This window comes from Mixophyes fleayi, chromosome 11 (genome assembly GCF_038048845.1).
Source record: "Mixophyes fleayi isolate aMixFle1 chromosome 11, aMixFle1.hap1, whole genome shotgun sequence".
Lineage (NCBI taxonomy): Eukaryota > Metazoa > Chordata > Amphibia > Anura > Limnodynastidae > Mixophyes > Mixophyes fleayi.
This window is the reverse complement of record NC_134412.1, coordinates 78,421,379-78,550,203: the sequence shown is the minus strand read 5'-3', so window position 1 is coordinate 78,550,203 and position 128,825 is coordinate 78,421,379. Positions and strand designations below refer to the sequence as shown.

General features: G+C 40.6%; 4 protein-coding genes across 14 annotated transcripts in view; 2 read left to right on the top strand and 2 right to left on the bottom strand.

Moving 5' to 3' along the window:
- Window positions 1-15,584: 15,584 nt before the first annotated feature.
- Window positions 15,585-25,962, bottom strand: LOC142106824 (uncharacterized). Of its 3 annotated transcripts, none has more exons than XM_075189850.1 (11): window positions 25,816-25,962; window positions 24,343-24,943; window positions 24,180-24,245; window positions 23,129-23,182; window positions 18,985-19,044; window positions 18,718-18,813; window positions 18,567-18,644; window positions 18,150-18,278; window positions 18,003-18,065; window positions 17,257-17,923; window positions 15,585-16,891 (listed from the first exon to the last, which is right to left on the bottom strand). In XM_075189850.1, the coding sequence occupies exons 2-10, from the start codon at window positions 24,893-24,895 to the stop codon at window positions 17,505-17,507; spliced, it is 1,518 nt and encodes a 505-aa protein (XP_075045951.1). In that variant the 5' UTR covers window positions 24,896-24,943; window positions 25,816-25,962; the 3' UTR covers window positions 15,585-16,891; window positions 17,257-17,504. The 3 variants fall into 3 exon arrangements, with proteins under 3 accessions (XP_075045951.1, XP_075045950.1, XP_075045952.1); XM_075189849.1 differs by lacking the exon at window positions 25,816-25,962 and adding an exon at window positions 25,634-25,688; XM_075189851.1 differs by lacking the exon at window positions 25,816-25,962 and having other exon boundaries at window positions 24,343-24,530; window positions 24,640-24,728.
- Window positions 25,963-25,970: 8 nt separating this feature from the next.
- On the top strand, window positions 25,971-72,484 carry SLC35E2B (solute carrier family 35 member E2B). 3 transcript variants are annotated; one of them, XM_075189853.1, is made up of 9 exons: window positions 25,971-26,084; window positions 49,022-49,508; window positions 52,450-52,585; window positions 54,549-54,676; window positions 59,060-59,180; window positions 61,082-61,135; window positions 62,626-62,698; window positions 63,687-63,832; window positions 64,716-72,484. In XM_075189853.1, exons 2-9 carry the CDS (start codon window positions 49,187-49,189, stop codon window positions 64,945-64,947), a joined length of 1,212 nt encoding a protein of 403 aa, XP_075045954.1. In that variant the 5' UTR covers window positions 25,971-26,084; window positions 49,022-49,186; the 3' UTR covers window positions 64,948-72,484. The 3 variants fall into 3 exon arrangements, with proteins under 3 accessions (XP_075045954.1, XP_075045955.1, XP_075045956.1); XM_075189854.1 differs by lacking the exon at window positions 25,971-26,084 and adding an exon at window positions 32,528-32,549; XM_075189855.1 differs by lacking the exon at window positions 25,971-26,084 and adding an exon at window positions 44,766-44,787.
- A 4,584-nt stretch (window positions 72,485-77,068) lies between these two features.
- Window positions 77,069-103,736, top strand: LOC142106810 (cyclin-dependent kinase 11B-like). Of its 7 annotated transcripts, none has more exons than XM_075189829.1 (22): window positions 77,070-77,173; window positions 79,234-79,311; window positions 80,883-81,008; window positions 81,862-81,977; window positions 82,770-82,903; window positions 84,570-84,708; window positions 86,566-86,714; window positions 88,736-88,855; window positions 92,169-92,291; window positions 92,556-92,651; window positions 93,382-93,537; window positions 94,259-94,324; window positions 94,955-95,139; window positions 95,229-95,319; window positions 96,854-96,975; window positions 97,713-97,818; window positions 99,230-99,351; window positions 101,385-101,492; window positions 101,598-101,714; window positions 102,204-102,352; window positions 102,488-102,677; window positions 103,397-103,736. In XM_075189829.1, exons 2-22 carry the CDS (start codon window positions 79,303-79,305, stop codon window positions 103,487-103,489), a joined length of 2,517 nt encoding a protein of 838 aa, XP_075045930.1. In that variant the 5' UTR covers window positions 77,070-77,173; window positions 79,234-79,302; the 3' UTR covers window positions 103,490-103,736. The 7 variants fall into 7 exon arrangements, with proteins under 7 accessions (XP_075045932.1, XP_075045930.1, XP_075045929.1 ...); XM_075189828.1 differs by having other exon boundaries at window positions 93,379-93,537; XM_075189830.1 differs by having other exon boundaries at window positions 77,071-77,173; window positions 86,587-86,714; window positions 93,379-93,537.
- Window positions 103,737-108,511: 4,775 nt separating this feature from the next.
- Window positions 108,512-128,825, bottom strand: part of MMP23B (matrix metallopeptidase 23B) — a 21,206-nt gene continuing 892 nt past the window's right edge. Inside the window, exons 2-9 of the mRNA XM_075189827.1 lie at window positions 121,902-122,026; window positions 115,685-115,824; window positions 114,541-114,708; window positions 113,720-113,884; window positions 112,454-112,564; window positions 111,565-111,691; window positions 109,689-110,698; window positions 108,512-109,532 (exon numbers count right to left, since the gene is read on the bottom strand). Coding sequence (XP_075045928.1) covers window positions 110,524-110,698; window positions 111,565-111,691; window positions 112,454-112,564; window positions 113,720-113,884; window positions 114,541-114,708; window positions 115,685-115,824; window positions 121,902-122,026 — 1,011 coding nt within the window. The 3' untranslated portion in view covers window positions 108,512-109,532; window positions 109,689-110,523. The remainder of the gene's footprint in view (window positions 109,533-109,688; window positions 110,699-111,564; window positions 111,692-112,453; window positions 112,565-113,719; window positions 113,885-114,540; window positions 114,709-115,684; window positions 115,825-121,901; window positions 122,027-128,825) is intronic.

The window sequence follows — 128,825 nt, the reverse complement described above, 5'->3', positions numbered from 1 at the left end:
AGAGAGCCCCTTTGTGTGTGCTAATTTGACATTATTGGAAAAAATCTATTGAATGAGTTAAGCTTCCCCATATGTGCTACTAATTTATACATTTTCTCATAGTGAACAGTTTGTACAGACAGAGAACCGTCAAAATAATTTAGCTAATTTAAATCAATGATAGACATGTTAGCATGTGCAGATTAATACATATTTTTAATGATGAATATTTTATCCGCCTATACAGTGAGTGATACAATTATTCTAAAGTAATTGTCCATCCAAAATGATAAAACTTTGAAGATCATGTTTCTGAACAATTTCTTAAGTGACATTGCTTTTTTTTTCGATCGTTCAAAAAAACAGTGCAGCTGCTTCATCTACCCCGATCCCTGCACTGTTCAGGCTAATGGGGAAGGCACCCGAGTCAAAAACAATTATTTTTTTGCCCTGGAAAGTGCAGCATTCCTCCGCCACCTTTACTAGTTTTACCGTGTTCCCCCAGCCCTGTTTGCATTCCATCAGGGATTTTGAGACTTTTCTTAAGTTATCTGTGTCAATTTTATTTAATAACAACTTGAACACCTGGTAGACGCAGTTAGAATATTTGGCGAACACAGCTAGAACATGTGAAGAATGCAGCTAGAACACACGGTGAATGCAGCCAGAACACCTGGTAGACGCAGCTAGAACACCTGGTAGACGCAGCTAGAACACCTGGTAGACGCACCTAGAACACACGGTGAATGCAGTCAGAACATCTGGTGGATGCAGCTAGAACACCTGGTAGACGCACCTAGAACACACGGTGAATGCAGCCAGAACATCTGGTAGACGCAGCTAGAACACCTGATAGACGCACCTAGAACACACGGTGAATGCAGTCAGAACATCTGGTAGACGCAGCTAGAACACACGGTGAATGCAGCCAGAACACCTGGTAGACGTAGCTAGAACACACGGTGAATGCAGTCAGAACACCTGGTGGATGCAGCTAGAACACCTGGTGGATGCAGCTAGAACACATGGTGAATGCAGTCAGAACACCTGGTGGATGCAGCTAGAACACCTGGTAGACGCAGATAGAACACACGGTGAATGCAGTCAGAACACCTGGTGAACGCACCTAGAACACACAGTGAATGCAGCCAGAACACCTGATGGACGCAGCTAGATCACACAGTGAATGCAGTCAGAACACCCGGGGAACGCAGCTAGAACACACAGTGAATGCAGTCAGAACACCTGGTGGATGCAACTAGAACACCTGGTAGACGCAGCTAGAACACACGGTGAATGCAGCCAGAACACCTGGTAGACGCAGCTAGAACACCTGGTAGACGCAGCTAGAACACACGGTGAATGCAGCCAGAACACCTGGTAGACGCAGCTAGAACACACGGTGAATGCAGTCAGAACACCTGGTGAACGCACCTAGAACACACGGTGAATGCAGTCAGAACACCTGGTGGATGCAGCTAGAACACCTGGTAGACGCAGCTAGAACACACGGTGAATGCAGCCAGAACACCTGGTGGATGTAGCTAGAATACCTGTTATTATGCATATCCTTGGTCTCCCTGGTAAATGTATCTTCCATACTCTCTGCAGCTACAGAACGTACCTGAAACAGTGTGAGGTGGACACAGGTAAAATTCTATTGTACAGTATCTAAAAGCCCTTGTACTGTACATATAAGTTGCACAGTATTGCTGCCTTTGTTCAGTAGTTTGTGAAGGTTTGAGCCCCTATCTTCTTCATTGCAATTTGGTCAAAATACCGGCCCTGCACTCGGCTGCTTCTTGGGTGCTGCAATCATCCTCTTAACATTATTTCTTTATGGTTAATAAAGTAATCCATGTAGTATATAAAGACTATAATCTCACCGTAATCACTGGAGGTTTGCAGAAATGTTTTTCAACTATGTAAAAAGATACTGTTAGTATCAATCTTGTTATTAGGTAACATCTTACACTGTGAATAAGCAGCACTTTGTGACTCAGATGTACTTGTTAATTACAGTAAAGAAATTTGACTCCAGAAAAAGTGACTGTTGCAGGCATATTGGTGCAAGTATATCTGTTGTTCTGAATTTTTGCATTTGGAAACCCCCTTCTTGAAAGTTTTGCCCTTAGCCATTATGCATATGCCATTCGTCATACAATGCTTAGCGGTTGATAATATAACCATAGACCTTTTGATCTTAACCTTAACCCTTTTATAATATAATAAAAGACACCATACCGACTTGTTGGTAAATAAATCTTTATTTAAATAACCGTTTGCTGTAATGGTGACGGGAGAACACTGTACTCAGCCTTGTCTATCCATAAGCGCACTCTAGTATCTGAACGTTAATGGGACAACTGTCCGTAGGCCTCCTGGAACCGGGACCCTTTTTGGCTAATTGTAGCGTAGCGCACCGCAAGCCAGCCCAGAGGAGCTGTACTTGCACTGAACCTAAGATGACTCTTCAAAGGGAATGGGTTTCAAACGCCAGAGTACCATGAATGTGCGCTTCACCCACCTTGCTTACCCTGTAGTGTTCTCCTGCCATGCTAAAGGCTGAACCAGCCATAGGATTTCAGTCCACAGAGTGTTCGCTCTCACCAACGGCTCTAAATACCTCCGGGACTGAAGCAGCACAACCGTACTATACCAGGGCCCGTGCACCAAGTGGCCCATCATACCTCTGGGGCTGAACCAGCACACCTGTACCATACCATGGCCTAAGCTGTAGGTTGGACCAACCTACCTACAGGGCTGAACCAGCACACCCGTACCATACCAAGAGCCCTTTCACCACATGGCTCATCATACCTCTGTGCCTGTACCAGAACCCATATTTTAGAGAACCGCGCATTAAGTGGCCACTAAGATTTGGTAATTACCCTTTTCACTACAGGGTTATTTTACCAGTAGAGAAGGATACACTTCAACCAGGAAGTGAACACCGGATCCAGGAGTCAGGAATGGGAGAGAGGGATGCTTTCCCTAGAAACAAGAGAACTAACTCCTCCCTGATTTTTTAATCTATTCCCTTGCTCCTGCCCCTTTATGACACTTGCCTATTCATCACCACACCTTGCTGCTTGGCTAGTCCTGAGTGATCCAAATAGTTATGTACACAAACCTCAGCTTTTATTTTCCCTGGGGCTTAATCCATCCCTCAGTTCTATTTCTTACTGTCCACACAAATCAACTTAAAAGGTATAGTAAAATATATTTTTCCCACTAGATTGTAGACTCTCTCAAGTACAAACCTCCTGTGGTAATATTATTACTGCAATAAACTCATATACTGTTCCTGAATGTGTCTCATTTGGACTTATTCAGGGGAGGATGTGTTAGAAACCACTAAAAAAGTTTGTATCTTGTATGTAGCAATTGCCCCTAAATATGCATTATATTTTTTTTATTCCTTACTGTCTGTTTTTAGTATAAAATATTCTTATGTTCTTGCTGCAGAGTTGCTGAATACTTCTTTTTAGAAACTTGTCCTTGGGTTCTGATTTGTATTTTAACTTGAACCAATGTGTTTATACTGGGATCACATATTCAGCGGTTTGATTTAACTAGAGGACCATCCCACTTTAGTACTATAGATTAATAGACACTTCATGCTTCATATTAATTGGACAAATTGCTCACTCTCACTCCAGTGTGATAGGCTGGAAGTAAGATTCTCTGTATTGAAAATTGTGGCCAGCAGTGCCGGGTCATTCCTCTGAGAAATATATATAGTCGACAGACTGACAGACAGAACGATAGAGACTTAGGGATAATAAGACAGTTAATGAAGGTAAGAGAGAGTCAGGATAAGATATTAGGGCTGTGTGCTTGAATTCACAGGTTTGTTCAACCACCGTGGTAGACTCTGTGGTTTAGTCCCACTGTCCTGTCAAAAGCCTATGGATCACTGATCTTCTGCTTCATAATGCCCCCCACCTCGCCTTGTCACACATCGTGCTCCCACTTTTTCTGTGCTTGTTACAGATGACCCCCCCCACTTTCACCTCGTTACATATGCCTCCACTTTGCCCATATAACCCACACATACTTCCAATGTCCCATATGCCTCCTACCCCATGTAATATACAACCATCACCTTCCCTACCTTCAGAGCCGGACTGGGACTGAAAATCAGCCCTGGCATTTAAAGCACACAGGCCCACCTCTGTTGCAGATAATAATAATAATAATAATAATTACAGTACTTTTTGCAAAGCTCATTGTTATACGGTTCCCATGAGATACAAATGTATTACATGCAGCTTGACTCTCTATTTGCAGTATAGGGCGCACCAGTATCAGACAATGTTCTGTACAGGATCACCAAGACAAATTTGGGGCCCGGGTACAGTGAACTTTTTGGGCTCCCCTCCATAAATGAGGAGGGAATAAACTGTGGGGCAGCTCCGAAAACGGCATGACCACATTGCGCTGGGGGCGCAGTAAACATGGGGTATTGATACATACATTATAATAAAACATTACATTACATTTATCACCCCCGCCCCAGCCACATTATTACACAGCCAGCCCACTGTACTTATCTATGCTGCTGGTGCTGCTGACATCCATCAGGGTGGGAACTTCCTATAGAGTGAGCAGGGAAGCTCTTAAGTCTCACGAGATTTCCAAATCCTGTGAGACTTAGAGCTCCTCATCTTACTCTGCAGACTGTGTCCTATCCAGGGCCTGGGAGAAGCTATCAGATCCCTTCCTCTAACGAGAACTGAATTAAGGCTTGGGGGGCCCTTAAGATGAAACATGGTTATTATTTTAGACAAATACACAGGCAATACTGTGTGCACTACTGTTAGCTGCACACGGCTCTGCCTTCACGATGTACGTTGTGAAGCAGGACATACCTCCCAACTTTCCTTCCAGTTGGACCAAATCCTGACTAAGCGAGACAGTCACCCAAATCCGGGACTGCCCATACAGATTCAGGACAGTTGGCAGACAGTCCTGCTCTCTCCTACCTGTTCTTGTCACTTTTAGCACCTGTGGCTGCTGTTGTTGTTAGTTGCTCCTTGTCTGGATCCTGGAATGTTGGTGCCCTATTTGTAAAAAAAAAATGGGTACATGAAATACAGAAAACTCCAATTACTCCTGGCTTTAAATCAATATAGCACCCACATTTAATAATTATTATTATTAGTATTATTATAATTTATTTGTTAGGCGCCACAAGGTTTCCGCAGCGCCGCACATAGTACAAACAGTAGACTATACAGGGTATAACAGTACAGAACAATAAACAAAAGTACCAATACTTCAGAAACTCCAGGCAGGCAGATGCAATAGACACGGAGCAGAAGAACGGGTAAGGAGACAGGAGGGAAGAGGGCCCTGCTCAAGCGAGCTTACATCCTAAGGGAGGGTTAAACAGACCAGGCACAAGAGGAGCCAGTTGAGGGAATGGGAGAGAGGGGAGAATGAGTGGAGGAGATGGGGGTTAAGTGGATGGTTGGTAGGCTTTGAGAAAGAGGTGAGTTTTGAGTGCACGTTTGAAGGAGCACAGAGTAGGAGAGAGGCCTCCCTTCAGCCCCAGAATTAAAATAATTCAAATTTGTTAATTAGATCTACTTTCCTCCAACCAGCCCAGACATTAAATTAATAGTATTGCTATTTAACAAATAAACCTAATTCCCTCCCTTCAAACAGCCCCACCAATAAATTAAATTGTTCCACCATCACCACACAAATAAAATAGCATCCATTAAATAATTAGCCCCCACCTAAAATCCACCATTAAATTAATAGCCAACCTCCCACATTATATTAAGACTCTCACGCCTGAGTGCATACCCCCAATTGATATTGATAGAGCCCCCAAATCAAATTATGCCACAATTGTGCCCCCAAATCATATTATGACACAATTGTGCCACCAAACTATATTATGCAATACAGTAGTGCCCCCAAATCACATTATATCACAGCGTAGTACCCCCAAATCAAATTACAACACACATTTCTGCCCCAAGTCCAATAAAAGATGGTTAAAAAGTAATTAAAAATGCATTGCAGCATGAGAAAATACATTAACATACCTGATTAGGGCATCTACTAACCTGTGTCCTATCCTCCTACTGGGCGGCGATGGAGCCACAGCTCAGACAGGCAGTCTGATGCGAGATGTGCGCACCCAGCGGGGAGCAGGGAAGGTGAGGATCAGGGCTGGGTAGATCTATGCGGCATATTTAGTAATGAGGCTGGTTCCCAGGGAGGAGCCAACCACCGGGAAGCCACTGGTAGGCTAGGTCCGGCCCCATTAGCTTGGGACTAATAGCGTGCAATGCTGGGACCTGGGAAGAAAGAAAAAGGCAATCTACATTGGTCCATCGGCCCTTATGGCATTTGTCAGAACTGCCAGTCTGCCCCTGCCTACCATTGTCACATATCATATATAACTTTGTGATAATGGGAGCGAGGGTAGGTGTGACAGGATGGACTGCCTATGCCACCCTGTCTTTTGTTGCTGGGCACCAGCTGGGCTTACTTTGCCACCAATTCCTTTTGTTTTACAAAAAGGGCCCTCTTGCCGCAGTAGGCGGGGCTTACACAAGCTGCCACCACTTGTCTCCTTACTGGCATCCAGTACCGGGTTTCTTCTGGGTAAATTACACTGCTAGCGCATCTCGTTGCTGGTGTACCTGGTCTGGTACTCCTGACCTCTTACTGTGGATCAGGGTTGCTGTGAATGGATCCCCCCCTGGCCTATCACACTGACCAGGTCTGCTGGGTAGCAGGCAGAGCGGTGGTACTGGAAAGCTTGGGTCCAAACCTCAGAACAGCCAGCGAACGGATTAGATTTACGGTCTAATCTGTAGATCACAGGAATACAGCAATATTGAAGATGTTTCCAAGCAGGTCTTGAAGCAAGATGTTTATTTGCTCACACTGGTTTGAGGTACTAGTGTGATCAGGTCAAATGTTGGAATCAGAATGACACATTACATGCTCACACAGCTCATCTTTTATACAGTTCAGAAATAGTCTATTTTTAGAATCAGGATGTACACTGCTTCCCAAAACATAGATTTACATGCATTTCAAGGCTAACAAAATTTACACTTATTTATGAAATTCACTCTGGGCAAAAGGCCACACAGTAACGACCCCCTGCTGGGCCTTTGGCCAGAGCAGGCATGACACTTCATCACAAAACTTTGTTCGCACTTCCTTCTATCAGACTCCCTTGCACATATAGCTAATTGAAGGTTTACACTAGCAACCTAACAAATCCTAAACAATGACACTTCAATACTATAAACATACCAATACACACAAGAACTCCATCCACAAAGGCCTATTGTATCAGATATATGCATCAGAAATAAGGCATATGCTTTAGCAAGGTGAAAACAGGAAAAAACTGTTTCTACCCTGGTCTCAGAAATAACGATTTCCTATCTCAGAATATATACAATATTAAAAATAAGTGCATTGGCAATTTATATAAATCAGCACCCTGCGCTATTTCCCTTAAATAAATTGATACCATAAGTTTTTTATGAGTGATACAGTCACATTAGGGGTCATATGTGACAAGAGGAGAAAGGTGGGAAGCATATATGTCAACTGTTATCAGTGTAAACCTTAATGTAAGTGTTTATTTTCAAATATATTTTTTTATTTTTAAATGAATGACATAAAGATGCTTTCAATTCATTCTGTACATACAATGGGTTTTAATAGTATATCTTAGTTGCATACAGTTGTCCTGTGATACGCATACATGTAACTTTTAAATGAAAGGCTAGGCCGTGTCAGTCATCACTGTCAGTCGGCATTTACACCTGACCTGTAGCGGGTGCAAAAGTTATGGCTGAAAACAAGCGTACCGACAACAAACACAGCACGTGAATTAACTGTATCTGCTTTCGAACGCTTTTCTGTACATGGTCTACGTTAGACCGCCCCCTTCCCGCCTCTCATTTCATCGGCAGTCATAAGTGTCATTTGGGTTCAGACATGAATTGCATGCAATTCATTGGCGTAATGTCCGTTTCGGTGAATGCGCAGAGCTATTTCATGCAAGATGCGCTACACCAACGGAATTACATCCGTTAATCAAGCCCTCTATCTCCAGACACCAATATCCTACACCCGATGCAAGAAATTCCCAAGGCGTCTGAAAGTAGGATTCTAAATAGTGTTTTAATCAAACTGACATAATATAAAAACCATGTATAGTAGCATATCATACCTACCAGTGGATATTGCAATATGCTAATATATGTGGTTTTTATATTATGCCAGTTTGATTAAAACACTATTTAGAATGCTACTTTCAGACCCCTTGGGAATTTCTTGCAATTTGTCACACTTAGGATGTATTAAAGTAATTTCATCGTTTTCCAATAATCATTGTCTATGCGATTTATGTGGTTCCAAAGCACAAGCAATTTATTTAGCAAAAGTATAACAGTTTAATAAATAAGTACAGCCCATACATACGCTGCGCGGTGCTGCGCTCTGCTGGATCCAGCTAGACAGTCCTTCAGTCCCGAAGACTGTGGTCAGAGTGACTCACTAGCTGATTCCAAGGAGCAATATATATATACATTTGGTGTTACAGTAAATACAATACAGGGGACTTGGCAAGTTTCCATAGGTTCAGGCAGGTCCAGTGTAATGCAGTCCATAGGTCAGTTCAAACACCACCCTCCAAGGGTGGGGGTCAGCTTTGTAAGTGCAGGGGTCAGCTCTCCAGAGGATGAATACTAATGTTCCCGCCAAGAACTAGTTTAAACTGGTCTATTAGCATTACACAGGCAATATCATTCCAATCATTTATTCCCTATCATCTGTAACTAGCATACGCAAGGAGCAATCCTTTCGGCGAATGAACCGGACGTCTGCGAATAAATAGGAGATTAGAATGATACCAGACATGACATGTTTCCTGTGACCTGAACCTTAGATCTCACTAATGTGTACATATAAACTTATAATATATAACTATAAACCAAATAACATCTGCTCATTAACAACTGTGGATTGGAACTATTATAAATATGAACTAAATACAAGTGAATATGTAAGTGCGAGTGCATGCGTGCGTTATTTATCGGGCGATTGCGCCATGACAATTGCACAGTAAAACAATCTTAATCAATATACTTTCTTTCATGCAATTATTCGACTTTGACAGAGGTTTGGAACCCCCCTCCTCCCATCCCATATTTTGGCAGCCGCCATACACGCTATCTCAGGAAGCGCAGACAACGATACTTAGTTATATACATATCCTACACCCCCTAGTAGTAGATTTCTCAGAAGGGATTCCAAATTTGAAATATATAGAATGGAAATCATCACTGGCCAAACACAGGAATTTTATGGTTGCCATTGTAACCTTAGTTTGTTTGTCAAATGCCACAGTTTTGATAGACAGTCAAATCCCATTTTACAGTTTGCTAAAATATACACTTTTTCCCTGCCCCCTCAGCCCCTAAAGCATTTCAATTAGCTCAATTCTCTGCTTTTACTCTATCTTTAAACACGTTTAACACCAGCAATGTCAGTACTGTACAACAGTTGTTTTTCTTGTTGTGTGGGCAAATGCACATGCAAAATTGATGTTGATGTTTTTAGTTACAACATACTGCACATATTGTATGGAGGACCAGATGTATTTCTACACATTCTGATAAATGCAAATTTTTTTTCCACCTCAAGTTAACCTTTTTTATTTTACTGTTCAGAAGTATTTTTTTTTTTTTTAATGGAATATTTGCCATAGGTAGACTGATTACATCATGGAACAAACTGTTTAATACAATTAACAACTGGGGGTAAATTTATCAAGCTGCGGGATTGAAAAAGTGAAGATGTTATATAGCAACCAATCAGATTCTAGTTATCAATTATTTAGTACATTCTACAGAATGACAGCTAGAATCTGATTGGTTGCTATAGGTTGCTTATTTTCCTTTCTCGCCGCTCCTCTTCTGTCTCCCCCCTCTACCTAGCCCTTCACTGGCTCCCATTCCCCTTCAGAATCCTCTTTAAGCTCCTAACACTCACCTACAAGGCCCTCGCCAACTCCACTGCGCCCTACATCTCCACCCTCCTCTCTATTCGTGCTCCATCCCGCCCTCTCCATTCTGCCTCTGACCATCGCCTCTCTTCCCCCCTTATAACCTCCTCCCACGCGCGTATCCAAGACTTCGCCCGCGCTGCCCCCCTCCACTGGAACAAGCTCCCTCCCTCCATCAGAACTTCCCCTAATCTGTCGTTTCAAATGGGCCCTAAAAACCCACCTTTTTCTTAAAGCCTTTCTGTCTCCCACTTAACTTCCTACCTTATCTTCTGCCTCCGTTCCCATACTCTCCCTCTCTCCCCTGCGTTTCTCTCTGTCTGTCCACCCCTCCCCTTAGATTGTACGCTCCTCTGAGCAGGGCCATCTCTCCTCCTGTTTCCACCACTTCTAACTCTGCTCTCCAGCTACTTAGCCCTCCTCCTCGAGGGTCCTCCACCCCACGTCCACTCTCGCTCCCTCCTCCCCCCTGGGGGTCTCCCTGTCTTCCGCGCCCTCCTTCTTGGGCCCTGTCGTTTGCGGATCCTCCCTCCCCCTTCCCCGTCCTCTCTAGCTGTGCATTGAGCTTATTGAGTTGCTGTGCTTACTGTTTACTGTACTGTGCTGTCTCCTATTGTATTGTAATTTGTTTGTCTCTATACGGCGCTGCGGACGCCTTGTGGCGCCTTATAAATAAAAATTAATAATAATAATATAGGCAACATCTCCACTTTTTCAAACCCACAAACCTCCTGGTGTCAATTTTAAATTGGTTTGTATATTTATATTGTATTACTTGAAACTTGGGTGTTTTGCCCTTAATTTTATAATATTCTAGATCTGACAACATTTTTATCTATTTTTTTTTCCGGAAAAAAATAAAATGGGATTTTGACAGTATACTTATAATATACACATGTATGATATTCACATAGATTAGGGGTGGAGAATGTCCGGCCTCCAGGCCGTCTAAGGCCTGCGACCTCAATTGTTATGGCCCTTTGTCATACCCTGCTTCTTTGCCCAATTTTTATTTAAAAAATGAAATAAAAAAAAAACAAACCTATGTGACAGCCCGGACTGGCGCACTCCTCCCCAGGCAGAATGTCAGGCGTGACCATTGCCGGATGTTGCCCTCATGGGGCACTAGGCAAGAAAAAATCTTTTGATCAAAATATGAACTAATTCCTCATGTTTTCATTTTGCTAGACACACACAGATGTGCACTGTGAAGGATAAGGGCTGACAATTATATTTTGTTAGCATAGCATATACCCCTATAGCCGAGTAGTAGGTTAAGCTATATGCTACCTCGCAGTCGTCAAAGGGGTCATGGCTGATATCGCTGAGGGCGTGCCTAGCAGGTGAAAAGCGCTAGGCCATCCTCCTACAGAAAAAAACCCTGCATTGCTGCGTTCACCATTGGCAGAAATGTCCAGTGCCCTCTTGCTGGAGCATGACATATGTCCCAGCAGTCAGGACAGTAAACAAAAATCAGCATTTTTGGATGATATGCAATTTCAATTACTTTGTTTTTGCAAATATTTGTTTTGTGCTATAGCTGAATCTTGCATAAGAGACTGCTGTTTTATTACCATTATCTGTATTTGTAAGTAAATCATATTTCAAAGTGAAATTACAATACTACTGTCTTGGACCTTGCATAAATTATTTAAAGGATAGACCCACTCCCCCCTAAAAAAATTCCTACCCAAAACATATCTTTCAAATAACATGTACATCACACTGCCCCTCTTTATCACTGCTGCCCCTGCATCACACTGTGCCCCCCATCATCACACTGTGCACTCATTTATCATTACACTGTGCCAGCCATAACTTTGCTCCCCTTCTCATTTCTCTCACACACACTGTTCCCAATTTTGCTCCCTTCTCATCTTTACTTTCCCTCACAGTGCCCAATTTTGCTCCTCTTCTCTTCATTACTTTCCCTCAGTGTGTGCCATTGTGCCCCTTGCTCCATTAGGTTACTTTTCTTTCTATTACCTTGTTCTTTTGTTTTCTTCTGTTCTCTTCTTTCTTCTCTCAGCTCCTCATATGTCGTCAGGCGTGATGACGACACACCCGACATTCAGTGGAATGGAACAAAAAGGAGGGGAAGAGGCTGCTGGGTGTCAGAATCAGGTTGAAAATATTTAATTCCCCCTCAAAATGCCAGTGATTAGTATTACATGTTAAATAATTACTAAAACCTAATATATGACAGCCTTCCCACCAAACTCAATGATAAAAGAGGTCACCTCCCTCCCTGAATTTTGAAGGGAACATTCCCATGTATATGCATAATACTGGAAATTACCCTACAAATAACGGATGATACTCAATTCAAACGGATTCAGTTACCGGTATTTTGAATATATGCGCAAACCTCCCAACTGTGCCAATTTTTGCAGGCCATCCGTATCACGGCCGCAATAGAGGTGGGGTTTAAACAGAAAAGTAGGAATTTTACCTAAATCTGCCTGTTTGTGGGCAGAGTTTGGACAGAACAGGGGGCGTGGCTTATTGTGTCCTGCTTTGGGATTCTAAATGTTGGGAGAAATTTATGTGGGTGCACATCTGTTAATTAGTTAGGCTCAGGTTCAGTGGCGCACGCAGGGGGGGGGGGTTTCTGGGTCTCCAGAAACCCCTCCCCTCCGCTAACAAAGTGCTCCTACATACGGCACTGTACTGTACAGCACCGCCGCAGACGCTTCTTTGACAGCGCCGTGGCTGCTGTATAGTACAGTGCTGCCGAAACGGATGTGCCTGCGCAGCAGCTCTCGCTGGGGTTTTTGTGGTTTTTTTTTGGTGGGGGGGGGGGATATCCCCCCCTAACAGTCCTGCGTGCGCCCCTGAGGTTCATTCAGTAAATTTGGCATATTAAATTTGGAAGCAAACCACTATCTCCCACATAAAGTCAGTCAGATTGGCGTCCGTGCAAAAATACTCTTTTTTTCTCTCAGTAAAGCAAAATAATCTTTAGTTTACGCATAAACCAAAGGCAATTATTGCTTTGTCAAAACTGATCACTAGAGGTCAGTATACAGCCATTGTAGTCCAAAACTATAAAATAGTAGTGTTATTGTAGTATTGGCTGATACTTTTTGGTATTACACTAAGTTAATTTTTCAAGTTGAGTTTTTAATATACATATATTTATAGACTACATTTTCAGGACCTATTAGTGCTTATAGAACTAGAATTAATAGCCCAGGAACATCTAAAGAGCACCATGATGTTGGTATAATCTGAAGACAACCTAAATTCCTGGGGGCAGCAGGCTAGTAATCGGGATGGGTATATAATCTGACAATATATGTCTGGTTGTTGGGGGGGTATCTGTACAACATATGGCTGGTAATGGGGGTCTCTGGAACATTTGACTGGCAATTGATGGTATCTCAGTGCTTTAAACGTGACAATGATGTTATTTCTCTGCAATATGTTTGGCAACGGGTCTATCTGTGTAAAATATAGCACACAATGGTGGCTCTTTCTCAGCAGTACGTGGGAAGCAATCAGCGCTGTTTCTCTGCATCATATAATATTGTTAGGTGATCTCATCAATATCCATATAATATACAGTGAAGTTATGCCTCTGTCAGAGTTCCCTCTTACCAAATATATTGATAGACTGGAATCAGTGTTCACAAAAAATATTCATAACCCTTTATTGCATCTAGTGGATACATTAAAAAAAAAAAGTTGCTTAAAAAGTCATTTACATAACCTGAAAAATGGTTAGGTATGCACTTTATAGAAATGAAATCACTGGATGAAATAAAAGCCTAGGCATATAAGTCACTATTAAATTAATGTGTGCAGAGGGCAGCACTTTCTAGGTATGATTATTTGTTGGATAGTACAGGAGATTGAGGATCATTTGCTATCTGCTATGTTTTGCTGTCTAGTAGATGTATATAGCCTTTAAAAGGATATTTAAAAATGTACCCCCCCCCCCATATAAAATGGCACCTGCTTTTATTTACATAAACCAAACATTTTTATATGTAGATAAAAATAAGACCAAAAGGGATTATTACCTCCCCTTTCCCTCTTGTGAATACATGTAGGAAGACATTGTAGAGTGCAGCCAGATTAATCTGAAAAAGTAGCAGCATAAAGTGCCATTGATGCTTACTGATCAAAACAAAATTTAAGTACAGGACACCAAGAAACATACTATAGAAAAAAACATTATAAAGAGTCAAATAAGATTTAAGTTTGGTTACTAATAAGAGGGTGATATCTCCATATGTAAAGTCAAGAGAGAGACCTGGGACCATAACCCTCCTACTAGTTAGAAATTAAAAACTGGAGATAAGGAAATTCAAATGTTGGGTAAACTGAAGTCAAATAAAAAAAATGTAATACTCCTTCTAGTGCAGGTGACTGATAAAAAAAATAAAAACATAAAACACCCAAAAGAGAATTCCACCCCAGAGATGGTAGGAACCATGTTTGGAATCGGCCTCCTGGACTCGTGAACACGTTGCTCCAACGTATACTTGCCAACTCTCTCAGAATGTCCGGGAGACTTGTCCCTGCCTTGAAATTACACTATGGACAAAACGAGGAGAGCACGCTCCAACTACCATGGCTTGGTGACTGTTTGAGGAACAGCTCATCCTCATGGTATTATATTATGATCTTTCCACCACACTTTGCTGTCCACTACAGTTGCTTGCAGCATTTTTCACAATATCTGTATTGCAGGATCAAGACCTTTCTTCAGCTACAGCAGAGGGTCCGGATATTGGCAGTCAAGTCCGCTAGCGTGTGATTGCTGATTTTTCTTCGTGTAAGTAGCAATGGTTTTTCCTTGAAAAATCTAACATAACGTTACCAAATAAAAAAAATAAATAAAAAAAATATGATTTTTTTCCAGGAGTGCAATCTGCAGTTCAGGACAACCTTGAAAAGAGCAATGTGGTTCGGTTTACATACTTCTCAGTAAATTTAGTTATAAGTAATTTTTTGTATTTAAAGATGGACCCATCGGCTGAACAAGAGATGCACTGTAGACTGGAGCACTTAGACCTCACCTCCATGGACAGGTAAGTTTAGGTGACATCTGTGTGTCTTCTCAAATGGACTGGACCTCACCATAGATGAACTATTATTTCAAGAGACTGTCAACATACTGTAGAATTTAAACACTATAATTTAAACCATTATTTGGACATTCATTATTGTAAAAACTTATGTTATGTTTAAAAGATGTTAAATGAATTATTGATCTGTTTCTAAACATTTATTGTATATATCTTGAAATATGTTGTGTTACTACATTTTTTTAGGGAACAAATATTTAAGTTGAATATTTTTTGTTTTCTTGAATGAAAGATCAAATCCCTAAGAAATGGTATAGGAGTCCGCTATAGGCTTGGATGAGTCCGTTAATCAATGAAGGTAGGATAAACTGGAATACAGATGTAATACCATTTAAAAAAAATAAATAAAAAAAAAATAGATCACACAAGCTTATCCTACCTCTAACATTAACTTTTGTATATGGTCTGTATGTATGTTAACCATATACATAGAATAAAGAAAGACACAAAAGGAAAATTAACATTTTTTAATAGCACACATATATTTATGTTTGAAAACTATTAATCTCTCTAGCCACTTGTTTATTGCAAATACAGGTTTAGATGGTTTTTACAGAGGACATACCAATAATTTTGCAATCTGTGAACTAAACTTTTTTTTTTTAAGAACATTTTTAAATAAAAAAAATTCAATAATCTACAATAAAAAGGTTTGGCTGTCAAATTTAATTTGATTACCTTTTTTTTTTTTTTTTACAATTTACTTCTTCATATAAACATCTTGCTTCATTAACAAACTATCTTCAGTATTCCGTCTTGTACTATAAAAGTAACAATGGTAATATATATTTCTCAACAGTTTACTTATTACTATCATTTGCATGACTGTAAAACACAAAGGGTCATATTCAGTTATCTTGCGGGATCGTGGCTGCGTGCAGCTGCCTCCTTCCCGATACAACCATAGATTTCCCTTCACCCCCCATAGGGATGTGAAGGAAAATCTGCAATATAGCGGAACTGTAATTGCACTTTATGTGCATGGCCGCACAATGCCGCGATACAGAAAACTAATTGAATATGCAATCATTTTTTTCTAGGGTGACCATTTCCACTTGCAGCATATAAATATTATACTTACAAAGAGATCTAATTGCCACACCTCTCCTGCATAGACACAGGTGAGGTCCAGGGGAATCTGCAGCTTAAGGCTGCAGACCAGGTAACACAGGTATCGCATTACATTTGGTTCTGAGACATGTGACAAAGTAAAACATGCACGTAAAAATCACACTTCTACATTTAAAGTGTTTTATTTCCACAGCTAACAGCAGAGTTGAAAGGGGTGTCTGTACTGAATTGGAGTTACAGAGCACCTGAGGAGACTTCCTTTAAAGGCAAAGTGGGAGGGTCACCTGTCAGTCACCCAAGGATGTGGGAGGAGTCAACTATAAGAGACTATTGTGCATATGTGCATTGCAACCGATGCCAGTTAGTGGCCGGCTGGTAGTAAGGGGAACTGCTGTATAGTCAAATATAGGTTTCCTGGTGTCGTCCTGACAAAGTAGTTTGCCGATATTGTGATGCAACAATTTCATTTGCAACAAGACGTTGTCCATGTGACTGATGGATGCAGGGTGCACGTGTGACAAGAGTGCTCTTGCTACAATATCTATCCACAAGATTTTTCTCATCACCCAAATATTACTAACATCAATTGTTTCAATACCTTATGTTTGTGAAATTACCATTTTGGATCATCTTTTAATTTGTTGAATTCTTCCACAGTCTCAGAGTTCCTGAAGTTAGGGAAATCTTTCTGATTAAAGATTACAAAAAAAAATTTTTTTTTTTTTTTTTTATTTTTTTTTCATAAGACATTACTTATAATAAAGGTTTTTAATAACCTTTATTTTCCACACTTGCAAATATAATTAGACCAAAATAAATACATTTAATGCCCCAATAGTCAGATATTTCAAATATTATTTCAGATATTTTGCATTAAAGTGATTAGGCACAATGAGCAGGCATAATGTTCCTCTAAAGAAAAGAAAAAAAAATTTAGTTTACAATATTTATTTTTTATAAAAAACATAAAATATTTTAACAACAATATTCATCATCACCCTTTATTTATATAGCGCCACTGATTCCGCAGCGTTACTATATTAATTTTAATACCTTTCATTTTGGAGTGTATTCCATTTGTGGATCCTCAGATGACGATGATTCCAGAAGTTTTCCTCTAGCACTTTGCAATTCATCTGGGCTGACTCTACTCTTGGATCACAGGTGTCTCTGGTGTACTGTAGCTGGTTCCCAACATACCATGTGGAAGTTGTTGTGCCAATTGGGGGGATGGTACCTGATATATTGAAATCTGGAAAGTTGACAGACCGGTTGGGAAACTGTCTTTTTGCTTTCATTTCTTACAACAAATTTTGCAGGCTTGTGGCGATCAGGACATTTACAGAGGCAGTCTGTTGTTGGCTGAGAGCAAGTTGTTCCAGAGCATTGGACATCCGTGCTTGATTCTTTTCGACTCTGTCTTGGGTGGCTAGGATTCCCGAAAGAATGGTGGCAATGTCTCTGTTGGTGGTCGTCTGTAGTTGCCTCTGTTGTCTCAATTCATCTATCAATGCAACCATGGCGTCTCTGATCCCCCTCAGGTTTTCCTCCACTGTTCTCCTGAATGCTTCCTGCGAGTCTTCCATATCTCTCGCAAAACTGGCGAATCGTTGAAAGTGCGATGCTGATGGTTGGCCTTGTCCAGTTTGCAATTTGGTTCGTGAGGAGTCTTCCAAATGAGCAAACGTTTGGGACTGGGCCTCAAAACCTGTTGTGGGATCTAGAATATAATAAAATATATATCTTAATATTATCATAATAAAAAAAAAAATTGAATCACCTTTTAACAGTGCACTTACGCTGGGCTACAGGAATTCGTGATGACATCGGGTCATAAACAGAATGATGCGAATCTTCTGATTCTATACAGGAGACAATAAGACATTTATTTTTTTAATAAGACATTTGATTTACCCTAAAAACATTTCAAAAGCTTATTTACTAACCATAATCCGCCACAAGACTGTATTTACTGTCCTCAATAGGTGTCACTTTGCTGTCTGCACGAGGTCTCACTACTCGCTCCTCTCTGCGGAGGTCTTTGCCATCGTCTCGAGATGTGTCTTGTATGTACTCTATAAAATATATAGTGAAAATATTATAAAAAAAAAAAATCATACCAATGACTAGCGAGATCGAACAACATGTTCAATACATGATGCGTACACAAAGTAGTGTCAATAAGATAAGCCAAAGAAACTAATCAAACAAAATTACAATATCACCATCAAATTACATGTATGGTATTCCTCCAGGAATGCCAACGCAAGTTTTTAAAAAAAAAATAAAAAAAAATATGTTATGTCTTATATGTTTGATGTAAACAGTATATTGCTGTATATAGACTTATAAAGAACCTTCACCTTTGTCTGAATCAGAAATGTTCACAAATGCCGCCACTTCAGCCCTACAGGTCCGTGGAAACTCTTCTACCTCAGTCTCTGAAATGAGAACATGTTTACATTTGGCGGACCTTCTATTTAGAAGAGGTTAATTATATAGTTTTAAAAATACCTTTTCTTCTTTTTTCTGATACTTTGAAAGTGCTGCAATGTGTGGATTCCACCAATCTTTTCCGGTGAACATCCTTCGCCGCATGGATGGCGGAAGCTAATGGATGATATAGATATATTAATTATATTGTCTTTTATCTTGTTTTGTTTTTTTGTTTCATTTCATTATACTAGGTCTTGTCTAAACTCTACAATAAAAATTACTTGATTTAAAGAAAATTATATTGTCTCACAAAATATATACATTTCTCTTTAGACTTATACATACCTGTACTTGGTACAGCAGATTCCGTTCTTTGAGATGGGGGCCTGTTTATGTGTGTTGGAACTAAAATACAAACCCAAAAAAATAAAAATATTGACGAAAGCTTTTACATGCAGATATTAGTGTAAACTTTGGAGGTAATTACCTTTTAAAATTATTATTTTACAACTACAATTTCCAAATAACAATACGTTACTCTTCAAAAAAATATGTACACTACCAAAATAATCCATTACTACAACTCCAACGCAAGTTTTCATGCTGCTAATCATCACGCAAAAGCATTCCTGTTAGACAGATTGTTTAAGTAATTGAAATTTTCCACAAAAATATATTTTGTCTCTTAAATGTTTGCTTAGACTGTATAAAAGACCTTACTGTGCATATTTTGTGGACTATGTTCACACATTTTTTTTTTACCATTTTCTACGAGCACAATAAAAAGACCTTACCATATACAGTAGGGTTTCCTAAAAAATATATACTCAGGGGACCTTAACAATACAGGTTTTAAAACTCAAAGAAAATAGAAAGAAGACGATCTCTAGGGTTCACAAATGTTCAATAAAAATTATTGTTTATTACTTTATTTTATATTTCGCTAATAAATTGACTTTTAATTGAATAAAAGTGTAAGACAGTGGTTAAAGAACGAAGTGTGTATCAAAATGGATGTGGTTTTTGCACATATCAGCAACTAACAATTCAATATTTATGTCATATCGGCAGCACAGTGGCCTAGTGGTTAGCACTTCTGCCTCACAGCACTGGGGTCACGAGTACGATTCCCGACCATGGCCTTATCTGTGTGGAGTTTGTATGTTCTCCCCGTGTTTGCGTGGTTTTCCTGTGGGTGCCCTGGTTTCCTCCCACACTCCAAAAACATACTAGTAGGTTAATTGGTTGCTATCAAAATTGACCCTAGTCTGTCTGTCTGTGGTAGGGGATTTAGACTGTAAGCTCCAATGGGGCAGGGACTGATGTGAGTGAGTTCTCTGTACAGCGCTGCGGAATTAGTGGCGCTATATAAATGGTGATGATAATTTACCCATGTAAGATATACTGCCATTTTATATCCAACACTTCATTCACAATGCCGACTCGGCAATATCCCGGGTATATGAACCTGGGATATTGGTGGGCGACAGAGCCTCCCACTCCGGCATAATCCCAGGTTGACCGGGTTCACACTGAACCTAGGTCTGCCTAGCAACATCACAAAAGGAGCTTTGATTGGCTCCTCTTGTGATGTCATTTTTTTTTTTTTACCTTTCAATAGTTTTCAGTGACACCCGGGTTGAAAAACCTGGGTCTCACCGTTCAGACTGGCATCTACCCTGGTCGGACTCGGAAATAACCCTTCAAAAGAACTGAGTTGGAATCCTAGGTCATCCGATCTGGTAGATGCAGGGGACCCTGTTCACACCCAGCCTCGACCAGGGTTTGCCCCAGCAATAACCCAGGTATTTGAGGCAGTGTGAACGGGGTATTGGTGGTAAATATCCGTGGTTTGTATAGATAACTCTTCACAGCGATTCTTACCACAATATGAAGAGGGGACTATCAATTTAATTTCACAAAATTGCTCTAATCAGTAATCTCCGTATGATCATGTAAGTCACTCTGATAAGCAGAGACACTGATTGGATATACGTGCTGGACACTCTCTTTGACACTACAGTGTCAGCATAGTAAATTAATCCTGCAATCATTCAAAGTTTCTTGATATGAGATTTTGTAAAGATTGTTCCTGATAACTAGATAAGAAAGCAGAGTCATTAACGATGCGAGCATTGACTGAATCTGACATTACTGGTGTTTATTAGTAGTCCTCAATTGTTTATATAGCTTGCATATCTTAGCACTAAAAATGCCACTATATGTCAATCTCAAAAAACCCTGAGCATGTCCAGTTTAAGTCGTCAAAAAACCTCTCCGATTTAATAGCAAACATTTATCCGAATGAGATTAAATGCCGCTCCATATCTAGATAATATCCACTCTTGATCGATAGTATGTGCTCTTTGCAATAACTATCTTACCAAAAGTGATTTAACATACTTCATAAATTAAGTGGGTGCAGGCACCCACATTATAGATCTAGAGATCTAAGCATATATCCCTCTGACAAGATTGTTCCTAGTAATGATCTTTCAGTGATTATATGGATCATGTGTCTCCTTTCCAAACTGCTCTATATATTCTTTAAATGAGCAGAGACAATAATTGGGTGTAAAAGATGGTACATAGATCCCTCGTCAGGATTATTCAAACAGGTGATCTCCAGACAGCCACATAGATCTCTCATATCTTTAATCATAACTCCTTATCGCCTGTCCAGCTCCTGTGAAAAATTAAGTTTAGAGGAGAACTACACCAGGATTATCCTACTAATTAGAAGTTAATTCTTAGTTTAACTGACATAGTAGACCCTTTTCTTTAATATTTGCCTGTATGTGCCACACGGACAGCATCCTGCGACGCTGTGCTACCAAGACGCGTTTCGCTCAACGCATTTCAAAGTATTAACCAGTCTGTAGTTACTGGAAGATACTTAAATCCCCTTTGGTCAATCACTTTTCACACCAATTGATAGACATTACATAGAACCAATTGTATTAATCTGTCATTGCAGTAAAAGAAAGAAAAAACGGGACTTGTATACTTATTAGTGAAATGTTTTAGACATCAAAGTATAATCACGTCTTTCATTTAGAAGTAGAGGTGTTCTGTTTTGTATCTATATCCCAATATTAAACACATAAATTACTTATCTTTTACCATAAAAATTAGTTAATCAGTCTCACGTCCTACTCATTACATATGTATGTATTGTCTTTATAATTAGTTGTTACATTTATGGTTGACATCAGTTGTATAGTCTAATGCAGTGGTTCCCAAACTTTCTCAGGTTGAGGCACCCTTAGGGTCAACATAATTTTTCCATGGCACGCCTAAGCAAAAATTATTACCGTGTAATCCCGTTTTTTAAGTAGTTGGGTCAAAATGACGTAAGATGTATTTAGACCCCTTCACCATCACATTGTGCCCCTTTATCAAATCACTCTGTATCCCATTCGCCATCTCACACCCTGTGTCCCCCTCTTCGCCATCTCACACCCTGTGTCCCCCTCTTCGCCATCTCACACCCTGTGTCCCCCTCCTTTAGCATCTCTCTCTGTCCCCCTCTTTTAGCGTCTCTCTCTCTGCCCTCCTCCTTTAGTGTCTCTCTCTCTGCCCTCCTCCTTTAGTGTCTCTCTGTCCCCTTCCTTCAGTGTCTCACTGTCCCCCTTCAGCCTGTGTCCCCCTTCAGTGTCTCTCTGTCCCCCTTCAGCGTCTCTCTCAGTGCCCCCCTTCACTCTTCTTTACTTACCTTCTTCCCTTACGTCTTCTCTGCTGCTGCTCCTCACTGAGGCTGACGAACGTGATGAGGTCACGCCCGGCAGTCAGTGAGGAGGAGGATCCGGCGCTGGATGATGGGTAAGTTTTTTTTTTGTTTTTTTGTTTTTCTTTTTTCTTTTTTTTTCTAGGGCGATCGCGGCACCCCTGTGACAGCGCCGCGGCACCCCAGGGAGCCGCGGCGCACAGTTTGGGAACCGCCGGTCTAATGTATTATTTAATTAGATATACCGGTATATTTAAAATTCCATTCTTTATTCTATACATACACCTTCTTCCATCTCATTTATTATCCTTCCATGAATCAAATTGTTAGGGCAAATCTATTGTACCAACTGCCATATATTTTTATAGGTTAAAAATAAGTCACGGCTACCTACTGCAACCGTGTATTTGTATTAGCAATATATATTATAATTCTACTACATTCATATAACTTTCTCATATATTATAATAGTTGTAAGTTGAATTGTATATACTGAGGTTTTAAAACGTGTCCATTAAATAAATAGTACCGTCATGGTTAATATCTACAGTTATCTTTGTAACCTTTAACTGTTGATTTACCGCCAAAAATATATATTTTTAGTAAAGTGAAAACCCACATTACTAGTGGTACCTGAGGACTTCCTTTAGGAAACGAACCTTTGTCAAATGAAGATCATGTTTACATAAGTATGTTACACTAATGTTTAAACTAATATTTTACCTTCACCGTGTGATGGTGTGTATGTCTTTAAATACCTACCTCCTATGTAGGTCTTTCTCATCATGCCCTCCAAGGAAACTACTGATTCTTTACCTGTGTAGAGAAAAACATTAGTTTTATGTAAAGTTAGTACAGTATACACACATCCATAACTGCTGTATATTCCAACCACCCCAGTCTACCATATATACCCAACCACACCTATGTAAGGTATATACACCCCCTGACCATATTATTCCAAACATACACTGATAATTTGAATATATAAAGGTTTGTGTATAAACTGTAAATGGTGTGTGTATATATACAGTTGATTCAGGTAGGTATATATTATAGATAGTGGTGTGTTTATACAGTTGACTGGGTTGAGTATATACACTGTAGACAGGGGTTGGTTTTATATGCGTGAATATGTAAAAACTTTTCATTTCTATATATCTCTCATATCATAAGTTTTTATATATATATCACATATATACAACCAGCCCTGTCTACAGTATATACACAGACCACTATCTACAGTCTTTATTGCAAATATAATACTCCAAACAGGGGTTGTACAAACTGTATATTGGGGTTTGTATATATGTATACTAATGTACACACACACCTGTCTACGGTATATAGTCAACCACCACTATGTAAAGTATATATAACCACTGTCTATATTTTATTTATTTGGGTATAAATGGAATAATATAGACAGGGGGGGGGGTTATATCCTATACATAGGGGTGGTTGGGTTTATATGGTAGACAGGGGTGATTGTGAATGTGTGTATAGAGTTACCACATTTATATTTACACACATACCCCCCATATCTACAGTATATAAACACCCACAGCCTATCTTATAATTGTCAGGGGGTGAGTGGACTGCATACATACACACAACCACACATTTTATATTCTGTATACATACAACCCAATATACAGTCTACTCACCCCCTGACAATTATAACATAGGCTGTGGGTGTTTGTATATACTGTAGACATGGGTGATGTGTGTATATAAATATCTTTACATGTGTTTGTATGATAATATATATGTATGTGAATATACTCAAAAAAAACCCAAAACAACAACTTACCACCATAAGTGGCAACTCTCTCAGGACGTCCTGTTGACTTCTTCGCTGGGCGTTTTGAAGCTGGCTCTACAAAAAAATATAATAGTGGGTTAATTTGTTCTAATTTGTAAAAATTTCAAATATGTTTTACAAACACATCGCATACAGCTACATATATACATACCTTCTGATGTAAATGTGAAAGGATCCAATGTGTCCACAGCACCTTCACAACGTTCCACGAGTACATTATCCAGGATGTCCCCCAGCCTCACTTCCCAGTCTTTCATCTTTACAGCTTTGCCACCACAAGTTCCTTTGGACGCAGCCATCTTATTCTTTACAGTCCGCTTGCAGTCCCTGTACCGTTTCCTGCAATGCTCAACAGACTTAGGGACTTGCCCACAAGCAGTCACCTCTGCAGAGATGTCACACCAAATCTTGTGCCTCTGCTGGTAACTTGTTACATGTGCTCGTTTACCATAGAGGACCTCGTAGTTTGCAATGATCTTGTCCACCAGGATGTTGTTCTGCTCCTTAGTGAATCGAGGTCCTCTGGTGAGCTTGCTGTCGCCCTCCTCAGAATCATCCTCATCAGTGTCTTCTTCAGCCCGTGTAGATTGCTGTAAGGGTCTAGTTGACATGCCTTGAACAAATCTCTGGCATCTGCTTTCTTGTTCTCGGTCTCTCTCCTCTGTTCCTTGCTGCCAGTCTTTCTCTGCCGATATCTTCTCCATCCTTGTGAACTTATCGAGAATTTTTTTTCCCTACATACCAGGGACATCCTGAGGTAGATATATAGATAATCTAGCTGAAATACAACTATAATGCAAGTAGCTATTAAAATATATATATATATATATATATATATATATATATATATATATATATATATAGCTCTCTGCAAAGTCTTTTAGTGGGGTATTCAATTGTTCCTCCGGCCGCCGGAAAAATGAGCGCGTTAAAACTATTACCGTTTATACGGTAACATTGCGCGGAAAAAACGTTAATACGGTAGTTTACTCGCTGAATTTCATCTCGCAGCTATGAAATTCAGCAAGTAATTACCGTATAAACGGTAATAGTTTTAGAGCGCTCATTTTTCCGGCGGCCGGAGGAACAATTGAATACCCCCCCAGGGATTTTTCGATCTGAAATATTTTAAACACAATTTCTAATAAACCATGTCTAATTTTTTCTAAAGTAAACTATATTTCATACAAAAAACTGTCAAACTAATATAAAACTGTTATATCTAATCTATTTCTATAACACAAAAAAAACACTATTGCAAAATTTTAAACAAATATTTTTTTGTCTCACTATGCAATAAATTGTAATAGGCAATCTAATATACAGTGTAGTGTTAATAGAATGTAACATGTGTATGGAGTAATCTGTTCAAAAGGGTATCTATAATGCAAATGATATAAAAATGTACAGTAAAATGAGCAAACCAAAGCCATAATAATCACCAATAACCAGAGGCTTATAGGGATCAGTCTCAAATCACAGCAAAATGGTTGCTTGCAATGGGTGGGTTAAACTTTTAATAGGAATGGGGGCGGGTTAATGCGAACGGCGGGAAACCGGAGGCAACCCAGCTTCGCACGGATTTTTTCTATAAGGGGTCGGATTCTGTTTTGAAATTTAATACCTTCATTTCCGTGTTCTCCTGGAACGGTTGAGATGTCCGCGTTAAAATGCGTGATTACGCGGACAATTGAATACCGCGTTGGTTTAGATCTATTAGTAATAGCTTCAGCTGCTTTTCCGTGTGTCTCCACTAGGTGTCAGACTATCTGTGTAATGTCAATGGCCTCAGCCTGTTGGACGGGGACTATGCCTTGCTGATCTTCCTTACTGGCACTTGGTTACCGTGTCGCTATGGAGAACAGGTAGAACTGCCGGAGCGGGGGATATATGGTGAGTACCTGCCTAAAAACCCTCCCTGCTTAAATCCACCCTACATCCCCGGACCGGGTCACCGCTAGCGCTGGGGCCGCAGCAGGATACGAGCTGAGCGGCTGTGCATTCAGGCCAGTCCCCGGCTTCTAAGGAAAATACCAGGCCCCTGCCAGCTCATCCAAGTACAGCTGACCTAGTTTTGGGGGGGGACTTTAACCCCTCTATTATCCAATCAGTTGAGACTTTGTGCATTGCCTTTAGGGGTATTGCCTATACTATAAACTTTGACACGTATTGGTCTTTGTATATTACTTAAATGCATACAGACATCAGCTTCTTTGTCTGTCACTTGTATTCAGTAGGCAGATTGCACTCCCACATGTCACTGTGTACCATTGTTTTGGTTTTTATTAGTGGTACGCTTCAAATGTATAATAAAAATACTATGTTCCTGCATAGATTGACTGTATAATGTGCTTTAGATAGAATCATTGCTACTTGCCAAAAGTTAGACTATTGAATATATTCTATATTGAATTTATTTATAGTTTCATCAATCTGACAAACACTTCCTTATTATGTATTTGATAAGAAGTCCATATTTACATAGTATGTGGTTTTATATTCAGTTGGTTATGTCATGTTTACTTTTAGACTAAACATTGTTTGTAGTTTTTTTTTTTTTCTTGCATTTATTGTAAAGTCTGTGGCAATATAATGGAAAATTGTTGGGCTTGCTGTAATGTTGTTTTCCTCACCATAAAGTGTTAGTGTTCTCTCAATCCCAACAGGATTGACCTTCTTTCAAAGCAAAATGAAAATAAAATGTATTTTAAACAATTCTAAGTTTAGTAAATAAGACCATGGGTGGGAATTGCTGCCATAAATGGGCACAAGGTAAATACTGTAATTACAAATTACAGGAAGGTCACTGATTTTCCATTTCCTATTAAGTCAGAACATAAATAGATTTTTTTATTACGGATTGACTCACAGAAATGAGTGTCTAATAAGGGTGTGAAATAAAGACCGGTTAGTTCTTTCAGTGGCTATTAGACTTTTTTTTTTTATCCTACTGGTCACAAATGTGTTTTTTTCAAATACACTTGTAACCAGATCCAGGTTATATCACTCCTTGTCTTAGGAAGACTTTGAATCAGGAAAATGATATAAAAAACATTAAAACCACCTCTACGTTGAGATGAAGAGAAGATGCAACCTTTGGAACAAAGTCCTAAACTACCGTTAATTCTATTTTGTTCAGGGAAGAAAAAATATTTTTGGATATTTGCGTGAAAAGACAAGAACCTCTAATACCCCTCTACATTATGGTCACTAGAATCTTTATGTGAAGTTTCGCAAGGATACAGATCTTGGCAGTGTAAGGGGTGCTTGAAGATCCTAATTAGGGGGTGACTCCAACTTCTATTCTGCTTTCACAAACCGCACAATAAGCAGATTGACCACCCAATGTATGTTCAATAATATCAAAGTAGTTGCAAAAATGAATTTGCCATCCTCAGAAATGTCTGCATGTATCAGTTCCTGGGGGTTCCAGCTAGGGGTGTGAGCACTTTCGTAAAAACATTAATTGGTGTTAGTGCAGCTTAAAAGTGTGTTGTGAAACTAATTTATATGTCCCTATTTTATACCCCCTGTCTCCTGTGTTATGAAAGGCTGAAATTCAAAGCAGTCCATCATCACCACCATTTATTTATATAGTGCCACTGATTCAGCAGCGCTGTACAGAGAACTCGCTCACATCAGTCCCTGCCCCATTGGAGCTTACAGTCTAAATTCCCTAACGTTAACACACACAGCCTGCGAGAGACCAGGGTCAATTTTAATAGCAGCCAATTAACCTACTAGTATGTTTTTGGAGTGAGGGAGGAAACCGTAGCAACCAGGGGAAACCCACGCAAACTTCACACAGCGCTGTGAGGCAGAAGTGCTAACCACTAAGCCACCGTGCTGCCCAGTTAGATGATTATTTTTTTATTTTATTTTTTTCATGGTTATCTCAGAATCTTCTGTTTGTGCTGATACATTTCTTGTAATGATTTGTTCAGTGACGCTGTTGATGCTGATACAGTCTATTTCTAGTACGAATATATGTTAAATATGAGTCTATCTGTATAATTCATCCAGGCTAAAGTCACCCCTATTCTTATTATTATTCTCTTGGTATCCTGATCCCGGAAATAGTAGCAATTCAGGTAGAGAAGAGCTTCTCCAATACGATACATCCAAACCTTTTCAGGGTTTTGTTACCAAGGTAAGTGCAAGAACTGGGCGACAGGATGTCCCAGTTGTCACATAAAAACTTCTTTAGATCCGACTCCATTATTATGCTCATGAGATCTCTAATGGATGCAGTAACATGCTTCACCATCTTATCAATTGTGTCTATCTCTGAATCCCATAAAATGTGTACTGGATACAGCCCGGTGAAATGATTTTTAAAATGAATATTTCTATGCTGTATCTGCCATTCATCTATGACTTTTTTATTTCTTCCAACAAAGTAAAATCCATGTTGTCCTTAAGATTTGGATAGCATGTCTCAGATCTCGCCTTCTTTTGGCGGCCTCAACTGCGTACATTTAAGGGCCTACCAGCTAAAAACGAAAACTATAAACCTTCATGTCCCCCTCCTCCTGCCCTCCAATTGCAACGGGTAAAAAAAAAAGGAGGTCATTTTTGTCCAAGCTTAAATCTGGAACTTTTATTAGTCCTCTTATAAATAATCTGATATTCCCTCCATCACAGGTTGTTGAACTCGGGGTATTATATTTTGGTTGCTTGGCTCTTTATCTTGCAGTACTTCTTTACAGCATGTCTCGCACGGGCAATGCCAGTTTTCTGCGTGCCCAGCAGACCCCTTGCCGTGACATTGAATGCCTTCTGGAGGATGGCTGTCTCCTTTCCCTTGGCCTGTTCTCAGGGGAACTTGTCCTTGGAGAGCAATTTAGAATGACACACATTTTCCTGCCTAAAACAGATATTTAAAGGTCTTGCTCCTTATCTTAAATGATGGTTCACTGGAGGAGGAGAGATTTTGGCCTAAGACTTGGATACATAATGACACCAAAAGAAAAAGGTTGTGCTAGTTTTAATCCAGATAAAACATGTATAGCAAAGCATTATTTACTAAGCAGATACCATAGTGAAAAAAACAAAACAAAAAATGTAATAAAATGTAAAGCTAATAAATTAAAACTCTTAAAAAGCCATCATTACGGGTTCAATAAAAGAATATATATGCTTGCATATTTAAAAATACAGAAACAGACGGCTATTGTCTTAAAAGTGTCTTGAGTAGAAATCTGGACAGGTAGCAGTGGTTAAAATTATGTAAGGAACTAGGACAAGTCCCTCTAGACAATTAGCCTTGGTATAAAGCCATAAGATACCAGTATTTTGCAATCTCACCACTCGAAGATAACACTGTTCTTATATGTCAGCTTTGTAAAAGCTCCCATGAGCCCAAAATGTAGAGATAAAGCAGGTCTTTACTTTGTTTAAAAGCAATGACTATTCTCACAGTTTCATGGTAGACGTAGATGACTTGTCATCATATTTTTCTCTTCTGAGTTTATTTAAAGAGTCTGATTAGTCTAATGAGTATTTGAACATTTGCTCACTTCCGGTAATACTGATTGGTTGCTATGGGCTGCAGATCCACTTTTCCTTGTAGAAGCTTTAGTAAATCTACCCCATAGCCTTTTAATATCAAAAGACTTCAAATTGAACAGTGTCCCCCGTTAGCTGAACTAACATGGCTGATTGTGCAATACTGTCTTGGCTCAGCAAGCACAACACTTTAAAATACATCTTGCATACATGCATTATTGCTTTTAGAATAAGTAATGTATTGGTGTAATCCTTTTAAGTGTGTATTTTGCATCAGTTTGCACCAATACAATTTATTTATGTCGCCTAGTGTTTGCCTATTCAAATCAACATTGGGTTTGGTCCTTGGTGCTTGTGTGCAATTACTTTTACAATTATTCATTGTTTAATCACTTAAGACAACTATGGTCTGGTAGACTTTACATTGTAAACTGGTTTTCAGATAATTAATATTTTTCATGACATCTGTTACCCAACAGCACTTGGCAAATCTTGTCAATGTGTTCAGACTTATTCTCCTCCCCTTGTTCATATGTCTTCTCTACCTGAATACTGGACTAATTCACAGACCTTGCATCAAATATTTACTGATTTTAATATTAAAGTGCTTGTCCCATGCTTATTTGAATTATTGTACAGAGTCCCCACCACAGATGCTAAGAAACTATTCCATGACCGCTCTTTCTGTAAACAAAGGTTGTTCCAGAGGTTATGTTGTTTTTAGTCTTCCTCCAATTTCACCTGTCTCTCCTCTGAGCTCCCGGTCGTTCTTTATCAGCCAGTATTACACACTTTATTCTAGGCTTTAACCCTCCTGATAGAAATGTGTTCTGTATAGATTGTAAAGTTTTGTCAGGATCAAAAGCCATCTCTGCATTCAAGGGTAGTTGGTATTGGTCTGGGTACACACTCTACAGGGTTTTCAGATGCTTATTGGGCCAATCACACAATAAACGACCGTTCGGCCAGATTGCCACATTAATGTGTACACTGCAATGATGAACGATTATTGCACCAAAGCACATTGAATCTTTTGATTTTTAAACCGGACTAAAAATGACGTTTAACAATGGAACGATGTCGTTCTAATACTGCAGTGTGTATGCACTCAGGACCGGCAGTGTCCATAGATCGCTATAGAGTGTGCAGAGTCAGGATCTTTGCAGCCAATGTTTATGACCGATATAGAGCACAGATCTGAAGGTAAATCTTGTAAAATCTGTTTAGTGTGTACACATGAATCGGCATGCTGGGCTGGACTTTTTTTTTTTTTCCTGTCATTGGTAAAATCGTTAAAGATGTTGCATCTGTAGAAATTTTCTGTAGCGTGTACCCAGCCTTAAGCTGGGTACACACTACAGAAATTTCGACCAACTTTTTATGCCGAGCGATTTTACATGCGATCGATGGTCCGATCGCTCGGTCCATGGACTACATACACACTAGCCTTGTTTAGGACGATAAAGGGAAGAGCGGACGTCCCGTTAGCGACCTTTTACAGCCATGTTGTCGTGAGCAATGACTGTAATTTTGTACTCACTGTGGTCGGAAGTTTATACACACTACACAGCGGAAACGAGATTGGAACGAAAATATTAAACGGTACGACCAACCAAATGAGGCGCTAATCGTCCATTTGGGCAGACTTTCGACCATCGTGTCACTGCACACACTGACCCGACTTTTGAACGAGCGGTCGTATGTCGGCTGTTTGAGCCGATTATTGGACGAATACAGTGTAGTGTGTACCCAGCTTTAGAGAGGGTCTTTTGTGGTTATTGAAGTGGCTTATCAATTTAATTATTCTTGCATTCTCCTGAGCTTATCTTTGTGGAATGGAGCTTATTTGATCTGGATCAATAAGACTTAATAATAATAATAATAATAATCTAATTAATTGAAGGTCATAATCAACGAGTAGGAGTCTGTATTTAGATCTTTACCAGGCTATTTTGGCTTTAGTAGTTTCTGAGTCAAATGTTTCTCTATTCAGAATTTGATTATAAAGTTTTATTAAATGGTACATGGGTATTTTTAGAAACCTCTTTGTATTATGCCGTAGTAAATCCACCAGGGTCTGGGGCTTTAAATATTTATTTTTGGGTTTAAGGAAGATATTTATTTCTTATTCTGTGATAGCTGTCAAAATACACCTGTGTATGACCAATTAGATTGTTTTGGGTTGGTAGCGTTTAGATCAGTGTTGGCTAACCTGTGACACTCCAGATGTTGTGAAACTACAAGTCCCAGCATGCTTTGCCAATATATAGCAGCTTATTGCTGGAGGGGTATGCTGGGACTTGTAGTTTCACAACACCTGGAGTGTCACAGGTTAGCCAACTCTGGTTTAGATTGTAAAGTGGCTTTTTGTAGTCTTTAAAGTTGAGGTTGATGTGACCTGGATCATGATGTAGCTTACCTTTTTTATTCTGAATCTTAAGTACAGCATTCAAAGCTATGAGCTCAGCATGTCTACCTTATTGTATTTTTATTTTCAGTTTCTTTCTAACAGTATAACATTTAATACTCCTTTAATGAGTCATATATAAGTTTATTGTGGAAGGGTTATGTTTTCTTTATGCCAAATCTGTGTTATTGAGGTAAGGATCATGTTCTGTTTGTTTTTTTGCAATAGGAAACTTATCCAATGATCTTGTTTCATACTGTCGCTCTGTGTTCCTCCCATATTGTGTTCATGGGGACATTTGAGTTGGTGTCAACTGTTCTAAAAGTAGTTTGGTATCTAGTTCTAAAGAATTGCAGTATTTCCAGGCAGTCTTCATGGGAGGCTGGCCTCTGGGCAGTTACAGCATTGATGGACGCTGAGTAATTGGATCTATACTAGAGTCTGTGAGTTGTCTGACAGCCATGTCTGTTCTAGAATAGGAGTGATAAGGGTTGAAACAAAATGTTAGACTTTTATTGCCGGATGTTTGGTTCTCCAGATAACAAACTGTCTTAATTCTTTCACGTGTTCCCGCTGTATCTGGGAGCCAGGATAAGGTGATTGATAGGTTTTTGTTGTGGATTTTTCCAGTATGTGGTTCCATAATAGCACTGAAGTTGCCACCTAAAATAACATCACATTTTTATTCTTTGAAGCTTGTCAAAACAGGTAAGAGGAAATGACTTGTGGTCTACACTGGATGCACCTGTATGGTTCATTGAGGTCATCTGAGTTTACCTATGCGAAACATAGAATTTGATGGCAGGTAAGAACTGCTTGGCCCATCCAGTCTGCCCATTGTTTAACCTGTGGTAACCTTATTTGATCCTTAGTTCTTTGTAAGGATATTCCTATGTCTCTCCCAAGCATGTTTAAATTGCTCCACTGTATTGGCCTCTACCACCTCTGATGGGAGGCTATTCCACTTATCCACTACCCGTTTTGTGAAGTAGTATTTCCTCTGAACCTACTTCCCTCCCAGTCTCAGTGCATGTCCTCTTGTTATAATACTTCTCTTCCTTTGACGAATGTTTTCCTCCTGTACCTTGTTAAAACCCTTTAATATATTGGAAAGTTTCTATCATGTCCCCCCTGTTACCTTCTCTGCTCCAAACTATGCATATTAAGATCTTTTAGTCTTTGACAATGATTGTTTATCACCATATTCTACTAGGGGGAACGAGGTGCTGATCAACTTGACCACACCATTGCGTTGCTGTGATTAGATGAGTTATAGGCCTTTGAATACTTCATAGTAACCATAGAGGGGTGTGAGAGCGTACAATTTATTTATTTATTTATTTTTGTTTCTGATATGTGATTAAAAGCAATAAATCTCTTTTGAGGGAATTTAATATATGGATCAAAGTAAATTATACTTGCATGTTGATTTAAACCCACAAGAAAATATGCTGTTGTATATGTCTCGGTTTAGTAATTTGCCTTTGATACTGATTAGTGACGTTGGTGGTAGAGGGTTAGGTACAATGTGATTTATTTCAGTCTGAAGACTATATCACTTTAAATCCTTAGGGTGGGTGAGAGGAAAAGTGGAAGGCAATGGTCTGTCTGATGATAGGTAGTGTTGTAGTAAATATAGAATCGTGGGGTAGCCAAGAAGACCCTAATGCATAGATGCTCAGACCCAGTCCCCAGTAGCTACCAACAGGTCATGTTTTTGGGATTTCTGCCTGTAGAAACAGGTGGGATAATTACTGACCCAGAAAAATAGATCAACTCACCTGTGCATGATTAAAGAAATCCTGCAAACATGAAGGTAGCTCTCGAAGACTGGGTTTGAGCACCTCTGTCCTAAGGTGTAGTTACTGTGATGAACTCAAATTCAGAAAATAATTCTTCTTTTAAGAACAGTACATCCATACTCTAATAGCCTTCATTACAGAACGTTAGCAATACTTACGTCACTGGCTATTATGTGTATATATAATGATGAGCACAAGAAATTGTTCATTAAGAGATGAACACCCAATATCCATTTTTAAAGTTTTTCTTCTAGTGTGAGGTGAATTCTGAGACACAATTTGAATCTTTATTTACCCATTTATTATAATAGTTGTATAATAAACTGCTGAGATGTAAAAAAAACAACAAAAAACAAGCACGCAAAACCTGTAGAACATCTGACCTTTAGTATGACAGTGAGACAAGGGAAGTACCAAGAACTTGCATGACTGCCTTGGTTTCCTGGTTCACAAATTCATATTACTGTCAGAGAAGAATAGGCAAATATTCCAATGATGAGCTTCCAAGCCTTTGTGATTTAGTCAGCGTATGTCCAAATATTATGGTTCTCAAAACACCTAACATTGGGGGTTATAAACATTGGATCCTGATGTTTGTATTACTGACTGTGATTGAAAGGCATGAAGACACTAAGGGCTAGATTTACTAAGCTGCGGGTTTGAAAAGGTGGGGATGTTGCCTATAGCAACCAATCAGATTCTAGCTGTCATTTATTTAGTGCTTTCTACAAAATGACAGCTAGAATCTGATTGGTTGCTATAGGCAACATCCCCACTTTTTCAAACCCGCAGCTTAGTAAATCTAGCCCTAAGTGTAAAGGGGATTCACCCAGAGAGTCTTTCACTGTTAGTTTCCTTCTTCTCGTGGTTAGTCTGTCTGGATTCATCATCACCATTTATTTATATAGCGCCACTGATTCCGCAGTGCTGTACAGAGAACTCGCTCACATCAGTCCCTGCCCCATTGGAGCTTACAGTCTAAATTCCCTAACACACCCATCTTGCTGCACAAGGAGCCTGGTGAGGAGGCCATATCTTCTGTGGGCTATTTAATTGAATTAGGGTTACCTGCATAGTCTGATTAGGTGAAACAGAAATTACCAGCAATATTTAAGTCCTTGTCTGTACGGGCCCAAGTAGTAGTCTATTAATTCCCTTCTTTTAGCAAAGTATATTGGATGGCATATGTATCAAAGTATCTAGCAAAGCATATCTGATCTTTCATTATGTAAGAGTGCATGTATGTAATATGTTTAGAGGGATTCAGTACGTTTTGTGCAAGGCTTCAGGGATCTACGCGCCCTATCCATGGTGTGTTGAGTGTCTGTAACTAACGGTAGAAGATGAAGGAAAAGTCTCCAGCATGTCAGACCCTACTATTTGTAGGTACGTTGTACATTCTGGCATTTCTGCATTTTGCGTATTTCTAGGCCCTCACATTTATAGGCCCTTAAATTTATTGTTTATAATTCCCATCTCTCTATGCAGATAATTTATATTGTCATCCATAGCAATTTGGGACCTGGATAAATCCTCCCATTTTCGTTTCCACCCCTGCTTTATGCAGCTCGTCTGCAAGTGATTGTTTTAGAGCCACGATAGGGGAAGAATAGAATGTCTGCTCTTGTAGCCAGGTCAGTTCTGTTCCCTGGATGTGATTCATTTGCTGCAGGGGGTTGGGTCATCACTTGACCTTGTCTGAACAGCCTCAGGCCTTGTGCGTCACATGTCTTATTGTATAACCCCCCCCCCCCCCCAAAAGTCCTATTCAGTTTCCCCAGTTGATTTGTGCATCTTGTTGATAAAGGTGCTCTGTTTTAGTTATGGTGTATCCTGTTTTTCTCTCTGCTTATGTAATAGATACACAGGAGCTCCATTTGGTACATCACATGACTGTGACACGTCTTCTCTTAAAGATGTGTTTGTGTGATGAAACGAGTGCGATAACACTGTAACCATCCTGTTTCTCCTTTCTCACTTGCTATAGATTATAGCAAGTCCTTTTTATAGCCCTTGCTTTTGTTAACCACAGCTGCATTGTCTAATTACAGGTTGACAAGCGGACATTGTAGCTCATTGTAAATATGTATATTGTTTGTTGTATATCGGTGGCCTTCTAGTCCAGCACTGACCAATGTTTAACAAGGAGAGGCCCAGGCAATCACAGTTGCCTTATGACAAGTGGAATTGGGCTTGTTTTATTTCCCCAGTTGCGGGTTGTTTTGCTTGTCGCGGGTTTTTGGGCTTTACAATACACGTGTGTCAGAAACTTCATTTTACTCCCTTACACTCCACACTCCTTCCTAAAAGGACACTTCATGTGTCAGTCACGCAAACACCTGCCTGCCCCCTAATAGCTGAAAGTCATGTGAGAATAGATGGGCTGGGCCATATATTAAGGTGGATTTCGATTGGCTGCTGTGTTGTCAGTTAGTGGCTCACCAGGAAGATGGATCTGCAACAACCTACTGAAATAACCTGCTGTGTCTGTACGATCGCTGCACTTATAGAGGTAACACTGCTATATAACACCCTCCCGTCCCATTCAGTAAGCTGATCATGTCAGATGACTGCTTTCAGAGCCCTATCTTATACTGTTATGACATGGGGCTGTGTGGTATAGACATACCAGTGTCCTTGCATACATTATACTTAATTCACGTATGTTGTGGATCTAGCCTTTTTTACTTGCTGGGGCAAAGATGTGGTGTAATTATGGTTAATAAGAATCTGTGTGTATTTGGGGATGACTATTGAACCTGCAGCCATGTCTGTTTCCCCCATTTCAAAAGGGTAATTTACTGCATTTGCTTATTCTTTTGCCATATCAGTGTAGAAATGTGTCCTCTTGTGTTTTATAAAGGTTTTCTAAATGTAGATTCAGTGTATAAATTAGTATTCTAGAAAAGGACGGTCCCCTGTAAATTGGGTTTTTTGGGGGACTTGTTTTTCATTTCAGAGTAGGCAACCCTGTGGCAGGGATTTGGCCAGAGAGGGGAAAGCTCTGTGGAAATTAGACCATAGATATAAGAAGCTACTCCAGGGGGAGGGGGGTGTTCATTCTGAGATTTCATTCATGAAAGGAGCAAGGTCTGGTTTTGAGCTGTCGTTCTCTACCAGAGTCTACATATGCAGCTGAGAGATATCCATGGGTCGTCAAGTCTGGACAGCCAGGTGACTAACTCCTTAAGCTAGTGGGGTAAAGGACAGACTATGTGGTAAACCTGCCTGGTATTTACTTCTGCACATAATCTAGTGATTGTTTTAATTACAATTAATGTATTGCTTTACTTTCTAACTGCATTTGTCTGAGTGACTATATGAATTTTAGAAGGTACTGAGTAGACTTCCCTGGCCTAGTGAGGCACCCGTGGGTGAAGGGGGTAGCATTGGGCCCATAAAACCCTATATCTGCACACTTTGTATTACAGAACCATGCGTTTTCCTTTTTTTTTTTTTCTGTTTTAAATCTTTTTATTAAATGTGTGTTTTCTTAATGCAACCGTCCATGTAGCTGCACTAGTTAGGTAAAATGACTAATGGAGTAAATGGTACTCTTGCCTTTAGAATCCAAGCTCCGCTGTCTTTACAATTTAGCGCCATTCATACTTAGTATTTGGCCCCACAGGTGCATCATTTGCAATGATGGTAACTTTCAAGCTCCAAATGCGGAAATCTATCTCCACCTTTGATAAAAGTAATTAGCCCAACACTGGCCAGCCCAGGGACTACCCGTTATGGTTATGGGGCAGGCCTGTGTAGAATCAAAGCCAGATCAGTTTGGCTAGCACAGGGGCTGCTGGGTAATTGTTGGGTGTCTTATTTAACCCATTACACAGTATCTTCCCCCTTCAGTGTTGGCATTTGTGACAGGATGGACCGCCTATGCCACCCTGCCGTTGCTGGGAACCGGCTGGGCTTACTTTGCCACCGTCCCCTTTCGTTATTATGAATACGCCCCTCCTGCCGCAGTGGGAATGGCCTGCTGTCACCACTGAGCTCCTTCTATGGCACTCAGAACCACGTTCCTTCTGGGTCACTGACGCTGCTAGCGTATCTCGTTGCTGGTGTACCTGGCTGGTAACTCCGGACCACTTACTATGGATCCGGGTTGTTGTGAATGGATCCCCCTGGCCTACCACATTGACCAGGGCTGCTTGGTAGCAGGCAGAGCAGCGGTACTGGAAACGCTTTGGTCCAAAACCTCAGAGACAACCGGAGAACGGATTAGATTTAGGGTCTAATCTGTAGATCACAGGAATACAAGGATATTAAAGATGTTTCCAAGCAGGTCTTTGAAGCAAGTTGTTTATTTGCTCTCACTGATTAGAGGTATCAGTGATCAAGTCAGATGTTGAAATCAGAAGAACAGTTGCATGCTCACACAGCTCATTTTTTATACAGTTCAGAAATAGTCTATTTTTAGAATCAGGAAGTACCCTGCTTCCCAAAACATAGATTTACATGTATTTCAAGGCTAACAAAATTTACACTTATCTATGAAATTCTATAAGTGCTGTGATGTCCTACACCTGGTTTTCAAATGCAGAGAAACCAGTCTTAATTAAAAGTTCCTGCCTTTAATGTTGGACCTTCACACGTCAAAAGATCTAATTAACATGTGGCCTTTCATCAGACTGTTCGGAATACATAGTCACACAGAACAACAAAAAACAAACTAGTTTCCCACATCACAATACACAAGCGGCTTGGTAAACACAGGCTCATTGTATCAGATATGTACATCAGAAATAGGCATATCCTATAGCAAGGTTAAACAGAAAAACAACTTTTCTACCCTGGTCTCAGATAACGAATTCCTATTTCATAATATATACACACACAATATCAAAATTAGTGCACACGCAATTACATAAATAAGTGCCCTGTGCTATTTGCTGTAAATAAATTTTTACCAAAAGTTATTTAATAGTCATCCAGTCACAGCATTATTTTACCTTTTTGTCTGGGCAGAAGGCGCTTTCTTACTGGACAATAGAGGAGTATCTTTTTAATATATCGATTTCAGGACATACCAATAAAAAGGACACAAACTGGTTAGTGCCACTGTTAACAAAGCACATAATGTGCCGTTCGGAGTGTACAGTAAAGCAGTAGTAGTAATATGCTATGTGATATTATGAATGACATCCCCTAAAAATCCTTAGGAGCAGGGTCAGTTAAGATTGCTCACAACCTTAACGTTATTCCATATGCTTTTTGTTTTGGACAGGACCATACCTGTTACCCACACCCCTATATATTAATATGATGGTGACTGTTTTATTTAAGTGGACATGTTGTATATAAAATGCAAACAACAATAAATAATTGTTTTATTTGCTTTGGCTTTACCACCAACCGCAACTGCCAGAGAGATTTTACTTGGACAATAGGGTCCTTTTGTCTGTTGACTTCAAGGTTAATTAGGCAATTATTTCATTGCACATCACTGATTCCTTCTCAGTAAAAAACAAAAAAAACCTCACTGAACCTGTTTGATTTATTTAATTTAAAAAAACAACAACCTGGTGTTACAGCAACTTCTAAACAAGCAAACATTTCTTGGTGTGAAGTGTCTATAGCATAATCGTCTGTCTATACTCCAGGAGCCCTCCCTATGCTAATACTAAACCCTGCCCTCATATTTGTTCCAGCATGAGGCTGCCCCAGTGATGTCAAAGCTGTGTTTTATGGCTCTGCTAGATCTCTACTTCCCAAGCAAAAAAATAAAATATAGAACATATACCAGAAGACGTGCTGAAACTTTCATGTGGTATATGTTCTGCATTTTATTGTTTGCTTGGGACGTTTAGGCTGTAAATTACTATGGGTGTAGTACTGGAGAGCCTCCAGCTATATTGGTGGGGTTTATTTGTTAAGTACATAGTTCCAGATCACTGTACTTGGCTGGATGGCTGAGCAGAGATTAGTTTGTTAGTTTGTACAATGACACTGTTTTTGGTTTTCTTGATTTGTGTTTTCCATGTATTCTTTTTTTTTTTTTTTTTTTCATGAAGCCTATTGTGGAACTTCTGTACCTAGAAGTACAGTCCTCGTTACAATGTTACTTCTTGGCTGGTTATGGGTAACTTGTATGTGGGTATCCTAATAGATGTGACCTAGAGCTCTTTAATACAGTGAGTAAACACAGAAGTATTATAAAGCTATTTATAATGACCTCATATTTTTACTGTGTAAGTTTACTGTAACATATGGGCAAATGTCTTTCTGTACACGGAACCTCAGTTCTTTGTGATGTTTATGAACATGATTGGGAGCTGCGCTATCATTTTATGACTTGGGTAAAATGAAATGGCATCTATAGACTCCAATTGAACAGTGCCCCTACTGACATTGACATGTTTCAAGTTACTTTCCCTCAGGCAGTCCTCAGCTAAAGGTCTCATATCCCTTCTATATTGGGAACTTTAAAGTCCTCGACAAGGGTATTGGTGGCTCGCATGATCGGGCATAGGAGGAGAATCTTGGGGAGACCCTGGATGGCAAAACAGCTGGTGGCTCTTATTTCTTCCAAGTTTGAAACTGAAAGACAATGTATATAAACTCTTCTATCGGTGGTACTTGCTTCCTCCCAAATTGCATACAATTATCCCTGATTCGTCCAGCAGATGCTGGTGAGGTTGGGCAGTTGACTGATCCTTCCGCCATATATGGTGACAATGCCCTAAACTAACCCCATTCTGGATGGATCTCCGAGACTTCGCAATCCACTTATTACAAATCGATATCCTCCTCCACTTTGAACATTTTCAGATAATAGACTGGATCCAGGCACACAGCCTCAGCTGCCCTATGTTAAATAGTCTCTGCTCCAACCCTTCAGACAGTCATTGGCAGAATTTGGTACACATACAAAATGGAATATATGACCAGCATTATTCACAAGACATCTAAGTCGTTTAATAAAGTATGGACAACGTGGGCTTCCTGTTTCCATATTCAACTCCCCTTCCCAACATAACTTGCTAATCTTAGTCCTGATCCTCCTGGTTCCTACCCCTCACGCCCGTCCCCTTTCTCTTCTCTTTTGTTTCCCATCTCAGTCTTTCTTTCCTAGCGTCGTGCCACACCGCCTCTTTGCCGCCTTTACTCTCCAAGTCTCTCTTCTAATTTTTTTTTCTAGCTTTATCTGAAAAACAGCAGTACAAATTATTAATAATAATAATATTAAATTTTTATCAACCTCCTAGATGAACGTCCTTTTGTTGTTTTTGTGTTCCTTCACTTTTATTTACTACAAATGTCCTTTACTTACTTTTACTCAGCTTTTGAATGTTTTGATATGCACTGTTTTCAATGACATCAGTTACCTGCAGAACCTTGAATAAATAAAGTTGTTAAAACACTATATAATGAGAAAAAACAACAACATTTTCTCCATGGCACAGAGCGCCGTGATTGAGTACTCTGGACACCCTTACCTGATCTAGTATATACAGCCATAGCATTCTAATATAGTTACCATTTCATTACTGAGATAGCTTAAATAGAGATGTGACATCCTATTTATTTATTTTTTTTTTTTATTTTTTTTTTTATTTTTTTTTAGATACAGTATTTATACTGTAGATACCATATACAGGACATGTTTGCTCAGATTAGTATAAATTATATTCCTCAATTTACACTTTATTTTACTGTACAGATTTTCTCATTGAAGCTCCAACATGTACAGACATTTCACATTCGTTCATATCTGGCGCTGTGGCACCCACGGGGTTAATGTCCGGTGCTTCAATGTCTTATGTGTTAAATTTAGTAATTAAAATGACTTTCTTCTGATGGCACCTCCTGGATTCATAGGAACAATATTCATGTGGATCCTGGAGACTTACTTCCTGGGAGCCCAGGGCTTCGGTAGTGGCCGCAGAGAGACGGCTACCCTAGGATCTGGGCACCCACCCTCTTGAGCCAATTTGGTCAGGAGATTAAAGATTAAAATTACCATTCCAGAGTGGAGGGGGGGGGGGGGAGGGGGTTAAACCCATACTCATCCTGATAGTGCGTGGACAAGGGGGAAGAACACCCCTATCTCTGCCACTGAGAGTAATATAAAATTGTGTGAAGGGTCACATGCAAGACTAGGAAATCAATCTAGTTAAATGGACAGGTAGCTGGATTACCCTTTGCCAACCTGCGTATTGGTAAAACTGTATAAAAGGACAGCAGATCCTTATCTAAAGCAGATTCTGCATTCTGACCCTGTGTGTATTTGTGTATCATCATTACCTCTCAGTGATGTGTAAGAGCTCTCCATAGATCCTGCCCAGGTCATGCACCACGTCTGATATCTGCTCTGTTCTTGTACCTACACGTAAGAGCTAATTCTCTACTCCACGCCTCTGGCTGTGCCCAGAATCGGCCTCTACCTTGCATTCCTGATGCTAAATAAGCATTCAGGTAGAACCAGCCACAGTCACCCCTTAGACATAGTAAGCTCATCTTGTCGTCATTTTATAACCGTTTGAAGCGTAATTGAGGAAACCTATCATGCTAGAAATAGCACTTAAATACACTGATTAATAGTATGTTGTAAATGTAAAGTTGCTGCCTAGTATTTGACACTTGTCTAAATTTGGTCTCTATCTGCAAAATGGGGGGAAAAAAAAGGAATAGTACAGACAAACACCTAAATACAAGATTTTATTTCCATACTTGCCGATTCACCTTTTCTTTAACTGTATTTAAATGACTATGTGGTATAATTTAGTTAGGATTTCAGCAGTCACATAGCCTGCCATGGGATAATTAGAGGTCATTTAAGGGAAAAATTTACTAAAGCGTCTAAAAGGGAAATGTGAAGGTGTCGCCCTTAGCAACCAATCAGATTCTAGCTATTTATCTTTTACATTCTAGAAATTGATCGCTAGAATCTGGTTGCTATCGGCAACACCTTCACTTTTTTTTTTTTTTTTTTTTTTTTTAAAGCTTTAGTTAATTGACCCCTTGATGTTTGTCATCATGCCATTAGTCAGAGTTCAGTTTATTTTGGATCGCTGTTGTTAAACTAGTTTTGTCGCCAGGCAGTCAACCCTGCTGTCTTTGATTTATATAATGACCATTACAAAAGTGGTTATACTCGCTCTATTTATATGTTGTTGTGGATTCACAGTGATGGAATTCTGTTTATGTAGTTTTAAAGACGGTTTATAATGCATCATTTTCCACTTAGTACTATAGATGATAAAGTCACCAGGGGAGACCTCCCTAGGGTCCGTGATGTCCTGTATAGTAGTAAAGGCAACAAATGGTTCCTCTCTTTTGTAGTAATTTTGTTTGTTTATAGTGTTGTGTTGTCTGTGATAGAACAGGGAAATGTATCACAGTCCAAGTTTACCATTCAATGCAAACTCCTCTAGTGTGAGACCTTTATTAATATCTGTTACAACAATGTACTTTCTTTAGATCTAGCTTAGCAGATGCTGACCGAATTCATTTTGTGGACCCTTGTTGTTCCTGATTTTCAATTTACAACAGGGGTCATGTTTCCCCAGATCCCCTTTAACACAAATAAACTGTTGGCGTGGCAGGTAGTCATTTCTCCAGCAACCAGTTCACCATCCTGCATTTGAAGTGCTTCCATGTTATTGTGGAAGTCTCCTTTGTTGCAAACTTTAAGTTATTCTGCATTTTGAACCTTTAGGAAAGCGGAGAGCATCAGCTCCGTCAATTTTATTTGTGCGTTTCCTGAAGATAGGTACACACTACAGAATTTTCCACCAACTTTTTATGCCGAGCGATTTTACATGCGATCTATGTTCCGATCGCTCGGTCCATGGACTGCATACACACTAGCCTTGTTTAGGACGATAAAGGGAAGAGCGGATGTCCCTTTAGCGACTTTTTACAGCCATGTTGTCGGTAGCAATGACTGTAATTTCGTACTCACTGTTGTGGATCGGTGGGAAGTGTATACACACTACACAGCGGAAACGAGATTGGAACGAAAATATTAAACTGTACGACCAACCAAATGAGGCGATAATCGTCCATTTGGGCAGACTTTCGACCATCGTGTCACTGCACACACTGACCCGACTTTTGAACGAGCGGTCGTATGTCGGCTGATTGAGCCGATTATTGGATGAAAACTGTGTAGTGTGTACCTAGCTTTAGTCATGTTGAAATATCTTACTGTATTTTCTGATATTGAGCACAAAAGTGTTTTTTATTTTTTTGTTTTCCTTTAGTATTCTTGCCACTTTTTTTTTCCTATTTCCATTTTGAAACATAAAGGTAAACTGGTCCCTCTAAAAAACAAACAAACAAAAAAACAGAGTTAGAAAGATGTTTGACATGTGTATGTAGAGCTGTGGTCTTCATGTAATGACGTTGCAGTTCTAGTGTGTTTGTGTGTGTGTAATCCAGTGGTCCCCCAGAATAAAACACTTTAACATAGTAGCCTGTTGAAAGGCAGCATTGCTTGTCAGGTTTAGCTAGGTATAAAACATTTCAGATAATTCAGGTTTATTATCTAGCTCGAATATACAATGATGTGCAATAGTAGCTTATCTTGCTCTTTAAATAGTTTTCCATAAACACCTATTGCCTTCCATTTCAAAAGGTCTTTAGACATGTCTGCTTGTAGAGACAGAGGCTTGATTTGGTTTTCCTTTTTATTTTGGATATCGGGTGCATGTGCTATTTAAAATACATTAATAAGAATAAACTAATGAACGTGAGTTTAGCTGTGTTTGATGTTTGTGTAGTGGGAGAGGACTGCAACATTTTGGCATGTGAACTGGGTTTTCCGATTATGTAAATGATAGGATCTTGGTTGCTTATGAAGCAATAAAATCACTTGATGATTTTTGTGCAGCTGTCCAGTGTGGCCACCGCCTGAGCAATGACACAGGTGAGCATGGAAGGAAATCAATACTTGAGTGTAATGATGATGTGTTCATATTACCATTATTACGCTTTTTCTAACATCTGGGTCTTGTTGCGCACCACAAGTCCGATGCACTTATTGTGTCTAATCACTTTCAGTGTTTGTGTAACTTCTGTCCAATACAGATTAAAAATCACAAGTACAAGGCTGCTGGTGATCGCAGATTTAGGTATGTGTGGGCTTGACTGCTTGCAGGAAGATGAAAGCCTGAGGTCTGTTGTCTAACAGACCTCCAGGCTTCTAAATGTTAAGTCTTGGCAGCGATTGCTTTGTGCTGTGATCCTTACTGTATAACGTGGCAGTAGTATGCAGATCTGTAAGACAGCAGAGAAAGCAGCAGGTCGTGTGGAACTCAGACATCTGTTATATGTCCAGAGAACCTCATTTAAGGCAAGTTTTCATTTAGTATATACAGCGTCATTTATGCGGGATGTGATGGGAAACGTTTTTGGGGAGAGCGGTTTAATGCTTTATGTCTGAATGCACTGATAGCCCAATCTTAGTCTGTTTTTCAGTGACCTGTTATTGTGATTCAGATGGGGAACAATATTGGGCTTTAGTAGTCCTGATGGACTGGAGGTGGTCCTCTGTGACCAAGGAGATTATTTGAAGGCTGTTATAAGTTTAGGATTAATTGCCTTTGATTTAGCAGTGGTAGTGTGAAATAATCCTGCATAGCCCACACTTCCATAATGCTTCACACTTATTAAAGAGGTTGTTTACTTTTGAACAACTTCTATTTAGGTCACTCTCTGAACCCTCATGGTTACTATATACGGCACACGCTGTGAAATCTTCAGTGGGGGTCATTTATATAGATCAAGATGGAGGAGCACAGCATAAAATCTGTTTATGTCCCGCTGTGTGTGTTGAAGTGCACCAGTGCGCTTAGTATTCTGCCATAGCGCTGAGGTTTGCGGAACAAGATGGCAGCATATGCGGAGGAGCAGGACTTTGCACTAGCCAATGGGAGGGGTTTGGGAGTGAGGGCTCCTGTTGCAAACTACCAGGAGCAGGCACAATATGTGTGGGGCCATTCCACATCAGATCACCCCAAAAAACATGAAATGTCCACCACCCATCTCAGATTTTTTTTACATTTTTTTTCTAGTTAAAAGAAGAGGCTGTCAAAACAACTATTTCACCAAATATCTCGACTGTCTGACAATTAGTTGATTAAATAATGATTTTTTCTTTTGTTTATTAAATTTACTAATTACTGACTTTATATTTTTTTTATTTTTTTTTTTTGTGGTAGTAATGTATACCTTTTTTTTTTTTTTTTTTAAAACACCCCCCCCCCCCCCCCAAAAAAAAAAATGGGATCCTTAATGTCAGTTGAACCTAGCGTTTTTAATTCTATTCAAAAAAAAATGTGCGTTTTTGCCGTAGCGCAAAACATGAGGCAGGTAAAGTAATTTTGATTTGAATTCAGGAGGAAGAGTTAACCTTAGGGGTCCAAATTTTGTGGTGAATCCTTAATAAACACCCACGGTACTTCAACTAAACTGGATAAAGAAGCTGCGATTAGTAAATGATCTAATAAATTAAAAAATCAATATTTAATCAATTGTCAGACAGTTGAAATATTTGGCAGAAATAGTTGTTTTGACATCCTCTCAACTAAAATTTTTTTTGTAGAAATCTGAGGTGGGTGGTGGACAACCCTGGCTGAACTAACATGACCCCATGTAGTTTTGTGGAAAAGAGCAAAAATTTTTTTTTTTTTTTTTTTTTTTTCTTTTTTCATTTTATGAACCATGATTATTATAACTAGATAACGGGTGGGTGAAGGGGGGCATTGTAAGTATTGGTCACTTGTAGTGCAGAGGCGCACAGCCTTTTTCACCCCATAAAAGGACTCTTTAGGTCTCTTCCTATCCCACTTCAGCAGAGTTGCACAATGTGACTGAAAGCTTATGTGACGTGATGAAGACTGTCCCAATGTCTCCTCACTCTCCTGATCCATTTAAACCATGAATGAGGCTAAATTGAAAAATATTTGGGGAGAAAAACATAACCGCTTTAATGGAAGTGGTGGTTCTAAGGTGATCGGAGGTTGGACATTCTGGCATTACCAGTGCAAGGTGTTTTGTGGTGTGCATCGTGTTCACTTAGTGACTCCCAGATAGCTCAAACTCCCACTCAATCAGGAGAGAACTGGCAAATTTTAGCTTGGGGGGGGGGGGGGGGGTGTAAGACTCGACTGAGCAGCCTATCAGCAACATTTTAAAGGGGGGGGGGGGGGGGAAGCAAGTGACCCAGCACAAGGGACTGGCCCGGGGGGCTCTGCCCCTGGGGGCCCAGCCTGCACTCAATAGTTATATAACCGTTACTACACAACCTGCGTCCTAACATCTGGGATGGAATCGGCCCTCTCCTCTCCTCGCTGCTGCAGCCTTTCAGCTCTTATTATGGTGTAACCCCAATCATAATCTTTCAGTAAGCAGAGTACTTTGGATTCTAGTTATGCCACAGCTGGGAGGTGTATGTGGCTTAATACTGCCTTTTGGTATGATCTTCCTATGCTAGTGAGGAATAGATTTTATTTATTATTATTATTATTATTATTATTATTATTATTATTATTATTAAAAATAATAATAATAATATCTTTCAAACATATTACCTGACCTGCACTCTCCAACCATTTTTTTTTGTTTTTTTAAAAATTATTATGATTTAAAAAATCTGTATTAAGTGGTTCAATAACAAACAGGGGATAACAAAAGAAAACATTATCACTATAAATAACAATGTTATAAAAATATCATATTGTATTGCATTTGCAATTTTTGATTTAGTACAGATAATGTCAAATCAAGTATATCAAACCTGAAACCATGAGGTTTAAGGAATACAAAATGGAAGGGGGAAACATAACAAAAAAAAAAAAGGAGAGTACCACAAGGTAAAACTATTCACCTGGTACTTTGTCCAAAAAGACAAGGGGTTGAAGTAAAAATTTACTATAAATTGTGTTTGTCGGCGGTTTTAAATCGCTACACATCACCGGCGGTTTAGTGCTCCAAACCACAGCATTTATTATAGGAAGATTTGAGGCTGAGATGTTGAATGCCTGGCAATGTGGGGCGGATTGAAAATGGCTAAACCGCTGATTAGTCGAAACTGCTAGAATAAAGGATGGCTGTTTCTGATTGGCTCGATAGCTCAAACATGTTCTTTGAGTTAACTTGTCATTCAGGACATAAGAGAAATCTTTGACTTATAAATTATGTGGCAATCCTTACTTGTTGATTTAAGGGGCAAAATTAATTTATAACGAAACTTATGGAGGCAAATTGTATTTTTCATTATATCAAGAGGGCAATAGTATTCTATTATGTAGCGCCATATATGTGTGCATCATAAATATGCATTGCTCCCATTAGCAATTAAATAGTATTGCCCAGTTAATAGAACTATATATTCATATTTCCATATAATACAATAATATTGCATCCTTAATATAATGAAAAGTTAAATTTGCCCCCATAAGTTAATCAAACATTAATGTTGCACCTTAATCAATAAATGATTGCCCTCGTTTATGTCAATGGTGCCTTCGTTTATGTTCTGAATGGCAATATAGCCCAAACAGCATGCTGCTTGAGCAGTCTCGCCTCTAACTACTACCTCTCTTATTCTGGCTGTTTATTTGCTCTGTTTTTTTTCCCGGTGGTTTGTCATACAGCAGCTTAGTAAATCTGGGTGTTTTGTATTTTGATCATGTTAAAAAATTGACATGGCGATTTTGTAAAGTGGTGATTTGTTTAAACAGTGGTTGTCGGCCTTTCAACTGGTGGTCTGGCCTTTTTGTAAATAAAACTGGTAGTTTCATCAAAGCGCCCTTTAATTTAGCCGTGAGATTCAGAAGAGTGTGCACCCCGTCGGGGTCCAGATTATATTTCATCATCCACATCAGTCCCTGCCCCAGTGAAGCTTACAATCTAATTTAGTTGGCAACCAGTATGTGTTGGGGCCATTGGAGAAATTCAAACAAACCAATTCCATGCATATAATACCCAATGGCAGCATTGCTAACCACTGTGCTGAAAGCAAACCAAATTTTATTTTGTCCCTGTATGGAAGGTTTTAAAAGCTTTTTGAGTCCTATGTATTATATCTCTGTACGTATGTATCTAATCTACAATTCTCTGGACTGAATAATAGAACTTTCTTTCACCTTCCCCTCCAGGACATAAAGGATAACTCGTAAGGCACTCATCACAGGGTATCTACCTTGGCAGCCATTGGCAAATGATTCAGACGGGACTGAGTGCTTCACTGCTCACCGGGACCTTTCCATACCGGGTGCGGTAAATTTCCAGATGACACACATAGCCGGGTTGTGACTATCAAGATGCCGTCCGGTAACTCGCAAGCCCCAGAGGACTCTAAAAGCCTCCTGTCTCAGGATAAACTGAAGGGGAAAGCTCCATTTCAGATCGGAACTCTGTTCCCTCACCGGGCCGAGAAGATCATCATCACCCGCAGCGACAGTGTTCCGGAAGAGAACGTACTGCAAATCACCATCACCGAGACAACCATTATCGAGTCGGACCGGGGAGTTTGCAATTCTCGAGCTCTCGTCTACCTCTCACTATGGTTCTTCTTCAGCTTCTGTACCCTATTCCTCAATAAATACATCCTGACTTTACTGGAGGGGGAGCCCAGTATGTTAGGTAGGTTTTATTAGAGGTCTTTACTTAACGTAAGTCCAACAGCTACATTCTCTCTAAACCAAACCGTGTGTATATTTTTGTATTATACACTCTGCCTTTCGTTCAGTTCATTCGCATTTAATAGGATCCAGGATCGTGCTAAGTTTTGGTTTAATATATTTGCTGTTCGTGGGAAAATTTCAACAATGTGAAAAACTGCACCCAATTTCTGATTTGTAGTGTAGGTGACTGTGTGCAGTGTTACTTCGACTGGCCGTCTTGTCACTGCTGTTTCACTTGTCTATTGATTTAATGGGCACATGCTGTACCCATCCTACCTCTGCGGTATAGGTGTTGAGCTAAGAAATTCACCACCAAAGTGGTTACTTACATACTTAATATTTTGCTTTGCTACACTGTGCACTGTATGGGAATTTTGGCTCCATCACTATGCGAAGGATCAGTTGTTGTTGTTGTTAATTAAACCTTTATTAAATGTTAACCACAGAAATTGTTATAGTTACTAAAATAATATGCTAACAAGTGAGGAAGAATAGACAGTCTGACCTCTTTGATACATTTACCCCCAGATATTCATTGGTGCAATGTCCGGATTCTTCAACTCCGGCGTGTTCAGCGTCTTCAGCGATTAAATTTAAAGCGGCGCTGCCTTGTAAAGGGAAGTTTCCCTTTACAATGCATCGCCGCTTTAAATTTAATCGCCGAAGACGCTGAACACGCCGGAGTTGAAGAATCCGGACATTAATACATTTACCCCCTGATGTTAAAACTGACACACGGGCAGCGCAGCAAACAGTGCTGTAATGTGTTCGAGGAAACGCCAAGTGTTTACATTGACTGGGAGGTAAAGATGAAAACAAATCTGCAAATATAGAAATAGTGCCCCAGTTTCCTCCTACAGTCACCATGAGGAGTGCTGCTAAACCATTTAATGATGAGGGGATTGCCCATGACAAGGGAAATTCCAGGCACAATGTAGGAAAAGATAGTTTATTTTTAAATGCAATTTAGAATATTTTACATCCTGATCATAACTGTCCAAATTCATTGTATTTCTGAACGTTCTCTCCTGTGGGCGGAGCAGTAGGAGCTGTATTGGGGCTGCCCTAGGCAGGTGCTTTCCTGGCAACCTGACAAAAATGTGGACAACAACAGTGCACACCCTGTACTTATGTCACTTTCTGTAATGATGATCTACCCTCCTTGTACTGCACATGTGCTGAGCACTCGGAGCATGAACTGGTAATCTCGAGAGAGCCCTCACTGCATGATGGGAAATGTAGTTTTATAGACAAGGTTGGATTTTAGCCACCTCTCCTCACCCCTCCTTTTAGAAAGTAATACAAATATTGTTATAATTGTTTGTGTTGCATGACCGTAATGGGTCAGGGTAATGAAGTCAGAGATGGTGGAGATATTTCTTTAATAAAGATCCCCATCCCTTAACTCTGACGTGATAAGTTCTTTGTGCCAAACACTGAAGTGAAGTCGGTCACCTCTGATTGGAGAACAGAGAAAGGAATGTTGCTCATCCACTTTAGCCTGGTAGCCCCTTAGGGCAGTCTTTGCTAACCTGTGACACTCCAGGTGTTGTGAAACTACAAGTTCCAGCAATAAGCTGCTATATATTGGCAAAGCATGCTGGAACTTGTAGTTTCACAACACCTGGAGTGTCACAGGTTAGCCAACACTGCCTTGGGGGAATTGGCTGTTTGTCTGTGGTGTTAAAATTTCATTAATGTCCCATTTAAGAAACACATGATTTACTGAGATTTTTTTTTTTTTTTTTTTTTTTTAAATAAATAATTAAATAAATAAACAAGGCTACGTCTGTGGCTGAGAGCTGCTTTGTTAAAGAATATTTTCCTGATCTAGCTCCGCAAGTGCCAGGTTCAGCCATGTTTTATGACCATGCAGCCACTAGGGGCACTATTCTGTGATATCTCATTTGGTCTCCGTCAACCAAATACTAAGCCCTTGCCCCGTGTATTAATATGAAGAGTATAAGTTATGACAAATGTCATGTAAATCTAGTTTACTGAACATTGGTGAAAGCAGCCATGTGGTTGGGGCTATCCAGCAAAGCTGCCCACTGACTTTATGTCTAAGTGATGTCACTGGTGATTTTAGAGACTTAATAATAATGAAAATTCTCAGCACCCACAATGGCTGCTTCAACTGTGCGTAGGAGACTTGTGTATTGTTAAATTGTCTGTCATACAATTTTTAAAAACTGATTCTAACGGGGTTTTCCAGTTTAATGTTATTGTGCCCAAACCCCCCAGCATCCCTTTAGTAGGAACTTAGGACCCTGTTAAATACAATAAACAGAACCAACACTTGCAGCTCCCAGGGGGAGAGGACTCTCTCCACAAAAGTTTATTTTTAAGAGGGAAACTGATTTGGGCTCAATATTCTTTTAAGTGAAAAAAAAAACTCCAATTACTAGCATGGCTTGACTAAAAGTCTAATTGCAATGTACAGTTATTAGCACACAAACCAGACTGTTATAAATGCATTATGTAAATGAGCTGTTGTGGTGGGCAGAAGATCATGTGACGCTAATCACATGATCATTCAGATTCAATCCTGATGTCACAGAAAGTGTCTCAGGAGCACAGTGAGCATGCTCCTGCCAGTACATGGGATGTTCCACCTCTCATTGATACTCATGAATATTCATACCTGCCTAGAAATTGGCTATCATCATTCATGTAGAAAGGAGGAACCCATACAGCAGTAACACACCGTGAATGTTGCATATGTTTTGTCATATGCTGTTTATTCAGATGTTTGTTTCATGCACAGGTGTAGGTGATGGTTACTATTTAAAGAAATGTAATGTAAAAAAAAATGTATAATTTGGGGTATATTTTCCCAAACTACTGTAAATGATACACAGCCAACTATCTATGACAATTGTTTGTGCTCCTAATTTTAGGTGCTGTACAAATGTTGACAACCACCTTTATTGGCTGCATCAAGATGTTCATTCCCTGCTGTCTGTACCAGCACAAAAAACGAATCAGTTACCCTCCAAACTTCATCATGATCATGCTGTTTGTGGGGATCATGAGGTAATGTTTACTATGAGACTATTTACTTCTATTGTATTACTGTATAATACTGCCAAAATGGGTGGTACTTATAAATTCAAATGATCCATCATTACAGTCAGTAAAAACTAGGAGGCTATTCAACACCACAGCATTCGGAGATTATAGATTGTGAGCTCTTCAGTACCGATTCAGTCATTGTGACACTGCTGCTGTGGATTTTAGAATAATGAATGGTAAGCTTTACCAAGCTCCTCTTCTGTGGAACAAGCGCACGAGAGAACTCTGATAAATTCTATAGCTGCAGAGATAATTATGTGAGAAATGTGGAATATAAATATTCTCAACATTTATGTTGTGCATGAAGGTAATAAGTTGCCACTTAAAGTATAACAGTCTGCGACATTGGAAGCAGATATTTTTTTGGATTGAACCAATATTCCTGAGAATACAGCCTGTCCGTTTACTAAGGACCAGTGACATCCGTAGGCTGAGTTACTCGGCAGGTGAGCACACCTCATTGGTTCCTACAGGAATGAGGCTACGTGTTCTTCAGTCCACACGTGAGCTGCCTATATCATGTAGGTGACTGGTGTTTTAGAAACTTTACTCAATCAACCACTGTCTACACATATATCAGCCTGGCATTTTGATTCAGAAATCTGGTTCTGATTCTGTTCCTTTCATTTGCTGACAGCCCCTTCCCTTTCTAAGGTTTTGTGATCTGTGTTCCAAGCCAATACCAATTTAGTAAAATCACTGGGGAGTTAGAGCTGCGTAGATCCATTGATCTTTGTCACGCTACCTCTGCTGTCTTCTGACAATAAATACGCAACTCGGAAGTTGGACGCAAGAACTGACATCACCCAAAATCTCTCAAGTAACACATATTATCACTGTCCAGGTTTATAGCAGATGTACTGCAGGCCTGTATGACATAGAATGTGTGTGTGTTGTACACATTCTATAAAGTGTTACATGTGATAACCGACTAAGACACCAGTGAGTTCCCGTGACAGATCCGCTTTATAATATGTGTTCTATTGGGTCCAGTGCGTCTTCTATTAATATTATTATTAATAATAATATTATTATTTATATGGCTCTACAAGTTATCCGCAGCGCAGTACAAAAATACAGTACAGACTGTATACAAGGGTACAACAGTACAGAGTAAAACGAGTATAGCCAAGACTTCAATATAGCAAGTACAGTGGTGTAGGAGTAGAAGAAATTGTATTGAGACAGAAGGGAAGAGGGCCCTGCTCATACGAGCTTACATAATAAGGGGAGGGGTAACAGGCGGCAGGTACAAGGGGAGTCAGTAGAGGGGATCAAGCACAAGAGGAGACAGGAAAGTGGGAGGTGGTAAGAACAAGGAAGGAGAAGGTTATGTGGATGTTTGGTAGGCCTTAAGGAACAGATGGGTTTTGAGAGCCTGTTTGAAGAAGCCAAGATTAGGGGACAGGCGGATGGAGGGAGGAAGGTTGTTCCAGTGGAGGGGGGAAGCACGGGAGAAGTCTTGAATTCTGGCATGGGATGAGGTGATCAGTGCAGAGTAAAGGTGATGGTCATTGGCCAAATGCAGAGAACGTGCGGGAATGTGGATGGAGGGAGGAGGTTAGAAATATAAGGGGCAGTGGACTGGGAGAGGGTCTTGTAGGTGACAGTGAGGAGTTTAAAGAGGATTCTGTAGGGGGTAGGGAGCCAGTGTAAGGCGAGACAGAGGAGAGCGTCGTGAAAGAAAGATAACTTTCATAGCCGCATTAAGAATAGAGCGAAATGGGAGTGGGGGAGGTCGGTGAGGAGAATCGAGACAGGAAATGAGCATGGATGATGATATGCGAAACATCTTAGAAATCATTAATATGCTGGCCTAAATGTCACTTGACTTAATGTTTGTATTGTAGAGTAATGCAGATGTATATGGTGGTCTGAAATGTCTGCTTTATTGGGGTTTCCTTAAGGATCTCTTATTTTCCAGATTCTCCACTGTGGTTCTGGGGCTGGTCAGCTTGAAGAATGTGGCTGTCTCCTTTGCAGAAACTGTTAAAAGCTCAGCACCTATCTTTACAGTGATAATGTCCAGGCTCATATTGGGAGAGTACACTGGTGAGTGCTCGCTGCTGTACCTTCATACTGTTGTGGACTCTGGTCCCTTTTCACCCTGTTTTGGATTGTTTGTTTTTGTACTTTGTTCTGTTTGTTATTGTGATATGTTTTAGTGTTTGGAAATATACACGTTGTAGGTGCATATGCCTGCAGCATGAAATCAATTCAAAATGAAGTTGTGAAGTATCTGAATACATATTCATGAGAATACGTGATGTACAGACATATGTTGTCCTCTTGTAGTCATTTTATAAAAGGCTCGAGGTCCATTATTTCTTTGTTGTTGCTTTTAGTAGACACTAAATGGATGCCTTTATGGATGTCATGCCCATTGTAGAGGAAACTGACCAGACAATTGTAGTCTTCACACTACTGCATTACGCGCCGGATGTCGGCGGGTTTGAAATCCCTATCACAAATGGGATCGGTCCATGAAAAATAGATAATTCCCTACGATACAGTGGATTAGTTGTGTGGAGCTGCTGTGATCCTTATCAAACACAAAACTGGCTACACACTACAGAAAATTACCGCTGATGCCATTTCCATAACTATTTTACCAACTGAAAGCCCCAGTGATCATACAGATTTATGTGTACACACCTACACGACTTACCTTCAGATCTGTGCTCTTCATCTTATAACCATCTGCTGAAAAGATTGTGACTATAGACATCTGCCTACACTGCTGGTCATTAGACACTTCAACATTTGCCTGATATCGCTCCATTGTTGATCCTGATTTTTAGGAAGTTTTATAAAAATCAAATGTTACCTTGTGTTTTGGTGCAATAAAACTGAATACAGGAGCGTAGACACTAATGCAATAGCCAGGTGAACGGGTTGTTTATCGTGTGATCTGCACAATATTTGTATGGAAAAACCTGTAGTGTGTACCCAGCTTTACAGCCAAGTGTAGAATACATTTGTGCAATATTGTATCGAAGCCGTCTCTGTTACAAACGGCGCATAATTTGTGTTTCCTTGGAAACTGTCGGCCCATCTAAAGTATTCGTTAAATCCAATGAATGAAATTCTTTAAAACGATTTGCTCCAGCTTATTTGCAAAACAACATCCTTGACACGCATTGTGGTTCATTTCGAATTTGATAATATATCTTGTGAACTTTGGTTGCTGAAGTCATCAAATAAATTACAGAGGTGACTGTTTAATCTAATCTAGATGTGATTCATCAAAACCACTCCACGTTCTTTAATATAAAGATACATATAAACTTAACACTAACAATATATAATCGGTGTACACTGCAAGGGAATAGTGTGGAACAATATTGATTTGCTGTTTACTGTTAATGTGTGCTTGTTAATTACTGTTTTTTTTAATGTGCTTTTAGGATTAAATATATAGATTTCGCTGATAAGCTGACTTTAGTGTTTGTGTATTTATTTTTTCTATTTTTTTATTTTTTTTCTTCTCTTACGTTGGTAAGAGGTAGGAACTCTTATGCAATTTTTAATATTGACAGAATAGACTCTCTAATGCCCATTGTAGGTCAAAAGTCCAGCTAATGGATTTAGCATTTAAAGGAACAGGCCGACCTTGCGTTCCAGGGATATGTCCTTAAAAACAAATCGTTAACTTTCTGCAATACAATGTCCTTTAATTCTCTAGTTCTAGAAACCTCTTGGTTCATGTCATAGCTCTGTGTGCTTGTGATGGATTTCCCCGTTTGGTAGATAACGGCAGTGTCTATGTGATAAATCTGATCTGTCAGTCGTGCATTGGGACTTTGAATCTTGCTGAGGTCTGGGGACAAAAGGAGCAAGTTAGTAGGATATATTGGAGGAAATGGCTTTTAAAGGGACACATAACTTTCAGTGTATAACGCACCCCTGGCTCTTGTCTGTCTACAGGCCTCTTTCAATAACAGCGTGTGTTTGTTATGTATAAATCTGTACATGTGATAGCAGCTATGACTGCTTATCTCTCTGCTCATGTTTACACAGGCTGGTTCCTTGTTGCCAGATTTAGCTTCAGAGCTGCTCTAAAACAATAAGACAACCGGCTGTGTTGGGGCTGTCGGTGGGAACTATGGGCAGTGAAACAAGAATGTTGTAATACATGATACATGCACTATTTACAAAGGGACACAGTACATAATTGGACAGCAGTGGCCTTTTTCCTTTTTTAACTTAACAAAAAGAAAACCAAAAAATACATTATTCATGGCATTGTGGTGTGATTTTTCTCTATACACATAATATAGAAAGAGATCCTAAAACTTTTATATTTAGCAGACAGAGGCTCTGTTCACAGGGTCCTTGTATATAGAGTTCTTCTAGTGCTAAATTAATGAAACCGAGACTAGACTATCAGCCAACCAATCAGTTAACTGGGAAATGGCTTGAAACATTTCCAACTTTTCTGATTGGCTGGTGGGTCAAACCATTCCGATTGGAAGTCAGTGAGAATGTGTTGTGTTTTATTTCTGCTGGTGATTCAATTCCCTTTTTTTTTTTTTTTTTAAATTGTTTATTGACAGTGCTGGTCCTATACCACTATGAAGACCAGTGGTGTCGTCCTGATACAGGGCCAGCGCCGATGAAAAGTAATACATACAAAAAACAAAAAAAAAAAGCGTAACTCCCCCCTTATAAATACTATAACAAGCCCCAGAGCTAGACATCTTAGGCTGGTTATCTCTATAATACAGAAACCAGCAGCCTCCGACACTGGTCAACAAAGGGCTGGTGACTTTTTAGAAGAGAGGGGCAACCAAAAACAACGGTGTCATCCACACCTCCTAGTGGTCTCCAGCCTTGTGCTGATAAGGGCGGAAACTCTTCCAGGGACTGCCGGTCGGCAACTCTGCCCTCCTGTGGTCCATGCATTATGTACAAGTGGTTCATTAGACCCCTGTCCAGGAAGTTCTAAAGAAGCACCCCCACAACTCTTACATAAATACATTTAATTGAACCCAATACACACTCCCCACTCTCCTTCAAAAAAGCGGGGGAGTAAGAGGAGTGCTGAGAACAGCAACACAGGATCCCTGCTCTCAGCAAAAAATGGAGCCAGACGAGGATATGTAAGTGCTTTATAGTGACACCATAGCGTCCGTACAGCCTGACTATTCTAGGTTAGGGGTTCAACATTATAGGATTGTGAAAGAAATATTTTATAACCGTTAATCATGACTTAGTAAAAGTGAAAGAAACCTGTAAAGACTAGATGCGTATAGCGCCATAAAACACACTGATGACTATATAACTGCAATATAAAGAACACTGAGTTGTGTAAGTGTTATCCAATGTAACTCGTAAAACTAGAATCATTGCACTGCCCCTTGTAACGTGCACAACATACAGACATTTACATGTACTTTAAATTGCAGTCATACTATTTCAGTGTTACTTTTATGGAGAATGTTTATTCTAAGTACTTTTACTAGAATATAGTACAGTCAAAATATAGGTATAAACTTCTGTAAATAAACAGTGAGTTCTCACGTCATTTCTGTAACTGTCCAGTTCTGACTTCATCGCTTCAGCGTTCAGTGAGTAAAGTTGTGTATTTTAAGGAATACAGCCCCCCCCCTATTTAGGTTATTGCAGATGTTGGTCATCACCTCCGATGTCTGTCATGTGTAAAAGCACTCTTCCTGCAGCCTTGTGCTTTTATATGGCTATAGACCTCCTTGTGACTTATCCATATAGTTTACAGTGGGGAGTGCATTATACCCTATGGGTTTTTATTGTGCTTTGCTGCAATCCTTCTGTAGCTCCAGGGTTTTATTTTGGAGCCTATGAGGCTCCTTTGTTGACATTCATTGCTCTTGTGTTAGAAGGGGAGGTGTAGGAGCGACAGAAGCCTATTGGGAACTTTGATCCCTGTGAATAAAGACACGAACGTTCATACACGGTGGCTTAGTGGTTAGCACTTCTGCCTCACAGCAGTGGGGTCATGAGATCAATTCCTGACCATGGCCTTATCTGTGTGGAGTTTGTATATTCTCCTCGCGTTTGCGTGGGTTTCCTCCAGGTGCTCCGGTTTCCTCCCACACGCCAAAAACATAGGTTAACTGTCTGCTATTAAATGTGACCCTAGTCTCTCTCTACCTCTCCCGAGACTGATGTGAGTGAGATCTCTGTACAGCGCTGCGGAATTGGTAGCACTATATAAATAGCTGCTGATGATGATACAATGCTTTAAATAAAATGCATGACGGGTGTATAGGAAAGTCTGTTCACTGAAAGGTTTTTCCCATAAGGCAATTTGTATTTTCAGTCCATAATGCAGATTCTGTAGATAAGTAGCATGCTTCAATATTGTTGTAAATAAACGTCATACGTAGTTAGCTATAAAAGCTAGATGTGAGCAGAAGATGGAGAGCTGCTCATTTTTGCTATTTTGTCTCTTAGGAATGATGGTGAATCTGTCCCTCCTGCCAGTGATGGGTGGACTTGCTCTCTGCACTGCAACTGAAATCAGTTTTAATGTGCTGGGATTTTCTGCAGCGTTATCCACAAACATCATGGACTGGTGAGAAAACTGTGTTCTGTTGGGCTGGGTATTCCAAATGCAGTATTAGCACATTCCTCATACATAGTAAAATGGATTGAAAGGTGATGTCAGAGCTAAGAAAATTGAGCTGCTATATCTGAAGATATTAAACAAGTATCAAATAAGCACCTTAATATGCATACTACAAAGATTGATGAACTACAAATCTATTCTGAGAGATATAAAAGATTGACCTTGGGTGCTCTGTATGAAGACCCTAAAAACTTTTTCCCCCATACATTGTCTGTGCTCCCTGGTCCTTGTAGGGACCTTATGGAGCATTGTGGCCCTTATGAGGGGCGTACTGTGATGATGCACTCTAGTCCTTGTAACAGACAGCATACAAAACACAAGGCTTGTCACTGAACATACATTCACATCGGTCTTTGCGGTGATCATACTTGTGGTATGCCCAATGCAGGGGCTGGAGCGCTTCAATAAGTAGCATAAGTGCCATAATGCCCTGCTTCTGCTATTGGGTAGCCCTTACTCTAATATCACAACCCCATATTGTTTAGAGTTAGGACCACTCTATAGCAGGAGCGATGTTGCTTATCATATATTTGCAAATGTGGGTAACTAAGACTTTTGCATTTTATTTACAAATACAATATCCGTGTTTTTACCGGTGAACAGCGGTGTGCGTGGATTTTTGTTTCTTTTCTAGATAACCTCTGTCAAATCGGTTGAGCAAATTCCATATTGTGTAAACCTGATATTTTGTTATTTGAATTTATGAGAAGGTATTTCTAAATAATGCCATGTTCTCCTAATTACGGAGCCCCTTCTGCACTTGGCACCCACCCTCGCTATAGCAAGTGCCATGACAGATGCTGTTAGGGGAGTCCCTACTCCTCTCCATCTGTCAGCCGCTGCAGGAGACTCAGTGGGAAGTAGGGATAGGCATGCTGGGGGCCTCAGGTGCAATGGTCATGTTGACCTTCCCTGTGCACTCTAACATTTGTAGCTGGTGTTCCTCATGAGGGTACATTAGCTCTCGTGGCGGCTGTGCCTCGCCGGTGGTGCACTCTTGCTCACAGGGCGGCTGTGCCTCGCCGGTGGCGCACTCTTGCTCACGGGGCGGCTGTGCCTCTCCGGTGGCGCACTCTTGCTCACGGGGCGGCTGTGCCTCTCCGGTGGCGCACTCTTGCTCAGGGGGCGGCTGTGCCTCTCCGGTGGCGCACTCTTGCTCAGGGGGCGGCTGTGCCTCTCCGGTGGCGCACTCTTGCTCAGGGGGCGGCTGTGCCTCTCCGGTGGCGCACTCTTGCTCAGGGGGCGGCTGTGCCTCTCCGGTGGCGCACTCTTGCTCAGGGGGCGGCTGTGCCTCTCCGGTGGCGCACTCTTGCTCAGGGGGCGGCTGTGCCTCTCCGGTGGCGCACTCTTGCTCAGGGGGCGGCTGTGCCTCTCCGGTGGCGCACTCTTGCTCAGGGGGCGGCTGTGCCTCTCCGGTGGCGCACTCTTGCTCAGGGGGCGGCTGTGCCTCTCCGGTGGCGCACTCTTGCTCAGGGGGCGGCTGTGCCTAAACAGACACTTTTCAAACAACTGCGTTATATACGATGTGACTGGCACAACTGCTACTATATTGAGCACTCTTCCTGTAAGCAGAAAGGTGTTGAGTAGCAGGAAACATGCTGATTGTACCCACACACACTTTACCCATCACCTGTTACTTTTGTTATTCCACTTCCTCATGTATCAGATGTTCCACACACCTTTTGTAGATTGTAATCACATTTTGGCAGGACTATCTTACCTTCTACTTCATGTCTTTTTATGTTTGTATAATCCCTCAATGTACAGCGCTTTGCAGTCTGTTGGCACTTTATAAATAAAGGATAATAATATTAATTTCATATAGTAATTAATTTGAATCATTTCAGCTTGCAGAACGTTTTCTCCAAGAAGCTTCTCAGTGGAGATAAATACAAATTTTCGTAAGTATATTGTACTTCCTGAGATGTGTATGTGTCCTGTTTTAGAGCTGTGGAATCACAAAGATCTGTCAACTTAAGAAGACAGCTACATTAGGGAACCCACAGCCAGATCGTAAAGACACCAGTATGAGTGCTTCTGGGTATATTTGGTTTGTAGATGCAATTGCTGAAGGAATTACTGGCCTATTCCCTTAAGTAGATGTGTGGTTAGGTGCGTCATGGAGCAGGTGATTGCTGAAAGATTGTCCATAGTAAATAATTGTCAGTCAAGAAGTGGGAGTGAGGTTCCGGCTGTAACACAGAGCAGTAATGAGAAGTGCAGCAAGCCATAGTGTAGAGATGACAGGTACAGCTGATTTGTGGACAGAACCAGTGTGCGTGAGCAAGTGTCTGAGCATCACTGAGGCCTGAGGCACACAGTGCGTGTTCAAATGCTCTGTGTTTATATATAAAAGTGGCCACACACTGCAATATCATCAGCGATGTCGAGCAGTCATGTGCAAGACCACCCCCAATAATGACCCTATGGGATATCGGACAAGTTGGTAAAAGTGGTCAAAAGATGACCACTGTAGACCTGTTTCTTACCGTCCTCTACCAACCTGGTGGTGATGACAGAAGATATCCAGCTGCTCGATCTGTGTACAACAGCTAAATCTTGCCAAATTTGGCCACCTATCTGTGTAGCCAAAATGGAGCCTGAGGGCTAGAGTTACTAAACTACGGGTTTGAAAAAGTGGAGATGTTGCCTATAGCAATCAATCAGATTCTAGCTGTCATTTATTTAGTACATTCTACAAAATGACAACTAGAATCTGATTGGTTGCTATAGGCAACATCTCCACTTTTTCAAACCCGCAGTTTAGTAAATATACCCCTGAGGCTGTTTTTCACACACTACAGATATTTGTATGACTCGTCTGTGTTCATTTTCCATCTCCTCACACACACTTTTTTTTTCTATTTTTTTTTTTTTTTTTTTTTTTTTTTTTTTATTTTATTTTATAAAAGGAAAATGATAAACACCCTTGGTTAAATTTTACTGTGAACAGTTTAACTTTTCCAATATAATTAACCCTCCCAGCAATCACTAATGTTTTGACTTGAGATCTGATTGCAATGTGAGTGCATTGTATATTGATGATATTACACAGAACTGCAGCTTATTGTCTGGAAACAAGAATAATAGATATTTGTGCCGCCAGTAGTAAGGTTCTTGCAGCCAATATCCGGTGATTCACCCGATATGGCAGTGTGCATGGCAATATTAATCATCTCAATGAACCATTATCGTGCATGGCAGAAGATCTGTTTAGAAGATGACCGCTGTTGGCTTTTGTGTGCATTTGTACAATTTGTTTTCTTTTGTAACTATACATATTTGCCTCTGGACAACAAGTGCTATACGCTGAGATTTATCTTACTTTCTAGAAGACAAAACAACAAACCTAGTTATTTCTCTACAATAACCACCCATGTCCTTTCTGCAGACCACCTGAGCTCCAGTTCTACACTAGCGCCTCTGCGGTGATCATGTTAATCCCGACATGGATTTTTCTGATTGTGAGTAATCAAAATCTCCAACTCCCTGCAGATAATGAAACATCGCTGGGAATGCTGGATAATCTGTGGGAACGGGTGGGATACACACCAACAACCATTATTTTACAGTATATCCCCCCCCCAAAAAAAATTGTGAAATATTACATTAACCCCTTCAGGAGCCTATGGGGTATATTTACTAAACTGTGGGTTTGAAGAAGTGGAGATGTTGCCTATAGCAACCAATCAGATTCTAGCTGTCATTTTGTAGAATGTACTAAATAAATGATAACTAGAATCTGATTGGTTGCTATAGGCAACATCTCCACTTCTTCAAACCCACAGTTTAGTAAATATACCCCTATGTGTTTTGCACCACTATAACCAAACCGTTTTTCAAACTTTCTCTGTTATGTCGTACATTCGTACACTGTGCCTAATAAAATAACCATATTCAATGACCATTTAAAATGATCAGTGTCAGAATAAATCTAAGGGCGTTTTTGCATGATAATTCTTATGCAATGTATAGCAAAGGGTGGAATCATGATTAAATTAATTATTTATGATTCCGTCTTGAGTGCACGTTGGATCTCAGGGCGAATCCAGCTACAGGGTGCACATTGGCACCTGGATAAAGCGTGTTGTGGATGCAAAGGGTGCAAATGCAGAAAATACTGTCTGCTACTGCGTGGAGCACACATACCGGGCAGCTTTTATTTTCACACCACAATTTAGAGTTGAGTTGGACGCTCCACCTTCCCAACTCTAAATCTGTCATCGTCTTTTACATTTGCCCCCAAGCAGCTCAATACGCTAAATGAGCCCCGATTTGTATGAAATATTTATGTAATGCTTTTAAAAATAATGTGTTGAGGTGTTACTCATATAGGGCAAAAAAAGTTGGAAGGGAAAGTTTTTTTGTGTTTTTTGTTTACAATTAAGAGAAGGAAAAAAACCTCATCTGTATTTCCAACTAATGATCTCTTTCTGACGTGTGTATATATAGGACATGCCGTGGATTGGAAAGGGTGGGAAGAAATTCAGTTACAACTGGGATGTCATTGTTTTGCTTCTCATCGATGGCGTCTTATTCCACCTGCAAAGTATCACAGCGTACGCTCTCATGGGGAAGATATCACCAGTAACTTTCAGGTACTATACAGTAAATATCCTATATATTGGGCAACAGGCGGTCCGCGGGCTGCCAGGGGCCCAGCAAGCCTTCACCCGCGGCCCCATGCTCTGTGCCCCACTCTGACTCTTCCTTGTTATAAATGCATAAAATGAATAACACAATGCATGGTTCCTGTTCACTGCTTGGCGTGATCCTTAACAGATGGTTGCATATGTAGCCAAGATTATGGGGGAGGTTTAATTCAGCGCAAGATATCTCCAGAGCGTCCACGGAGACGCCTCACTTTGGATATTTTACAGGAATCGCTGCTCATTTTTTTTTTTTCTCACACCCCATAGAGGTGCCCAGAAAAAATGAGCAGAGATTCATACTGTAATGGGCAGCAGTGTGCGTAGTGGACATTGCGGTGATGTCCTTGCGCCACATCGCCGGAAATTGAATCACCCCCTATATGTCCATGTTTTCATTAATGAACTGTACTGCCCAGATAGTCTTTCCTGCAGTGCAACACCTGGCTCCATTGTTTCTTCTCCTTTCACCTGAAAAGGTGGTTTATAGTACGACTCCATTACTGTGTCAGTTATTAGTCGTCATGGGGGTTTAAATCTGTACAGGAAATAACATCTGAGGATCCCCGGAAGCTTCACTTTCATTATTCTCAAGGCCAAAGCAATCCAAGCAGATCGTACTGTCAGGGTTTCAGAGAAGCTAATTGGATGGGCTGTCTGTGAATAGTGCAAGGGAAGCTTTGGTGATTCAGTAACCCACAAACGAGGAAGCTCGTTAATTCTCCAGAACTGTGCGTGTAGAACACTGTGAGTGAATCTGTCTGTGACATTGAATGCTCGATGAACTGTAAAAGTGGCGTTTCATTCACCTGTGAATTTCATGTCGTTTCAGCGTTGTCAGCACTGTGAAACACGCACTTTCAATCTGGCTCAGTATTATTATTTTCGGTAACAAAATTACCAGTCTCTCTGCCATTGGGACAGTTTTAGTAATTATTGGCGTTCTTCTATACAACAAAGCAAGACGGCATCAACGAGAGACTTTCCGCATGCTGATTGCTCCAACAAATACGGAGAAATCTGAACCACTAATTGGACAAGACCAAAAATCACATGACAAATAGCGGATCGTTGTCACTTTATTCTGCCACTGAAATGAACGGTAACTGCTGCTGCTAGATATCAGGAGACCACAAATACAAGCTTTATCCACAGAAAAGGGACCAGCGGATTTTGTATGGAAGAATCAAATCTGTTTGACATTCCCTTAGCGATTTCTGCTAAAGTGTTGCTGAGTCTTAGCTCTTCCGAGCAATATCCTTATGTCGGAGCACAGGAGATACACTGGTGGTTATTCCCATAAAGAAGTCTAGTGCCCAATCAAAACTCGGCGTATTATTGAGATCACGTGACCATATTCTTCTGATTAAGAAGATAAAAAAATCTAGCATTATGGGTTTTAAAGCAAACCTAGCAGGAACGCAGAGGGACCAGTAAGTAAGGCAGGAGCCTTTCTTATTTTAAACCTAATATCAGTTGTTAATGGATATTGGAGCCTCGGCAGTATTTTATTTACGGGAGTAGTTTTTTCCAGGTGTCCTGTTTCCCCCCCCCCCCCCCCCAGAATGCATCTGTGTGCGATACGTTTTGTCAGCAGGAGCTGCTATGTATCATCTATTAACCACTAACGTGTATAGAGAACTCCACTGCAGAACAAATCAGGTGGGATCGCGAATCGGAAACGTAAAAGATGACCCGTTATCTACCCATTACAATGCTTAGCATTGTACATTACTAATGGCAAATATACCATCGTTGATTATGGAACAATACATTTTTAACTCCATTAGTTACTTCTCTCTGAAAATGTAATTACTAAAAAGAAATGTGTACATTTTGATTGCAAATTTAAAAGAAAACATACATTTATAGGACTACTAAAATAAGAGATACTGCTGTATTGGATACTAATATCGTTCACAAATATATGTTCTTGGAGCTTATTAGACCTGTATTTGAGATAAAGTTGTGGAGAGCTTTTCCCTATGCCCAGCACACTTCCTGTGTTTAAGTTCTGGGCATAAAATAACAGCCTGTCGCTTCCCAGGTTGGAAATTGATTTCTTTGGGGTGGGAGGTTGATCATCAAGTGGTGGTGGGATAATTACAGTGGGAATTACAGGAGTGGATTGTGAGGGAGAATTCAATTACAGGGAAGGAGAAAAAAAAATACATGGGAGGATGGTTGGAAGTTAATAATGGGAGAGTTTGGTGGGAAGGGTAGGGGGGGGGGCTGGTGGCGGGAAATGGATTTACATGGGAGGGTGGTGTAGGAAAAGAACAGTATATATGTACATGTTACGGCTGATGGTGGAAGTCCAATATCAACAAAAGTTCTGTTTCTGACATTAGCCACAATGTACCATAAAAAAATATATACAGACATGTTGAATGTTACAATGAAGGCAGTAGAAGTAGTTTATTTACCTCTCTGCATCTTCTTGCTGTGTCCTCTCTATTGACAGCGCTGTTACTTTATTAAGGGCTGGGACTGGAGCACATAGCAGCAACTGTGGGGCCCTGACATCTTGGGAGCGGCGGCAGACATGCTGCCTATAAGGGGGCCCGTTGCCGCATCCTTAATTACACGCAGAGGTCTCCAAACCACCTCCATCTCGGACGCAGCTGCTGCCTAGAAGTGGTGCTCCCTTAATTCACTGAGAAGACCCCCACCCCTAATATATTTGTCTGGGCCCAGGGCTGGTAGGTCCCATACTGCGGTACTCCCTGTACCCCCCTGATGGCGCTCCTGTTTATAATACTGCACACTATTTGTACTTGTTGTTCAGCTGTGTGCAGCCCGTTGTTGGCCTCTGTTATCAGCCATTCCAGCCCCTGTCACCTGATTACCATTTCCACTCATTTATCTCTAATTTCTGCAGTTCCCATAAGCTCCACTCTTAAATATAGATTTGTAAATGTTATTGGTATCTTTGTCCAGCTCGACAACACATGGCCAAAACATGAGGTCACTGGTCGTTTGGCACTCAGGCTCACGTGGTCAGATTAGTGTCACTACCCCATCACATATTCCCACATATAAAAAGATACTGATCAGACATTGGATCGTTGGGTATTTGGGCACGAAACAAACAATAGGTCTAAAATGATCTGATTGGCTGACTGAATTGCTGCTCACACATCTCGTTAGACGAAAAAAAAAAATATATATATTCTGTGGCCAAAATTTGTGTTCGCTTTAGTTGCTGAGATTATGTGCAGGATTTACATAAGTATTGTGTTTAGCTGTTACACTGATTGTTAAACCACATTAATATTATTGTAACATAATATTAATCATGGAAAGAAAGGTTTGGTGTCTTATCCATGTTGATTCCTTGCTTTATGCCAGTGAATACTCGTCCTTACAGGCCTCATGGAATCTCTTCCAGTTTCTCCTTAAGTGCTCGGGTTGTACTAAGATCATGTAAGTGCGATCGAGTGGCCTTTCTTGGGTTGCCGAATATGGACTATTGATTGCAGCCTTTCGTTAAGTCATATAATGCCAATGTAATTACACCTGTGGATTGTACAGAAATCTATATATTTTTATGAACTGTGGTCGAAACCTTTTGTAGAAAACTTACATTCCTAAACTGTGGTTGTTTATTGTCGTATTGCATTTTCTCTGTTTTTGACAATGCAGTTTTTGCCTTGTAAGAGAATGTAATTACTTGAATTGTGTGGATGAATTGTGATTCTATTAGTATTTAATTGCTAATATATTTTGCGAATTGCCTCAACCATTCCCTCCAGGATTTAGGATTCTGTGTACAATATTTCTCCTTAATCTGCATCTACACCAAGGGCTCAGCTATTTTGTGAACCGGGAAAACGCAGCCTGTCCATTAACAAAGGACTAGTGACGTCATTGAGGCATGAGCCACATTGTGCCTCAATGAGGTCATAGATTCATAGTGAATCCAGAGGCTGAATTTGATGCACAGAATATCTGCCTCATACATGGGTAGGTGATCAGTACACTTTAAATGTGCAGCCAACATGCACAAGTCACTCTGCTTGCTGCGAACCTAAAACCTCAAAGTAAATATATGTTTAATAATGTAAGTGGAGGTTTGATTGGCCAAGATAAACGTATCGTACATAAGCTCTAATTGACCAGCGCCCCCCACTGGCCAATGAACATAATTTTGGCAGAATGCTCCAATGCATTCCTCAAGTAATAACTCTTTAATACCGTATATGTAATACATAAGGCTACCATTGTTTTGTTAATGTTCATTTTAGTTGGCACTTGGAAATAATGTAATTTACATTGTCATTTATGGCCGTGTGCTTTCTTAAAGGACATGGTGTGTTAAGTGACAGATGTACGCCGCTCGGAGATATAAGAAGGATCGAGTATATGTAGCAGTCCATTACCAGTGATTAATCAGTATACGCAATAAGCCATCCAGTTTCATGTGTGGGCATTTTATCAGTGATTTATATTATGGGTCTAAAATTGACCAATCATGTTGCAGTAGCCAATCGCAAAACAATTTAGACGTTTTCCACCTTCAGACAACTTTTACTGACATGTACGTACCCTCTTGTCGCTTTTAATAAATACATGTTTATTGTTTATGCATTCAATAAGGCCTTTATGTCATCTATTGAGCGTAATTTCTTTTTCTTTTCCTTGTATATGACACAGATTTTTATTTCTGGATACAATTGTGTTAGATGCGTAGAACAGAACTATGTTGTATTGAAGGGCAATGGGAGGATAAAAACAGCTGCCCACACTACTGAAGCCTGTATATTGGACGGTTAGCCAAATATTGCATTGAGTGTGATTTAAATCTATCAGATCTTTATCGGACATGTTTGTAAATATGGTCAGAAGCTTTTGGCTGGTGTGCGCAGCCTATTCCAACCGTATTAATAGGCCCCCAGTGAGGTTCTAAGGAATCCGCCGATCTGCCCATGTGCCGTCTGAATCGCTTCCAGTTTGGTTAGCTGCATGTGTGGGAACATTGGATACTTATCCTATCACTCCTATCATTGATAGTATTGGCCCATGAGGCCGACTCCACTTTGCCGAATAATATAAAGGTCTTGGTAGAAAGAAAGAGAAAGAAAAACATCACAGAAGGAAGCTAGATGGATAAAACAATGTATCTAGTAAAAGGTGCAGGAAGGTATGAACAAACCATTATATTAAACTGCAAAATAGCAGAAAACATTCTGAGTTTTACACACTATTATGTCAAAGTGAATTGCACCAGACTCTAATACACAGTGGACCTCGTTTACGAAGCATTCACAACGTGCACCGCAAATTGCCTTATTTTGCATCTACGTATCTGCATGATCCGTCCAGCTTACCTCTCTGCTCTCACAAACTGGAACCTGCCCTAGGTTTATGGAAAGGCAGAAAAATCTACTGCAAAAGTGTATATCACCTGAAAGTCCAGCCTTCCACGTCTTTACTGCCCCCTCATTCATTGTTCTGCTCTTCGTCTAAGATACTGCCCAGATGAATGACTTAATGGTGAGTGGGGGTACATCAGGACTGCCTTAATTACGTTTGGAATTTTTGTGTTGGACATTCTTTTTTTTTTGTTATATTGGGCGCCATGCGCTTTCCTTCTGAACTGGGAGGTGCAAAATGCATCCCATTAAATGTATAGGACAAGACCTGACATCGGCCAGCTCAGAACTGGTGCAAAATTCAAGTGTTTTTGTGGAGTGAAAATGACTGTGCTCCTTCCGCATAGCCAGGAACGTCCACCCCTGTATCTAATATAAACATTGCTCTGCAAAAATGTGACCTCAATTTTGCACTGCCTTGGCACAATGGTGCTCCTTATCTATACGTCCCAAGCAACACACCCTCATCCCGTCCAGCTTTTATTACCCGTAAGTGCGAACTTCTCCACACACTCGGACATCTTACTCTTGCACTTTGGTGGACATTTTAGTGCATCGGCACAAATTGAAGTGCTCGGTGCTGACAAATTGTTTTGTCCCCTGTGTCCAGCCATTTTGCGCTTCATAAATGAGGTCCAGTGGAGACAGCCATGTTGTAAGCTGAACCAATATTCGTGAGCATACAACTTGCCAATTCACTATGAAGCCATGACATCCCACTGAGGTACTTCATAACTAAATTTTCATCATTAATTTCCTCATGGTCCCTAGTGAATTGATTGCATTCTCCTGGATATGCATTCGGCCTACCAAATATCTGCTCCCAGCTGATGATATTAAAGTGTATCTCTCGGCAGCCATTTTGTGGGCTAAATATTTCTGAAAATGCATTTTATCAACATACCTGCCAATCTGATAAATTAGAATTAAGAGTGTTCCTAGTTACTTTTATGAATATCCAGTCCAAAGAATGACTGACTGAACCAATATTCACGTGTCACTATTGAATTGATACAGCAGATAGACATTATTTTACACCACAAAATGGCTTCCTCCACATTACATAGGCAAGGGACACATTTTAAAACCTAGATTGGCCATTGGTTATGGGAAATAGTAGTTTTGAGGTTATACAGATACCTTTTCCCTGTCGTATGTGAAAAGTGCTTCACATTATCTAATTCTTGCCTTTTTTGTATTGTTTTGTGATTTTTCTGGTTTGTACGCATTCTTTAATTGAACCCTGTTACATTTTTGAAATGTCTTTTTTTTTCAGCCTGTACCTAAGAGGCCTGATTTTATGTTTAGACGACAATGTTTATTTACATGCACAATTTAAATTGTAACTTTTACCAAAAGGATCTAATGGTAATTGAACAGCAGCCATTTGAAAATTAAATAGTTCTCTGAAATTCCTTTCCTTGAAAATGCTGAGGTTTACAGGGGGGTATTCAATTGTTAGCGAGTTTTGTGGGGGGTTTTTTCCCCCCCTGCCGCGTAAAAAAAATAAAATAAATCTCCTGCAGGTTTTTGACAGCGATCGGTTTGAGTTAGCGCAGTGGGAAAACTCGTGCGATTCAATTGAAAAAAACGCTGGCCCCTTGCGTTAAGAATTGTGTTTGCGAGACTTCAGGGGAGCGAAGGGGCGTTTTAACGCGGTCATGTATAACACACAAGTTTTGCATACATTAGATTGCATTACACATTGATAATATCTACATTACAGTACTTTCTATAGCATATTTTTTAATTGAACTTTTTTTTTCACCAGATAAAACGGCATATTTTTCTGTTTAACCCTCAGCGTTAAATAATTGAATAGCTTTTAACGCGGCAGCCTCTCGCACACCCTATACTTTCAATAGACCTACTACTGGAGCGCGAGAGGACCGCTTCATGAAAAAAAGTAGCATTAAAAATGGAATTGAATTGCGGGTAAAGTTAACCCACTCGAAAAATGATAAACAGCATTAAAATTACTTAATGCGGTCAAAAAAAACAAAAAAAAAAACTTGCTGACAATTTGAACACCCCCCCCCCCCCCCACAGATGTTTATGCTGTAAAGTTTAACTGCACTTTGACAGAGTATTACAAAGTCAGTCAATTGTTTATTTTCATTGATCTGGAATCATTTTGTTTACTGTCATTGTCATAAGGGAACATCAAATCTTCCCCTGCCCAATTGCGGTACCGTTTAGATAAACCAATAGAAGGACCTAATTACTTATCTGTACAGCCAGAGCTGGACAAGATGAGGTAGACATTGGCAGCCAGATTATTTTGATGAGGGTTCAATAGTTCTATGAACTGCTGAAAAGGTGCACACCAGTTACAGAGGTATTATGTTCTAAACACAATATAATTGTTTTAGATTATACACATATTAAAGCCCTAGGGGTATATTTACTAAACTGTGAGTTTGAAAAAGTAGAGATGTTGCCTATAGCAACCAATCAGATTCTAGCTGTCATTTTGTAGAATGTACTAAATAAATATCTAAAAATCTGCATGGTTGCTATAGGCAACATCTCCACTTTTTCAAACCCACAGTTTAATAAATATACCCCTTAGTGATCTAAGAATAATTCTACATTACAGTTCACTTTCCTGTCTAAGTCGATAGATACAAGCAGGTTCTCAGGTTACTGGCTGCCAGTAACAACCATGGAGAATAGAGCAGTTTGTCTCTGATCCCGCCCCCTACAGCATCCTAGTATGGATTGGCGTTCATAACAGTACTGCAGTTAGTCTGCTGGGACCGTTGGCACCCTGATGCTACCTGAGGGCATCCTTTTATTTACTGTAGATTTATGCTTACATTGGTAGACATTTAATATTTCATTTTATTTTAAACTAAAAATATCCTAACTTTTTTTTGATCAATGGCAAATAATTATTGCTCATCTTCACAAATTAACTTCTTTTTACAGTTTCTACAACATAACTGATTTTAAGGTTTTTGTTTCAATTAAAAAAAAATAAAAAAATTGTCCTGTAAAGAAAATACTTTTTACCCTACTCGTTTGTACAATTTGTTACCTTTTGGCTTAAATGTATTTTGTTCACGTAAGACATTGGAAAGGATGAAATGTATAATTGGGGAAAGAGTCCTTATCCTGATTTTTCTGTTTTGTGTTGCTAATCTACTGTACAACATCAAATTGCTCAGACCTTTGCATCTCACTGTTTAAGTTGCCTTGTAAAATAAATGTGAATCATTATGTCTTATGCATTTTTCAGTCATTTTGAATAAACGTGCATATTGATCTGTTGTTTACTTAAATCTCGAATTTAAAAAAATAATAAAAAAAATCGTAAACCATATGACCCAAAATGCCTGAGTGGATATTTACCAGCATGTAGTCAATCTAATCTATAGCCATTAAATTAGATGGAGCTTCATTTATTTTCTCAGGAATCCTAGGTGTCACATCCAGCACTCACCTGAGCCTGTGTGACGTGTCTGTCAAAGGGTTAATCACAACACAACCACCTAGTCTATTTACAATTGATTAAACCCCCCTTTTTACCTTTCACTCGAATAACTGCCACCACCAAGATTTGATACCAAAGCGAACACTTTGCAGAAGTTATTTGACTCTCCCGTCTTATGTCCCACTACAATTAAAACTTAAATTAAGCAGTTATCGTAAACCAAACAATCCCCTGCATTTAAGTTAGGTAGCGTTCTAATCGAGCTATCTAGCACATGAATCCCTTGAGAACACAAATACAGAATGTTATTAAATGGAGTTTAAGATGACAAACACAGTGCTTAAGATAAAAAAAAAATAGTAATAACAATGAGACACAGTAAATAATGCAAATAGTTTATTTAAAATAAACGGATACAAACGGATCAGAAAACGGAACACGCACATAATGTCATGTAATCTGTGGGATAGCAAGACTGGAAAGTTCTTCAATCAGATTAACCCCCCAAAACAGTGACAACTTTTGACATTAATTCCATCATTTTTAAATACTGATTACACAGACCTTATTAGACAAGCAGTTTTTGTCTGTGGCTCCGGCGTAATCAGGACTTTCCTGCGGTCCCAGCAAAACTTTGTGCAGCTGACTAGAGAACAGCCAACACTGATTGGCAGGAATTTTGGCGGCTTTCCAGTACTTTCAGACAGCAGATAGGCATTAAGCATCTTTGAACTAGATATTGGGGATCAAAAGAAGAGAAGCAGTTTGCATTCTCACTATCATAATGCTGAATGCACTAGAATAGTAAGCAAGCTGAATCCCCTGTCTTGATCCCCAAAAAGCCAAACCATGTTCACTTACTGCTGATCGGCAGTTAGAGATTAGAGAGACAGACCGTATTCCGACTAGATCTGCTGGACAGAAGGTGATACAAATCCTTCCTTCCGTTGGGCAACGGTGAGAGAAAACGGCAAGATAATCTGGTCGCTGTGTACTTGTCAAGTAGGTGTTGGTGAAAGGGGGTTGCATGCTGGTTACTGGTCAATTGCAATATAAGGTATGATGGTTTTGTAGTAAATGGGATATGAGATAAAAAGGCTTTGATAAACGGTTGGCATGTTGCACAACCGTTTTGTGTATTTTTCAAAAAATGTGTGCGCTGTGTCTTTAATAGACATGCAGACATTGATTGGCTGCTGCAGCATTGGCCACCAGAGGAACATTTTCCTTCAATAGACTATTGTCTACTGAACGCTACCTTCCACTGGACAGTCCCATGACCATGTTCTTTCTGCAGCTGATTAGTTGCTCTCTTAAACCAGCATTACTTGATTATGCTATTAAACAATTTGTATTATTCATTTTTATTTATAGGGCGCCACAAGGTGTCCGTAGCGCCGTACAGGGACAACGAGTTACAGTACAGTAAACAGTAAGCTCAATGCACAGCTAGAGAGGGCGGGGGAAGGAGGATCCGCAAACAACGGAGCCCAAGAAGGAGGGAGGCCCCCAGAGGGGACGGGGGGGGGTGGAGGGTCATCGAGGAGGAGGGCTAAGTAGCTGGAGAGCAGAGTTAGGAGTGGTGGAAACAGGAGGAGAGATGGCCCTGCTCAGAGGAGCGTACAATCTAAGGGGAGGGGTGGACAGACAGAGACAGAGGGGAGAGTAGGGGAATGGAGGCAGAAGATAAGGTAGAAAGTTAAGTGAGAGACTGAAAGGCTTTAAGAAAAACGTGAGTTTTTAAAGCCCGTTTGAAACTGGACAGATTGGGGGAAGTTCTGATGGAGGGAGGGAGCTTGTTCCAGCAGAGGGGGGCAGCGTGGGCGAAGTCTTGGATACACGCGTGGGAGGAGGTAATAAGGGGGGAAGAGAGGCGACGGTCAGAGGCAGAACGGAGAGGGCGGGATGTAGTGTGAATAGAGAGGAGGGTAGAGATGTAGGGCGCAGTGGAGTTGGCGAGGGCCTTGTATGTGAGTATGAGGAGTTTAAAGAGGATTCTGAAGGGGAATGGGAGCTAGTGAAGGGCTAGGTAGAGGGGGGAGACAGAAGAGGAGCGGGGAGAAAGGAAAATAAGTCTAGCAGCAGCGTTAAGAACAGATCGAAGGGGAGCGAGATGAGTGGGGGAGGCCAGTGAGGAGGAGGTTGCAGTAGTCCAGGCGGGAGATGATCAGAGAGTGGATAATCTCATTTGTAGTATTTATGCATAATTTGCTATAGCCTACTTGGAAGAGTTTCCCTAAAGATGATTTATTTCATAAACTCTTGTTCTAGTACGTTATCTAGTTTCTATGATGTGAATGTCCGAGTCTCTCAGAATTGACCATACACGTCTATGACCAAATCCGCACGGTTGGATCATTGAATGCCAAATCCATTTGGAAGTCACTGATGTTCTGCTAAGTATATTTGTCTTTTTGCTGCTGTTTTATGAGCGTTGCATTAATATGGATCTACTTCTGTAGTGCTAGCTTCCTGGTTTCACTGGGCTAGATACATAGATATACTCTCTGAAAGCCCATCTCTTTATTAAAACTTACTCTACTCCCACCTATACTACCTATGGCTCACACATGTCTCTATCAATATTTACATGAGCGAAGGCAATGACCTTGGCAGCAACACTCCACACTTCTTGTTGCATCCCCACCCACAACACTTCACTCCACTCTCAGACCATGACACCCAAGGCTCAAAATAAAAGTGAGACGGAGGGTAGAGATCTGATTGGCTGCAACACATCCATGAGTACACGTCTCCCCATACCTTGGTGACCATAGACGTGGCCACAAGGAAAATGTGGACACAAAACGGCGCCCCTGATACTACCCACACCAAAGCACCATCACAGCTGCCTCAAATCCCTTCCCCCCCCTCCAAACATAATGGAACAGAACATATACCGGTATGTTTTATATTCTACAAATATGTTGAGTTTTCCCATTGGCATTGTAAGAGTATAAATATTTGTCAGGTGCTGAAAACATAATGTAATGGAACAAAGTGCTAGTTGTAGCTCCTATACACAGTGGTGTCACAGTTTTGTGCCTGAATAAACATAGGCTAAGGCACTATAGCACTTTTGTGCAGTCTTCATTGATTGCTCTTTTGGATGTTATACACAGTAACAGTATCCAACAGAGTCCGGAGTAGAATATATATATATATATATATATATATATATATATATTTATATATTACACATATACACACACACACACACACCACTTTTATTCTGGGTATATACAGATGGTGACATTGTAGTGAAACGTACATTTGCTCAACCCAGTAATATAATAATCTGTTAATATTGTGTGGCTAGAGATAATCAGCGTGTTTGGATATATGGGCATATATAACCATGCAGTGTTTCTCAGAAAATAAAATCTCCATATGTATGTAAACATATGGATACCTACACCATGACTGCAACATAGGAAAAACATTTCCCCCCCATCGTTACAGCTTTGCTTTAAATATCTTAATATCTTATACACTTGGTAAACTTTTATACATACTTGCCAACTTTTCCTCCGCTTCAGGGAGATCCTGGGGGAGGTGTGGGGCTTGATGAATAACATCATTTTGGCCCCGTCCCCTAAACGATTGTCACAATTTGGCTAAATACCGCAGGCTAAGATGACGCATCATTTGCGTCATTAAGCCCTGCTACTTATCTATTGCGAGATATGGGAGGTTACCCTGCTCTACCGGGAGCCTGGGAGGTCTCCTGCATATTCCAGGAGAGTAGGCAACTATGCGTTAAAGAAAAGCAGCTAATGAATCTTTAGAGACTGAAGTGTCTTTTACATTTCTGTCCTCATTACTGAAGTCATGTTGTCTTACCTGTCAGTCTTTGATTAAATCTTGGTCTCCATGAAAATGGACACCTCCATAGGCATCACTACATGGACATAGGACACAATTTCTGAACTGGGTCATCATGCCACAGATGGCGAAGCCAACCACGTCTTGTACTGGCTCAGCATCAGGGAGAATGCCAGACTCTTCAGGGAGTGAGGGAGATCACCCCTATTTCAGGAAGTCTCCCTGAATGGCAAGTATGCAAAGTTTTACATATATATTTGTCAATGTTATCAATAGCTTTTCTACATTAGGTAACTTGTACTTTAGGTATAATGGTCCTTTTAGTATAGACATATTGTCCAGCACAACGTCCCTAAATTTCATGTTCACTTTCAGAACTTTCTTTATGCAACTTTCTATAGAAATTACATAATAGTAACATCACGTTTTCCCTATCTGCCAGCTTCAGAAATGTCCCCTATTGCATCACTACCACTAACTCCATCCAGCAGCGGCTCAGCGAGCCCACCTAGCGGAGACAGTGTGAAGCGCAGCATTGTGTTCTCAGACATCGTCCGGGTGCGCCTGGCCGGAATCAGGAAGTGACGTCAGGAGTGTGAGCCGGGAGGCCGCACTGCGCTGGTGGTGAGAGGCTGCCGGGAGAGTGTACATCAGGTGAGTGGGGTAGGACCCCTGGGGTACCCTGTGATACGGAACCTGTGTCCATGTGTGACATGGCGGGAGCGCGTAGTGTGAGAGTGGCCGGGATTCCCCGCCCTCATTACATGAGCTACATGTCTGACTGGCTAATTTATAATCATAATGTGTGTGTGATGTATCCGTACCCCCTAAATGTGTATATATGTCCTCCAGGGATCTCATTGTGTGTAATGTATCCGTACCCCTTAGATCTATATATATATATATATATATATATATATATATATATATATATATATATATATATGTGTACTAAAGATCCCCCGATTGTGTGTAATGTATCCGTACGCCCTAAATGTAGATATGTGTCACTCAGGGATCTCATTGTGTGTAGTGTATCCGTATCCCCTATATGTATGTACTAAAGATCCCCTGATTTTGTGTAATGTATCCATACCATTATATATATATCTCATCATCATCATCACCATTTATTTATATAGCGCCAGTGATTCTGCAGCGCTGTACAGAGAACTCATTCACATCAGTCCCTGCCCCATTGGAGCTTACAGTCTAAATTCCCTAACACACACACACACACACACAGACAGAGAGACTAGGGTCAATTTTGATAGCAGCCAATTAACCTACCAGTATGTTTTTGGCGTGTGGGAGGAAACCAGAGCACCCGGAGGAAACCCACGCAAACACGGGGAGAACATACAAACTCCACACATATAAGATCATGGTCGGGAATTGAACTCATGACCCCAGTGCTGAGAGGCAGAAGTGCTAATCACTAAGCCACCGTGCTGCATGTGTGTATATGTGTGTGTATATATATATATATATATATATATATATACACACACACACACACACACTCACTCCCCTTCCTTCCCTCCCCTCCCGATCCCCCTCATTGTGTGTAATGTGTCCATACCCCCTATGTAAACTTATCAGCCACAACATTAAAACCACCTGCCTAATATTGTGTATACATAGTCCATCAGATCAGGCCACCTTCTTTCATTGCTCCATGGCCCAGTTCTGGCGCTCACATGCCCATTGTAGGTGCTTTTGGAGGTGGACAGGAGTCAGCATGGGCACTCTGATCAGTCTGTGGCTACGCAGCAAGCCGCGATGCACTGCGTGTTTTGATATCTTTCTATCATAGTGCAAACGTTTTCAACAATTTGTGCTACAGTAGCTCTTCTGTGGGATTGGACCAGATGGGATAGCTTTTGTTTCCCACGTGCGTCAGTGAGTCTTGGTCGCCCATGACCTTGTTGCCGGTTTATTGGTTGTCCTTCCTTGGACCACTTTTGGTAGGTACTAACCACTGTTTAACGGGAACATTCCACAAGGTCTGCCATTCTGGAGATGCTCTGACCCAGTCATCTAGCCATCACAATTTGGCCCTTGTCAAAGTCGCTCAGTTCCTTACGCTTACCCATTTTTCCTGCTTACAACACATCTCCTTCAAGAACTGACTGTTCAGTTGCTGCCTAATATATCCCACCTGTTGACAGGCGCCATCGTAACAAGATAATCAATGTTATCCACTTGTCAGTAGTTTTAATGTTGTGGCTGATTGGTGTATGTGTTCACCAGGGTTCCCTTCATTGTGTGTAATGTATCCATACCCATCCCATAGATTGTAAGCTTGCGGGCAGGGCCTTCTTTACCTCTGTCTGTCTGTATTACCCAGTATTGTTTTATTACTGTGTTTGTTCCCAATTGTAAACCGCTACGGAGTTTGCTGGCGCTAGATAAATAAATGATGATAATGATATGTGTTCACCAAGGGTCACCTCATTGTGTGTAATGTTTCCATAACCCCCTATATTTGTGTTCACCAGATGATCCCTCATTTTGTTCATTTTATCCATGTCCTATATGTAACTTTACCAGGGAATCTCTCATTGTCTAATATTTATTAATATCCCCCTTATGTGAGTGTTTTCCATGGAACGCCTCATTGTGTATTTTTATCCCCCTATATGTAAGTGTTTACCATGGAGCCACTAATATGTGTGATATTTATTCATACTCCCTATATATGTGTTCACCAGGGATCCCCTCATTGTGTACAATTTATCCATACCCCCCAGTGGTCGAAGTGGAAATTTAGAAGTGGCGGCATGGAAAATGTAAGTGAATGGAATTTGATAGTTTTACAATGAAGGCAGTAGTAGAAGTGGCGGTATGGCATACCACCGTGTACCATCCCACTGCAAAACCCAGATATGTAACTTTACCAGGGAATTTCTCATTGTGTAACATTTATCCATATCCCTTTATGTGAGTGTTTTCCATGGAACGCCTCATTGTGTGTTTTTATCCATATCACCCTATATGTAAGTGTTTACTAGGAAGCCTCTAACACATGAGTAATTTGAGAACAGCAGAAGTTTGCATAGTTTAGTGCTGTAAACGGATCACTGATGCAGGATTTACAACACTAAACTTCCTGACTAGCTGCTTATGCTATAATTGTTTTCCATATACACACATTAGGAGCTTGAAATGTTTACCAAGTACCTCCTGATACCTGGAACAGCACTCTTCCTTATAAGTCTGTAAAGGTATTCCAAGTACCTAATATGTCTGTAAATAATTACAGTACCACATAATATGTGTACACTTTATCTTTAGAATCTCTTATGTCTATAAATATTTGCAAATGTATAATTTATTCTTTACTAATGCAATAAACACGTGTTTTTGAGTACAATTTGACAGGCTGAAGTACCCTTCGGCATCTGTCTGTGGTACCTTTGGCAAGGGGGCTAATGTAACATACCCCAGTATCAGAAAATCTGACTTTTTTTTTTTTAAGGCTACTTTAAATGTATTTTCATTGTGATTAGATTGTGTAAATGTAATGTGTTTTTTTAAGATTAGCATCAAGCTACGTTGCCACACAGGAAAATTCCTATTTCTCTATACCTACAGTGTGCTACGTCTCTTCCTCTATACCTATATTGTGCTACTCCTGTTCCTCTATACCTACAGTGTGCTACTCCTATTCTTCTATACCTACTGTGTGTGCTACTCCTATTCTTCTATACCTACAGTGTGTGCTACTCCTGTTCTTCTATACCTACAGTGTGTGCTACTCCTATTCTTCTATACCTACAGTGTGTGCTACTCCTATTCCTCTATACCTACAGTGTGTGCTACTCCTATTCCTCTATACCTACAGTGTGTGCTACTCCTATTCCTCTATACCTACAGTGTGTGCTACTCCTATTCCTCTATACCTACAGTGTGTGCTACTCCTATTCCTCTATACCTACAGTGTGTGCTACTCCTATTCCTCTATACCTACAGTGTGTGCTACTCCTATTCCTCTATACCTACAGTGTGTGCTACTCCTATTCTTCTATACCTACAGTGTGTGCTACTCCTCTTCTTCTATACCTACAGTGTGTGCTACTCCTATTCTTCTATACCTACAGTGTGTGCTACTCCTATTCTTCTATACCTACAGTGTGTGCTACTCCAATTCTTCTATACCTACAGTGTGTGCTACTCCTATTCTTCTATACCTGCAGTGTGTGCTACTCCTATTCCTCTCTATCTACAGTGAATACAACATGTGTAGCAGTTTGGTTTTTTTAATTACTGTATTGTTGTCTGATGCTGTAAGACACTTCTCTGAAATGTTTCAGGACTCCCAGCTTTTTGAGGTACATTAAGTGTTAAATATTTGTTTTAGGTTGACCCACTCCAAATGGGGGATGAAAAAGACACCTGGAAAGTAAAAACACTGGACGAGATTTTGCAAGAAAAGAAAAGGAGGAAAGAAAAAGAAGAAAAAGCAGACACGAAGCACAATAAAAATGTAGGCATCTCACCTAGCTGTAGAAATTGATCATCTTGATAGTGCCAAATGTCCAGCAGCATTGATCTATTGCTTGAGATAGTCCCCTGCAACTATCAATATCTTTAGGCATGTGATCAGCTCTTGGGTAGAAATAACTTGTGATTGTTGACAGTTAGTGTGTATTGAATATAGTCTGTATTAGATACAACTTGCACTAAAGCTTACTGTGAAAAGCTTTGACATAATTACAGTAGTGTTATTTATGCTGTTTTGTGTGTGACTGAATTGTATGTAAGTTGACGTCTTTCAAATCCTGCATTGTCAAGTTCTTAACAAGTCACTGACTTATGCGTAAGTATTTGCAGGCTTGTTTACCATATGACAAAGCCGATATGGGTATCTATTGAAAAACATTTAAATTATGGACTATTTTCTTCTCCCAGCTTATAGCATACGTAGGGCAGTACGGTGGCTTTGTGGTTAGCACTTCTGCCTCACAACGCTTGGGTCATGACTTCAATTCCCGACCATGGCCTTATCTGTGTGGAGTTTGTATGTTCTCCCCGTGTTTGCGTGGGTTTCCTCCAGGTGCTCCGGTTTCCTCCCACACTTCAAACACATACTGGTAGGTTAATTGGCTGCTATTAAATTGCCCTTAGTCTCTCTCGATCTGTGTGTGTTAGGGAATTTAGACTGTAAGCTCCAATGGTGCAGGGACTGATGTGAGTGAGTTCTCTGTACAGCGCTGCGGAATTAGTGGCGCTATATAAATAAATGATGATGACATACAATTGCCTATTCTGAATTGTATTGTCGATGTAAAAATATACCTTCTGCCAGGAGTTTTAATATATGTACATTTGCTTTGTAGGCTGATGATCGTGATTCCAAGAGAGATTCCTTGGAAGAGGGAGAGCTGAGAGATCACAGGATGGAGATTACAATTAGGAATTCCCCTTACAGACGCGAGGATTCCATGGAAGACAGGTACAGACATTCGCTGATCACGAAATGTTAGATTGACTGTTTTTACATCAAAATCTGTATCCTATTACACAGGTCAGATTTAGTTGAGTAATTTAAAGCTGCAATTCTATGGAATAAATTTTACTAATGGGCACTGAACGCCCACCCTAGGGGCTGCTACATACCGCTGTTTTCCCCTGGACTCCTCCATTTGTCTTACAGCACTAGCCAAAAAATCGGGCGATCAAAAGCCAATATTACGGATTGTGATTGGTCCTCCCTCTTACACCCCCCCCCCCCCCCCTTTGTTACCAAATTGATTTTCCACTTGTGTAATATAGATTGAGGGGCACGTTAGTAAAATCTTCTCTGTTAGTGACAGGACAGGTTTAAGAAAAATAACTATTAATTCATATTGGTATGTGGATGTTTATGTGACATTCACTGTGTAGTGAATGTTTTTGTTATTTAGTATAAAAACTTTCCTTTGTTTCCTGCAATCAGGATGTCATTTCAAAGTGCCCCTTGATGGTATAGTGGAAAATCAACATTGTTTAGCATTTCAGTTGCCTATTCTTATTAACCATCACCTGGAGTTTAACAAAGACTCTTCGATCATATTTATCCTGTCTCCCATATCTCCTGTAGAATACATATCACTCGGCATTGCTAAAGTAACAGTGATTAAGTAGATAGTAGTGTTGTTACTAAGACACTCCCATTATCTTCACGTACTGATAAAACCATGCGTGTGTACAACTCTTCTGTCGCTGCAAGAGCCAGGTTTGCTTGATTCCGTTCTCTTTCTCCCAGAGGTGAGGAAGATGATTCCTTGGCTATTAAACCCCCACAGCAAGTCTCCCGAAAGGAGAAATCGCACCATAGAAAAGACGAGAAGAGGAAAGAGAAGCACAGACACCGCAGCCACTCCGCTGAAGGAGCGGGAGGTACGTCTTGTTGCTCCGTGCACACTGACTGGCTGTGGAGGTCACTGGAGATCCTCAAATCCCTCAGAGGGAGGTTTGTTTTTTTCTTGAGTTTAGATCTAGTTTGAGACAAAACCAGAGAAAAAATAAGTCAGCGCTTGGTTAATCCCATATTATATTTGTACCAGCTGCATGGCAATATAATCACCCAATATGTATACAAAGCAAAAAGACATTTGTTATCAGTGCTTATCCTTAACACTGCATATCTGTGTGTATCTAGCAAAATGAAAACATGAGCTATTGGTTCATATTTTGATCAAACCATTTAAGCCTGCATCCCAGCGTCAAGGGAACCTCATTGTATGCAGCCTTCATTATGAATTGCTAAATTAAATCCTTAAATTTTTGTATTTTTTTAAATTAAAATTTGTTTATACGCCATAGACTAAGCAGCAAGCATATCCATAACCCCATCCGCTATATTGCATATGCAATAAAGGATCATTAGGCATAAAATTGACTTAGAAAAAATAGCTTATATCTACACACACACACCATGCACACAGGGGTCAAAGTGTTGGGATGAGAAAAAGTAATGGGAATATAAGTGAATTGAATTTGATAGTTTAACAGTCAAAGCAGTAGGAAAAATGGCGGTATACATTCACTGTATACCAGCCCACTTCCACCACTGTGTGTGTGTATATGTGGGTGCGTGTCTCTCTCTTTTGCAAAAATCCTCTAATATCGACGGTCATTAAAATATAAGACTTATTGTAGCTATTTTGCTTGCTAAAAGAAGCTGGCTTCATTGTCCTTCAGTTGGATTTCTGGCAGGAAGTCTGCTGTGAGTAGGACAAATATCTTCTTCCACAATCACAACTGAATCACAGACATCCTAGGTTCCAAAATGCTCATTAAACCTTTAGACATATTTATATTTCAAAATGCTGTTGGTAACTTTTATAGAAGGTGTCAACGATCCACAGCGATCGACATAAAGCAGAAAGTAGAAACTTGATTTCCTTGAAGCACATTAACATATGACGAAGAACGGCGGAGGAATCGGATGAGACAAAAGTATATGTTGTGCTCTTGAAATCTAAGTGGCCTCCTAAAGTTTTGTGCAGATTTTTCAATTAGTTGACACAAAAATCAGGTGGATCTTTTACAACTAGACTAATCATGTTCAAACCCAGTTTTTATGTTTTGCCTTGAAAAATAAAACTTGATTTGGTCTCTTGTTCCTCAATAACATTCCAGTATCAATGGATCTATTTTAATTAATTTGCTTCTTGACCACTTGGTGGCAACATAACACCACAATATATACTCTTAATACAAGGCTTGTGTCCTTTGTAAGCGGTTTCAGCCTGCTGCTTGTGAGCCCATTTTATAATATTGTTGTAGTCATTGCAGCATACTTTTATTTGTCCTTATTTTTTGTCTTTATTAATCTTTAAAAAACTTGATTTTTGAGCGTAATATTGATTTTATATTCATTATTGTACAATTCATCTTTATTCTTGTATAAAAACCAATTCACGAGTAAGTAAACAGTGTGCAGGTTTATAATCTTCTCTTCTGAAACCAGTTTTGGCTTATTTCAAGGAAAACGTGGCACTTAAATGTACAAGCAAGATTGACAGCTGATTTAAATGATGTGATATTTGTCAACCACCAGGTAAATATGTCCGTGTAAAGGAGAAGGACCGAGAACACGAGCGACGAAAAAGACACAGAGAGGAACAAGATAAAGTTCGTCGTGAGCGGGAGAGACAGAAGAGGAGAGAGATGGCCAGGGAGCACTCTAGACGGGAACGGTAAGAGAGCATTCTATGACATGGGATTAGACGGGGGGGGTAGACCGTAGTGTTTTTGAGAACACAGATTGTCAATTCAGTAGGGACCAATGAAAAATAATAACAATTAACTAGAAACTAGCGCCATTACTGTAGGCCTTCAAGGCTACCGTTTCCTAGAGAGCTGATAGGCCGCACTGTAATGAATAATAGAGTAGTTATGATATAGAAGTTAGTGTAGCCATGTAGTTAGAATTAAGAGTAAATTCTGGCACAAGGTGCAAGTCTATCAGGTCATGTATGTGTTCTCGCACTCCGTGTAATACATATGGCAGTCAGTGAGCTATGCTGACGTTACACGTTGCCCATAACCTAAATAAATTTAGGATGTTTTGGCTCAGCTGAAAGCACGCCTCCGATTAATAACCTTATGTTGACATTGGAGGTACAAAGTACACGGTTTAGGCTGATCAGTGCCACCCCCTGAGCACTTCATGGTGTTGGACAGAAGGTAGATATGATTGTAATGGATGCTTAGTATAGAATGTTGGATTATTTGAAGGGCTAAAAGGGAGTCCAAGGGCATGTTTGAGATGGATTAGGACGTAGCAGTAGGATCGGTAGGAGATACCTTGTTTTGTGCTGTATATATGCCGTATTATGCCTGGTGAGGATGCTGATGTAGATTTTTTCAAACCTGTTGTCTCCATTTAAAAGCTGCATTTTATGTTCTTTACACTTTTGGTAATTGGGGGGGGGGGGGGGGCAGAGGGGTCTCCCATGCTGTGTCCTAGCCACAGTCATAGCTGCTGAGGCAACTTGGCTGCTTAGAGAGATCTGTTCTTACTGTGTGAATAAGACACAGCTTTTATTAATGTAGAGTCCCTCAGCCCCCCTTCCGCACCTCCCCTGTTTTGTTGCCTCTCCCCTTTCCACTTTGATCATTTTAAACATGTGGATAATTCATATATTCTTGATCAGTTCAAAATGAAATGAAGTCCTAGCTGGAGTTAATATTATTACTTGTAAGGCTTCACAGTGCCTGACAGTGGGAAAAACAGGGAATATGTAAATCCGAGACTTACAAGGTAGACACGATAGATGTAGACATAAAACAAAGGGTATGGATGGCCCTGCTCATAAGAGCTTACATTCTAACAGGAAGAGGGCACAGCTAAAACAAGAGGAGCAAGTATGGCTCAGAATGGAGATTGGTAGATGAGGGTGCTGTAGTGCTGGTAATATAGGTGGGAGTGTAGAGTAAGCTCCAATAAAGAGATGGGTTTTCAGAGAGCATTTAAAGATTTATGGGAGAGCCTGATTTGGCATTGTAGGGAATTTCGGAGGCAGTAGCAGCACAGGGGAAGTGTTCAAGCGGGAGTGAGGTGTTACCAGAGGTGGAGGCTCAAGTCAGAGGTAGATCAAAGGGGCCGAGTATTTTGAGATGAGATTTAATATGTATGAAGGAGTGAAGTGCTGAGGGTTTTGTAGATAAAGGTGACTTAATTGAATTGTATTCAGGGGGACACGGGAAGCCAGTGTAGGCATTTGCAATGTGTTATGGCAGATGTGGAGCGGTGAGAGGGAGATCAGTCTTGCTGCAGCATTTAGGATAATGAGTGGATAAGAGTTTTGGTAGCATTTTGGGTTAGAAAACGGCATATTCTGGCAGCATTTCACAGATGGCAGGGCTGGGACAGACACTGGATGTGATGTGTTGGGATATCTCAGAAGGGGAGAGGTAGGTTTGGAGTTTGTATTTATGACTGCTGCTCGCTGTACTCGTGCTCACCTTGTCGGCCTTCACAGGCCTGGTTGACACAGAGTATAGGTGTTACGTTCTTTTTCTGTTGTTTAACTTTGAATGTGAAATTTTAGGGAACAATTTAATGTTTGCAGTGACCGTCTGGAACAACTGGAACGCAATCGCGAGCGTGAAAGGAAGATAAGGGAACAGCAGAAAGAGCTTAAAGAGCGGGAGAGGAGAGCAGAGGAGAGGCGCAAGGAGCGAGAGGCCAGGAGGGAAGGTACTTGTGTCACATTTTCTTCTGCCACGCAGGGAAGGGGGTTTTGTATTGTAACATGCTGTGTCTGTTGCTCGGGCTGAAATAACAGTCCCAACATTAGATCCCATGTATGTCATAGCTCTACAGAGGTAGTAACTTGTATTGGATTATATTGTATTCCATATGGTGCTTTGGCATATTATTTAGTGTGACATTCACTCCTTTGCACAGCATGTGAACCGTAGCGTGTGAAATATTGGATTTCTGTAGGAACGGAGCTAGCAGTACACAGTACAAGGGAAATCCTAGGATATCAGTTTCTCCGCTGCCTTTTTGGGATACATAAATATGATGTTGCTAAAATAGCAACTAGTGAGTTACAATGGAACTAAAACTGATTTATTAAAAGAGAAAGGATTTCTATCTAGATATGTGACTCACTTCTGTCTGTTGAACCGACCCCTCCGCTGTCACTTAAGATTCCACTATGGAAGGGAGTAGTGTGAGGGCAACTGTTTGTACTAGTGGCTACTGCCATGCATGCCTTGACTACATGTGGCCACAAGGTGGCACACTGGCTCCTTGTAGCATGGAGAGTACAGAGGAGGAAGAGTGCCCGTGTCATTGTAGACAGGAAGGTGCACGGGTGTAATGTTGAACTCTTGTTCAGAATCAGCTTGAAGATAAGATTTCACAGCCATAGTGTGCTGTAATGTAAAGTCATGCTGTGTTTAGGTTTGAGTGTTTCGTGTACAATTTTTCTACACATCACAATTATATCCATCGTTGCTCATTTACCATAGATGCATCATAATGAAATCAGTAAAGTAAGTACACTCAATGTATGACCAGGCTAATTGTCCAGCGGTCAGTGAGGTATAGGCATAGTTTATATGGGAAGGATAGCATGCCCCATCACATTTCCATTTGCTGCAGTGTTGTTCTTCTGTAGTATCCATACTACCTATCCCCTGATGCCTAGCTGGCCAGAGCCAGATCACAGCCATGTAGATAACCATAGGAGAGATGTAATCGATCAGCCATATGCCACAGATGTAAATAAAACTAACTGGGGATAATTATCCTTTCTGGCTGTATTGTGGTACAAGACTCACTTGCATGATGCATTAAACCTTGTTCCCCTCTCCGTTACACTTCAACCAGGAACTCTTAGTCCATTTAGGTGACACTTTTTTATGCAAGTACATGGTGATTACCTTCATAAACTTCACGGAACTTAAGTTGGCAACACACGTGGCGATTTCGTCTGCCCCATTGGCTTGATGAGCCTCCGTAGATGGCCGGGAATGATTCAGTTCCATCCTGATTATTTCCAGATGACAATGAGATTGGCTGAAGACCAGTCATTGGCCAACGGCTCAGATAAGGCACCGTGTGTTGCCAGATTAAACACAGATGGTAATGATTATATACAAGCTCTTAAGTGTTCAGCGTTATGAAGCTTCCTATTGTTACTAATTGCTCAAAGCAAAAAGCATAAATCTATTTGCTGCTGTACAGTTTTATATCAGTATAGTAGAGTTCAGAGTAATCGTTGCTTTGTTTGTATGTCTGAGGGTGTTTTCACTGCTTCCTGATTGGAGGCCTGAGCACCGCATGGAAACAAATCAGGAAGTAGTAATAAGCAGCAGCATTGGAGGGTGATTGTGCAGATGGCCCCTCTCTGTTTGGTGTTTTGCATGATTTTCGGTGACCTTTGCCCTATAAATGATTGCATTACAGGATAAATAATACCCTCCGCTTTTTGGATGGCGATGCAACGAGAGGACCACTGTTGCTAACACGTCAAGCTCTCTAGATGCTCCCACTCAAAAACAGGTTTTCTTGTATTAAATTGCACCGTTTGTCCTTGTTAATAAACGGTAGGCAAAACAAGTAAATATTTAAAATATATTTCCCCAAAACGTATGGTTCCCCTGCAATGCAGCATTGTTACATGTCCTGTTTCTAATCAATTGATAGTGATAACGCATGTAGGTCCTGCCACTATAGTGTACCAACCTGTACCACATGCCTTCTAGGGCTCGCAGCATCTGCGCTTCCTCTGCGCAGGAAGCCAGGGCTCTTGCAAGAGAGTGAGAAAATGCAGTACAGTGCACACTTTGCAGATTCGAGAATACTTGTAGAGTTTAGCACTCAAAGTAAGTTTTGGCTTTTTAAACCATTTTCATGGCAATTACTTGGTAGCAATCCTGTACTGCATTGTTCCTTCCTAACCCTCCCTCTGCCAGAAGAGCCGGCACAACCACACGTGTCAACGGGCATACTCGCCCTTGGTAGCCACAATTGCGGACAGGGCTGCCCTGTCAGTTTTTTTTTTTTTCTTTTTATGGACATGTATGAAAATCACTCAATTCAGAAAATCACAATTCAGATGCATGACAAATGCTAAAGGGACGGTAACCTCAATTATTTTATTTGGATTTGCTTAGAAGACATGTCCTTATTTTGTTAAGTACATGCTATCCAAATCCTGTAGCAAAAAAAAAAATTCAAGCATGCTAATCATGACCACAGCCACCTCAACACGCTACATACGTGTCATTAGCGAGAAATGCTTGTGTGGAGCAGGGCACTAACTTTACCATACTGAGTGCACTTTCTGTCTGTCCCTCTACCTGGGGAGCCAGGGTGCATGGAGGAGAATATGAAACAATATATATATTAAAAATATCTTTATGTCAATTCTCTCTGCAGACTATCATCAAACTATGGGTGTTTGATCTGTCTGCTACCTCTTTGCCCACTGTCATATTTTCAGTTTATTTTGGACCCCCACCGCCTTAATATTACACACTTTAATTTTTACTCGGCAAATCCCTTAAACTATTGTATTCTGAGAGAGTTATTGCATGTGATTGACAGAAGGGCTCTGGGAGAAGATAAGACAGGACAGAAACAAAGGCATCTCCGATGAATGGTGAGCCCTGTAAGCGCACATACTAGCCCCGTTATAAACATATCCTTTTGGATTGCAGCCATGCAGTGTCTATAGAGTATTTTCATATGTGTCCAAGTTTAATTGCCCGCTCTGGCAACCCTACCAAAGTCCCATTTACCGTACACCTATTCTCCCGCAAGTTCTGTTAATATCACTTGATATTTTGATTCCAAAAATGATTTTACACTTAAAATTTGAATATTTTCTTACTTGCCAGACATTCAAACAATCCGCGGTATCTGAAAATATACGTATGTCTGGCTTTTACAACACATCGTGGTGCTCGGCTTGCCTGGCAGCGGTCATGGGGCGTCTACTAACAAATGAAGTGAATTAACTGGCACAGAATGTAGCGTGAATATTAATAACTTTTCTCTTGAGGGAGGGAAATACAAAATATTGATATTGCATTGTTATATTGTATGCTGGGAAAATGTTAATGTAGCCCAGGGGTGGCTGTTTGCAAAAATTTGGGCACCCCGCTCACATTGTATGTTTCACTGAATCTCTAAGGGGAAAGGAGTTTGCTGGAGGAAGAATGGATTCAACTAAATATCAACAGTCCCTTGAAACCAATGTCCAGAGAAATTGAAGCTAAAAGGAGATTGGCTATTACAGCGAGACAATGATCCAAATCATAGCTCAGTATCAACCATGACGTATTTACAGGCACAAGTGTTCCTAGATAGTCTAGAAAATCTCTGGGAAGATCTGGAACCTGGCGCACATTTCAGATTCCATTGACGAAGTACTGACCGACAAGGTGCCCAAACTTTTGCACATGCCACATTCACTCACGGTTTTATGTTATTTTTTTCCCATCTGTTAAATTCTGCAAGTAGTAATTATGTATTAAACTATTGAGAAAGGCTTCATTTTGTATTTGGCAGATGTGTTCTGTACCGAGATTTAGTGAAAAATGTAATTTGAGCAGACAGCCCAAACCTTTGCTACTGTGTCATCTGTTCTCCGATGGAAAGCAGCCATGGTTCTTTAATTACAACTGAAGTGAGCAAAATTGTTGTAAGTTAGCAAAGGTGGGATAGGAGGAACTAAACAATGCAAATGAATTGATTTCATGGGCATTGAGCTGTTTTTGATAATGTGCCGTTAAGGTAAGACTTCTGATTGGCTCAGGGAGACCACACATTTGCATAGTGAAATGACAGTGTACAATACTTAAGTCTTACTGCTCAGGTTGTAGAACACGGGGGCAAAGGGGTAAACTGATAGATTGAAGACCTGGCATAGGAAGTGGTGGCACACGGGACAGATTGGTGTGATGAGCGTTCTGTGTACAGGTGCCAGTTCACCAGCGTAGGGCAATATGGGTGAGGTGCGGTGGTTTGGAGGAACACATTCATAAATACCTGCCCATCAAGGACTACTGCCATTCCTAGCTGTCCATTGAACAGCTAAATATTAAAGAAAGTATACAGTTAGAGGGTCATGTAATATGTTGTCTGTTTGCTGTGTAGCTGACATACATTTATGGACCATTAATTCCTCTTGTGCTCCCATCAGACTAACTTGACTCCTCATTGTTTAAACAATATTTTAAGTAAGACACCACAAAGTGTTACCTTGTGCTCATTTTAGGCAGCGTGGCTTGGTGGAGCGTTGTAGAATGCCCATAAGCATCTTGTCCATAGACATAGATCACTATACATACATTCCTGACACCTTCTGTGTTGCACTGTCAGATAGCATTGTTGCTTCATGAAGTGTCTCACACCAGAGAGGCTTGCAGTATTACAGTCCAGTACCATTTGCACCTGCAGCGGCTCCACATGCTAACTATTGCACTTAGTCATATTCCCAGGTCCATCTTAGGACGTCGGCTTTGATTTTTTTGGCCCCTCTCCTGCTATATGTTAGTTTTCAGTGCTGGTTTTATGCTTTGCTAACTAAATATAAAAAGGAAAAAAATAAAGCAAAAAAAACATAGGTGTGTACAACACCATAGACAATCATTTTTTCATCCATATTTGTTTTCTGTGCTCTACAAAAGTTTAAAAACTAGTAAAAATGTTCTAATGCTTTATTTTGTTAATGTTATTCCTTGTTGGGGGGGGTGATTTTATCCAGTGCTGACATCTTCAAGGACAGCAAGGTCAAATAATGGGCTTTTATAATGCCAAAATATAATTTATTACCTGTAGAAGTCTTCTGTGTTGTAAGGGACAGTAATAATTAAAAATCTTGCTACTATCCTAGTGGAGACTTTAAAACACAGCACAGGATACTACAAATGCTAAAGGGTCATTCTTAAAACCATCAGTCTGAGTAGTAAAGTAATTTGTGATTAATTAAAAACCCGTCAAATTCTTTCTTGCATTATAAGAACTGTGTAACCAGATTAAATGGGATTGTAATAGCTACTGTTAAAAAGAACTGCAAAGCCCCAGTGTCATACATTCACTAAACATGGAGAAGGAAGTGTTAATAGAAATAGGTTTTATTTTACTATGTAAAACTTATTAGATTTCCCCTGACGCTTTTTCCTTCAACAGTGGTTGCTCATCACAGAACGGCCAGAGAGGAACACGGAGACAAAGCCAAAGTCAATTACCGCAGTCGCAGTCCCGTACGTCAGCCACGGGAAAGATTAGATGCCGGGGACGGGAGGAAACTAGGTGAGCATGATGGAAACTGATGCAGCAAGTGTCTGATCTTAGAGGTGGACGTTCAGTAACTTGCATTAAAAATGGGGCCTACAAATATTTACTTTGCCCTTTAACTGATAAGTTAATATAATGTTCCTGTTGGTTTGTATAACCTTTGTCACCATGGAAACAGAATACCCCATTATCCTGACTATTAAACACCCCAAGCACCAGCCCAGGGATACTTTTAGCTTCAGACCACGTCATCACTGTGTTGCTTTTTGCTTTTCTCAGTGAAAGAGGACAGACCAGATGTAAGAGATCTATTGTCTGACCTGCAAGATATCAGTGACAGTGAGAGGAAGACGAGCTCTGCGGAATCCTCCTCAGGTACCGGAACTCCTAAATCAGCTGTTCCTTCATGTCTGATAGTCTCCAGTAACTAACGTGACCAGGAAGATTACTATTGCTTCTTGCCATGTAACCCTATGTGCTCGGCTTTTCTTTGTCTTGCTACCGATTTCGCCTTGTTGTCATAAATGCAGATTTTACGATCAGTTTCCAAGCATAGGCGAAGGCCTCTTTGAATGACATTTACATGTAGTAATAGCACCAATAACCTCCAGTAATCAGAAGTGAGACTTCGGTATGCTTAATAAATCTGTAGAGCGTGATTATCCGTGACTATTTACCACTAGGAAGTCACTCGCGGATGCCATTAGGAGACTTGGTATTAACGTGACAGATTACTTTGGTAGCCTCTTCACTTCTAAGGCTTTGCCCTGTCAGAGATGAAGGGCATTAAGGGGGTTCTCTCATCCATACATAATACCGCTTTGTAGTGTTCCAAAAAATCCTTTTACAACTTAGTTTATTGTATTGCATGTAATTTTCCTTCCTCTATCCTAAATGACACTGTCAGAGTCAGTCTTTCTTTCTATGCCCTAATTTGGCCCCCTCCCTCTATCTTGCACAGATAAGGTTGGGTCTGTCCGCTTTGTGTAAGTGATGGGTACACTTTAGTGACTAATAAAACACAGCATGACTGCTTTGTATCTATGGGAACTTGTCTTGTCCACCTTTTCTAACGGATACAATGGATGATCTGTCACTTCAGCAGGTTCAGCGTCTGGGTCAGAGGAGGAGGAAGAAACCAGCTCTGAGGAGTCTGAGGAACGTGAGGAAGAGGAAGAAGAGGAGGAGGACGACGAGGAGGAGGAGGAAGAAGAGGAGGAGACTGGAAGTAACTCCGAAGCAGCATCAGAACAGACTGCAGGTAGCATATAAACCATGAAGAACAGAGAAGATTATAATAGCTTCTACATCACACAGCCCCGTCCTGTTATGTAATGTAACTTTCCACTGGCTACAAATCCACTACAAAGGCAGTGCATGTCTCTGTCACTTCTTAATGCCCTGGGTAGAATCCTCAGTTAACTCCAATATCATTATTTTATTCTAATACTAGTTTAAAACCGTTGTGCTAGTTCACACTTTAGAATGCATACTCTGTGTGTAAGAAGGTATTTTTAGTTCTACACATTGTAGTATATGGTGTAGTGAGCAACTTATTTGACCAGCATATATATCACTATACTGATGACATGGGCTGATCCCTGTCTGTGTGTGTTTGCAGTTACATACACTTACAATATCTGGAGGCAGCTACAAACAAGCCTCAGTCACAGTACATATTACAGTGTGTAGAACAGAGAACCTGCTCAGGCGCAGGACGTCGGAACGTGGTCACACGTGCTGCTAAGTCCTTGTGTATTATATATGATCACACCACTGCTTGTTACAGATGATGAGGGCACAGTTCCCTTCCATATCATTATCTTTATTAATCCAGTTGGAAATATTTTACAGTTTTGCGGCTGTTTTCCCCTAGAGAATACATTTAATGATGTTGAATCTATTGTCTTTTAAGAACCTCTCCTGGTTAGATTGCCGTGGGGTAATCTATGAAGCTAACTTTTGGCTTTCTTGCTTTGCAGAAGAGGTCAGTGAAGATGAAATGAGTGAGGAAGAGGAGAGAGAGAACGGAAATCACGTTCCCATTGGTAAGACGATCACATACTGCGGAGAGCGAGTGTCTGCAGCTGCTCTAGTCTTGTGATCATGACATCAAGCACCAGGATTGGCTGGAAGGAGAAGGGTGTCTTCTCACCCACTGGCCAATCACTACGTGTCTTTATGTAACTTTTACTAGATTATGTACATTGCATTTTTCTTCTAGCTTTCGTTTTCAGCAGCGTCTTTATATCTTCATTCAGAAGTTGGTTATGACGCAGAGCTACTCTCTGGATACATTTTTATGCAATTGCAGAGAGTAAAAGGTAGCTGTCTTGTAATCCAGGACAATGATCAGATCATTTCAGTACAGATCATCCTAAACCTCTCATAAACTTTCACCACAGTATTGGTGCGTGTATATTACCGGAGCACTGACCATTACATATTATCCTAAGTAATACATGTACGTATGCAACTTGCCTTCAGAGATCAGTCATCCATGATGACTGATGTACTGTGTGTGTATGCGGGCCAGACAATTCTCAGGAGCCAGTGCTCCTAAAATATTTGCTAGCACCCATCTTTTTCAGAGGAGAGGCACGTGATCTGCCATGTTATAATAACAGATGTGCTGCTGTATTTCATCAACATGTATCCGTATTTTCCATCTTTTGCAGTCACAGAATCCAGATTTGACCACGACTCTCCTGAAAGCGAAGAAGAGGAGGAGGAAGAGGAAGAAATAAGGGATATCAGCCCACATTCGATTGCTCAAACAGATGGCGAATATGTCCCGGATTCCCCAGTTATGTCTCCCGTTGAGCTGAAGCAAGAGCTGCCCAAATACCTTCCAGCCCTACAGGTAACAGACAGGCCCTACAGGTCTTCTATGGGCTGTATCGATAGAATACAGTTGTGTACCTCTTACTAATAAGGGTTATTACTTCGCAGGGCTGCCGCAGTGTGGAAGAGTTCCAGTGCTTGAACCGGATAGAAGAAGGCACATATGGAGTTGTGTACAGAGCAAAGGACCGGAAAACTGGTGCGGAACGTTTCTTATTTGTTGATAGAGAGAGGTTGTGATGACAGAACATTATACGTGCCTGTATATTATCGCAGATATATTGTCCCATGGCAGGCGGCTCTAATTGTTGTCTTGGCAGCTTTCAGTACTGGGGCTAGTATAGTGGAGATTGATAGCAGATTTATACACATTACTGTCTTTCTGGAAGCAGGATGAGCAATGAATCGTAGATTCCAGGTCACATGAATATTGCAGCAATCTACAGGGGGGCGAGGGAACCTCCTAAAAAAAAGTTAAGCTGTAACCACACAAAATTCTTATGTCCATTAAAGATATCTGGTGTAAGAAGGTGGTAAAGCCACTTTCACACATTGCATATGAAATGTGTTTTGCTGTATGACACTTCTTTCTTCCAATTGCCTAGCCTTGTGCAGTGTATTTCAGGCTCGCCAGATTACAAACATGACTAATATCTATGTGTGAAATTCCCCAAATCTTGTCTACTGTACTCAGCAATCTGGCCCCATGACATGGTCTTCACCAATCGAAAGAGATTGTTAGAACATTAAGAATATTGGGGTGTTGTTTGTGTCCCTCTATCTCCCCCCAGTTTCTCCTTCTATAAAACTACTGCGTGAGCTTCCTCCATGTTTTTCTAGCTGTAAGGTAGCTTAGCAGTAGAACCACTGGGGCCGTGCATAATGATCCGAACACCATTACTTGTTCTGGATTGTGGTTGAACTTCTCCATGCTTCCAGTGCAAATTAAAGAACCTTGCTTGAAGCATCATTAGACAAACCGTACAGTGGACATATTTGAAAACCGGTGCACCATAAAATAAAAAGATGCTGTAAACCTTACCAACCAATCAAATGTTTACTCTCATTTTCTTGATTAAGAAAAATGTCAAACTAATGTCCATAACTCTCTCCATTTTCTAAAGTTTTTAAAGGGGCTCTAACCTAAAATGTCCAATACTGCTTGTACCTAACACAGTGTAATGTTAGACATAGCATTATGTTATCTCTGCAGGCTTTGAGCAAATCTCCGGAATTGCGTGAACCACTGTCCGTGTATTTGTGGGTGTAAAATGTAAATGTAAATCCGCACAGCAGTTCTTTGTCAGACGATTCTAACACGTCTTTCACATAACTTCAGCCAGGGATGCATTGAGGCAATCTCCATGGGCAGAACGGTGGCTCGGTGGTCAGCACTTCTGCCTTACAGCACTGGGGTCATGAGATCAATTCCCGACTATGGCCTTATCTGTGAGGAGTTTGTATGTTCTCCCCGTGTTTGCGTGGGTTTCCTCCCACACTCCAAAAACATACTGGTAGGGTAATAGGCTGCTAACAAAATTGACCCTAGTCTCTCTCGGTGTGTTTGTGTGTCTGTGTTGAGGAATTTAGACTGTAAGCTCCAATGGGGCAGGGACTGATGTGAGTGAGTTCTCTGTACAGCGCTGCGGAATGAGTGGCGCTATAGAAATAAATGGTGATGATGATGATGATCTCCACTCGGGCTCATAAATCACTTTTCCGTTGCTGTCTAGATGAAATTGTGGCTCTGAAGAGACTGAAAATGGAGAAAGAGAAGGAAGGGTTCCCCATAACCTCCCTCCGCGAGATCAACACTATATTAAAGGCCCAGCACGATAATATCGTCAGGGTCAGGGTAAGCATCACGATGGAACTGATATCACCATTGTAGTCATGGATCCTTTTTGTTTTTTATTTGTTTTGTTTTTTTCTTCCTGAAGGTCAATTCAATAATAGTTATTTATCTGCATTTTCCTCCACTTCTATTTAAGCTTTTGTTTGGTTCAGAGAAGATACGTGCTTCTTTTTATTTACCAACTACATTTTATCTTGATGCTTCTAATAGACCCAAAGGACTTCAACCACTTTACTGCAGGCCAGGCTAACCTCTCCAGGTGTTGTGAAACTACAAGTCCCAGCATACCTTGTCAGCTACCGGCTGGCTACTTACTGGCAAAGCATGCTGGGGCTCGTAGTTTCACAACACCTGGAGCGCCACAGGTTGACCAGGCCTTCTCTACTGTATTCCTTTATTGTGCACAGTTACAATCCTATTGGGAAAATCCCTTCAGATAGCAGCCCCTTTGTTTGATTGTACTCCTCACATAAAAGGACCCTGTACAGTGTTAACCGGAAACAATTAATTTATGGAACTTTTCAAATATTTTATACCAGGATACAATCACTTTCACCACTGATCCATGTGACACGTTTCCATCTTTAATGTAAATGAACAACACTTTCTTTTTCTATTTGTCTTATTCCAACACTAATTGGTAATCAATAGTCCGCCAGGACATGTATGAATGAGCTACAGTCGCCATTAGCGGCCGTCATTAAACTTATGCTGCTTCTTTCTCTGTGTCTCCGCAGGAAATTGTCGTAGGAAGCAATATGGACAAAATCTATATAGTAATGAACTATGTGGAACATGATTTAAAGAGTCTCATGGAGACCATGAAACAGCCTTTCCTACCAGGTGAACGGATTATTTAATGTGTTTTTAGTTTTATCCATAATTTTGTTTTTTTTGCTTGGAGTCCTTTGTGCTGCTTTTTGTTTCTTTTCATTTTTAGAGATTGTATTACAGTGTTCTCCCCAGAAAATGTTGTGAGCAGGGTGGTATTAAGTAGTAGCTGGATGGGGCCAGTATAATACTTTGCAATAATAATGAAAAATGTTGGAGGTTATTGCCCACACCTGCCAGGACTGGTCAGACTGGTGGTCAGTGGTCTAACACACACTGCCGGCTGTAGTGCTCACATAGTGTCTGTTATAATAGGAGAACCAAAGGTTTATTCTATTATAATAGGACTCTGTTGGGCTCTGGGTGGTAAGTAAGAACAGCCGGGTGGAGCACCCATAAATATAGGTGCTGGGGAGAACACTGTATTATAATAAATGAGAAAGGTTTGGCTGAATTCTAAACCTGTATGTTTTCTAGAAGCTTAAAAATGCTAATTAAAAAGAAATTGACAACGACACAATCCTTTAAAATGAAACAAAGCTTATAAAATTAATTTTAACACATTATTTAAAGTGTTGCATTATATTTATTTGCTATTTGGCTCTTCCTCTTTATTTTAGATAATATTTTATAGTCTCTGCGCATCACACTTGCTGCTGTTATCCATGGCAAGGATTCGTCAATGACTACAAGATTGCCCCTTTAACCCTTCCGTACACGAATGTTATTTACCATCTTTAAAATACTGCCGTCATTATTGTTCGCTGTGCAAAATGCACATTCAGTGTACACGTGATGACGGATGAGAGCGGCAGAGATGATGTCTGTAAAACTACATTGATCATCCAATTTACGTAGGGACTGATAAGGGATACATTCGGCATTTAAAGGATGGCAGAGCCGCACTTAGAACATGAGGTCCATAGCGCAGTAACTACAACGCAGTCACTTTATACTCTGGAGTACAGCTTGTATCCCCTGCTAGCACTTAGCCACAGTCTGTCCTATTCTCTCATGTGGTAAATTGCTGGTTCTGCCACATACAACAGAGCTTACTCGGCATTATGCAATCAGTCTCTTTGTCATTCTTGCTTCTCCGCAAGCTAGCAGGCTCCATACTTCAGTTGTGATGTAACGCTAAGGCCGCCCGTTACAGGTTATGGACACGTCTGAATTTCTCAGAACTGAAATACAATTCTTTAAACCCCAAACTTAAGAAAAAAAATAAATAAATATATATTTATACTTTTAATCGTTCCCAGTAAGTTTGTTTCAGTGCTATGTTTTTCCATCTCACATCTGTTTCTGGTTAGTACAGAAGCAGAGAACAATCTATTCCAAGCAGATTGAATTTATACCACACTAATGGGCATAGAATGAAATGTAAGCGGACCCTGTCTTCATCCATTCATCCTCTTCCCAGGTGAGGTGAAGACACTGATGATTCAGCTGCTACGGGGTGTCCGTCATCTCCATGATAACTGGATTCTTCACAGAGACCTCAAGACCTCCAATTTACTGCTCAGTCATGCTGGTATATTAAAGGTAAGGACCCATTCCCCATGGATGTGACAGCTCTGTTCTTGTTTTTAGTGGAGAAGACTGCAGGTTCCCTGCTGTGCGGGGTGTAATATGTCCCTTATTGGGAGTAGGGGCTCTTTGGAGATACAGAACCGCTTATATCAGTGTTGGCTATCCTTTGACACTCCAGGTGTTGTGAAACTACAAGTCCCAGCATACCCTTCCAGCAATAAGCTGCTATATATTGGCAAAGCATGCTGGGACTTGTAGTTTCACAACACCTGGAGTGTCACAGGTTAGCCAACACTGGCTTATATGATATTTTAAAGCTTAATATCATATACCATATAATAACCACATTCATTGGTAAAACAGTAAAAAATAGAATCCAGGAATTCTGGGACCTACAGTTCTACAGCAGCTGGAGATGCGCAGGTTGTCTACCAGCGATTTTCATTGTGTTGTGTGTTTGCATTTATTGATGGCTATGTTATTTAGCTACCGTATTTTTCGCTCCATAAGACGCACCTAGTTTTTAGGAAGAAAACGGGAAAAAATATTCTGAACCAAATCTCAAAGCCAGATGTGGAAGCTGGTAATCGGACTTGCCATTTGGTAGAGCAGGGCCACAGCTAGCCTGCAATAGTCTTCCGTATACCTGGTTCCCTCCCGTCTGTGTAATGTTTGTTGCCCTGGGTGGACGCACAAGCGTCCTGCTTCCGGGTGGATGTCTCGATTCAGTGGTGAGTGGTCCTTCTTCAGATGAATGAGGAGCAGTCGGTGCGAACATCATGTTGATTATAGACAAACAGATATTAGTTTAATATATTGGAGCAGTTAATTTTTTACACCACACTCTTTGTGTATGCTGTACCATTTGTGTTGAACTGTGTTTATGTATGTACAAGTTCCCCTAGAAGACTCTTGCAGGACTTGTTTAAAGGACAGCCGATCTCCAAGCCAAATAAATACAACTCTATAATTTAAGGGAATTCATAATGGCACATTATACAAGGTCTCTGTTTTGGTCACAGTGCAGGGTCTTGAAAATTAACATGAATTTATAGTTACCTTTCCTTTCCTCACCTTGTAATACAGTGACCACAGGGTCCTTCTTCAGCTGGAACGCCGGATGGAAGGTGGGGAAAGGATAGACCACCTGATACTTGGTACGGAGCGAGAAGCTGTGCAGCAGACACAGGCAGCAGTGACGTGGTGCCGCTGAAGGAGCAGTTGTTTTACTTCACAATCGCTCGTTCAGCGGCCCCACGTCACTGCTGCCTGTGTCTGCTGCACAGCTTCTCGACGTTAATCCCAGCCGCATTCTGTATAGCAAACCGAATCAACATGACATCCGCCCGGCAGCAGGACGCTTGAGCGTCCCCACGGCAACAAACATTACACAGACGGGAGCGAACCAGGTATTAAGGATCTGTACAAGGCTTTTTTTTAGTATTCGCTCCATAAGACGCACACACTTTTCCCCCCACTTTTTGGGGGGGAAAAAGTGCGTCTTATGGAGCGAAAAATACGGTATCTAATGTACATAATGACTTACAGGACTAGGTGTTCTTTGCTTTGTAAATCCATGGGGCCAAGTTAATAAAATTTTGCAAAGAGCAATGATGTGATGTAAATCACAGCGACTTATCAGATATCAGCATTTTACTATAATAACACTAATGAAAGCAAATATCGGTTTGGTTGTTATGGTCTACAGCACTAATAACCTCAATGTGTTTTTCAGTAGAATACACTGATCCACTAAACCATCTATGTATGAGGATTACCTCTTACAACTGACTAGTTTAACCTAATCCTAATTGCCGTAATCTATAGGGCTAAACTGATCTAAGATTACACAAGTAGAGACCTATTCAGCTTTGTGTCTCATGGACTGGATTACAGTAATGTCCTGGACTGGAGTCATTGACGGTTTACTAGAAGACCACCTCCAGCCACCAGTTGAGCAGCTCTGTCAGTTTTTGGATATCATGGGTATCTAATGACTACAACTTGATTTATGGGATTAGTGATGCTGCCTATTCTTCTTACAGGTAGGAGACTTTGGTTTGGCCCGTGAGTATGGTTCTCCTCTTAAACCTTACACCCCTATAGTGGTCACTTTGTGGTATCGGGCTCCGGAGCTTCTACTTGGCGCTAAGGTACATACATTTCAAGGCTTAACTCTTGTTTACTTGCACAAGTGTAACAACTTCATGGGTCATTCCATCTTAATCCACATCTCTTATCTTATTTTCTCTGCACAGGAATATTCCACAGCCATAGACATGTGGTCGGTAGGGTGTATATTTGGGGAACTGCTGACCCAGAAACCTCTGTTTCCTGGAAAGTCTGAGATTGATCAGATCAATAAGATATTTAAGGTAAATGTGGCTTTGAGTGTGTTTAACATACCTTGTTTGTGGTTCTCTTGTAAGGAAATACTTTTTATGGAGTTCTGTGGTAACAATACTATCTGTTCTTTTTTGGCCTTTGACTTAGTATTTGGTTATCGTTCCCTTAGTAGGCTGGAGATAAGTCAATTACCAAAATTCCAGCATAGATGATGTAATTAAGCAGTAGCTGGAATACCAAAGGTATTCTAACAGTGTAGTAATGTTTAAATCAGTTTAAAGGGGTTGTACTAAGACCATAGTTTTACCATAGAAGTCTATGGAAGCTGTTGGACAGGACTCTCTCGATGAGCCATGGGTGGCTTTCAGAGCACTTTCATTCCTCTGGAGAGCATTGTGTGGCCCCTCAGGAGAGTACATGTTCAATAGAGAATGGGTTGTCCAAATGTGGACAAAGAGAGTTGGTTTTGTAGCAGGTTTGTGGCTGGGATCATTTATAATGCGTCACTTTTTCACCAGGATCTGGGAACACCAAGTGAGAAGATCTGGCCTGGTTACAATGAGCTTCCAGCAATCAAGAAAATGACCTTTAGTGAATATCCTTACAACAACCTCCGAAAGAGATTCGGAGCGCTTCTTTCAGACCAAGGATTTGACCTCATGAACAAGTAAGTAGAGGATGTCTGTCTTCTGTGCAATGGAGGTTATACCCATTTTTTTCATGGAAGGATCTGACTAAATGTTTATACAGTTGTTTGTTGTACAGAAACTTGGTTAACCTCCGTACTATATGTTTCCCTCAGGTTCTTGACTTACTGCCCAGCAAAACGAATTAACTCGGAAGACGGCTTGAAGCATGAATATTTCCGAGAGACCCCCCTGCCTATAGACCCGTCCATGTTCCCCACCTGGCCAGCGAAAAGCGAACAGCAGAGGGTGAAACGTAGCACAAGCCCACGTCCCCCAGAGGGGGGTCTCGGTTACAGCCAATTGGTGAGCTTTGCTTTCATCCTCCAAGCTTGGCCTTACAGATCTAGTGATGCAGCATGTTCCCTGTATTTATAGTTCTTCTATGAACAGTAAAATTATGAGCGGTAGATAGGTCAGAAGAGCTTAATGCAGTAATAGGAGCTGTACAAATTGCATCATGCAACTTTCATTCTGTTGTAATTGAAGGGTTATTGTGGACATTGGAAACAGCACCACAGCTGAATTAAAACCAGATGTTTAATCCAGACGTTATTTTCTACAGGAAGACGGATAATTAGGATTTGCAATTAAAATTGAATCTTTCGTCCAGCTTTATTTCCTCAGTTACGTCAGTGTTTGTCCTTGTTATTAGTAGTTGATCAGAGGTTCACTGATTCCAGTAGGATAGTTACTTTACTCTGTATGTGAATCTCGTGTGATCACATTTTTGCTATCACTGCTAAGGTTTGTATTTTTAAATGGCCTTTCTTGCCTAGAGCCTAATGTCTTGTGCATTCTAATGTCTTGTGCATTCTAATGTCTTGTGCATTCTAATGTCTTGCAGACTGCTCATAGTGTTGGATACCTCTATAAACCTATTTTAATTACATTGTTACACTGTAGCGAAGCGTGGACAGATCTTAGACTACATTAGCAGTTCCTAAACTGACTGTTTAATAATGCATGTGTTTGCTTTGGTCTCTCATTCTAGTATTTTCATCCATGTGTCATTTTATTTTTAGGGGGATGATGATCTGAAAGACACTGGGTTTCACCTCACCACCACCAATCAGGGAGCTTCTGCAGCCGGACCTGGTTTCAGCCTCAAGTTTTAAATTTCCCAAAATGAAAATGACTGTTATTTTTTTCCACTTTTGGACAATTATGAGGTTGATTTAAACTCTTATTTGGAACAAACCATCCCATACTGTAAAAGACATACCTACCAACCGTATGATACAAAGAATTGTTTCATTCCGAAGCAGGACCTGGAGACATAAGCAAGGACTTGGAGTCTTTGACTTATTTATTTTTCACTCTTGTATATTTGTAGAATTAAAATGCAATTTTTAATTGTTTAAATTTCTTTTGTCACATACGTTTTTGTTTTTTTTTAATCGTGTTGACCATTCGCATGTCATGTAAGATTTTTAAGTCCGTTTGGCTGAGGTCAGCGCACCCAAGGTGTTTATCCTGTAATTTTCTGAGCGTACGTGTGTAACTAGTTGTAACTAGGGTGGAGCTATCATTACCAGTGGTCATACATTATTAATGTTCGCAGCCTCGCAGGGTAGTTCAGTAGATGTGTGCTGGTCTAGTGGGAGACTGAGACCTGCCCAGTCCTGTGGATGGGGGCAGTATCATGATGTTAGCAGGAGATTGGATTAACGCTAGAAGCCTGGTACAAAGAGATAGCGAAAGACACTGAAGCTGACCTACTGCAGAACATGATCTTCAGATCCTGGTGGAGCTCATGTACTGAAGCAGAGATACAGGAATGTAGTAAGATGCCTAAAGATTCTGCACATTACTATAACATTCTGAATATAGTCTCCAACTTAACTTCCTTCCTTCCCCTTCATTCTCCTTCCCTTATCCTTATCCTCCATTCCTCCTTCTCTCACTCTCTCCCCCGTGTCTCTCTGTCTGTCTTCCCCACCCCTTAGATTGTACGCTCCTTTGAGCAGGGTCATCTCTCCTCCTGTCTCCACCACTTTTAACTCTGCTCTACAGCTACCTAGCCCTCCTCCTCGAGGACCCTCTTCCCCCCCGTCCCTTCTCGCTCCCTCCTCTCTCCTCTGGGGGTCTCCCTGTCATCTGTGCCCTCTCTCTTGGGCTCCGTTGTTGGCAGACCTTCCCCTCTCCCCTCCCCCGCCTCTCTAGCTGTGCATTGAGCTCACTGAGTTACTGTGCTTATTGTTTACTGTACTGTGCTGTCTCACCTCGTATTGTAATTTCGTTTGTCCCTGTACGGCGCTACGGACACCTAGTGGCGCCCTATAAATAAATATTAACAATAATAATATAAAATAGATTAGGGCTTCAGAACCAGTATTTGTCCTATGTAATGAGCCTATATCAACCGGTGTCATTGAATAGCGTAATAGAGAGAGAGTGACACAGTTCAGTCTATCCCCGTGTGTTCATGTACAAGCAGGTTTGAAGTCTGATATAGCCAGTCTGAGCATCTATACGTTATGTCACATGATATTGATACGAAGCAGGAAGAGTGTGGTGTCCAGCATTCCTCTGCATGAACCAAAGTTCCTACCGCCAACTTGTCAATATAACATGTTTTTGTTATTAAGCACCTTCCGTAATGGCTTACTCTTGCACAACCTCAATATGCAAGTACTAGATGTTCTTAGAATTTGTTGTACTTGTTGATTTGCAGCTATAGATAATTGCCAACATGATCCCTGAGACAAAGCAGGAAAATCATTTTGTATTGTGGACAGTGTTGGTTATAGATATTACATTTGGATCTGGGGTTTTTTTCTTAACTGGAAGCTATACTAATTTATAAGCTATTTATACTGATATAATAAGCAATCATTTAACAATTCATATTGATATAAGTAGGAGTAAGCTGTTCTCTGCAGATTATCATTTATTAACATGATTCAGAATTACCAAGCTTGCTGGGTTAATGGTAAAGAAGAATTCCAACCAAAACGTTATTCTTACTTGTTGGTCCCCTGAACTTTCCACCAGTTCAGCATTGCTCTGTTTTGTGCTACTAGGCAGCTTCCTTGTTAGGTTAACAACATTATACAGTAACCTGACACATAAAGTAAGATGATTATTGCGTGATGTTTGTGCCAAAGCTGTTTTTGGACTTTGTTTTTGTTCTTGAAATCAAGGGCAATGTGTGGCCCCTTTGGGGGCTTAGAGGGCTTTGAAGTATATCTGGTTGCCCATTACTGGAGCAGCCCGAGGCTTCCGTTAGAGGCATTGTTGATGGTACAGGTCATGTTTTTCATTCTACATGTGCTTCATAGTCTGTTGAAGACTTCTTGGCAAGAGGAGGTCAAAGTGGGGTCTTCCAGGCAGATGATAGGTGGCAGCAACGACTGTGCCTAATTAGCTAGTTTTGGTGATGGAATGCTCAAGGAACTGAGGTAAGAAGCAGAAAGTACTTGGTAGAGAAAGGAACCTTCACATGAAATATCAACATTGGAAAATCTCTGACTTCAGTATGTTGATAATTTGAGACATTCCCTTCAGATACTGAGAAAGGGTTCTGGAGACGAACGAACTCCAGCATCTGTCTTAAGTGTTTGGTGAATTTGATGTAATCTTGTGGGAACGTAGTAATATTATAATTTATTTTTAAGGTGCAGGAAAACGGGACATACATAAAACATACAAGGTAGACCAAATAAATGCAGCAATGAAAACCAAGGTTAGGTGTTTGGATGAGGGCATAGCTGAGTGGAGACTGGGATAGTTGTGTGCATGACTTAGTGTTAGTAGTATAGGTGGGAATAGGGTAAGCTTTAATAAAAAAGATTGGGTTTATAGACGGCATTTAAAAAATTGAAAAGGCTGGGGGAGGGATCTGTAGAGAATTCCATAAGTGGGTAGCCACACGGGGAAGGTTGAAGGCGGGAGTAAATGGTGGTTACCAGAGATGAGGGCAAGGCGCAGGTCAGAGGTAGATCGAAGAAGAGTATTTTAATATGTATGAAGTGGTGGTGTTAAGGGCTTTTTAGGTAACGGTGAGTAATTAGAATTGGATTCTGGAGGACACAGGAAGATAGTGTTTCGATTTGCAAAGTGGTGCAGGAGATGTGAAGCAGCAAGAGAGGAAGATCAGTCTTGCACAATTTCAGATGAATTAAAGCAGGGATGGATGTGTGAGGGGAATCCCAGATAGAAGAAGGTTGCAGTAGTCAATAGACAAGGTGTTTATGACCTTTGGTAGCATCTTGGGTAAGAAAAGGGCATACTTTGGAAATATATCTAAGGTGAAGACAACAGGACTGGCAGAAAGACTGGATTTGAGGAATAAAGCAGAGGGTGAAGCCAAGTGTAATTCCAAGGCAGCTGGCTTGGGAGAATAAGGAAATTGTGGTGTTATTGACTTTGAGGGAATTGGGGGTGACTCGGGAGGAGGGAAGATGGGCTCTGATTTTGACAGAGCTTTAGGTAGCTTTGGGACATGTGGAGATAGCAGAGAGAGGGTTACACAAGAGTATAAAAGGGGGGAGGTTGGGAGGAGAGGATTTGAATGTTGTCCGCAAAGAGGTGCCACCTAAGGCCAAATGAGCAAATTAGTTCCCCAGGAGAAGAGGTGTACAGTGAGAACAGCAGAGGGCCAAGAACAGCCCTGAGGGACCCCAACAGGTAAAGGGAGCGCACTGGAGGATGTGCTAGAGGTAGACACTCTAGGGATGTACGATAGGAAGTGAATCGGGACAGAACGATTACAAAGGCCAATGGAGTTGAAGGTTTAACAGAAGAGGGTGATCAACAGTGTCCAAAGCAGCGGAGAGATCCAGGAGAATGAGTACAAAGATAGAAGTGAGCCTTGAAAATAGATCATGGTTCTCTTTTCTGAGTGTGGTCTCGGAGAAATGTAGAGACTCGGAAGTTGAGTGAGAGACGTCCTCTACAAGTATACAAGACAAATAGGGTCACTAGTTTGAGAGAGAGCCTGGGCTGAGATTTAAAATTGGCGAGATGAATGTGTGTTTAAAGGAAGATGGAAATGTGTCCATTCTTTAGTGCCCCCACCATGTCAGATTCCCACTTCAAGAGGGTCTTTTGTTGAGGCGTTTGGGACAGTGAGTTCCAAATATAATGTGCCTTCTGGTTAATTAGAGTTGAACAGAGTAACTAGAGTTGAACTTGAATAAAGTTTTTAGTTGGAATGTAAAGTTTCAGTTGTAAATTCGAAAAAGGGGAGAAAGTTAGTGAAGTGCCCTATATTCATATCTCACACCTCCTGCCAGACATTGATTGCAGAAATGTTTGTTACAAGGTCTGTTTTTTAATGTTTTAGTTAGAGATGCTCAGGCTTGGTTCCTTGAGCAAAACGTCATCACGACGTCGTCAGATCTTGGATCTCACGAGTTTTGGATTCCTTTTTAAGATCCAACACAGTGAGAGGTGGGAGGGAGGGCGGACCTCCATTTTTTCTTTTCTGCCACTGCTATGTGCCAATGTGTCCTAGATGTGCTAGGAACTGCCGTGTGTTTGAGTCATTGCTCTGACGCTTACCATCCAGCCAGGTCGCTGCAGTATTTGTCTGAAAGTGTATGATAATATTGTGACCTATGAGGTGGTCAATAGTGACTGCAAATTACTTGAAATTAGTTTTATTGAGGTTAATAATAATGTAAGAACAAAAAAAGAGCAAAATTTATGTGATTTCAGCATATTTTAGGATTTTTTTTCTAAAAAATCCAAAACACACAAGGGCGGTTTTGCCAAAACCAATTCACGGGGGTCAGTGAGCATCTCTAGTTTTAGTGCTTGTGATGTTATCTTGCAGTATTCTGTAATTTAACTTCATTCTGTGGTATTTAAGAAATAATCCCATCTGAACAGGGCATTACTAGTCAAAAATGCCCTGCTTGTGGGATTTAACTGCTCTGGTAAAGGGGGGCATCGAGAATATTACAGTAGGCTGCTCTTATTTATATTAAATAAATATTAAAATAGAAAGTGAAAATATAAAATTATGTTATTGTGAATAGGCAAATGCCATATCTGGATTTCCCATTTGTGACTGTACTGTCTCCTTCAAAAAAGAGATTTCTTGCAACAAAGTTACACACATTTCTAAATTTCACATTTACAATTTTTCGTATGTTCCCGGAGTTTAGTGAAAAGACGCATCATACAAATCATTTTATTTACAAATGTTTTATTACCAGCCCAATTTTCACAAATCTACTAGATACATTGTTTTCCAAAGCAAAGCTTTAAATATTCTTTCTTCATTGTGTTATATAAGAAAATGTAGCACCATGGGAAAAAACAAGGGTCTGTGAGAGGTGTGGTGTATCATGGAGTGCGTACCCCACGCGTTGCTTATTAATTACCAGCATTGTACGCAAGCCATAAAATTAAACTACGCAAATCAAGTTTTCAAGATCCATTAATATGTTCGTCCGTGTATCAGAATTGGTCCAGATAGGTTTTTGTTCAGATGTGGAACACATACAATTTATAATCCTTATATATTCTTATAAAGAATAGCTCCACTCAAAAAATATGTTACCTAATTAAAATCATTGAGCCTATTAAAAAGATCACCTGATACTTGAAATAGAACTTGCGGCTGAAATTTGACAGACTCTTAAGGATGGACACTCTTTAGTAGTAATCTGTAGTCATGGAAACAAACTGGTCTGCATTTGCTGTTTCCATGGTTGCAAGTTCTTAATGTCCGTTCTGTCAAATGGCAGCAACATTGGGCCTGTTTCATTAAGGATAGTTAAGCAAAAGTAAGTAAGGCAAAACCATGTTGCATTGGAGAAGGAAGTAAATTCAAAATGTGATGGGAAATTTATATTTGGGATAGGGCATGTCCTAGATCAACTTTACATTTCAGTGTACAAATAAGCTATCAAGTATTTGTGTGCTATATGAAAAAACAGCCAGTATTTTCCTTATGTGCAAAATAATAAACTCATTTGCACCCCTTGCATTGCAACATGGTTTTGTCCAGAAAACTTGAGTAAGAAAACTTCCTCAATTTTTTGCTTAACTTTTCTTAATGAATCAGGCCCAGTGTCTGCATTTTAAGCATGTGATTTTCGGCAGAAGTTCTTTTTAAGCATCTGAGGTTATTCCAGTAAGTTTTAATACCCAGCATAATTATTTTAATTAAGAAAAATCATTTAGTTTTTACCCTTTAGTTCAGGCCTGTCCAACCTGCAGCCCTCCAGATGTTGTGAAACTACAAGTCCCAGCATGCTCTTCCAGCTATCAATAGGTTGTCTACTGGCAAAGCATGCTGGGGCTTGTAGTTTCACAACACCTGGAGGGCCGCAGGTTGGACAGGCCTGCTTTAGTTGTTACATAGGTAATAATGCAGTGTACAGAAATCTCAACTATTATAATATACCTTGTGTTGTGGCAATTTTGCCATTTATTTGTAAAATTGAAAAACAAAATCCTAAAGCTAATTTTAGATCACAAAAACACTTTTTTGACTGTACTAGGTAATAATATATTGCAAAATATCTTATGTTGTCTTAAGTTTATCAGATTGTAAAATATTGGAGACAGCTGTGATTGAAAGGCGATGTATTTTTTCCCCTTGCACACAGACTTCCTGTCAGTTATCCCATTGAAGAAAACTGCAGCCAGATTATTTTTGCAGAAAATGCTTGATAACAGAGGAAAATAGCTTGGACTCAGCAGCCAATCATAAGTAAATGTATTGTATAATATCTGAAGTCCCATCAATGCAAGACTTTTATTCAGATATGCATTCTTCAGACTTAGCCTGTGGATCTCTACCCGTGGTGGAACTATAAGTCACAGCATGACCACCGGTTACTCATAGGCTTAGAATGCTGGGACTAGTAGTTTCACCCCAACTGGAGAGCCGCAGGTTGAATGATCTCTAGGATATCAACAATAATTAACTAAATCCACCCGAAAAAGGGGCTTTGTACCTCCCTAGCAAATGTAAATTTAGTAAGGGGTAATATGTGCAAAGCTCAATAATGGAATTATGCTCTCAGTAGACACAGACTCATTGTATCACCTCCCAGCTCAGAGATTCTAGGTCGACTACGTTCCGATGAATACAAAACTGGCCAGCAGTAGAGAATTGCTGAAGTTTGCATTCAAGCAGTCAAACTGTTTGTCCCACGTGGTCAAAATCTGTATTTAATGACTGGATTTCTCACATTTGTACTCTTATATTCCACGAGTAGGTTGTCAGCACTCGATCCCTTTTCTTCACTATGCAGGTATAGAGTCCTTCATTGATGGCATTAGCAATTATACTCATGTGGTCATCGTTGAGAGAAAGGTATCCAGGATACGAGTATTCCAGCAGCTCATTATCCTTGTACCAGCTGTAGGCATTAAAGGAGATAGAACATTGAGTATATGAGAAGATCTATGATGCTAATGCAGCCTATTCATTCACTAGAAACCAGTGCCTCCTGAATATTGGTTATATTGGGTTCTAGTAAGCTGATAGGCTTTGAATTTGAATCTTCAACAAAATGACTGATTCCATTATGCAGTGATCAATTTAAGTGAGCAGCAGCTTGTTCTTTAGGTAAGAAAAAAAGCTAAACCCGAAACAATGAATGAGAAGTATAGGTATCAGAATATAATACTAAATAAATAACAGAAATGGTACCCGTAGGAACCAATAATATGTCAGTGAGACCACCCAGTTGGTCGATAAAGTTCTTACCTTGCCTTACGGAAAGAACAGAACTGGTTCTTTAGCAACCAATCAGATTCTAGCTGCCATTTTTCTAGTACTATTGAGAAATTGAAAGCCAATATCTGATTGGTTTCTATGGGTTGCAACACTTTTTTTGCACGGTTACACATGCATTTATTTTCATAAATGCTCCCATTACATATTTTGATCTGCCCATGAGAAGTTAGTTTAGGGAGCTGCTGTAAGTTTGTCGCTAAGTAAGTTAGTGTTAGGGATTAGGACTCAGGGTTTCCCAAACCCAGTCCTCAGGGCTCCCCAACAGTGCAGGTTTTCTGGATCACATGTGACATAATTAGGACCACCTGTGGATCTGTTACAATGTGTCAGTCAGTAATGAATACACCTGTGCTCCAGCAAGGAGATATGGAGAACCTGCACTGTTAGGGGGCCCTGAGGACTGGGTTTGGGAATCCCTGGGTTAGCTTATTTTACTGGCCCTTATGATGTTTAATTCCTAAGGAACAGAAAGCAAAACATACTTACTAAACTTTGCCTTTCTTATGGATAATTTTTTTCCCACATCTGAAGGTCACGTTCCTGCCTTCTGGAACCAATCGGACTTTGGTTCTGGGTGGTATGGGTGTGGGCATCCGCGTTGGAAAAGGAAAATCTGTAATGTGTGACATTAAAGATTTGTCAGGCTAAGGCTATTTTTGGTACTGTTCCTAGTGGCACATTATAACAAGGACATTTGTGGTGGTAGATCGTGGCCCAAAGTTGTACATGAGCCAAGATATTCCCCATTCAAACTTAATGCAATCATGACCGTAACGAGGTAATGTTGTGTTACTTGTAGTTTCAATTCCCCCCTGTAGGGGTCAGTAGTCTTATTCATGAACTGGGCATTTTAGGACATGGTGGCCTATTTATCAAGAACGCACCAATCCTGGTGATGCTGCTGACATAGCACTTGGCCTGAGATAGCAATAACATTAATGGGTTTTGTGATGGCACAAGTTCTGCCACGATACTTGTTACATAGGCTTCCCCTTCTCCCATTTCCACCAGCTATAGGGCTTTCCACCCTTTGATAGGTCAGCCCCATCGGTGTTAATTGTTTTTACGATTACCACTATTCCAACATGGAGAAGCCCTACGCTTTAAATTTCTTTTGACAGACGTTGCGATGATGTCAGCCTGCAGTGCCGATCACTTCTCCAATCGGAATCACTTGCTGTCAGCATGGTGCTACCATCGGAGATCTCCAGCGTCGGGTTGAAGGTAAGACTTTTTATTTTCCAATCGGTTTTTCATAATTTCGGATATTTTTTGTAGGCCTTCTCCATGTCGGAGTAGTGGACATTGGTAAAGCGTACCCAACCCAGCCCCATGGTAACATATTGAAATAAATTAATGTTATTAAGACAGTTACCATAGCAGAAGTCACAACTGTATGGACAGTACTTCTTCATAGGCATCCTCCTGGAGTCGCAGTACCCGTTCAGTGCCCACCTGGCACAAATTAGGTATCTGTCTCTGCATCCTGCAAAAAAAAAAACAGAAAACATCAGTTTGAAATTAGATTTATTCTAGTTACCAAAAGAGAAAATAAATCTGGTCACCATATAAAGTGTGTGTTTGTGTTTGTTTGTTTTATCTGCCAACTGGCCTCCATGTGATCCGGTTCCTTATTCCAAGCACCGAATGTCTCGGTCTTATTTGGACACATTGGTTCATATAAGATTTCAATCTCCCAGAAACTTTTTTGTAGAATGTGAAAAAGGGAAAACTCTCCTAAATATTCTACTGTCTTGATAGTAGATTTGTAAAAGTTGTCTCATAAAGTCGGCGTAACTTGATGGTTGTCAGAATAATCATGACCTGACGAAGGTCAACATGGAATTTTCTTATCACACGTTTGAGAGATCAAAATGTATCCCCTTCAGAAATAGTTTTTTTTACTTGTTTGACTGTAATTGTTTAATTTAAATGAATAATTTTGTTGCCTATGAAAATGCTACTATTGTGAATTTGGTACAAGTTATATGCTTGCTGTGAAACACAAAGATAATTGCGTATATCAATTAAAATAATTGCAGACAGCAGTATCTTATTATCACCATCATCATCATCATCATCATCATCATCATCATCATCGTCATTTATTTATATGGATCCACTAAGTCTGCAACACCAAATGGTAGAAGAACAAAACAACGACAAATTAAACAAAGAACAAAAAGCAATACAATTACATAATGCAGTGGGGGGTGGGGATCAGCTGGGATCATCTAATGTTCCACAAGACTGTGCCCGGGAACATTTTATACCTTGGCACGCTGGTTAGTTGATGTGTGAAGCAGTTGGAATGTCGACAATGAACAAACATGTCCACATTCAGAATGTCGACACCATAAGGTCAACAGTCAGAATGTCGACACGTTCATTAGGTCGACCGAGTTAAAAATGTTGACATTGTGAATGTCAACAGGTTGTAAGGTCGACAGTCACAATGTCGACATAAACCATTAGATTTGAACTAGCAATACCGACGTTAAATACAATTTAACAATGTCAACATTCTGACTGTTGACCTTATGGCAACGACATTCTGAATGTCGACATGTTCATTGTCAACTTTTCATACGCAAAAGGTTTATTAAAGGGCATACGAAAAATATTTTTAGCTCATACCCACCATACAGACTGTAAATCCCCCACAGATCATCTTGGGAGATTGTCTTTTTCCCGGTCAGCGTGGCATTAATGTGCATCAGGGCATTGCTGTTTAGGGAATGCATGAGTCCCAGGGAATGTCCAATTTCATGGGCTGCTACGTGCACCAGGTCCGTGAGCCACACCCCTAGATAGACAGAACTCAATTGTTATAAACTAAGGCATAAACATACAGCTTGCATAGACAATGGGTAACCTCAGTCTACATTCAGTGGACCTTATGTAGAGTCCGACGTAATTTATGTAAAAAGTATAGACGTATATTACTTAGTATGTAGAACCGCAAGTATCGTAAGATACGTGTGACTCTGCATAGTACACAAAATGCGTACATTTTAGAAGATACGCTTAAAGCATATCATACGTTAAAAGCGTATGATACACTTTATGTGTATATAGCAATACGGAATGAAAATAGTAAAAAAAAAAACAAGTGGGACACCCTCTAAAAACGAAAATCAGCTCTAAGCCTAGGCTAGTAAGGGCGAAATGCGTGGGGTACCCCCAAGATCATCCAAGTTGTGGAGAGACTGTATCAAGAGATATAGAGTTAAAGTTAGGATGGGATTAGAGTCCTCTCTCTAAAACTAACTGAAACTTCTGATATAAGGTTTACCCTGCTTTTCTATCACAATATGTGCAGTACAATGCTGCCTCAAGGAGGAAGTATAGGAGGCCTTTATCCATATTTAGCTTTAATATGTGCATTATGGTAAGTATGCTATATATGAGCAGATACAATAAAGTCCATTTAGGTTCTTAGATCACAGCATAAATCCAGACCTTTCTTCCAGCTGAACCTGGTGTTTCCCAAAATCCAATATTCACTGTCATCAAAGTGGATCTCCCCAGTTTGCGGAAAGTAGGCGTGTGCCAACTCGCCAGTTGTCCCATCAAAGCAGTAATGAATGCGCGACTCCAAACAGTCTGTATGATTTATACCGTAGAACCCTGGTAAATGTAAAACAAATTCTACGTATCAGATATATCCATTCTATTACATACACCTTCCTATCAGGTATTCCAATATCTAGTTGAAATATTTTATTGCTGGTACCTTTATATCAGGTATTCCCAAATCTAGGTGAGACATGCTCAAACTGGTAGCATTATAGCAGGCATTCCCATATCTACACAAGACACATATACACTACATGGTATGTGGACACTTCTAGTTAGTGTGTTTGGCCATTGCAACCATAGCCATTCATAACAGGAGCTTAAAATCAAGCATACAGCCATGCAGTCGCCACAGTCAGACATTATCCATAGAATAGGTCGTACTGCAGACCTCAGTGACTTTCAATATATCACTGTCATGTGAAGCCAGCTTTCCAACAAGCCAGTTCGTCAGATTTCTTCCCTGCTAGAGCTGTCCCGGTCAACTGTAGGTGATGTTATTGTGAAGTGGTAACATCTTGGAGCAACAACAGCTCAGCAGTGAAGCGGTAGGACACACAAGCTTACAGAACGGGACCACTGAGTGCTGAAACGCGTAGAGCACAAAAATAGTCTATTCTCAGTTGAAGCACTCACTACCAAGTTCCAAGCTGCCTCCGGAAGCAATGTTGGCGCAGGGACTATTCAGTAGGAGCTTCATGGACTGAGTTTCCATGGTCGAGCAGCTGCACACAAGCTGTAGATCACCATGCATAATGCCAACGTCGAATGGACTCTGGACCAGTGGAAACACGTTCTCTGGAGGGACGAATCACACTTCACCATCTTGTAGCCTGATGAACGAATTCAGACTTCACGTCTCAGGTGAGCCAATGCCATCTGCTAGTGGCACAGTGGGTCCACTCCCACAACTAGAGACATCTCCTACAGTCCACGACTGTCCAACGAGCTCACACATGCACCACCTAGATTGTCATTCTAATGAATGTGGATATACTTATACATTCACCCCAGAAAAGTAACCTACCGATCTTGAGGTCACTCTCTTGGCTAGCTGGCACCTCCTTGAAGTGGAAGGCTGTCACTTCACTCCACATACGGAAAGCCGATGTTATACCCTTTCTCGTATCACTCTCATTTATCAAATTTCTTGGGAATGACACGATTCTGCAAGAAACCAGAAGAACGTAGATGAATATTAGATAGCTATAATGTTTCAGCAACACATTGATGTGCACAGAGAAGTGTGTGGACCAGATGTGACCTAGATCAGAGAGATGATTGTGACGCACTGAAAAACAAAATACTTTAAAGAGGATGTGAAATATAACACAATGAGTAGCAAAAGTTATTGTAACCAGACCAAGTTTAAAGGGAATATTACAAATACTATAAAAACTATTAAACACCACCAATAATCTTCTGCTAATCCTCCTTGATCTCTCTTCTGCTTTGACACAGTCGACCACCCCATGTTCATGTAAACCCTCCATTCTCTTGGTGTCTGTTATACCACTCTCCTGGTTCTCATCATAGTTGTCCAACCACTTATTCATTCTGGGTCTCTTTCAAAGGAACTTCATCTTCCATGGGCCCCCTCTCTTTCTGGGAGAACCCACAAGAAATGGATCTCAACCCACTACTGTTGTCAGTTTATACAACCTCTCTTGGTAAACTCATTATATTTGTGCAAGCTCCAATATAATGTATATGCAGACAATGCTCAGATCTAACTCTCCACTCCTGAACTCACTCCTCTGTTTCTGTCATTATCTTCTAAACCCCTGCCTGATTTAGGCTGGGTACACACTACAGGGTTTTCATTCGATTATCGGGCCAATCACATGATAAACGACCGTTCGGCCCGATATCACATTAGGCTGTACGCTCCAACGATGAACGATTATCGTTCCAAAGCTCATTGTCAGGCTCAGAGACAGCTGTGGACCCAAGATGCAATGAAACCGACTAAATGGTATTAGCGCCACTGAACTGGGAAGTGCGGAGTCTAACAAACCCCTGGTGTTAACCAGGGAGCCCCGCAAGGAGGTTTGGGCTTAGCAGCAAAGGGTACACAGGTCGCGGTCCTCCTAGATAGTAACCAGTGTAGTGATAGAGAGCAGTCAGAACGGTCCGGGTCAAACCAATCAGGAGAAGACGGTACCGAAGTGAGATCCACAGAGAAGTCAGACAGGCTGAGGTCACTGATCCTCCGTGAGGCCGTCCCTGCCTTATTGAAAAATAATGATGTACACATCCCAGACTGCAGCAGTGATAACACAAACCCCGGGGCACAAGAAATCACATCAAGTTTGCCATCAAGGCAAAACCATTGGCCCTCTAGCAACAGTGCTTCATGTTGTATACCAGACCTTAGGTCTTGACCATGATTACAATTTTCTGGTTGTTGACCTATGGCACTGATCCCTACACGCTGCACCCTGTGTGTTATTCAGGTGTTATTAAGAGAAGTTATCCTGATTTTTGGTGCTGATTTCCTAAGACTATTTTTGATGTGGACCATACTTACCTACTTTTGACAGGCTCCCTCCGGGAGATCACTGAAAAGGGGTGTGAAGGGAGGGCGGAAGGGGGTGGAGCTTCACAATTTGCGCCATTTTAGCCCCGCCCACATTGATGTATGCTTGTTTGGGGTCTTTTTACAGTGGTAAAAAGACCCAAAGCAGGCATTATGTTTCTGTGGGCGGAGCCAAAATGACGCCAAGCGCAGCGGGCCGCCCCCCTTCCGCATATACACCCCTCCATGCCGGCAGATGCGGGAGAATTGCCAGCTCTCATGGGATTCCGGGAGACCTACCAGGAATTCGGGAGTCGTTGGCATGTATGATGTGGACTATCACATTAAATACTTTTAAAATTCCTGAGTTTTATTAATTCTTGTCTTTAAACCTCGCACAGCCACCAGTTACTAAAGCGAATGTTTGCAGCAGTCGTTACAGCGTCTGGGCGCCATTGGTGAATCTGTTTGAGTAAATGAACACAGGTTTCGTTGGTTACATCTGATCCTGTGTATTCTGAAGTGCGATTTATTCACCAGTGTTTGGTAGTGGGGGCCACTGTAACAATATATGCTGAATTATTTTTCTTTTTGTTCTTGTACACCTGATTACAATATTTTTGGAATATTTTTGTTTTGTTTACTAATAAATCTGCTGAAAAAAAATATAATGCGCTAGGGGGTAAATGTATCAAGCTGAGAGTTTTTTGGCGGGTTTGAAAAGTAGAGATGTTGCCTATAACAACCAATCAGATTCTAGCTGTCATTTGTAGAATGTACTAAATAAATGATAGCTATAATCTGATTGGCTTTTCAAACCCGCCGAAAACTCTCAGCTTGATACATTTACCCCTAGATCTGTTCTCTTTTTTTTCCTTTCCCTTCCACCTCTCAAACACTTTGGGCTAAATTTACTAAGCTGCGGCTTTAAAAAAAGTGGGGATGTTGCCTATAGCAACCAATCAGATTCTAGCTGTCATTTTGTAGAAAGTACTAAATAAATGAAAGCTAGAATCTGATTGGTTGCTATAGGCAACATCCCCACTTTTTCAAACCCGCAGCTTAGTAAATCTAGCCCTTTATGTGAGAGGAAAATCAACCCATTGAAAGAAAATCAGCTGCTATCAAGTGCTGCAATCATTGAGAATTAGAATAAGGGCTCCTAAAACATCTTCTCCTGTGAGAGATCTTGCAGTTTGAAATACAGAAAGTCATCTTCTGGTTTACAGATCTTCCTGCTGTTAAAAAAAATAAATAATATACACACGCAAATCAATCAAAATCTAATGGTAAGTGCATTAACAACAGTGGAAAAAGAATGCAATAAACGGGACAATTTAATGTGCACATTAAGATAGGAATATATTTATTTGTTTGGACACAGACACAAAATTGGATAACAGAGACTGTTTTTTGTTTTAAAGTTACATATTTTGTTGTCTGTATAAGCACAATTTTTTCCAGTTTAATGTTTGATATATGATATTTAATTTGTTTTGAACTGGCACTTTGTAAACACTTTTTGCTGCATTCATTTTGAGCTCTGACATATTAGTATCTCACCAGGGCCATCTTTTCCATTGGGCACAATGGGCAGCTGCCCGGGGGCCCCACAGGCAAGGGGGCCCCATATGCAGGGCAATTAATGAGAATAAATAATCCTGCAAAAGAAAAAAACCTGCAAAAAAAAACCTACAAGGGTCACTGAGCAAGTACATCTATCTATCTCTATATATCTATATCTATATCTATATCTGTATACATCTATATATCTATATCTATATCTAGGGGCCCCGGTGCACTGCTTTGCCCGGGGGCCCATAATGTTGTTAAGATGGCCCTGTATCTCACAGATTTTAAGTAACAGTATGTGAATGGAGCTGTACACACACTTTCAACAAGCATCCGTGTCTCTTTGGTTCCTGTCAATTTTAACTGTGCCTGGAGTATTCACAAGTGTTAAGATTGTATAATATAATAGTTGTATGGAAGCACTCACAGAGTACATAGAACACTGGGCTGTCGTTGGGAGTGTAACTGAGCATTACTCCATAGCAAAATTTGGGTTGGGGTCTGGGCGATCCTGTTCTAGCCTCCCATGCTCCCGCACTGCTCTCTATAGACCAGGGGGGCCCTCATTGGGCCCTGTACCCCCTATTGTTACATCCCTAATTGTAAAGCTTTGACAGGCTTTAATGAACACACTTTGAACACTCTGCTAAAGGCAAGAACAACCCCCATGTGTCTGAGACCCAAGAGGACAAAAATGAGAAAAGTTTTCAAATCCTCTTATTATCGAATGCTGTGTATACAATTAAATATTAAATGGTATCAACATCTCCTTTCAATGTGAATGCATCAGTATCAGCACTTAGTATAACTACATTCTTGTGGTTCCAATGAACCTTGATTAATCTGGACAAGCAGTAGTGAGTATAAACTCACCATAGGCATATACTGACATGTTACCTTTGGTGTGAATTATATACATGACATGTTATGATTATCCTGCATCTGTTGTAATTCACTGCCGCTGCTATTGCTGCCCAGATGTGCGTTACTACAGATTTGTGTCCGCTCCGAATAATCTCTAGAGGTGGATAACTGTTGTCACATAGGAGTTTATGTGACTCCTGATCGGAGCCACCAAGAAGAATTTCGGACCCCGGTTCAGGAAATTCTTGGGATGCTTTCTGTAGCCACTAAAGGAGGTGTGGCCACACCAGGTTGGTGGCCCCTCCCACTACCCAGTGGGGGGCCCAGTGCTTTGTACCTGGTTCCCCCACTCAGCACCCGTGCTCCAGATAAAACATTATAATTATGTGACTAGCAAAGACAATTATCCTACTAGTGCAAGAATTTCTGATAGAAGTACCCTAGATCTCCTTAAAAGATAACTGTAATGTAACACATCCCTTCCTGCAACTAGTAAAACTCTAGGGCAGGCCTGTCCAACCTGCGGCCCTCCAGCTGTTGTAAAACTACAAGTCCCAGCATGCCCTTCCAGATATCAGCTGGTTGTCTACCGGCAAAGCATGCTGGGGCTTGTAGTTTCACAACACCTGGAGAGCCGCAGGTTGGACAGGCCTAGGGGATCAGTGCTAGAACATCTGCCATTCAAGACAATTCACCTGATTGATTCCCAGCTTATTTCCCCCACATGGACAAAGAGAAGCGGAAGGAGCATACCGCTTTGTGTCAGTTTCCAGCACCAATACTGATTATACAGAACAATAGCTCTGTATAGTCCTTGCAAACAGACATAGAATGATTTAAGTTGATGTGGTCACTGCTTGTTAAGGCCCTTTACCATTGTGTATATAGCAACTAGCAGTTCTTTTGGCTGTTTTTCCCATTCATGTCAATGACCTTGTCATTTCAGTGGTGTTCTACACTACCTGTAGAATCCTCATTCACATGAATGGGTCATTGACATGAATGGGCCATTGACATGAATGGAGCTTCATTGCATTCTTACCCCCCAATCCATAGAGATTCAATTAGTCTCTCTTGATGGGACATTAAAGGAGGGCATCCCCCTGGGACTCCTCTTACCGATAGCCAATCTTATGATGGGCCAGTGAGGGAAACCGCTTGTGTTTGGCTGGCGAGTAACAGAACTCCCTGCTGTGATCATTTAGCAGTGTGTAGCGATGGATATTTTTTTCCCCTTGGACTACCCCATATCAAGAAAAGGAGATTTAATTTTATCGTTAACAAATATTTAAGAAAGTTAAAAGTGTTTATTGCTATTTTAATTATTTTAGTACCCTCTTAGGGAACTTGGCCCATCAGACTTGGATCACTGATTGGCAAGGCCATAGGAATTTAATGGGAAAAGCTTTGTACCACTTTACTTGCAAAGTCCTGTGAATGTGTCAAACACATACCAAGCACATATTGACCACATATGAATCACATATCAAACTCTTATCTGACTCCAGCACAAATGCATGGCATTTATATGCTTTTTCATATGCAATTTGCACTTGCGTATTTTGGCTTAGACGCAGCAACAATGGGTAAGGGGCGTTACGCTGGCCAAAGATGCTGTTGAACGGTCAAGCTCCCTGGCATAACACCCCTATAGTACTGCCAGTGAGGGAAGGGGTTCTTAGGTACAAAATACATTTTTGGTGGAGATAACTTTTAAAACAGCTTCAAGTGTCACTGCCTTTGAATAAAACTCCGGAACAGTAGGACTTGTAGGAATATCTGAGCACTGGAATTGGAGCTTCTGAAGTAGGAGACAAAGAGCTGCATAATATGAGCAAACAACTCGTAGTAAAAGTGTATGATCTGCACATAGTGGAGGCAGCCATTATTGGAGATTCTAGACTCACTGATGTCACATGTTCCAAGTGAATTGATAGGCTGCGTTCTTATCAATATTTGTTGCTGAAACAAATTGGCTCATTCTAGTGTGCTTGGGCCATGAGAATATACCATCACAGATAGTCCTGAAGAAAAAGAAATACCCAGCATGCTATAAGCAGAGCTTCTATAACTACTATAAATACCCAGCATGCTATAAGCAGAGCTTCTATAACTACTATAAATACCCAGCATGCTATAAGCAGAGCTTCTATAATTACTATAAATACCTAGCATGTTATAAGAGCATTGTGGCTGGAGACACATCAGGGCGTATCTGGCTCCTCTGGTAAATCCAGAATTTATATTTTCTGTGATACATGTTTCTTCTGGTTGGTTGTTTTCAACATACCTGAATGTCAAATTGAAATGGTCCCATTTCAGCAGGCCTGGGGTCAGGGTGTAGCGCTTAGCCCTCAGATGATAGGGATGATACGGTAGGTGAAGAACCGGGACTGGAGCCACCACAGAGTCTACCTTAGAGAGAGTAAAAACATCAGCAACAGGAGCTGCAAATCAGCTTAAATGACTAATAGGTACAAGAAACCCCAGAAGTTCTGGATTTTCATGGATAGATTTCACAGGATGGGCGCTGATTAAAGTAACACATAAATGAATATATATTTAAAAGACAACCTCCCTTTCCCAATCTCTAGCCAACCCCAACACTAGACAGCCTGGGCCGGCTTCCACTATAATATGGAGCCATAGTAAACACCAGCCCCAGGCTAGTTGGTGCGAGACTGGTGCGTTCAATAGGCTGTCCCCTCACCTCTATCAGATGCAACTATCTGTGCACTGAAGAAGCTGGATCTCTTCCCACCTGTACTGTGGGCATTGGGTTAATGGTCAAGATTTGGAGCCATCGATTGGCAGCTCCAGTGGTCCCAGTATAACAGGAAGGGGTCTCTAAGACATTCCCACAGTGGCGGATATAGGGGAGTTGAACGAGGGTTTGGTGGGTCTGGAGTCTATTATTCAAAGATCATTGGGTCTGGCAATATTGCCGCTCCAGAGATAATCCCATTCAATACACCAACCCCCACTGCCCAGGGGTCAAGAAGGGCCTCAGTAACTATGTATCATACGCATACGTAACGCATGATATTTATACAACATGTTGGGGAACGTCAAAGTAATTCTGTGGATTGGCAGTGGAATACCATCCCGGAGTAATTGACGGACTGATTTGCAAACCTCTTCCATATACCTGATTACTTTGCCTAAATCTGGTAAGGAATAGTTAACCCATAAAAGAGAACATTTAGTAAACCCTATACGCCTAACCATTTGTCTTCCTTAGATCCACACTTATGTAAATAGAAGGATGTAATAAAGTAGATACCAAACTCTCATCTTCTAGATACTAAATGGAATTGCTTGTCCCAACACCGACAGCAATATAATATGTACAGGAATCCCGGAGCTGGTACAGGAACTAGTCTGCTAGTTGTAGCTGACAGGGGCAAACGCTGGATTTGTAGAGAGGGATTTCCACACCACGCCACCAGTGGGCGTGACCACCATGCATGGGGGCGTGGCTATAATATTAGACAGTGCCTGGCTGTTCTCCAACTCTTCCCATCCCCATAATATATATGGGCAATGCTGCGTGCACTACTGTTAAGTGCACACAGCTCTCCCTTTTCAAGCGGCGCTGTGTGAAGCGGGAGCAGGTTCCAGCCACGTCAATTATACAGTGCCCTAGGCTTGGAGGGGGGTTTCCAGGCAGTAGAAAACCCCCTTCGGTTTGCCTATGGCTGACTGTTTTGACCCTTGCAATGTTGACAGCCTAATCCAAAAAAAGCAAACTCTGTGTTCAGCACACACATCTTAGGTAAGTATATATGTCGTGCTTATAAAGGCTTTGGGCATCCCGTGGATCCAAAATCCAATCCAGGTGACCAAAGTGGGAATAGCAGGAGACCTCTGTCTTGTTCCTCTACTCAGTGGGAATTCATGTGGATGTCACCCGCATGTGGATCCTGGCCACTGTCTGTCTGTAAAGCAATTTAGGCCACTTTAGAAACTGGGTCCAAACCCAAACATATCTAACACCATCCGCAGATGTACAGAATCTTAGCAGCATCTAATAACAGGACATCTCTGTAGCCTATTTAATCATGGCTTATCTGCAGGCTAATATAAAGTCACTGAATATCTACGCATGTAGAAGTGCCCTGCACAAAGCCAGTTTGCAGAGATCCAAGACAACATTTAAGATATCTGCCATTGTATGTACACTTGATATCCAGCCTAGTGCAAATGATTGTATTTCACAGTGATCTATATCTAATTATGCCATAGTTCCACCCAACCCTCTTGGGGAAATTTAGGAGACCTGGGGCACTTAAACAAGGTGCTATAAGAAAAATAAAAGCAAAAACGGCTGATGGGTCCCCGTGGGTTCCAACATCTGTTTTTCCTTTACACTTATTTTAATAAATATCCTCAAATGTCTGGAGTAGACTGAATTTTTTTCTTAAATTAATTGCTTGCAGAACCTAATGTGAGAAATGCTAATTGCTAATTATGTATTTAACTCAAAATGATATTATTTCTATAACACCATGCTCTTATTAGCTATTATCAGATACCAACGGGGGGCTCCTCCATCTTTTTATTTCAGAAGGTGGTGGTGGGTAATTACAGGTACCTGTAAATATATGCTGGATATCAGAAAAAGCTGCAGGACACATGCAAAAGTGCATCTGTGTACAAATCCTAAATGGTCATTTCAAATGTTCAGAGCTGTGCAATTTCTGGTAGTATTTAATTATACTGGTGCCACTCAGCACTGCCTGCACATTCTAATCAGAGCAGATATCAGCCGCTCAGCGCAAGCTGAATTGACATATCTGGCTCACCGCCACTGACCTGCCTCCCTGTCACCCTGACCTGCTGCCCTGCCTGTCTGTCACCCTGACCTGCTGCCCTGCCTGTCTGTCACCCTGACCTGCTACCCTGCCTGCCTGTCACCATGACCGGCTGCCCTACCTGCCTGTCACCCTGACCCGCTGCCCTGCCTGCCTGTCACCCTGACCCGCTGCCCTGCCTGCCTGTCACCCTGACCCGCTGCCCTGCCTGCCTGTCACCCTGACCCGCTGCCCTGCCTGCCTATCACCCTGACCCGCTGCCCTGCCTGTCACCCTGACCCGCTGCCCTGCCTGCCTGTCACCCTGATTCGCTGCCCTGCCTGCCTGCCTGCCTGCCTGTCACCCTGACCGGCTGCCCTGCCTGCCTGTCATGCTGACCCGATGCCCTGCCTGTCACCCTGACCCGCTGCCCTGCCTGCCTGTCATGCTGACCCGATGCCCTGCCTGTCACCCTGACCCGCTGCCCTGCCTGTCACCCTGACCCGCTGCCCTGCCTGCCTGTCACACTGACCAGCTGCCCTGCCTGCCTGTCATACTGACCCGCTGCCTGTCTGCCTGTCCTGTTTGGAATCACAAATATGTTGCTTTCCTGTCTGTCTGTCACTCCTAACCCCATGCCTGTCTGCCTGTTTGTCAATGTGTGGTCTGCTTAGAATCTGATTAGAATATCTGTCCAGAGTGGGTCTGATGTAATTAAAAAGTCCCCGTAATTACATAGCTGTAAAAATGTAAAATGATCCACCCAAATGACTCCCAGGTCCACTTTGTACAGATATATAGTTTTACATGTGTTTGTAGACATCTTTAACCATTTTTATTGTTCTTGTAGTTTCTATTTCAATGTAATAACAATAACATTTTATATTTAGCTATGACTAAGGTCATTTAAAAAAGAAAGTAACATGGACATGTAAGAGACTCTCAACCTGCCCTGGATCATGTGTGACATCTACGAGACCCTCCATAATCCCTATATTCATGTGAATTTGTCTTCCCTGGAATACATTGTATTATTTTATGTCCACCAACCTGATTACCCAATAGGTGTCTGGAGGAATGTGTTGGGAAGCTGAGCTGTCAATCACTACATGACATCATGTAGTATTAAACGTTGATGACATCAGAAAGGAAACTGATGACTGACAGGTCTGTTTCCGGTTTGCAATTGCGTTCTGCTCCAATGCCAATAAAACTCGTCAGAGAGGCAATTTTCATGCCATTTATTAGCTGCCTGCCTGTATGGTGATTTAAGTATATATGGCAGAGAGCAGGTTAAAGATCTTGTAGGCAAAAACCTCTGTATTTTCTGGTGCAGAGTTAACAATGACCCAGTGTATGCAATTTAGTCTATTACTGCACCCGTCAAGCAATTGGCTATCTTCCTTATTAAGCTACATAATTGCAGCCCTTTCACTGGGGAAATAAACCTGACACAGATATTTTATTTATACAACTGTGTTTTACTGCTAGAATAAACAGATCATAGATAGATTTGTGCTGTGCAGCTGGGATTGTTTAACACGTAGATCATGTAGACTACATGCAAACCGACAGCACTAATACAAACTAAATTAAACGAACACATTCACTACCAAAAAGACGGAAAGGCTTCACGAAACACAATACAACTGTTCCCCAGACATCTCTAATGTTGTAGGCCGCATGTTTGCAATATTTAAAATGATCGTATGTAATTCATAGCATTGCTTAGAGTGAATCAGTCATCAAAAGCAGATGACAAATAGACTTGTTTTTGCTTTACATTTTTATCAAATTCTTTTTTTCAGCTTTGCCAAGTTAGATTATGTTATTATTTTCCTTAATTTTTGTATTAACCTAAGCCTGAAACACTGTAAATCAGTTTATTGCAGGTCAAGCAGATCGCTTGCTATCAAGTCACTGGCGATAACCACAAATTGGCCTGACATAATTATCATGTGTGATCCTAAATCATACTTGCCAACCTTTGCATAGTTAATTCCAGGAGATCCCGGGCAGGGGGCGTGGTTGGAGGGCGGAAGGGGGCATGGCGTGGTCAATTGCGTCATTTTGCCCCCGCGACCAAACCATTATTTTGTTGTGGGGGGCGGGGCCAAAATGACGCTGTTCACTGCAAATCGTGTCATTATGGCAAATAAATTCTAGTATGCGGGATACTTGCCTGCTCTCCCGGGAGTCCGGGAGACCTACCCGAATTTCAAGAGTCTCCCGGACATCCCGGGAGAGTTGGCAAGTATGTCTTAAACCAAGCGCGACTGCTGAGAAAAATAACATCAAAATCAGAAGGATCCGTTTCGGACACATGCATAAATCCAGTTTCAGATAACCGTTATATGTATGTATCTGACAACTGTACAACATCTTAAAACAAAGGAACCACTGATCCTCAAAGGGTTAATAATAATATCAGCACGTTTGTATATTGCAAACGTTTGCACCATCGCATAGGAGGAATTGGATGTGTTCCTTGCTGAATGCAGATTAGGTACATGAGTTCACCAGTTTTTATACTCACATGCAAAAATTAGATTTTATTTTGAGGAACAAGATTATTTAATGAAATCAAGAGGTGCATGAGGTGCATTTAGGGGTAGTATTCTGTAATGCCCATCAACTCAAACCTTATCTTAAGCATCAAAATCAGGTATTTGTGCACTTCATCCACTGTAGACCCTTTCCCCATAGAGCTACTCAGTTGGTCGGTACAAGGTAACAACTAGTAGGTCAACGCTGATCACAGTAACAGTACTTTAGAAAGAGGCAGAAGGTAAGGGCAGGCAGCAGACAACAGTGTCAAAAACCTGGCAGAAGGTCAGAGCAGGCAGCAGAGAACAGTGTCAAAAGCCAGGCAGAAGGTCAGGGCAGGCAGCAGACAACAGTGTCAAAAACCTGGTAGAAGGCCAGGGCAGGTAGCAGAGAACAGTGTCAAAAACTGTCCAGTTAAGGTAGAAAAGCACATTTCACAGTGCATTTTGGCTAATGTCAATCAGACATTGAAACACAAGATAGGTGTAATAAAAAAGATTCTCATGACTAATTTAAGAGATAAATGAAGCAGTAGTATTGGAAACAAATGAAAAAGTTGAAATTAATTGGACTTTGAAATGACGATTCAGTCTTTTTATAATGCGGCCTTTGAGGTTGGTCTGTAGACCCGCAAAGCTAAGCTCTAGATAGATTATCCAGGAGAAGTTTCATGGGCCGGGTAGCGGATGTACCCTGAAAGGCTATCGGCTGACACGAAGGCTCCCTTGTGTAAACAAAGAAACAGGGCAGAAAATTTCTTTGTGGTTTGTATATAAGCCGTCCTCACTTTAATGAGGAAACATTGACATTATCAGGGAATTTTCCCTGCTCTCAGCGCATACAGCAAAGAGATATCATGGCAGACTCCAGACAACAGCAGTACTGTATATATTATGGATGCATCATGTTCCAAGTTTAGTTCTACTCTAAAGACAACGTTCTAATCATAATAACTTTTATTTCATATGTTGTGTGTAATCCTGTAGTGTTTAAATTGTTAGTTAAAAAATTACAATATTTTAACATATTGGTTTATTACCTCTTTGGGGTATATTTACTAAACTGCGGGTTTGAAAAGTGGAAATGTTGCCATTAGCGGCCAATCAGATTCTAGCTGTCATTTATTGAGTACAGTCTACAAAATGACAGCTAGAATCTGATAGGTTGCTATAGGCAACATCTCCACTTTTTCAAACTGTTTAGTAAATATACTGCTTTATCTTTTTATGTACTCTATAAATAGTTATTTTCATAGCCTAAATATCTAACAAAATAATTTTACACAGTACTAAATATTATTTTAACAAATGTTGTTGTTTATACTGATAATGCTTCTTTATTGGAAGATGCATCATTGAAACATTATACAAAATTATATAAACATATTATTTCAATGATTTTGATATATTCTTTATCTTGAATTTGGCCACAGCTCCAGTAACAATAGCAACAATAGCAACAGTGCCACTTACAGGCTGAAATAAGGTACTACAAAACTTCCAGATGTAGTGTTTCCTAACAACATTATAAAAACATTGCAATATTTGTTATTTGTACTACAGTTGATTGAATGTATATACTTTTTAGATATTCCAAAACAATTTATTATTAGTTAATCAAAATTAACTCTAAACAAAGAGGCTTTTTCATAATGTGCTCATAGAATCCAATCTGATATTATAACTCTACTGTCAAAAGTTGATATCTGATTCGTTGCTACTAATAAAAGCTGGAATTTGATTGGTTACTGTAAGTTAAGTCCTAATATTGGTCTTTGCACCATAAACCCCACTATTATCTTTCCGACATATGTGCAATATTATAATATTGGTCTACAAAGTCACTTGAAATAACAAACCAGGCAAAAGAAACCT

Bases quoted from the DNA above. Each gene is read 5' to 3' on its own strand.
- LOC142106824 (XM_075189850.1), bottom strand. From the start codon at position 24,895: ATGGAGAAGATATCGGCAGAGAAAGACTGGCAGCAAGGAACAGAGGAG. The intron at 18,645-18,717 runs GTATTTTTAAAA...TTCTCATTTCAG, and splicing joins ATCAGAAAAAAGAAGAAAAG to AGACTGAGGTAGAAGAGTTT. The intron at 18,279-18,566 runs GTGAAGGTTCTT...TATATTTTATAG, and splicing joins CATTTCTGATTCAGACAAAG to AGTACATACAAGACACATCT.
- SLC35E2B (XM_075189853.1), top strand. From the start codon at position 49,187: ATGCCGTCCGGTAACTCGCAAGCCCCAGAGGACTCTAAAAGCCTCCTG. The intron at 49,509-52,449 runs GTAGGTTTTATT...TCCTAATTTTAG, and splicing joins GGGGGAGCCCAGTATGTTAG to GTGCTGTACAAATGTTGACA. The intron at 62,699-63,686 runs GTGAGTAATCAA...GTGTATATATAG, and splicing joins CGACATGGATTTTTCTGATT to GACATGCCGTGGATTGGAAA.
- LOC142106810 (XM_075189828.1), top strand. The intron at 82,904-84,569 runs GTACGTCTTGTT...GTCAACCACCAG, and splicing joins CTCCGCTGAAGGAGCGGGAG to GTAAATATGTCCGTGTAAAG. The intron at 92,652-93,378 runs GTACCGGAACTC...CTGTCACTTCAG, and splicing joins CTCTGCGGAATCCTCCTCAG to CAGGTTCAGCGTCTGGGTCA.